Raw genomic sequence first — 144179 nt, forward strand, 5'->3', positions numbered from 1 at the left:
CCACTCTCTCCCTACTTATTCAATATAGTACTCAAAGTTCTAGCCAGACCAATCAGAAAACAAAAGGTCAAAGGGATACAAATTGAAAAGGAAGGAGTCAAAATTTCACTATTTGCAAATGATATGATAGTACACATAAGTAACTCCAAATGTTCCTCCAGAGAACTACTATGTCTGATAAGCAACTTCAGCAATGTGACTGGATATAAAATTAACACTAATAACACAAAAGATAAACAGGCTGAGAAAGAAATTAGAGAAACAACACCCTTCACAATAGTCACAAATAATAGAAAAAACCTGTGACTCTTTTCATTCAAGTGAAATATCTGTTATGATAAGAATTTCAGGTCTCTGAAGGAAGGACTGAAGATCTCAGAAGACGTAAAAATCTCCCATGCTCATGGATTGACAGAATTAACATTGTTAAAATGGCCATCTTGCCAAAAGCAATCTACAGATTCAGTCTAATCCCTATTACAATTCCAGCTCAATTCTTCATAGATTTAGAAAGAGCAATTTGCAAATTGATTTGGAATAACAAAAAACCCAGGAAAGCAAAAACTATCCGCAACAACAAAAGAACTTCTAGGGGAATCACCATCCTTGATGTCAAGCAGTATTTTAGAGCAATACTGATAAAAACTATTGGGTATTTGTACCGAGTCAGGCAAGCAGTTCAATGAAACAGGATTGAAGACCCAGAAATGAACCCACACACCTATGGTCACTAGTTCTTTAACAAAGGAGCTAAAACCATACAGTGGGGAAAAAAAGAGAACATTTTTAAAAAATGCTATTTGTTCAACTGGTCCTCAACATGTAGAAGAATGCAAATCAATCAATTCTTATAGCCCAGTACATAACTCAAGTCCAAGTGGATTGAGAACTTTTACATAAAGCCAGATACACGTGAACTCATAGAAGAAACAGTGGAGAAGAACCTCCAACACATGGGCTCTGGAGAAAATTTTCTAAACAGAACACTAATTACTTTTGCTGTTAGATCAAGAATTGACAAATGGGACCTCATAAAATTACACAGCTTCTATAAGGCAAAGGACACTGCCATTAGGAGAAAATGGCAGCCAACAGACTAGGAAAATATACTTACCAATCCTACATCCATTATAGGGTTAATATCCAATATATTCAAAGAATCCAAGAGGTTAAACTCCTGAGGATTAAATATCCCTATTAAAGATTGGGGTACAAAGCTAAATAATGAATTCTCAATTGAGGAATATGGAATGCCTGAGAAGCAGATGAAGAAATGTTCACATTCATGGTCATCAGGGAAATGCATATTACAACAATGCTAAGATTTCACCTCACACCAGTCAGAATGACTTAGATCAAAAACTCAGGTGATAACAGATTCCAGAAAGGATGTGGCGAAAGAACAAAACTCCTCCATTGTTGGTGGAATTTCAAGCTGGTAGAACCACTTTGAAAATCAGTCTGGAGATTTCTCAGAAAATTAGACATGGTACTACCTGAGGACTCTGCTATACCACTCCTGGGCATATACCAAAAAGTAGCTCCAACATATCCCAAGGACACATGCTCCACTATGTTCATAGCCATTTTATTTAAAATAGCCAGAAACTGAAAAGAATCCAGAAGTTCTTCAACAATGGAATGGATACAGAAAATGTGGTATGTCTACACAATGTAGTACTACTCAGTTATTAAAAACAATGACCACAAAACAAAACAAACAAAACAAACAAAAACAAAAAAAAGCAACAACAACAACAAAAAAAAACAGTGTTCATGAAATTCATAGGCAAATGGATGGATCTAGAAAATATCTTGAGTGAGGGAACCCAATCATAAAACAGTACACACTGTATTTACTCACTGATAAGTGGATATTAGTCCCAAAGCTCGGATTAACCTAGGTACAATCCACAGACCAAGAAAAGGATGAGCAAAGTTTGGACACTTAATTCCTTCTTAAAATGAAAAACAAAAATATTCATAGGGGGTGATATGGAGACAAAGTGTGCAGTAGAGACTGAAAGAATAGCCATTCAGAGCCTGCTCCACCTTGGGATCCAGCCCATATCCATAGAGTCACCAAACCCAGACAATATGTCTGATGCCAAGAAATGCATGCTGACAGGAGGCTGATATAGCTGTCTCCTGAGAAGCTCTGCCACAGCATGAGAAATATAGAGGTGACTACTAGCAGCAAACCATTGAACTGAGAACTGGGTCCCCTTTGAAGGAGTTAGAGAAAGGATTGAAGGAGCTAAAGGAGGTTGCAGCAATATAAGAACAACAACCAGACCTCCCAGGGACTAATCCACCATCCAAAGAGTACACATGGACAGACCCATGGCTCTGGCTGTTAAGTGTAGCTGAGGATGGTCTTGTTTGGGCACCAAAGGGAGGAGAAGCCCTTAATCCTGCTAAGGCGGGACTCTCCAGTGTAGGGGAATGTCAGGAGCAGAGAAGGAAGGGTGTGTGTTAGAGTGGAGGAAAGTTGATAACATTTCAAATGTAAATAAAATAAATCCAATAAAATAAAAGAAAATCCTCTCCACATATAGTAACCAAAATTAAAAAAAAATGTACAGAACAAAGAAAGAATATTAAAAGTGACAAGATAAAAACCCAGGTAACATACAAAGGCAGATCTATTAGGAGTACATCAAACTTCACACTAGATACTCTAAAATCCAGTAGGGACTAGAAAGATATCCTGCAACTTCTAAAACACTAGATGCTAATCTAGAATAGTATACACAACGAACTTCACAATTCTCATAAATGGAGAAAATAGAAATTCGAGACAAATCAAAGTTCAAACAATATCTATCCTCAAATCCTGCTCCACAGAAAATATTAGACAGAAACCTCCACCCCAGTTAGGACAACTATATCCAAGAAAATACAGGAAATAAGAGATTCCTTAGCAACAAAAACATGGAAATCACAGACAAACACTTACACACACACACACACACACACACACACACACACACACACACACACACGTTCACAAATACTAACACACAAACATCAAAATAACAGGAAATAACAATCACTGGTCATTAATGTTTCTTAACATCAATGGATTCAAATAGCACATAAAAAAATACAAGCTAATAGATTGGATACAGAAACTGGATTCATTATTGTGGTGCATAAAAGACACACAACTAGATAAAAATAGATCTTCCTGGTTGCTACTGCCGCGGAGAGCTCGTAGGCAGCACCCCACCAGTAAACTTGAGCCTTGGGACCACAGGTAAGACCAACTTTTCTGTTGCAAGAGACTTGCCTGCTGAACTCAGGGCACACAGAGGCAAAATTCCTCTAGGACCAGGCACTTCCTGTGTTTACCAGGAGTCCCAAACCCAGGGATCCCAGCCTGCAGCAGCTCTCTGCTCCCAAACCCCGTTGGAGAGAGACCTCACCGCCTGGCAAGGTGGGCACTCCTAAGGCTGCAGAGCAGAAGAGAACACCAAAACTGCCCACCCCTGCCGACATCCGTGGCCCAAGAGGAAACTGAATACGGCCTCTGAGTTCCTGAGGGGGAGGGCCCAGGAGCAGCAGGACCCCTGCGCCTGAGACACCACTGGAACCTGAAGGGACAGACCTGATAAACAGTTCTCTGCACCCAAATCACCTGGGAGGGAGAGCTAAACCTACAGAGAGGCAGACACGCCTGGGAAACCAGAAGAGACTGCACTCTGCACACATCTGTGACACCAGAGGAAAACACAAAACGCCATCTGGAACCCTGGTGCACGGAGGCTCACGGAAAGGGTGGCAAGATCTTCCTGGTTGCTACCCCCAAGGAGAGCTTGAAGGCAGCACCCACGAGCAAACTTGAGCCTCGTGACCACAGGTAAGACCAATTTTCTGCTGCAAGTGACCTGCCTGGTGAACACCAGACACAGGCCCACAGGAACAGCTGAAGACCTGTAGATAGGAAAAACTACACGCCCAAAAGCAGAACACTCTGTCCCCATAACTGGCTGAAAGAAAATAGGAAAACAGGTCTACAGCACTACAGCACTCCTGACACACAGGCTTATAGGACAGTCTAGCCACTGTCAGAAATAGCAGAACAAAGTAACACTAGAGATAATCTGATGGCGAGAGGCAAGCACAGGAACCCAAGCAACAGAAACCAAGACTACATGGCATCAGCGGAGCCCAATTCTCCCACCAAAGCAAATACGGAATATCCAAACACACCAGAAAAGCAAGATCTAGTTTCAAAATCATATTTGATCATGATGCTGGAGGACTTCAAGAAATACGTGAAGAACTCCCTTAGAGGACAAGTAGAAGCCTACAGAGAGGAATCGCAAAAATCCCTGAAAGAATTCCAGGAAATCAAAAATAAACAAGTAGAAGACCAAAGAGAGGAGTCACAAAAATCCCTGAAAGAATTCCAAGAAAACATAATCAAAGAGTTGAAGGAATTAAAAATGGAAATAGAAGCAATCAAGAAAGAACACATGGAAACAACCCTGGATATAGAAAACCAAAAGAAGAGACAAGGAGCTGTAGATACGAGCTTCACCAACAGAATACAAGAGATGGAAGAGAGAATCTCAGGAGTAGAAGATTCCATAGAAATCATTGACTCAACTGTCAAAGATAATGTAAAGCGGAAAAAGCTACTGGTCCAAAACATACAGGAAATCCAGGACTCAATGAGAAGATCAAACCTAAGGATAATAGTTATAGAAGAGAGTGAAGACCCCCAGCTCAAAGGACCAGTAAATATCTTCAACAAAATCATAGAAGAAAACTTCCCTAACCTAAAAAAAGAGATACCCATAGGCATACAAGAAGCCTACAGAACTACAAATACATTGGGCCAGAAAAGAAACGCCTACCGTCACATAATAGTCAAAACACCAAATGCACAAAATAAAGAAAAATATTAAAAGCAGTAAGGGAAAAAGGTCAAGTAACATATAAAGGCAGACCTATCAGAATTACACCAGACTTTTCGCCAGAATCTATGAAAGCCAGAAGATCCAGGACAGATGTCATACAGACCCTAAGAGAACACAAATGTCAGCCCAGGTTACTGTATCCTGCAAAACTCTCAATTAACATGGATGGAGAAACCAAGATATTCCATGACAAAACCAAATTTACACAATATCTTTCTACAAATCCAGCACTGCAAAGGATAATAAATGGTAAAGCCCAACATAAGGAGGCAAGCTATACCCTAGAACAAGCAAGAAACAAATTGTCTTGGAAACAAAACAAAGAGAAGAAAAGCACAGAAACATAACCTCACATACAAATATGAATATAACAGGAAGCAATAATCACTATTCCTTAATATCTCTCAACATCAATGGCCTCAACTCCCCGATAAAAAGACATAGATTAACAAACTGGATACGCAACGAGGACCCTGCATTCTGTGCCTACAGGAAACAAACCTCAGAGACAAATACAGACACCACCTCAGAGTGAAAGGCTGGAAAACAAATTTCCAAGCAAATGGTCAGAATAAGCAAGCTGGAGTAGCCATTCTAATATCAAATAAAAGCAATTTTCAACTAAAATTCATCAAAAAAATAAGGAAGGACACTTCATATTCATCAAAGGAAAAATCCACCAAGATGAACTCTCAATCCAAATATCTATGCCCCAAATACAAGGGCACCTACATCTGTAAAAGAAACTTACTAAAGCTCAAAACACACATTGCAACTCACACAATAATAGTAGGAGATTTCAACACCCCACTCTTATCAATGGACAGATCATGGAAACAGAAATTAAACAGAGACATAGACAGACTAAGAGAAGTCATGAGCCAAATGGACTTAACAGATATTTACAGAACATTCTATCCTAAAGCAAAAGGATATACCTTCTTCTGAGCTCCTCATGGTACTTTCTCCAAAATTGACCATATAATTGGTCAAAAAACAGTCCTCAACAGGTACAGAAAGATAGAAATAATCCCATTTGTGCTATCGGAACATCACGGCTTAAAACTGGTCTTCAATAACAATAAGGGAAGAATGCCCACATATACGTGGAAATTGAACAACGCTCTACTAAATGATAACCTGGTCAAGGAAGAAATAAAGAAAGAAATTAAAGACTTTTTACAATTTAATGAAAATGAAGGTACAACATACCCAATTTTTGGGACACAATGAAAAATGCGCTTAGAGGAAAACTCATAGTGCTGAGTGCCTGCAAAAAGAAACAGGAAAGAGCACATGTCAGCAGCTTGACAGCACACCTAAAAGCTCTAGAACAAAAAGAAGCAAATACACCCAGGAGGAGTAGAAGGCAGGAAATAATCAAACTCAGAGCTGAAATCAACCAAGTAGGAACAAAAAGGACCATAGAAAGAATCAACAGAACTAAAAGTTGGTTCTTTGAGAAAATCAACAAGATAGATAAACCCTTAGCCAGACAAATGAGAGGACACAGAGAGTATATCCAAATTAACAAAATCAGAAATGTAAAGGGAGACATAACTACAGATACAGAGGAAATTCAAAAAAATCATCAGATCTTACTATAAAAGCCTATATTCAACAAACTTGAAAATCTGCAGGAAATGGACAATATCCTAGACAGATACCAGGTGCCAAAGTTAAATCAGGAACAGATAAACCAGTTAAACAACCCCATAACTCCTAAGGAAATAGAAACAGTCAACAAAGGTCTCCCAACCAAAAAGAGCCCAGGTCCAGACAGGTTTAGTGCAGAATTCTATCATACCTTCATAGAAGACCTCATACCAATATTATCCAATCTATTCCACAAAATTGAAATAGATAGAGCACTACCGAATTCCTTCTATGAAGCTACAATTATTCTTATAACTAATCAACACAAAGACCCAACAAAGAAAGAGAACTTCAGACCAACTTCCCTTATGAAATTCAACGCAAAAATACTCAATAAAATTCGGGCAAACCGAATCCATGAGCACATCAAAACAATCATCCATTATGACCAAGTAGGCTTCATCCCAGGCATGCAGAAATGGTTTAATATAAGGAAAACCATCAACATGATCCATTATATAAACAAACTGAAAGAACAAAACCACATGATCATTTCATTAGATGCTGAGAAAGCATTTGACAAAATTCAATACCCCTTCACGATAAAAGTCCTGGAAAGAATAGGAATTCAAGGCCCATACCTAAACATAGTAAAAGCCATATATAGCAAACCAGTTGCTAACATTAAACTAAATGGAGAGAAACTTGAAGCAATCCCACTAAAATCAGGGACTAGACAATGCTGCCTACTCTCTCCCTACTTGTTCAATATAGTTCTTGAACTTCTAGCCAGAGCAATCAGACAACAAAAGAGATCAAGGGGATACAGATCAGAAAAGAAGAAGTCAAAATATCACTATTTGCAGATGATATGATAGTATATTTAAGTGATCCCAAAAGTTCCACCAGAGACCTACTAAAGCTGATAAACATTTCAGCAAAGTGGCTTGATATAAAATTAATTCATATAAATCAGTAGCCTTTCTCTACACAAAAGAGAAAAAAGCCAAGAAAGTAATTAGGGAAACGACACCCTTCATCATAGACCCAAATGATATAAAATACCTCAGTGTGACTTTAACCAAGCAAGTAAAAGATTTGTACAATAAGAACTTCAAGACTCTGAAGAAAGAAATTGAAGAAGTCCTCAGAAGATGGAAAGATCTCCCATGATCATGGATTGGCAGGATTAATATAGTAAAAATTTCCATTTTACCAAAAGCAATCTTCAGATTCAATGCAATCCCCAGAAAAATACCAATCCATTTCTTCAAAGAGTTAGACAGAACAATTTGCACATTAGTCTGGAATAACAAAAAACCCAGGAGAGCTAAAACTATCCTCAACAATAAAAGGACTTCAGGGGAAATCACTATCCCTGAACTCAAGCAGTATTACAGAGCAATAGTGATAAAAACTGCATGGTATTGGTACAGGGACAGACAAATAGAACAATGGAACAGAATTGAAGACCCAGAAATGAACCCACACACCTATGGGCACTTGATTTTTGACAAAGGAACCAAAACCATCCAATGGAAAAAAGATAGCATTTTCAGCAAATGGTGCTGGTTCAACTGGAGGGCAACATGTAGAAGAATGGAGATCAATCCATGCTCATCACCCTGTACAAAGCTTAGGTCCAAGTGGATCAACGATCTCCACATCAAACCAGATACACTCAAACTAATAGAAAAAAAAACTAGGAAAGCATCTGTAACACATGGGCACTGGACAAAATTTCCTGAACAAAACACCAATGGCTTATGCTCTAAGATCAAGAATCGACAAATGGGATCTCATAAAATTGCAAAGCTTCTGTAAGGCAGAGGACACTGTGGTTAGGAAAAAATGGCAACCAACAGATTGGGAAAAGATCTTTACCAATCCTACAACTGATAGAGGCCTTATATCTAAAATATACTAGGAACTCAAGAAGTTAGACCGCAGGGAGACAAATAACCCTATTAAAAAATGGGGTTCAGAGCTAAACAAAGAATTCACAGCTGAGGAAAGCCGAATGGCTGAGAAACACCTAAAGAAATGTTCAACATCTTTAGTCTTAAGGGAAATACAAATCAAATCAACCCTGAGATTTCACCTCACACCAGTGAGAATGGCTAAGATCAAAAACTCAGGTGACAACAAATGCTGGCAAGGATGTGGAGAAAGAGGAACACTCCTCCATTGTTGGTGGGATTGCAGACTGTTAAAGCCATTCTGGAAATCAGTCTGGAGGCTCCTCAGAAAATTGGATATTGAACTGCCTGAGGATCCATCTATACCTCTCTTGGGCATATACCCAAAAGATGCTCCAACATATAACAAAGACACATACTCCACTATGTTCATACCAGCCTTTTTTATAATAGCCAGAAGCTGGAAAGAACCCAGATGCCCTTCAACAGAGGAATGGATACAGAAAATGTGGTTCATCTACACAATGGAATATTACTCAGCTATCAAAAACAACGACTTTATGAAATTCGTAGGCAAATGGTTGGAACTGGAAAATATCATCCTGAGTGAGGTAACCCAATCACAGAAAAAACACACATGGTATGCACTCATTGATAAGTGGCTATTAGCCCAAATGCTTGAATTACCCTAGATGCCTAGAACAAATGAAACTCAAGACAGATGATCAAAATGTGAATGCTTCACTCCTTCTTTAAAAGGGGAAGAAGAATACCCTTGGCAGGGAAGAGAGAGGCAAAGATTAAAAGAGACACAGAAGAAACACCCATTCAGAGCCTGCCCCACATGTGGCCCATACATATACAGCCACCCAATTGGACAAGATGGATGAAGCAAAGAAGTGCAGACAGACAGGAGTCGGATGTAGATCGCTCCTGAGAGACACAGCCAGAATACAGTAAATACAGAGGCGAATGCCAGCAGCAAACCACTGAACTGAGAATAGGTCCCCCGTTTAAGGAATCAGAGAAAGAACTGGAAGAGCTTGAAGGGTATCGAGACCCCATATGTACAACAATGTCAAGCAACCAGAGCTTCCAGGGACTAAGCCACTACCTAAAGACTATACATGGACTTACCCTGGACTCTGATCCCGTAGGTAGCAATGAATATCCTAGTAAGAGCACCAGTGGAAGGGGAAGCCCTGGGTCCTGCTAAACTGAACCCCCAGTGAACTAGACTATGGGGGGGAGGGCGGCAATGGGGGGAGGGTTGGGAGGGGAGCACCCATAAGGAAGGGGAGGGGGGAGGGGGATGTTTGTCCGGAAACCGTGAAAGGGAATAACACTCGAAATGTATATAAGAAATACTCAAGTTAATAAAAAATAATTTAAAAAAAGAAGACAAAAAAGAAAAAAAAGAAAAAAAAGAAAGAAAAAGAAAAAAAAAAGAAAAAGAAAAAAAAAAAGAAAGAGCGTACCCCAAAACGAGGAGCCGCATCTCTCACTCCGATCGCGGGTTGGGGTGCCCCCAGGAATCACGAGTAGCCATTCTTGATGTAACAGCAAGAGGTAGCTTTTATTAACGAGATCCCGGGTCTTAGCGGGATCCCGGGTCAACACGTATCCCACACAGGAGACTGAGGAATCAACCCCGAGACTCCAGACTCGGGGGTTTCTATAGGGGAGGTTAGGGGCATTCTCGCAGTTACACATGATTGGTCAATTCAAATGGTGCACAGTTACTTTCGGTGCGAAATTATATCAGCAAGGAGTACGTGCTCTCGGAGTAGCAGCTCAGCAGGCAGGTAGGGTGTCTCATCTCACTCAGGGGGGGTGAAAGAAGGGGAGGGGGTGGCTACAGATGGTCAATGTCCTTGGGGCTGATAATTGGTTTGGCAAGTCCTATCTCTGGCTCTCCCTCAGGCACGTCCGGCCCTGCACATCCGGACTCTGATAATGAGTAACTTTTTTAAAACTCTAGTTCTACATTCCCTTCTCCTTTTTTGTTAATAGTTCTAATCTTAGAACTTCATGGAGAACTCAGCTTCATCTAGCATAACAGCTTGGTATTGTTGTCTTAACATGAGGATTCTAATCTGGATACTATCTAAGCCTATACACCAAGGTCATGACTAGCTTTTAGAACTTCTAAACTTATACAGACTGTGATCCCTGAGGCGCAGTCCCAAGAAGTATTAAGAGTACTAACATATGCAATGTTACATCATTTGTAATGGAAATCAAGCCTATCCCACACCTATCTTGATAGAACCCAGGACAAACATGACTGAATTTCCCTCTAGGTCCCAGCTCTCAGCCCCAACACCTAGTACATGGCTGGTGAGGGCTGAGAATTGACGGCTGTCAGGGTGGTCAGCAGCACCAGGTATGGTCCTTTCCAGCGAGGCTCGAGTGTCTGGTCTCAGTGTAGCTGCAGTCTCCGACTGATGGGATGTCTCAGGGGGCTCCGGGGCATAGGCTGCTCTCAGCTGTGAGCAGATTTCTTTCTGTATCACCTGTAGGTCTTTTAGCCTGGCATACAAATCATTATTACTATGACATGTTGGTTCAGTAACATCATCTAATACAGTCAGAGGAGCTGAGGCCCCATATAAGATCTCAAACGGGGTAAGGCTGAATCTGGAAGGGGTATTTCTTGCTCTGAAGAGAGCAAGAAGGAAGGAGTGTCACCCTGTCTGCACCAGTCTCCATGGTCAATTTATTTTGGTCAGGGTCTCTTTTAAAATTTTATTTATTTACTCTACCTGTCCTGAACTTTGAGGTCTGTAGATACAATGTAATTTCCAATCGACCTCTAAGTACTTGGCCACACCCTGGCTTACCTTGGCAATGAAAGTAGGGCCGTTGTCTGATCAGATTACCTTGGGCACTCCAGATTGGGGGAAGATTTCTTCCAGTATCTTCTTGATGATTATCAAGGCCGTCTCTTGCAGTTGTTGGCATCACCAGGGCATCCAAGAGATGGTAAAAGCATCTGAAATGCTGATGTGCTGGGGGGTAGAAGTTCAGCCATCCCAGATGACATCATGTTGTCCACCATGGCAGCACCCACTTGTCTCTGACCTTCATTCATGAAGAAAACTGTTCCCGTCTGTGGACAAGGTCCAAGGCTTTCAGCAGGGGTCAATCAGCCAGTTGCAGAGGTCTTTCCTCCACCCATGGGCTTCTGTTAGTGTTTGACACTCGTGCTGTGGTGGCTCCAGGTCCGGATTGGGCAGCAAGGTGACCAGATTGTCCCCAACCGGTGGAGAATCTAGTCCATGGCAACTGACCAGTGGTCCCATCTTTTGGGACACTCTATTCAAAGGCAAAACATCAGCCACTCTATCACAGTTAAGTCCTGGATTGGGTGATAATTGTTAGTGCCCGGCTGGCAGGAGTGATATGTTCCAAGCAAAACAACACTAAGCCATTCATCTCCCAGCATTAGGTACTGGTACACTGAGACAGGTCTTAAGCTCCACAGACACAGTCTGTAGATATGCATACACATGGCCTCACCCAGTCATTTCAGCCCACGCAAGCCATTTTGGAAAGCAATTTTCTCATGAGCAAGGGATAGGGGCAGTCAGGGATGACTATGAACTAGTGGGTTACCCGGCCCACGCCAAGGTCCACTGTTCTTCGGGCAGTCCATAAGGATTGTTCGTTGCCAGTAGCCCCTTGTACTCAAGGTCTTTGGATATTGGCCCACTGGGGGGGGGGCATGGGAGCACAGAGCATTGGGCCCCTGTATCCACACTTCCCTTCTATCTCTGTACATAGCCAGCACTCTAGGACCAAGAAGCTCTCCAGTGGCCCCTCTTGTTTTTTTCTTGGGCAGTCCCTGATCCAGCGTCCTTTTTCTTTGCATTAGGCACGCTGATCTTTAGCCAGGAATTCTCTTCTGTTGCCAGGTACTATCTTCCTAGGTTCCCTAACTACTGTGGCCAGTATGTGTTCCTCTCTTGTCTTTATCTCTCTTTAGCTCTCTAACTTCCTCTTCTTTTTGTCTCTTTTCTTCCCTAGCTTTCTGCTCTTTTTACCTCTTTCATTTTCAACTTTACTTTCTCTGAAACTTATACTAACTCTCAGCAACTTAGCTTAACCATTTTAAATTTCTGTAACTTTCTCTTCATATCCTTTCCTTATCTTAGCCAGATTGGTGGGGCATTTTCCAGCCCCTCAGAGACCCACCCTTGGAGCCTGGTGGCAGACCTGGCACTCCCTACCTTCAGGCGTCTGAAGAGAGCAGGCAGAAGTGAGGGCCTTCTATCCGTGTCTGGAACATTTTTTCTGACCTCTAGTAGGATCCTGTCTTTCTTCAGTGGTAAAGAAAACCTGTAACAGTTACTAGCAAGCATGAAGAGGGCAAACAGCATTTAGTCACACAGCTAAACCAGGAGGCCTTCTTGGACAAAAAGCCATTGTACAAATAAGCACAAGCTTTGTCTATGAAACGGAAAGGTGAGCAGAGAGGCAGCAGATCTGTTATCGACTATCTCTCTAGACTTAGATTTTTCCCTCAAAGAGTATAACAAAACATGGAGAGATGGTTAGAACCTGGGTGCTAGATGCCAGGTGGCTGACAAAAGAATCGTAACCAATTCACCTGGGGCTATCAGGACCTCAGTAGCAGCCCTTTACCAAACTGTCTCAATGGGTTTAAAGGCCCATGGAAAAGAAAACATTAATCCTGACCTTGGCCACTGCCTGATAAGGCAGGCTCCCTTAAAGAACTTCTCTAAATGAGCGCTCTCCTTCTGTGAGCAAATGTCAGATATTCCTTTCTTGTTCTTGTTTTCCTTATAGTCCTCTCCCACCTTGCTCTCAGCCTTTTTAGATAGTTCCTCCTGTAGCATTTCTAACACAGCCTGTCCCCCCCCCCCTTTTTTTTTTAGCCTGTTGACTACATTTCTGATCTTTTAGGCAACTACGCACTAAGTGCCATACCGGCTGAAACTCTGCCTTTAAGATTCCTTACTCCCAAGCAAAATTTAAATCTTCCTCTAGCTTATCTCAGCTGGCTGCGAGCACAAGCACAGATAAAACACTGTTTTAAAAATTAACTATGGCTATCAACCAACACACTGCCACTAGAGCGGGGTACATAAGATTAAGTTTCTTACTCACTAAGCATTAAGGGGACCAAGTAAAACTCTTTGACGAACAAAGCAAACAGTTTCATGATTTTAAACACAGTCGTCGGTCCAAGATTTTAAACACGGTCGTCAGTCCAAATTCAAACACGAAACAAAAGTCAAAAAGACACTGGACAATACCACAGAAAACAATCCAAACAAACAAGACCAAGACAAAGCATCCTATAACCAATTTCCACAGATGCCTGGTACCTTCAGTACCTGGCCCAAAGTGCAGCTTAACCTTAGCTGCTTCTAGGATACCTAACACAGAAACAGAAAACAGACAACAGACACTAACACATCTAAGCACACTTGTCCGTGCCTATACTTAAATAGGAAGCTGAACGCGACCTCCAAAGTCAAGTCACAGTCAGATCTTTTTGACTGCTAGTTGCCGGGTCCTCCCAACAAAGGCTGGCTCGCGGAACGTCTCTCACGCGTCCCAGAGCCTGTGCGATTGGGGCGTCCCCCAGTGCACTTTCTAAAAAGGAAAAAAAGAAAGAAAAAGACTATTCAGAGTAGGAATCCTTCATCTACTCACAGGCGCCTATTCGGGGTGGGGAACCTTCTTCTACCCGTGCACAAGGCAGGAATCCTTCTTCTGCCCAGACAGTGCACCAAGACACTAAACCGGTACCGAAAAACACAGACTATAGGACTTAATTCACACACACACACACACACACACACACACACACACACACACACACATTCAGCGGCTGCTTTCTAGCACTCACACTGAAAGACCCCAGCTTAACAGCAGTAACGCCATTTTGCAAGGCTGTACTTAAGATGACTGGTTCAGGGAAAGGTTAGAACACTGAGTACACAGCAGCTGCCAAGCAGGATGTGTATGGTTGAAGGCCTGGCAACAGGACGACTGCGGTTGAGCGCCTGACAATGAGAAAAGCCCCGGGAGAGGTCCCACACCCTGGTGGGGGGCCGAGTCAGCTGTTATGTTCCAAGAAGGTAACTAGGAAACTTGCCCCCGGGCTGAACCCTTGGGGGCCGAGTCAGTTGTTATGTTTCAGGAAGGTAGCTAGGGAACTTGCCCCCAGGCTGAACCCTTGCCACATTAGAATCCACCAATTATATCCCTTTAACCATGCATCTGCTTCTGTATGCTTGCTTCTGCTCCCCAGAATCCTATAAAAGCCCATCCTTGGTTCCGTGGGGCGCGCCAGTCCCCCGAGTGACTGAAGCGCCCACAGGTGCCTGTGTATCCCGACAATGAACCAAATCCTCTTGCTGATTGCATCCTGTGGCCTCGGTCTGGTCATTGAGTTGGAGGGTCTCCATCCCGAGGGAAAGTTCTCCCTGAGAGCTTTTCAACACTAACGTACCTCCAAGTGGCATTCCGGGTTCCGGGGGTCACGCTCCAATCCCGGACGAGCCCCCAAATGAAAGAGCGTACCCCAAAACGGGGAGCCGCGTCTCGCGCTCCAATCACGGGGTGGGATGCCCCCAGGAATCACGAGTAGCCATTCTTGATGTAACAGTAAGAGATAGCTTTTATTAACGAGATCCCGGGTCTTAGAGGGATCCCGGGTCAACACGTATCCCACACAGGAGACAGAGGAATCGACCCCGAGACTCCAGACTCGGGGGTTTATGTAGGGGAGGTTAGGGGCATTCTCTCGGTTACACATGATTGGTCAATTCAAATGGTGCACAGTTACTTCCGGCGCGAAATTACATCAGCAAGGAGTACGTGCTCTTGGAGTAGCAGCTCAGCAGGCAGGTAGGGTGCCTCATCTCACTCAGGGGGGGGTGAAGGAAGGGGAGGGGGTGGCTACAGATGGTCAATGTCCTTGGGGCTGAAAGCTGGTTTGGCAAGTCCTATCTCTGGCTCTCCCTCAGGCACGTCCGGCCCTGCACATCCGGACTCTGACAATGAGTAACCTTTTTAAAACTCTAGTTCTACATTATCTCTGATGTTAGTTGGTTCTGCTGTGTCTGACTGGACCTTGTCTCTTCTGTGGGCTTAAGAGTCTGTGATCTTAGGAGTGAGAGGGCTCCTTGCAGAGCAGCTTTCTGCGGGCAGGTTTTGTGACTGAGGGCTGTGGAACCATCCTGGCTATATTTGCTTGTCAATGAGGGTACTGAGGGTACCTGGAAGAGAATGGGGGACAAGAGACATGAAGAAAGAATCCAAGACAGGAGTCTGATCAGGGCCAGCAATTTTATTTTTTTCCCAAGGCTGAATTTAAACCATAAGAGGGGTAACAGAGAGAGGGGGGAAGTGGGAAACATTTTTAAAGGCCAAAGTCACAGTATTCGTGTGGTCAGCTGATGTCAACAGGGTGTTGGTTTTTCAGAAAGATTATAGGTCATCACATTGGGCATCTTGATGTCAGATGTTTGTCAGCAATGTCAGAAATTTATCATATCATTATTCATCCTGAACATCAGATTTGTACTAGTCTTCTGCAGCTGGCTGGGGATTTTCCATGAACCCAGTCATACTTTACTCTAACCATAATATTAACATCAATAATGGAGGGTTTTAAGAGTCACTCCCAATAGTTCCTGATGGAGACTGGAAGGTCCCAGTCCCAGTTTGCCCTGTGGCTACTGAGCCCTGAGGATTTCTGGTGGGTCTTTCCTTGGACAGTCAATGGGGAGATGCAGGGGTCTCACCTGTGGGCTGAGGGCTTAGTATGGTGCTTTTGGCAGACAAGCTCTCTGTATGCAGAACTTGTGTCCTATAGGTTTGGAAATCTCCTAGCTCTGGGCACAGATGGAGACGAGAAGGTGTGTTCTTTCCTGATGAAGACACTTTCTTATGCACTTTCAGCATTCCTTTGTTGTCTATAGTTCTTTGTGTATGATTGAGGACTCCGGTGTTGGCATTTAGCATATCTATTATTTATATGTATGTTCAAATCATGAATTTTTTTTAAAGTAGCAGTATACAGGAATAGAGGTTGGAAAGGCAATGTGAAAGTACTGTAATTATATTATTTAAGGAATAAATTAATATAGAGTCAAATCAATAAATAAAAAGAAAATTCATATAAAAATGAAGTATTTTTTAAGTAATAAATCACTGAAAAGAAAGGTTATTTGGCTAGTCTAATCTCTTAGCTAATTTAATATTTACAACATTATTTCTCTTTTTAAATAATATTTTGGTGGGAATAGGCATGGTATAGGAGTTCAATCATTTAATTTATTAAACCCAACTGTAGAGAGCTTTTTGGTGCCACTTGCTTAGCTTCTAGACACTTGGCAGGAATCTGACCTCATTTATCAGGACAAAAGAAAGAAGCCCAGAGCAGGAATGTAGCTTTGGGCTTGGACTCAGGTAATGGGCCTTGATTAAGAACATTTACATTTGAGTTAATGCAAAGCTAATTATAAGCTCAGTGGAAGCATGTGTGCCAGTCCTTTTGTCTTAATCATCTTCACTAATCCTCAGAATGGTGTTTACAGGATTTTATCACCTTGTTTATTCCTTTACTCAGAAATGATCTTATCATTCTTCATGTAATTAAAGTGATATAAAAGCAGACTGGAAACAACAACATCTGCTTCAGTCTCAGAACTGGCTGGAATCATGTTCACTGTTTTCTAATTGTCTTTTTCCTTTAAAATCCTAACCCCTGCCGAGGTGCACCTGTTGACTAACAGAGCTGGCTTGGTCACCAAACACACTAATTTAGCAATATTTAAAGTAGCATCCCTGTGCAAGTTATTTGTTCTCAATATTTGTGTTTGTGTTTTAATAAAGCTGTATAAAGTGTGTGACTTTTCACTCTTCTCTGTCTTGTGTAGGAGTGAAGCATGTGTGTGTATGACAGGTGTTAGATTACTGTGAGCTTCAGAAGACAGTCTCACTTTTTGATTCATCTGAGTCTGCGCAAAATTTTCTCATTGTTGTGTGCTCCTCCCTAAGTTAGCTGGCCGGTGAGTATGGTTTTTCTTTTTCTTCTCATCCTATTTGATTACTGAAACCCTGGGATTCAAATGCATTCCTTGACTCCACATTTTATGGAGGGCCTGTAAATTGGAAATCAGGTAACCACGTTTACAAGGCAAGTGATTTACCCACTGAACCATGTCTTTTGACCCACAATTAATTTTTAAAGAAGTACCAAAATAATAAATATTTGCATAAATAATGATATGCCATTGAATGTCTCATGTGAATTATCTTGTGTGTAATGCAATTTTTCAAGTTACATTCTAAATAATAATTAGGGATTTAATAATTAAATTCTACCGGAGGGCAGATAGCATGTGAATATAATACTACTGTTTCAAAGTCATTGCTGTTCCAATAAACTTTTATTTATAAAAAGTCTCTCAGTTAACATTAGCACATGGTTTTAGCTGCACCAGCATATTCAATTTCCCCTCTCTTCATTCATCTTCTCTTCCTCTTCCTCCTCTTCTTCTCACTCTTTCTCTTCTTTCTAATTTTCTGCTTCTTCCTCCTTTCATCCTAGTTTCTGTCACTCACCTTTAACTTTCTTTTTGTTCCTTCCTGTATTAATCACCTCTTGTTCTTCTTTTATGGTTCTTAATATTTTAATTATGGAGAGAATAGCTACACTAGATTTGCAGCTTCATGGTGGGGATTTAATAATCTGAATGATTCATGAAAATTTACCTTGACTGGCCTAGAACTGAATGTAAAAAAAAAAGGATCATTTTACTCTTAAGGTATACTTTAGTTTCTCTTTCTTGATTTCCTGGAATTTGATATATTGATGTATGAATTTGACCTGGAGTTAGGAGAAGTAGCTGTGGCAGATAGCTTTAAATTCTCGCCCAGAAATAGTCCTGTAACCTATTTATTTATTTGGTTACTTAGTTAAATTTACAAATCTTCTCTGATCAAACTGAGCCTTTAAAGAAAGCATACATTTTCTATTTACATAGAATAAAGTTACTTCAATAAAGAACTCCTAGGAGAATTTTATAAAACATTAACTTAAAAACCACATTTTTCAGCAAGAAATATTCCAGCCAATTTTATGCATGGATGGTAAACACCCTATATTTTTTATTCTTAATTTTATTTACTATTTGTAGTAAATTCTGTTTCCGTGGATATTTTTGCTGAAGTTGTCAAATATTTAAGTCTTTTCTTTATGAGAAAACTGTTATCTCTTTGTTGTAGTACACAAAGGGAATTCAAAGGCAATGTTTTATTCATTTTTCAAAGTCAGAGTTCCATGGAATCTCCAAGGTTTCTCTTTTCTTCTTCTAGCAGATAGTACAATGGCATACTTGTGAGAACCTCCTCCCTTTGCATCATTCATCCAACATTCCTAACCCCTCCCTCAAACTGCTTTCTTTTTAGAGATCTAAATTCCAAATGGGATTTCAAACTGACAGCAAGACAGAGACAAAAACATTGCTTCAAGATGTTTTCTACTTCAAAGTGATCTTTACTGACAACCTTTCTTCTCATAGAAAGAAAAAAAAATATGACAAAGGTAAAGGTCATTACTAAACATTTAAAGGCACCAGATTCTCCTGGGAGTGAATTTAACCTGATCCAATTATACTTTAGAATATGATCACTAGATCATACTGTGTAACAATTAGCCCTGGCAAATTCATAATTATATCAATAAGAATATACTTTATTTAAACAAAATGTATTTACATGACTCTGAACAAATAACTAATTTGCATTTTACTTAAATTAGTATAAGTAACTTGTTCTCAGAGTTCAGGATATTTCCATGAAATAGTGTTTTGATATTTGATTTTATGGATATAGAAAACAAGTTTACAGTAAAGAATACACCATTTTGTTTACATGGTGAAGACATGGGACTAAGAGACCGTCTATCTTCATTTTTATTTAGGAATAATATTTTGGGGGAAAAAAAGAAGGTATAGTGAGAAATACAAACATTATCAGCACCCTATTTTATCTCCTTTTTCTCTCCTTTTTTCTGATCCCAGCACTCATAGTCTAACTTCAGGGTTATTTGGAAGAACTGCAATCCTTGAAATAACCACAAAGTGAATAAATTATGTGGCTCAAAACATATTGTTTCATGATAATTTGTTAATGTAGACTAATATTTATTTCCTACTCTATACAATATAGACCCTACTGAAAGACCCCAGCATATCAGCAGTAACGGAAAGACCCCAGCTTAGCAGCAGTAACGCCATTTTGCAAGGCTGTACTTAGGATGACTGGTTCAGAGAAAGGTCAGAACACTTAGTATACAGGCCACGCAGGATATGTGTGGGGAGCCTGGTGACAGGATGATTGCGGTTGAGTGCCTGACAATGAGAAAGAGGAATGTGGAAAGCCCCGGGAGAGGCGGGAGAGGACCCACACCCAGGTGGGAGGCCTAGTCAGCCATTATGTTCCAGAAAGACAGCTAGAGAACTTGCCCCCAGGCTGACCCCTGTAACCATGCATCTGCTTCTGTATGCTTGCTTCTGCTTCCCAGAACCCTATAAAAGGCCATCCCTGGTTCTGCTAGGCGAGCCAGTCTTCCGAATTGACTCAGGTGCCCACAGATACCTGTGCTTCTTGATCAACAAAAATCCTCTTGCAGATTGCAGCCTATGGACTCGGACTGGTTATTGGGTTCGAGGGTCTCCCTCCTGAGGGAAGATCCTCTCTGAGGGTCTTTCACTACTTCTTAACTTTGTTTTCTTCAATGGTACTAACTTAAAAATCAAGCAATGTACAGTTTCAAATGAAATACTCAATTATTGAGTTAAATGAAAATTTATAGCTGGCAAAGTACAATGAAATTTTTATTTTACTTCTTATTTTTTGCTGTCTAAGTTAAAAATGATAAAATTTAGCTCTCAGAATAATTGCAAAGTAGAACACCTTACAGAGTCTGGAAAAAGTGTAATCCTTCGATGTCAGAGAGTCTTATTAGTATATATCATAAATTATATATTTATGAATGAAACAAAGCCTTAAACAAGTGGGTCAGCCAGCATCCTGATCCAGCAGTGAATGCCTGGGAGAGAAGATCTTTTTGAAGATTGATGATGTCAGTGTTACAAATCTTCAGTGTTACAACTCATTAGGATGCCAAGCAATGAAACAACTCTCTTAGACAATGTTCAACAAAACAGCTTTTGCACATGTACTTTATTTACGGTGTTTCAAATAATACACACACACACACACACACACACACACACACACACACACAAACACACACACACACACACACACACACACACACACGCGCGCGCGCTCGCACACACACATACACACACACAGGCCTTGGAGAGTGGAAATGTAGGACCCAATCAGCCCTACATCCAGGAGGTCTCACTCATGAAACCATAGAGATGGAGAGCGATGCAATCAAGCAAGAGTTTAAAGGTCCTTCCCTTTTCATAGTTAGCTCATTCACATGGATTGGGGACTGCTAAGGGTGGTTAGCTCCTTTCATGGAACAGCGAGTTATCCTAAATTCTTTGGACAGTGTGTTAAAGTCTCAGTCACCTGGTGTTTCCCTAAGGCGGCCTTTGTCCTTAAATTTGAATCTTATAGAAAGAGAATCTTCATAGAGTGAAATTTCCCTGAATGAGGCATATGGTTCTGGGGCTACCTTATTTTCATGAAGAGGAATTCTAGGATGTTGAACCTTTAATTACTTATACCAAGGATTATGTGGCATACTTTATGTAGGAAATTAGATTTTGGGCCCCCATGATCAGGGATAGAGGAAGAAGCCCTGCTAAGTCCTCTATTTTCTCCGAAACTCTGGGAAACTCTCCAAATATGATAGATACAACCTTAGTAGTGAGGTGCATCTTTTCTACCTGTTTCTTTTTCCTTTTTTTAAATTGAGATATGTCATCAATATTCCTCAGCCTGTATGTTGGGGACATTTTAGTACTGAACAGCAGTAATCTGCTGTTTACGAATTGGATGAGGTCAGGTATAAACTTCAAAATGAAACAGCGTAAAACAGAGACCTAAAGAATGTTGGGAGCCAGAAAGACAAGAGATTATTCAACCAACTTAATTGCTAAATGATTTGGAATCTCAAGAGCAGGTGTGTACAGAGTTTTGGGGGGTATTAAAATTGATCTTAAACAACATTTGATATATTTACATAGACTTAATTTTTTTCTCAATATTATGTAAGTCTCCCATGTTTAGCAGTTTAGCAGTCATTAGGACTAGTGGTCTCCTGTTTTGGAGCATGGCTCCAGAAAGAGAGTTTATCTGACACTGGATGGACTCAAGGATGCTATCACTTGATATGGCTTGACTCAGAAATCTCCAGTCAGTCAGATAGTATGTCTGGACAAAAGCAGCTGGCATGACCCTAGCAGATCCAAGAAAAAAGGAAAATGGTGCGTCCAATTCCTGCCAGCAAAGAAACATCTCTTCTCGCTTTTTTTTTTTTTTTTTTTTTTTTTGGTAGACAAACCTGTGGAAGAGTCACAACTTGAATGAGCCAGAACCCTCACAGGGGATGTCTGCACAGGGGATTATTATGTTTTGTTTCAAACTAAAAGAACGAAGGGATAATGTTACAGGCTTAACGCCTGTAACAGTTTGACTGGCAGCACAACTGAGATCTGATGGTAAGGCCTAAGAAAAAGGCAATGAGATAACTATTAGAGGAATCTTAGTTCGAATTTGGCATTCTTTATGTGGAAAGTTATCTATATTGCAGTAAGAAAAGCAGAGGGAAAGGCTAACAATCATTTATCTCTCTCATCTGTTTAAGATAGCTGAGAAAGGAAAGACCAAGTTAATTATGTATTTGAAATAAGCAGTAATTGCTTATCTTTGAAACATGAACTGGTTTAAGTAATAGTTTTATTTTTATTAATTGAAGATTCAAAATTAGTTTTTGATTTAGTCAATTTGACCTTTATGGGGTGGATCCTAAATGATTCTCTGAAGCATAAATGAATTTTTAAAGGCAATAGGGACATATATTTATGTCAAATTAGAGGCCTGAAAAATAATCACGGGCTAAAAACATGAACATTCTCCTAGTTATTTTAGTTATTAGTAAAAAGAAAAACAACATTTAAAGAAAATTCAGATAAAGAAGCTTGGGAATTCTAGATTTGGGCAGGCTGAATCATCTGAAACTATGACATCTCAAACTGTAGAAGTGAAACTGTAAGACTCAGGAAAAGCCCTCCCAGTCCTGCATTTGGGATGTCCCACTCACAGAGAAACAGAGACAGAGATCAATGTAATAAACAAGAGGTTTACTCGTCCAGTGCACTCAGGTCATTCTGCAATCAGGGTAGAGGCGACCCCCAGGAACACACACTTTTTATACCTTTCAGTAGTATAAATTACATCAGCAAAGTTACAGTTTAAACTTATTGGCTAAACATATTGACCTTTAAATCTATTGGCTAGTAAGTATGACAAACATTCAAACTCCATTAGGGAGGTGACTCCTGGCAGGGAGATATTTTTGGCAATGCAGAGGGTTTGGCGGGGGGTGGGGGGGGATCCTACCTTGCTGTGATTGTGACACTTCTTGAATAGGGTGTTTACTCAGCAAATTCTTTTGGAGCTCCTCATAGGGAAGTCCCAGTCACCTGATGTTTTCTAAGATAGCTTTTGTCTGCTTGGTTTCCACTTTTCACAAAACATCACCCCATCATTCTTCTCTGTGTTGTCTAACATATGTAGTCTGCCCAACGGTAGGCATCTGGTTATGCCATCCATCTGACAGATTTTTTCCATTTATAAACCTGGCCTGGGTGAGGAAACTGCTTTGCAACTTCCAGTCATCCATTCCATTTCTCCACATAATCCTGTCTGTCCAGCAGGTCCCTCTCCTTCCCATGTGTGCACTGGTCGCGTATTACTCCCTGGAGGTGCACTGCAATAGTCCTGCATGTGGCACGAGAAGGGGGGCAGCTACCCTGGAAAATAGACAGGGAGGGAGACACAGGCATAAGCACCAGGTGGAGCCCTACCAGTGTGGAGCTGGGGATGGAATCTGAGAGCCAGGTGGCAGGGTAACTCAGCAGAATGATTGGCTGTGGTGTTTTGTATGATGGGCTGTGGATGGATTGGTCTCCATTTTGGGCTGTCTGAAGGAAGCCAAGAGATTATGAGGTGTCTTTTGAGTTTAGTTGTAAGTTTCTGAAGAGTGGGGCCTTACCAGTCAGGATAAATGGAAGCACGAAGTGCTTTTCAGCTTCTGCTGAGGTAGCAAGGGAGAACTGGAAAAGCAAAGGAGTTGGCATGGTGATCCACATGCCTCTGTAAAGTTGTCCTGTGGCACGCAGGCAAGGGGAGAAGAGTGAGAAGGAGGGAAACGAGTGGGTCTGAGGGCCCATTGTGGAATGTGGGGACCAAGCAGACAAAAGCTATCTTATCAGGTGACTAGGATTGAAGATATAGACTGGAGGTTACAGAAATTCCCACAGGCTTGGGCAGAGATAGCAGGAATGGGAAAAGCTAAGAATCAGCCTCCGGTCCATGTGGACCTAAACGCTCAGTCCAGTTCAGTCACCGTCTGTCAGTATTCAATGTCTAAAGAAGACCGAGATGGAATTCAGTCCGATATCCTGCGCTTCCTCTAATTAGGGAGACTGTGGAAATGCCAGTCCACATGGAAAACTCTTCTCCTCCCAATATAAAGGCCTGGGTCCAATGACTACCAACCTGTCTAGGATCTCAGAGAAGTGAACAAGCGAGTGCCCAACCTCCACCCTACGCTCCCTAACCGATATATCCTGTTGCATTTCTTGCCTCCCTCAAGGACCTGGTATACTGTACTGAACTTCAAAGATACCTTCTTCTGTCTATCCCTGGCCCCCTAAGAGCCAAGAGTGCTTTGCCTTTGAGTGGAAGGATCCAGATTCAGGCATCACAGGTCAGCTCCCATGGACCCACTTACCTCAGGGCTTCAAGTCAACAGTAGAACTGAGGATGACGTGTCTCTTCTGACAATGATACTGTATCTTAGTCCCTTTCGCTTGGGACCAACCAATGCCAGCCCTCACCAACGATGTAACTTAACCTGGATGGTGGTAAATGACATGAGAGACATAGGATGGAGCACATCCAAGGTCACCACACCCATCCAACGGTGACTGGACTTATTCCCTGACATCTGCAAACTGCCTGTTGGGGCCACCTGTTGGGAACTAGAGGGATACTCAGATCTTCAGAAGGTCCTCCTTACCTGTCCTTCATAATGGCAGATCAGAGGACGTGCATGGGAGAGGCTGTTGTCATGCCCACTGGAGAAGCTTACTTCGAACATGACTTTTATGTTTGCCCTGGGTTCCATCATGATAGATCCCTTAATCCTAAATGTAGGGGTAAACTCGATTTTTATTGTAAAAGTTAGGGGTGTGAGACAATGGTACAGGCATATTGGAATCCTACTTCAAGTTAGGATTACATCACAGTAACCACTATTTCCATGGGAATTATGGGGGAGGGGATCCCTATATAGAAGAGTGTAAATGGAATTGGTGTCACCCTCTCTGTGTCACATTCACTGAAAAGGGAAAAAAGGCTACAGATTGGTTAAAAAGATATACGTGGGGCCTCAGGATCCATTATGGAGGACCTGATGAGGGGTTAATATTCACCATTTAATTACAGATAGAGGCCCTTTATGCCTCCCTTGGTCCCAACCCACTTATAAGACTTCAGAAATCCTCCACTCCTTCTGAAAGACTCCCAGAGCGGGGAGACCCTCACTCAAGTCTTGGGATGACGCGACCACCAGAGAAATCACAAGAGACCGTCATTGCTGTAATCCCATGCCGTTCATTGACAGGAACCAATGCACTGGGATTGAGAATCATATCCCACGCAGGGGCAGCGGAGTTCGACCCTGAGTGGCTAGGAGAAGAGGTATTTAAAGGAAGAAATCACAACCCAGAGGGGTAGGGAGGGCATCATTGGAAAATGTTGAGAATTCCATTGAAAAATCACAAGCAGAAGCTTCCTGTTTCTCAAGATTGTTTAACTTTATGGCCAGCCAGTTCCTGGGAGAAGCTTCCTGTTTTCCAAGATTGCTCTTTAAGATTTTAATCTAACTATAGGGTCAGTTAGTTCCTGGGACAGAGTTGCCGAACCAGCTCGTGTAATTGCAGTTCCAGGGACCAACCAGTTTGTTTCTTCTGCTCTAAACTTTTGTCTAGGATTAATAAATAGCATTTGTCTAGCATTAATAAACAAAATTCAGTAAAGTCAATAGTATTACAGAGACAATTTAATGTCTCAGAAATGCTAAGAAACAGCATGAAGAGTCTTGTTTCAATGTTGCCTGGCTTTGTTAATGGGCAGTAAGCACCTCAGCAGGAAAGACACAGTATGTTAATGTTGGGTGATATAGAAATTTCTTATCTGTTTCTTAAAATCTCAAAAGAAAAGCATAGGCTTCTATATCTTGTATTTGTTTATAAACTAACATGGTTTCTAACATTCGAAGAAACAGAATGTCTGGATTAGACTTAGACATTTAAAAGAAGAGTCAACAATGAATGTCAGTGATTCTCAACCTACGGCTGTAGACCTATTTGTGAATCATGTATATCAGATAATTGAATTATGATTCATAACGGAGGTGAAATTACAAATATTAAGTTGATACAATTTAAAATTATCCCTGTATAGCTTACATATTAATTAGACTCAGATTGTCATTGGGGGTATCCCCTGATCTTCTTTTCTTTTTTATTTTTTTTTTTTTTCGGAGCTGGGGACCGAACCCAGGGCCTTGCGCTCGCTAGGCAAGCGCTCTACCGCTGAGCTAAATCCCCAACCCCTGATCTTCTTTTCTTACTCTGAGAATGACTACTGTCCTAAGGATGTACCCTTAATAATTGATGACTCTCCTGTTTTTACTGTCTATGTGCTCATTGTCCATCTTCTCTCATTGGGGCTTGCCCTTTCTGCTCATCCTTTTTTCCTCTTTCTGCAATTCTTAACCAGGAAATTCAAAACCATTTTAGATCTACCGCTAATCCCTCCACTAATGGGCTGTGGCAATTTTTATTTAGTCAATCATTTTAAACTAATAAACAATATTTGTACAACAAAAGCAGATAAAAGTGAGAATTCACTCATGAGGAACAAAATCTTAACATATGAAATATAGCATCACAATACGTTGCAAGAGACCAAATAATAACAATATATTTAATGATTGAAGATCACCACAACATGAAGAACTGTATTAAAAGGTCACTGAATTAGGAAGGTTGTGAACCACTGATTCATACTATGATATTAAATTTTATATTATTCACTGTAATTAATACAGACTGTTTCTTTGTGTTCCTTTAGAGAAGTAAATAAATACAATAAATTAAAAGCAGAAGTTGAGTATGTTTATAGACATACGGGGAAAATATAATTTTCAGATTTCAATGTAAAAATATAAACATTCTATACTCTTAAGACCACATGATATTAACAGAAAAATGGTACAGAAAGACCATAGAACTTGATTTTTATTATGTAAAAACTAATGGCATTTTTAACAAAATCTTAGAGTGAAAACACACAAAATATGATAATATGACATTTTACGTACAAGTGAAACCATATATCATCTGTAATTGTAGGATGATTATATGGGACTTGCAAAAATGAAAAACTTATGTGTACAGAAACATAACATTGAGGACAAATGCCAGCAGATGACTAGAAAAATTAGGTATAATTATCTGTACTAAAGTCTCAAATGCATAATAAAAAGCATGCCACAGGTAAGGACACGGAGGATTAGCAGAAGAGAGGAGAACAGTCTTTTAAAATATCAACATCAATGCTGGTAAATAGAAATGAAATGTCACATTTATTATATTAATTATGGGCAAACTATAAATACCATTAAAAATGAATCCAACTATAAAAAAGAATCCTTAATATTTTCTGTGTCAAACTGAAATGTCCTATACAGTTTAAAACATAGACATAGTATATAAAATTTTTATTGTTCTATTATTGAATGTAAAATATATTTTTTCTTCTTTGGGGTCCCTGTGCCTAGTCTGATGGTTGGATGCCTGAATCAGCATTGGTGTTTGTCAAACTCTGGCACAGACTCTCAGCAGACAGCTTTACTAGGCTCCTGTCAGCAAGTGCTTTTTGGCATCAGCAACAACTTCTAGGTTTGGTGTCTGTATATGGAATGGACAAATAGGTCAGGCAGTCTATGGATGGCCTTTCCTTCAGTCTCTGCTCTACTCTTTGACCCTGCATTTCCTTTTGAAAGTATCAATTCTGAAGTAATATTTTTGAGACAGATAAGTGGTTCCATCCCTCAGCCAAAGGCATGCCTATCTACTAGATATGGTCTTTACAGGCCTTCTCTCAGTTTTGTTGGTGATTTTGGCTGATGTCATTCCTGCTGGGTCCAGGGAAACTTGCATCTGTAGCATCTGGAACTTTTTAGTGGATATGTCATAGCTCATCTCTCACTGCTACACACTTCAATCCTGACCTGTCTCCTCCCATACCTGATCTTACCTCCTAATTTTCCATCCCCATTCACTCTCCCACCAAGATCCCTCTCTCACTCTATATGCCATGATTATTTTCTTCTCCCTTCTGAGTAAATTTGAACTTCCCACATTTTGGTCTTCCTTTTTCTTGGGTTTCATATGATCTGTGAGTAATATCATGAATAATCTGAGTATGTACTTCAGAGGGAGTACATACTATACCTGTTCTTTTGTGACTAGGTTATCCAATTCACAATGGTATTTTCTAGTTCCATTCCTTTGCTGTGAATTTCATGAAGTCATTGTTTTTACTAACTTAGTTGTACTCCTTTGTGTAAGTGTACCATATTTTCTGGAACCATTCTCTGTTGAAGGAAATCTGGGTTGTTTCTAACCTCTAGCTATTATAAATAAGTTTTCTGTGAGGATAGGGGAGCATGTGTCCTTGTTATATGTTAGAGCATCATTTGCATATGTTCCCAGGCATAGTATAGCTAGGTCTACATGTAGTAGTTTGTCCAATTTTCTGAGGAAACACCAGAATGATTTCCAGAGTGATTGTAGCAACTTGCAATCCCTCCAAAAATTGAGGGGTATATCTCTTTCTCCACATTATTACCTGAATCTGCTGTCACCTGAGTTTTTTTTTCTTAGTCATTCTGAATGGTATGAGGTGGAATCTCAGGGTTGTTTTGATTTGCATTTCCCTGATGACTAAGGATTTTAGGCAGTTTTTTAGGTAGTTCTCCGTGATTCAAGATTCCTCAGTTGAGAATTTTTTGTTTAGCTCTATACCCATTTTTAATAGGGTTATATGGTTCTCCGGACTCCAACTTTTTGACTTATATTTTTGTTAGATATTAGACCTCTATCAGAAGTAAGACTGGTAAAGATCTTTTCCCAATCTGTGACTTGTTGTTTTGTCCTATTGACAGTGTCTTTTTCCTTACAGAAACTTTGCATTTTATGAGGTTCCATTTGTCAATTGTTGATCTTAGAGCATGAACCATTGGTGTTCTGTTCAGGAAACTTTCCCCTTTCCCAACATGCTCCAGACTCTTTCCCATGCTCTCCTCTCTTAGATTCAGTGTATCTTCTTTTATGTGGAGGTCCTTGATTGACTTGGAAATGAATTTAGTACAAGAAGATAAGAATGGACCAATACAAATTTTCATGCTGACCTCCAGTGAACCAGCCCCATTTGTTGAAAATTCTCTTTTTTCCACTGGATTGTTTTGGCTTCCTTATCAAGGAGCAAGTGACCACAGGTATGTGGGTCTATTTCTGGAACTAAAATTCTATTCCATTGATCTACTGCCTGACCCTGTAACAATACAATAAGTTTTTGTTTTTGTTTTTGTTTTTTAACATTATTGCTCTGCAGTACTTCTTGGCGGAAGGACTGAAGGAGCTGAAAGGGTTACCAAAACTACATAAATTATAACAATGTAAAGCAGCCAGATTCACCCTGCCCAAAGTATCCAGGGACTAATGGCTCCAGTTACATATGTAGCAGAGGAAAATTTAATTGGGCATCAATGATAGGAGAGACTTTTTGTCCTGTGGAGGCTCAAAGACCTAGAGTAGGGGAATGCTAGGATGATGTTGTGGGAGGGGTTACGTGGGTAAGGGAACACCCTCATAGAAACAGGGAGAATGGGTGAGGATATAAGATGTTTAAAGTGGGGATATGGTGTTTAAGTGGAAGAGGGATAACATTTGAAATGTAAATTAATAAAATAACCAAGAAAAAGAAAATAGCATTTTTCATGCATTATATTCTAATTACAATATTCCCTGTCTTATCGCAAATGAAATCTTCCCCCTTTTCCTTAATCTTCTTTCTCTTTATAAAACTAACAGGTATATAAGAATAGTTTTAGAACCGCCTGGTCAGGAGGGCACGCCTGAGGCTGCAGAGCAGAAGAGACCACCAACAATGCCCACCCCTGCCCACATCCCTGGCCCAAGAGGAAACTGTATAAGGCCTCTGGGCTCCCGTGAGGGAGGGCCCAGGAGCGGCATGACCCCTGCCTGAGACAATGCCGGAACCTGAAGGAAACAGACCGGATAAACAGTTCTCTGCACCCAAATCCCATGGGAGGGAGAGCTAAACCTTCAGAGAGGCAGACAAGCCTGGGAAACCAGAAGAGACTGCTCTCTGCACACACATCTCGGACGCCAGAGGAAAACGTCAAAGGCCAACTGGAACCCTGGTGCACTGAAGCTCCCGGAAGGGGCGGCACAGGTCTTCCTGGTTGCTGCCGCTGCAGAGAGCCCGTGGGCAGCACCCCACGAGAGAACTTGAGCCTCGGGACCACAGGTAAGACCAACTTTTCTGCTGCAAGAAAGCTGCCTGGTGAACTCAAGACACAGGCCCACAGGAACAGCTGAAGACCTGTAGAGAGGAAAAACTACATGTACGAAAGCAGAACACTCTGTTCCCATAACTGACTGAAAGAAAATAGGAAAACAGGTCTACAGCACTCCTGACACAAAGGCTTATAGGACAGTCTAGCCACTGTCAGAAATAGCAGAACAAAGTAACACTAGAGATAATCTGATGGCGAGAGGCAAGCACAGGACCCAAGCAACAGAATCCAAGACTACATGGCATCATCGGAGCCCAATTCTCCCACCAAAACAAACATGGAATATCCAAACACACCAGAAAAGCAAGATCTAGTTTCAAAATCATATTTGATCATGATGCTGGAGGACTTCAAGAAAGACGTGAAGAACTCCCTTAGGGAAACACAGGAAAACATTAATAAACAAGTAGAAGCCTACAGAGAGGAATCGCAAAAATCCCTGAAAGAATCGCAAAAATCCCTGAAAGAATTCCAGGAAAACACAATCAAAGAGTTGAAGGAATTAAAAATGGAAATAGAAACAATCAAGAAAGAACACATGGAAACAACCCTGGATATAGAAAACCAAAAGAAGAGACAAGGAACTGTAGATACAAGCTTCACCAACAGAATACAAGAGATGGAAGAGAGAATCTAGGAGCAGAAGATTCCATAGAAATCATTGACTCAACTGCCAAAGATAATGTAAAGCAGAAAAAGCTACTGGTCCAAAACATACAGGAAATCCAGGACTCAATGAGAAGATCAAACCTAAGGATAATAGGTATAGAAGAGAGTGAAGACTCCCAGCTCAAAGGACCAGTAAATATCTTCAACAAAATCATAGAAGAAAACTTCCCTAACCTAAGAAAAGAGATACCCATAGGCATACAAGAAGCCTACAGAACTCCAAATAGATTGGACCAGAAAAGAAACACCTCCCGTCACATAATTGTCAAAACACAAAACACACAAAATAAAGAAAGAATATTAAAAGCAGTAAGGGAAAAAGGTCACGTAACATATAAAGGCAGACCTATCAGAATCACACCAGACTTCTCGCCAGAAACTATGAAGGCCAGAAGATCCTGGACTGATGTCATACAGACACAAAGAGAACACAAATGCCAGCCCAGGTTACTGTATCCTGCAAAACTCTCAATTAACATAGATGGAGAACCCAAGATATTCCATGACAAAACCAAATTTACACAATATCTTTCTACAAATCCAGCACTACAAAGGATAATAAATGGTAAAGCCCAACATAAGGAGGCAACCTATACCCTTGAAGAAGCAAGAAAGTAATCGTCTTGGCAACAAAACAAAGAGAATGAAAGCACACAAACATAACCTCACATCCAAATATGAATATAACAGGAAGCAATAATCACTATTCCTCAATATCTCTCAACATCAATGGCCTCAACTGCCAATAAAAAGACATGGATTAACAAACTGGATACGCAACGAGGACCCTGCATTCTGCTGCCTACAGGAAACACATCTCAGAGACAAAGACAGACACTACCTCAGAGTGAAAGGCTGGAAAACAACTTTCCAAGCAAATGGTCAGAAGAAGCAAGCTGGAGTAGCCATTCTAACATCAAATAAAATCAATTTTCAATTAAAAGTCACCAAAATATAAGGAAGGACACTTCATATTCATCAAAGGAAAAATCCACCAAGATGAACTCTCAATCTTAAATACCTTGCCCCAAATACAAGGGCACCTACATACGTAAAAGAAACCTTACTGAAGCTCAAAACACACATTGCAACTCACACAATAATAGTGGGAGATTTCAACACCCCACTCTCATCAATGGACAGATCATGGAAACAGAAATTAAACAGTGATGTCGACAGACTAAGAAAAGTCATGAGCCAAATGGACTTAACGGATATTCATAGAACATTCTATCCTAAACAAAATGATATACCTTCTTCTCAGCTCCTCATGGTACTTTCTCCAAAATTGACCATATAATTGGTCAAAAAACGGGCCTCAACAGGTACAGAAAGATAGAAATAATCCCATGCCTGCTATCGGACCACCATGGCCTAAAACTGGTCTTCCATAACAGTAAGGGAAGAATGCCCACATATACGTGGAAATTGAACAATGCTCTACTCAATGATAACCTGGTCAAGGAAGAAATAAAGAAAGAAATTAAAAACTTTTTTAGAATTTAATGAAAATGAAGGTACAACATACCCAAACTTATGGGACACAATGAAAGTTGTGCTAAGAGGAAAACTCATACCACTGAGTGCCTGCAGAAAGAAACAGGAATGAGCATATGTTAGCAGCTTGACAGCACACCTAAAAGCTCTAGAACAAAAAGAAGCAAATACACCCAGGAGGAGTAGAAGGCAGGAAATAATCAAACTCAGAGCTGAAATCAACCAAGTAGAAACAAAAAGGACCATAGAAAGAATCAACAGAACCAAAAGTTGGTTCTTTGAGAAAATCAACACGATAGATAAACCCTTAGTCAGACTAACGAGAGGACACAGAGAATGCGTCGAAATTAACAAAATCAGAAATGAAAAGGGAGACATAACTCCTGATTCATAGGAAATTCAAAAAACCATCAGATCTTACTATAAAAACCTATATTCAACAAAACTTGAAAATCTTCAGGAAATGGACAATTTCCTAGACAGATACCAGGTATCGAAGTTAAATCAGGAACAGATCAACCAGTTAAACAACCCCATAACTCCTAAGGAAATAGAAGCAGTCCTTAAAGGTCTCCCAACCAAAAAGAGCCCAGGTCCAGACGGGTTTAATGCAGAATTCTATCAAACCTTCATAGAAGACCTCATACCAATATTATCCAAACTATTCCACAAAATTTAAACAGATGGAGCCCTACCGAATTCCTTCTATGAAGCCACAATTACTCTTATACCTAAACCACACAAAGACACAAGAAAGAAAGAGAACTTCAGACCAATTTCCCTTATGAATATTGATGCAAAAAATACTCAATAAAATTCTGGCAAACCGAATCCAAGAGCACATCAAAACAATGATCCACCATGACCAGGTAGGCTTCATCCCAGGCATGCAGGGATGGTTTAATATACGGAAAATCATCAACGTGATCAATTATATAAAGAAACTGAAAGAACAGAACCACATGATCATTTCATTAGATGCTGAGAAAGCATTTGACAAAATTCAACACCCCTTCATGATAAAAGTCCTTGAAAGAATAGGAATTCAAGGCCCATACGTAAACATAGTAAAAGCCATATACAGCAAACCAGTTGCTAACATTAAACCAAATGGAGAGAAACTTGAAGCAATCCCACTAAAATCAGGGACTAGAGAAGGCTGCCCACTCTCTCCCTACTTATTCAATATAGTTCTTGAAGTTCTAGTCAGAGCAATCAGAAAACAAAAGGAGATCAAGGGGACACAGATCGGAAAAGAAGAGGTCAAAATATCACTATTTGCAGGTGATAAGATAGTATATTTAAGTGATCCCAAAAGTTCCACCAGAGAACTACTAAAGATGATAAAAAACTTCAGCAAAGTGGCTGGGTATAAAATTAACTCAAATAAATCAGTTGCCTTCCTCTATACAAAAGAGAAACAAGCCGAGAAAGAAATTAGGGAAATGACACCCTTCATAATAGACCCAAATAATATAAAGTACCTCGGTGTGACTTTAACCAAGCAAGTAAAAGATCTGTACAATAAGCTCTTCAAGACACTGAGGAACGAAATTGAAGAAGTCCTCAGAAGATGGGAAGCTCTCCCATGCTCATGGATTGGCAGGATTAATGTAGTAAAAATTGCCATTTTACCAAAAGCAATCTACAGATTCAATGCAATACCCATCAAAATACCAATCCAATTCTTCAAAGAGTTAGACAGAACAATTTGCAAATTCATCTAGAATAACAAAAACCCAGGATAGCTAAAGATATCCTCAACAATAAAAGGACTTCAGGGGGAATCACTATCCCTGAACTCAAGCAGTATTACAGAGCAATAGTGATAAAAACTGCATGGTATTGGTACAGAGACAGACAGATAGAACAATGGAATAGAATTGAAGACCCAGAAATGAACCCACACACCTATGGTCACTTGATTATTGACAAAGGAGCCAAAACCATCCAATGGAAAAAAGATAACATTTTCAGCAAATGGTGCTGGTTCAACTGGAGGTCAACATGTAGAAGAATGCAGATCGATCCATGCTTATCACCCTGTACAAAGCTTAAGTCCAAGTGGATCAAGGACCTCCACATCAAACCAGACACACTCAAACTAATAGAAGAAAAACTAGGGAAGCATCTGGAACACATGGGCACTGGAAAAAATTTCCTGAACAAAACACCAATGGCTTACTCTCTAAGATCAAGAATCGACAAATGGGATCTCATAAAACAGCAAAGCTTCTGTAAGGCAAAGGACACTGTGGTTAGGACAAAACGGCAACCAACAGATTGGGAAAAGATCTTAACCAATCCTACAACAGATAGAGGCCTTATATCCAAAATATACAAAGAACTCAAGAAGTTAGACCGCAGGGAAACAAATAAACCTATTAAAAAATGGGGTTCAGAGCTAAACAAAGAATTCACAGATGAGGAATGCCAAATGGCTGAGAAACACCTAAAGAAATGTTCAACTTCTTTAGTCATAAGGGAAATGCAAATCAAAACAACCCTGAGATTTCACCTCACACCAGTGAGAATGGCTAAGATCAAAAACTCAGGTGACAGCAGATGCTGGCGAGGATGTGGAGAAAGAGGAACACTCCTCCATTGTTGGTGGGATTGCAGACTGGTAAAACCATTCTGGAAATCAGTCTGGAGGTTCCTCAGAAAATTGGACATTGAACTGCCTGAGGATCCAGCTCTACCTCTCTTGGGCATATACCCAAAAGATGCCTCAACATATAAAAGAGACACGTGCTCCACTATGTTCATCACAGCCTTATTTTTAATAGCCAGAAACTGGAAAGAACCCAGATGCCCTTCAACAGAGGAATGGATACACAAAAGTGGTACATCTACACAATGGAATATTACTCAGCTATCAAAAACAACGAGTTTATGAAATTCGTAGGCAAATGGTTGGAACTGGAAAATATCATCCTGAGTGAACTAACCCAATCACAGAAAGACATACATGGTATGCACTCATTGATAAGTGGCTATTAGCCCAAATTCTTGAATTATCCTAGATCCCTAGAACAAATGAAACTCAAGACGGATGATCAAAATGTGAATGCTTCACTCCTTCTTTAAATGAGGAAAAAGAATACCCTTGGCAGGGAAGGGAGAGGCAAAGATTAAAACAGAGACTGAAGGAACACCCATTCAGAGCCTGCCCCACATGTGGCCCATACATATACAGCCACCCAATTAGACAAGATGGATGAAGCAAAGAAGTGCAGACTGACAGGAGCCGGATGTAGATCGCTTCTGAGAGACACAGCCAGAATACAGCAAATACAGAGGCGAATGCCAGCAGCAAACCACTGAACTGAGAATAGGTCCCCTATTGAAGGAATCAGAGAAAGAACTGGAAGAGCTTGAAGGGGCTCGAGACCCCAAAAGTACAACAATGCCAAGCAACCAGAGCTTCCAGGGACTAAGCCACTACCTAAAGACTGTACATGGACTGACCCTGGACTCTGACCCCATAGGTAGCAATGAATATCCTAGTAAGAGCACCAGTGGAAGGGGAAGCCCTGGGTCCTGCTAAGACTGAACCCCCAGTGAACTAGACTGTGGGGGGGGAGGACAGCAATAGGGGGAGGGTTGGGAGGGGAACACCCATAAGGAAGGGGAGGGGGAGGGGGATGTTTCCCTGGAAACCGGGAAAGGGAATAACACTCGAAATGTATATAAGAAATACTCAAGTTAATAAAAAAAAAAAGAAAAAAAAGAATAGTTTTAATATAAAATAAAATAAAACAAGAAAAACTCTAGAATAAATAAACCAAATAAATTAATTAATTAATAAAATGTAAAAACCAGAAGAATTAGAGACAAAGAAAGGTACATGTATTGCATAAAGAAGGAGGGGCATACATATTCAAATGTGCAGGATGGCCAGGATACACACACACACACACACACACTCACACACACACACACACAATTTTGTTGGCCTTGTGTATGCTACCACAGTCAGTCTTTATGTGTTTATTTATCTGTAGGTCTTGCTGTGTTTGGAAATCCTGTTGGCTCTGTGTATGCTACCACAGTCAGTCTTTATGTGTTTATATATCTGTAGGTCTTGCTGAGTTTGGAAGTCCTTGTTTCCTTCCTTGGGTCTCTCAATCCTCTTTGATTGTTACATTCCTTCTGACTCCTCCTCACAAGCAAAATTGTTCTGGAATTCTCTTTGTTGTGATATTATGTGTTCAAGACATCAAGTTATTTTCGCCTAGTAAAAGTAGTCAACAATGCTCTTTGTAATTTGTGGAACAATTCTTTGAAAGTCTGCTAGAATTTTGCACTAAAATATCTACATTTTTCTTTTATTGTGTTTGTTTTCTTTAGTTTCCATAGTTTTTAATTATAATTCCAATTTTGCTAGGGATTATAGGTCTGTTTCAATCACTTTTCTGAATATGATTTCACATTGGTAAGTGGCATATATCAAGAACATTATCCCTTTTTAGATTTTCTAATTCATCAAAGTCCAAGTCTTTAACCTGTCATAATATTTTCTGGATGTCTTTATTTTGCCCATTTGTTGTCTGATTTATCTTTTAATTAGAATCTTCTTTGCATTTTTTAATTTGGCTAAGAATTTTTTTATAATAATGATTTCTTAAAGTACCAATAGTTTTTCATTGATTTTTTTTTATTTTGCTTATTTCTTTAATTCCTGAATTTGATTATTTCTTGCCATATACTCTTTTTAATTGTTATTTCATCATCAAACAGAATGAAGAATGCTATTTTTATTTTTTAAAGTTTGTTGAGACTCCATTTGTGTCTAATTATGTGATCAAATTTGAGAAAATTTCATGAGCTTCTAAGAAAGAACATTATTCTTTTGTGTTTGGAATATGAATAAAAATATAAATATATTTGGAATATGTATGGAATATATACATATATATTTATTTATACAGATTTTTTCTGTATTGTCTTTATCTTGATGACTATTCTATTGATTCTTGAAGGACTGAAGTCACTCACTATTACAATGTGCTGACCAATATATTATTTAACTTGTGTTAGTGGTTTTCCTTTTTGTTCTGTTTTTGTATGTTTTTTTGTTTGCTTCATGAACTTTGGAGACTTCTATTAGGCTCAAAGGTATTTAGAATTGCAATATCTTACATTTTTTGCATTGGTCCATTTTTCCTTTAATCTTTTTATAGTATTCTTCCTTATCTTCTCTGATTAGTTTTGGTTTTAAGTTAAAATATTATTAGGTGGAAAATTCATACATGGTTTGGTTCTTATGTCCATTACTGTTCTTCTGAGTCTTTTATTTTTATTTTTATCATAAATGGAGTTTAAAACTATTAATGTATAGTGGTATTATTGAGCAGCGTTTGTTGAATCATTTTATTTTATTTTTGTGATTTGTATTATGTTTCTAGTTTGTGATTATTAATTTTGTATTTTCTTGGATGTGGTTACCTTACATAAATTGAAGATTTTTTTTTCTTTTTGCACCTTTTGAAGCTTTACTTGTACATAGATGCTGCTTAAATTTAGTTTTACTGAAGAATGTCTTTCTTTCTCCATCTATTGTGATTGAAAGTTTTTCTGGGAATAAATATCTAGGCTAGCATCTGTGTTCTCCGAGAATTTGTTAAAATTCCTTCTGGCCATTCTGGCTTTTAGAAACTTCATTCAAAATGCAGGGACTGTTCTAGTACATTTTTTATTATCTAGTAGATATTTATATATTATGTGCCTCTTTTTTCTTGCAGATTTAAGTATTATTTCGTTTTTTTCTGTTTATTTAGTGTTTGTTGTATGACATGAAGAATTTCTTTTATGTTCCAGCCCATTTTTCCTTTGACATGCATTTTCTACCTTGAAAGCTGCCTTCAACGTTAGTTTGAAAATTTTCTTCTTTGATTATTCTTAAAATATTATTGTGCTGTAGTCTTGTTTAGTCACCTCCTTGTTTGTCTATTATTCACATATTCAATATTTTCATTGTATTCCAGATTTTTAGTACGTTTTATATCTGGATGTTTTAAGATTTATTATTTTCTTTGCTAAAGTTATTGATTTCTTCTTTCTCATCTTTAATGTCTGAGAATCTATTTCGCATCTCTTGTATTCTGTTGGTGAGGCTTACTTCTGTATTTACAGTTCAGATTTCTACAGTAGTCTTTCCAGTTTCTCTTGTTGAGTTTTATTTACTGATTTGATTTCTACTTTCATGACTAAAATACTTTTGGTATTTTGTTTCTGCTTCTCATAGATTTCATTAATGGATTTATTTATATCCTCTTTAAGGACACCAAACATATTCATAATAACTCTCCTGAAGTCCTTAACTTATGCTTCAACTCTATTGCATTTCTTGAGTTCTACTACGATAATATTGCTGGATGCTTGAGGAGACATTTTGGTTTTGCTAATATTGACTATAATTTTTCTGCAGATCTCTACCTCTGGATTTGGGATTACCATAATTCTAGGTGCTGATATTTGGTCTTTTCACTGTTGCTTGATTGTTTTTTCTATATTTTGTTGGCATTGTTGTTGTTGTTTTTGCTGTTGTCATTATTGTTATCTTTTGTTTTAGTAGACTGTGGTGAACGTGAGTTTTCTGGCAGGCAATGCTTCAGAAGTTTTATTGGGTATGATCACTGGAGGTCCTGGGTAAAATTTATGGTTACTGGGAATGACACCAGAGATGAAAGGTGGGCCATATTATGTGGTCTGCTACAAACCTCTGAATATGTCTGTACAACTGAAATTGGGAGAGAAGAGGGTAAGTAAAGATTCCATACTCAATGCCCTGATAAATGTGGCAACGGTTTTCCAGAGATTGTCTTCTAGATTTGAAAACTGAGAATAGGACTATATAAATATATACATGTATTTACAAAAACACACAAATATGACTTTGTCATTTCCATGTTCATCATTATAACATCGATTTTATAAATACAATGCCTACAAATGTTGTGGGCTTTTTATTATTTTTTCAAAATGTTGAATGTTTGATAGCATGTTCATTCTCTTTAGTACATATTTTCCCAACACATATATAAACACTTATCCTAACATTTATATCTAAAAATAATTGCTGTCCCAATGTGAAAATAGATATGCATTAGCTCAAATCCATTCACAGTATATCAAGCCATTGAAATAAGAAATTCTACAATTCTCTTAACAAGTTAAAATAAAATTCATTTCTTGCCTTTAGTTACATAATCAAATTTTATTCTAAATCTGCTTTAAGAAAGAGAGAATATACTTGAATTATCCTCCCTTTCCGCATAAAATTCTACATATTCATTTCGTTGAAATTAAAGTTCCTGGCAAAAGAGGAGCATTGAATATAGTGATACTATGCTGAAAAAGTTTGTGCAATCTCTGTTTTACAAAAACAATAGTGATATAACTTATTTCATATGATAATTAAATACAAAGAAGTAAAGAGACACGCAAAACCTATTATATCATTGCAAATGACATTCAAGGTCAACAATGTTATCTATGGCAGATACTTAAACAAGAAAAATATACTCTCTGCAAAACAATCACAATTTCTTCATTTTAAAGCTATGTTAAAGTATAAAAACTAATATACTTGAACTATGTATTTTGATGAAGTACAAATATAACAGTTTCTCCATAATGCCAATGCAACCAACTACACTACTGTTGCTATCATAAAGCACTTTTAACAGTCAATATTCAGTCAGTTTTCCCATTAGGCATACAGCTTTTATGGATGATTGTTTGATGCCCTGAATTTTCTCCCTAGATCCATCAATACTACTAAAGGGTCAAACATCACTCATACAGCTTACAACAATTAAGTGTAACAACATCCCTCTTCAACATATTTGAATGTGCAAATGATATATCACAAATAACAACACTTCCCACATGCATTGAAGGATACCCTTATAACTGCAGCATTAATATAGTTTGCTGAAAAGACAGCATATTTCTTGGCCCCGAAATAAAATTAAAGTTATGAAACATATTTAGGATATTCTAGATTTTTATTAAGAAACACATTTATTTTTTTTAATTGAACCATCTGTACATGTAACAGAGAGTACATTTGAACTTCATAATTAATTTCTTGAGATGAGAAAGATTTTAATACTATTATTATTGTTGAATTGTCATAATCTAAATGAAGTTACCTTTCCTACTTTTGAAACTATATGTTGTATGTAGTATTGGCTTGCCTGGGGATGATCTGAAACTATATTTTTATGAGAAACATAATTGATAATAAAAGTGAATTTCTCCTGGGCAGATGTCAAAATGACCTGAAGTGAACAAAAATGCCAGTCCAACCGCCAGAACCTGAAAGAAAAAGACCGGATAAACAGTTTTCTGCACCCAAATCCCGTGGGAGGGAGAGCTAAACCTTCAGAGAGGCAGACAAGCCTGGGAAACCAGAAGAGACTGCTCCCTGCACACACATCTCGGACGCCAGAGGAAAAAGCCAAAGACCATCTGGAACCCTGGTGCACTGAAGCTCCCGGAAGGGGCAGCACAGGTCTTCCTGGTTGCTGCCACTGCAGAGAGCCCCTGGGCAGCACCCCACAAGCGAACCTGAGCCTCGGGACCACAGATAAGACCAAATTTTCTGCTGCAAGAAAGCTGCCTGGTGAGCTTGGGACACACGGAAGCAGAATTTCTCTAGGACCGGGCACGTTCTGTGTTTACCGGAAGTCCCAGACCCGCGGATCCCGGCCCGCAGCAGCTCTCTGCTCCCAGACCCGGTGAGAGAGAGACCCAACCGCCTGGTCAGGTGAGCACTCCTGAGGCTGCAGAGCGGAATAGACCACCAACACTGCTCACCCCTGCCCACATCCCTGGCCCAAGAGGAAACTGTATAAGGCCTCTGGGCTCACGTGGGGGAGGACCCAGGAGCGGCAGGACACCTGCCTGAGACACCGCCTGAACCTGAAAGAAACAGACCGGATAAACAGTTCTCTGCACCCAAATCCCGTGGGAGGGAGAGCTAAACCTTCAGAGAGGCAGACAAGCCTGGGAAACCAGAAGAGACTGCTCCCTGCACACACATCTCAGACGCCAGAGGAAAAAGCCAAAGACCATCTGGAACCCTGGTGCACTGAAGCTCCCAGAAGGGGCTGCACAGGTCTTCCTGGTTGCTGCCGCTGCAGAGAGTCCGTGGGTAGCACCCCACGAGCGAACTTGAGGCTCGGGACCACAGGTAAGACCAAATTTTCTGCTGCAAGAAAGCTGCCTGGCGAACTCAAGACACAGGCCCACAGGAACAGCTGAAGACCTGTAGAGAGGAAAAACTACACACCCGAAAGCAGAACACACTGTCCCCATAACTGACTGAAAGAGAGGAAAACAGGTCTACAGCACTCCTGACACACAGGCTTATAGGACAGTCTAGCCACTGTCAGAAATAGCAGAACAAAGTAACACTAGAGATAATCTGATGGCGAGAGGCAAGCGCAGGAACCCAAGCAACAGAAACCAAGACTACATGCCATCATCGGAGCCCAATTCTCCCACCAAAACAAACATGGAATATCCAAACACACCAGAAAAGCAAGGTCTAGTTTCAAAATCATATTTGATCATGATGCTGGAGGACTTCAAGAAAGACATGAACACACTTAGGGAAACACAGGAAAACATTAATAAACAAGTAGAAGCCTACAGAGAGGAATCGCAAAAATCCCTGAAAGAATACCAGGAAAACACAATCAAACAGTTGAAGGAATTAAAAATGGAAATAGAAGCAATCAAGAAAGAACACATGGAAACAACCCTGAATATAGAAAACCAAAAGAAGAGACAAGGAGCTGTAGATACAAGCTTCACCAACAGAATACAAGAGATGGAAGAGAGAATCTCAGGAGCAGAAGATTCCATAGAAATCATTGACTCAACTGTCAAAGATAATGTAAAGCGGAAAAAGCTACTGGTCCAAAACATACAGGAAATCCAGGACTCCATGAGAAGATCAAACCTAAGGATAATAGGTATAGAAGAGAGTGAAGACTCCCAGCTCAAAGGACCAGTAAATATCTTCAACAAAATCATAGAAGAAAACTTCCCTAACCTAAAAAAGGAGATACCCATAGACATACAAGAAGCCTACAGAACTCCAAATAGATTGGACCAGAAAAGAAACACCTCCCGTCACATAATTGTCAAAACACCAAACGCACAAAATAAAGAAAGAATATTAAAAGCAGTAAGGGAAAAAGGTCAAGTAACATATAAAGGGAGACCTATCAGAATCACACCAGATTTCTCGCCAGAAACTATGAAGGCCAGAAGATCCTGGTTTGATGTCATACAGACCCTAAGAGAACACAAATGCCAGCCCAGGTTACTGTATCCAGCAAAACTCTCAATTAATATTGATGGAGAAACCAAGATATTCCATGACAAAACCAAATTTACACAATATCTTTCTACAAATCCAGCACCGCAAAGGATAATAAATGGTAAAGCCCAACATAAGGAGGCAAGCTATACCCTAGAAGAAGCAAGAAACTAATCGTCTTGGCAACAAAACAAAGAGAATGAAAGCACACAAACATAACCTCACATCCAAATATGAATATAAAGGGAAACAATAATCACTATTCCTTAATATCTCTCAATATCAATGGCCTCAACTCCCCAATAAAAAGACATAGATTAACAAACTGGATACACAACGAGGACCCTGCATTCTGCTGCCTACAGGAAACACACCTCAGAGACAAAGACAGACACTACCTCAGAGTGAAAGGCTGGAAAACAACTTTCCAAGCAAATGGTCAGAAGAAGCAAGCTGGAGTAGCCATTCTAATATCAAATAAAATCAATTTTCAACTAAAAGTCATCAAAAAAGATAAGGAAGGACACTGCATATTAATCAAAAGAAAAAGCCACCAAGATGAACTCTCAATCCTAAATATCTATGCCCCAAATACAAGGGCACCTACATACGTAAAAGAAACCTTACTAAAGCTCAAAACACACATTGCACCTCACACAATAATAGTGGGAGATTTCAACACACCACTCTCATCAATGGACAGATCATGTAAACAGAAATTAAACAGTGATGTCGACAGACTAAGAGAAGTCATGAGCCAAATGGACTTAACGGATATTTATAGAACATTCTGTCCTAAAGCAAAAGGATATACCTTCTTCTCAGCTCCTCATGGTACTTTCTCCAAAATTGACCATATAATTGGTCAAAAAACGGGCCTCAATAGGTACAGAAAGATAGAAATGATCCCATGCGTGCTATGGGACCACCACGGCCTAAAACTGGTCTTCAATAACAATAAGGGAAGAATGCCCACATATACGTGGAAATTGAACAATGCTCTACTCAATGATAACCTGGTCAAGGAAGAAATAAAGAAAGAAATTAAAAACTTTTTAGAATTTATGAAAATGAAGATACAACATACTCATACTTATGGGACACAATGAAAGCTGTGCTAAGAGGAAAACTCATAGCGCTGAGTGCCTGCAGAAAGAAACAGGAAAGACCATATGTCAGCAGCTTGACAGCACAGCTAAAAGCTCTAGAAGAAAAAGAAGCAAATACACCCAGGAGGAGTATAAGGCAGGAAATAATCAAACTCAGAGCTGAAATCAACCAAGTAGAAACAAAAAGGACCATAGAAAGAATCAACAGAACCAAAAGTTGGTTCTTTGAGACAATCAACAAGATAGATAAACCCTTAGCCAGACTAAGGAGAGGACACAGAGAGTGCGTCCAAATTAACAAAATCAGAAATGAAAAGGGAGACATAACTACAGATTCAGAGGAAATTCAAAAAATCATCAGATCTTACTATAAAAACATATATTCAACAAAATTTGAAAAACTTCAGGAAATGGACAATTTCCTAGACAGATACCATGTATCGAAGGTAAATCAGGAACAGATAAACCAGTTAAACAACCCCATAACTCCTAAGGAAATAGAAGCAGTCATTAAAGGTCTCCCAACCAAAAAGAGCCCAGGTCCAGACCAGTTTAGTGCACAATTCTATCAGACCTTCATAGAAGACCTCATACCAATATTATCCAAACTATTCCACAAAATTGAAACAGATGGAGCCCTACCGAATTCCTTCTACGAAGCCACAATTACTCTTATACCTAAACCACACAAAGACACAACAAAGAAAGAGAACTTCAGACCAATTTCCCTTATGAATATCGATGCAAAAATACTCAATAAAATTCTGGCAAACCGAATTCAAGAGCACATCAAAACAATCATCCAACATGATCAAGTAAGCTTCATCCCAGGCATGCAGGGATGGTTTAATATAAGGAAAACCATCAACGTGATCCATTATATAAACAAACTGAAAGAACAGAACCACATGATCATTTCATTAGATGCTGAGAAAGCATTTGACAAAATTCAACACCCCTTCATGATAAAAGTCCTGGAAAGAATAGGAATTCAAGGCCCATACCTAAACATAGTAAAAGCCATATACAGCAAACCAGTTGATAACATTAAACTAAATGGAGAGAAACTTGAAGCAATCCCACTAAAATCAGGGACTAGACAAGGCTGCCCACTCTCTCCCTACTTATTCAATATAGTTCTTGAAGTTCTAGCCAGAGCAATCAGACAACAAAAGGAGATCAAAGGGATACAGATCGGAAAAGAAGAGGTCAAAATATCACTATTTGCAGATGACATGATAGTATATTTAAGTGATCCCAAAAGTTCCACCAGAGAACTACTAAAGCTGATAAACAACTTCAGCAAAGTGGCTGGGTATAAAATTAACTCAAATAAATCAGTTGCCTTCCTCTATACAAAAGAGAAACAAGCCGAGAAAGAAATTAGGGAAACGACACCCTTCATAATAGACCCAAATAATATAAAGTACCTCGGTGTGACTTTAACCAAGCAAGTAAAAGATCTGTACAATAAGAACTTCAAGACACTGAGGAACGAAATTGAAGAAGACCTCAGAAGATGGAAAGATCTCCCATGCTCATGGATTGGCAGGATTAACATAGTAAAAATGGCCATTTTACCAAAAGCAATCTACAGATTCAATGCAATCCCCATCAAAATACCAATCCAATTCTTCAAAGAGTTAGACAGAACAATTTGCAAATTCATCTGGAATAACAAAAAACCCAGGATAGCTAAAGCTATCCTCAACAATAAAAGGACTTCAGGGGGAATCACTATCCCTGAACTCAAGCAGTATTACAGAGCAATAGTGATAAAAACTGCATGGTATTGGTACAGAGACAGACAGATAGACCAATGGAATAGAATTGAAGACCCAGAAATGAACCCACACACCTATGGTCACTTGATTTTTGACAAAGGAGCCAAAACCTCCAATGGAAAAAAGATAGCATTTTCAGCAAATGGTGCTGGTTCAACTGGAGGGCAACATGTAGAAGAATGCAGATCGATCCATGCTTATCACCCTGTACAAAGCTTAAGTCCAAGTGGATCAAGGACCTCCACATCAAACCACACACACTCAAACTAATAGAAGAAAAACTAGGGAAGCATCTGGAACACATGGGCACTGGAAAAAATTTCCTGAACAAAACACCAATGGCTTATGCTCTAAGATCAAGAATCGACAAATGGGATCTCATAAAACTGCAAAGCTTCTGTAAGGCAAACGACACTGTGGTTAGGACAAAACGGCAACCAACAGATTGGGAAAAGATCTTTACCAATCCTATAAGAGATAGAGGCCTTATATCGAAAATATACAAAGAACCCAAGAAGTTAGACCGCAGGGAAACAAATAACCCTATTAAAAAATAGAGTTCAGAGCTAAACAAAGAATTCACAGCTGAGGAATGCCGAATGGTGAGAAACACCTAAAGAAATGTTCAACATCTTTAGTCATAAGGGAATTGCAAATCAAAACAACCCTGAGATTTCACCTCACACCTGTGATAATGGCTAAGAATAAAAACTCAGGTGACAGCAGATGCTGGCGAGGATGTGGAGAAAGAGGAACACTCCTCCATTGTTGGTGGGATTGCAGACTGGTAAAACCATTCTGGAAATCAGTCTGGAGGTTCCTCAGAAAATTGGACATTGAACTGCCTGAGGATCCAGCTATACCTCTCTTGGGCATATACCCAAAAGATGCCTCAACATATAAAAGAGACACGTGCTCCACTATGTTCATCGCAGCCTTTTTTATAATAGCCAGAAACTGGAAAGAGCCCAGATGCCCTTCAACAGAGGAATGGATACAGAAAATGTGGTACATCTACACAATGGAATATTACTCAGCTATCAAAAACAATGAGTTTATGAAATTCGAAATGGTTGGAACTGGAAAATATCATCCTGAGTGAGCTAACCCAATCACAGAAAGACATACATGGTATGCACTCATTGATAAGTGGCTATTAGCCCAAATGCTTGAATTACCCTAGATCCCTAGAACAAATGAAACTCAAGACGGATGATCAAAATGTGAATGCTTCACTCCTTCTTTAAATGAGGAAAAAGAATACCCTTGGCTGGGAAGGGAGAGGCAAAGATTAAAACAGAGACTGAAGGAACACCCATTCAGAGCCTGCCCCACATGTGGCCCATACATATACAGCCACCCAATTGGACAAGATGGATGAAGCAAAAAAGTGCAGACCGACAGGAGCCGGATGTAGATCGCTCCTGAGAGACACAGCCAGAATACAGCAAATACAGATGCGAATGCCAGCAGCAAACCACTGAACTGAGAATAGGTCCCCTATTGAAGGAATCAGAGAAAGAACTGGAAGAGCTTGAAGGGGCTCGAGACCCCAAAAGTACAACAATGCCAAGCAACCAGAGCTTCCAGGGACTAAGCCACTACCTAAAGACTGTACATGGACTGACCCTGGACTCTGACCCCATAGGTAGCAATGAATATCCTAGTAAGAGCACCAGTGCAAGGGGAAGCCCTGGGTCCTGCTAGGACTGAACCCCCAGTGAACTAGTCTATGGGGGGAGGGCGGCAATGGGGGGAGGGTTGGGAGGGGAACACCCATAAGGAAGGGGAGGGGAAAGGGTGATGTTTGCCCGGAAACCGGGAAAGGGAATAACACTCTAAATGTATATAAGAAATACTCAAGTTAATTAAAGAAAAAATGCCAGTCCAGGCTACTAGACCAAAAAAAACCTCTCAATTAACATAGATGAAGAAACCAAGATATTCCATGAGTATACCAAATTTACTCATTAACTTTTCCCAATTCCAGGCCTACAAAGAATAATAGATAGAAACCACCAACACAAGGAGGAAAACTACATCCTAGAAAAAGCAAGAAAGTAATCTTCTTTCAACAAACCCAATTTAAGATAGCCACATAACCATAATTCCACCTCTAACAACAAAAATAACAGAAAGCAAGAATCAATTTGCTTAATATATCTTAATATCAATGGACTCAATTCCTGAATATAAACATACTGAATGACAGACTGGATACATATACACAGAAACACCATCTGTGGCCTCAAGCTGCCTTACAGAAGATACATACAAACACACATACAGAACAATAGCGATAAAAACTGTATGGCATTTGTACAGAGACATGCAGGTAGACAAATTGAATATTTTGAAGACCCAGAAATAAACCCACACATCTATGGTTACTTGATCATTGATAAAAGTGCCAAAATCATCCAGTAGAAAAAAGATCTCATTTTCAACAAATGTTTGCAATTCAATTGGTGGTCAACATATAGAAAAATGCCAATCAATACATTCTTTTATCCTTGTCAACATCTGAAGTCCAAGTTGATCAAGGACCTCCACATAAAGTAAAATATAGAGAATCTAATGGAAGAGAAAGTGGGAAGGAACCTGGAAAACCTTGGCACAGGGGAAGTTTCCTGAATAGAACACCAATTGCCCAATCTCCATGATCAAAAGTTATCGAATGGGACCTTATAAAATTAAGAAGCTTATTTATGGCAAAGGACACTGTAAATAGGACAAACTGACAACCCACATATTGGTAAATGATCTTTACCACACCTACATGCAAGAGAGGTATAATATCCAATATATACAAAGTATTCAAAAAGTTAAACTTCAGAGAACTAAATAACTGTATTTTAAAAAGGGACAGAGGGCTAAAGAAGGAATTCTCAACTGAGGATTATCAAATGGCCAAGAAATAATAAAGAAATGTTTTAAAATCTTTAGTCACCAGGGAAATTCAAATCAAAACGACCCTGAGATTTCACCTCATACCAGTCAGGATAGCGAGGATCAAAAACTCAGGTGAGAGCAGATGCTGGCGAGGATGTTGAGAAAGAGGAACACTCCTCCATTGTTAATGGGATTGCAAGCTGGTACAACAATTCAGGAAATCAGTCTTGTGGTTCCTCAGAAATTTGGACATAGTATTATCTGAGAACCCAGCTATACCACTCCTGGGCATATACCCAAATGATGATCCTACATATAGCAAGGACACATGCTCCACTGTGTTCATAGCAGCCTTACTTATAATAGTCAGAAGCTAGAAAAACCCAGATGTCCTTAAATAGAGGAATGGGATATATAAAATATGGTACATTTACACACTGGAGTACTACTCAGGTGTTCAAAATAATGACTTCACAAAATTGTTTGGCAAGTGGATGAAATTAGAAAATATCATCCTGAGTGATGCAACCCAAACACAAAGAACACACATGGTATGCACTCACTGTTAAGTAGATATTAGTCTCAATGCTTGTAATACCCATGACCCAATTCACAGCCCATGTGAAGCTCAAAAAGAAGAAAGACCAAAGTGTGCATGCTTCAGTCCTACTTTGAAGGGGAAACAAAATACCTGCAGGAGAAAAGATGAAGACAAAATATGGAGCAGAGACTGAAGGAAAGGCCATGCAGAGACTGCCTCAGCTGGGGATCTACCTATATACTGTAAACCAAACACAGAAACTATTGGGGATGCCAAGAAGTGCATGGTGATAGGAGTCTAACATACTTGTCACTTTAAAGCTCTGCTAGAGCCTGAAAAATGCAGAGGTGGATGATGGCAGCCAATCATTGGACTAAGATAGGTGTCCCCAACCAAGGAGTTAGACAAAGGGCAGAAGAAGCTGAAGGAGATTGCAACTACATAGGGAAAACATTAGCCAACCAGATAGTCCAGAGCTTCGAGGGACTAAACCACCAACCAAAGTGTACACATGGGGTGACCCGTGGCTCTAGTTGCATGTGTAATAAAGGATGACCTTTTGGGGCATCAATGGAAAGAGAGGCCCTTTTGTCCTGTGAAGGCTTGATGCCCCAGTGTAGGGTAATACCAGGGTGGGGAGCAAGTAGGGAGTGGATGGGTATGTTGGGGAGCACTCTCATAGAAGTAGGAGGATGGGGGTGGGGGATGGGGAATTGGATAGGGGTTTGCTGGAGGGGAAACCTGGAAAAGGGATAACATTTGAAAGGTAAATTTAAAAAAATGTGGTATGCATACATGGTATGCACTGCTTCATAAGAGGATATTAGCACCAAACCTCGAATGCCCAAAATACTATTCACAGACCATATGAAGCCCAAGAATTAAAAATACCAAAGTGTAGATGTTTCAGTCATTCTTTTAAGGGGGAACAAAATTCTCATAGGAGGTAGAGTGTGGGAGGGATTTTGGAGGAAGGTGGAGGATTGGGGGAAAGAGGGGCAGGATCTGGTATTGGAGGAGAAGGAGATGATATACACTGTCAGAAGTTTCAGTAAACGTGTGTAGCAATGGAGGATTAGAAACTGGGAGTAGCCATATACAAGTCCCAGATGCTGGAAAAGCAAGAGGGCCCTAAGACCCAATGGGGAAGAGATCAGCTGAAATGCCCAACAACAGGAGGGAGATCCTATAGACACCATATCCAGAGGTTAGGCAAGGTCCCTGGTTGGGGACTGGGGCCACCTACTTATCTCCAAAATTTAAATCAGAATTGTTCCTGTCTAAATGAAATATGGAGACAAAGTGTGGAGCATGGACTATAGGACGGGCCATCCAGAGACTGCCCCACATATGGATCCATTCCATATGTAGCCACCAAACCCAAACACTATTTCCAATGCCAAGAACTGCTTGCTTACAGGAGCCTGCTCTAGCTGTCTCATGAGTCTCTACCAGAGCCTGACCAATATATATAGATGTGGACGCATGCAACCATCCATCAGACTGAGCAAAAAGGCCACAATAGAACAGTTACTTAGGGGACAGACTGAAGGAGCAAACGGGTTTTGCAACTACATAGGAAGAAGAAGAGTATCATCCAACCAAACCCTCCCAGAGCTCACAGAGCTAAACCACCAAACAAAGAATATACATGTAGGAACCCATGGCTCCAGCTCCATATGTAGCAGAGGATGGCCGTATCTGGCATCAGTGGGAGAAGAGGCACTTGGTCCTGTGAAGGCTCCATGCCCCGGTGTAGGGAAATGCCAGGGCATTGAGGCAGGAGTGCTTTGTGGGGGGGACCATCATAGAATTAGTGGGAGGCTTGATGAGATAAGGGGTTTCTGAAGGTGAAACCAGGAAAGGGGATAACAATCAAAATGTAAATAAAATATCCAATAATAAATAACAAAGGAGAAGATGTACAAAGAAGTGAATTCCAATATTAACAAAGTAGAATTAATGTGTCACCTGTGTAATCTCTCTAGTATGGTACCACTGCTGTAAGATGAAATGAATATTCTTTTTCAAATTCTTTTTTTTTTTTTTTTTGGTTCTTTTTTTCGGAGCTGGGGACCGAACCCAGGGCCTTGCGCTTCCTAGGTAAGCGCTCTACCGCTGAGCTAAATCCCCAGCCCTTTTTCAAATTCTTACTTATATAGTCCTAGTCTAAATTTTATATAATGGACATTATATTCTTTTATCATTTTGATTTTAAGCCTATGCTTTAAGTGCTGACAAGGAAGAATTGTAGAAGCCAAAGACAATTAAAAGTCGGGAGAATATGACCCAAAGAATCAACTAAGCAGAGACTGTAGTTACTCACATAGAATGAAATGGCAATCATATATCCTTAGTCTGCATTAAGTCCTTTCTACAATTAAACATTTTGGTTGGTGCACTGATTTTTCTCTCTAGAATAATCAATCCTATCATGGAGCCAAACATTTCTCCTATATTTCATTACACAAAATTATTGTTCACCTTTGGATTTTTATGGGACTCATAACGATTGGATTGGTGAGTCTGACATTTTTGCCTGTTCTTAGGATCTCTTTGATCCTACTGTGTTGCCCCTTCCAGCCTACATATGAAGCTAATTGCCTAATCTTACTTTACATTGTTGTGCTGTGTTTAGTCATTTTCCTTGGAAGGTCTGCGCTGTTCTGTAGGTAATTGAAGGAAGAGTGGATCTGAGGAAGAAGTGACATGGTAGTGGTTACAGACAGAAAAAGGAGGTGTGTAGGGAGGAGAATCTACAGTTGCTATGTATTCCACGAGAGAAAAAAAAGAAAATGAGCAAACAAACTTTTTTTTATTAATTTTTTTTATTAACTTGAGTATTTCTTATATACATTTCAAGTGTTATTCCCTTTCAAGGTTTCCGGGCAAACATCCCCCTCCCCCGTCCCCTTCCTTATGGATGTCCCCCTCCCAACCCTCCCCCCATTGCCACCCTCCCCCCATAGTCTAGTTCACTGGGGGTTCAGTCTTAGCAGGACCAAGGGCTTCCCCTTCTACTGGTGCTCATACTAGGATATTCATTGCTACCTATGGGGTCAGAGTCCAGGGTCAGTCCATGTATAGTCTTTAGGTAGTGGCTTAGTCCCTGGAAGCTCTGGTTGCTTGACATTGTTGTACTTTTGGGGTCTTGAGCCCCTTCAAGCTCTTCCAGTTCTTTCTCTGATTCCTTCAACGGGGGACCTATACTCAGTTCAGTGGTTTGCTGCTGGCATTTGCCTCTGTATTTGCTGTATTCTGGCTGTGTCTCTCAGGAGCGATCTACATCCGGCTCCTGTCGGTCTGCACTTCTTTGCTTCATCCATCTTGTCCAATTGGGTGGCTGTATATGTATGGGCCACCTGTGGGGCAGGCTCTGAATGGGTGTTCCTTCAGTCTCTGTTTTAATCTTTGCCTCTCCCTTCCCTGCCAAGGGTATTCTTTTTCCTCATTTAAAGAAGGAGTGAAGCATTCACATTTTGATCATCCGTCTTGAGTTTCGTTTGTTCTAGGGATCTAGGGTAATTCAAGCATTTGGGCTAAGAGCCACTTATCAATGAGTGCATACCATGTATGTCTTTCTGTGATTGGGTTAGCTCACTCAGGATGATATTTTCCAGTTCCAACCATTTCGAATTTCATAAACTCATTGTTTTTGATAGCTGAGTAATATTCCATTGTGTAGATGTACCACATTTTCTGTATCCATTCCTCTTTTGAAGGGCATCTGGGTTCTTTCCATTTTCTGGCTATTATAAATAAGGCTGCGATGAACATAGTGGAGCACGTGTCTCTTTTATATGTTGAGGCATCTTTTGGGTATATGCCCAAGAGAGGTATAGCTGGATCCTCAGGCAGTTCAATGTCCAATTTTCTGAGGAACCTCCAGACTGATTTCCAGAATGGTTTTACCAGTCTGCAATCCCACCAACAATGGAGGAGTGTTCCTCTTTCTCCACATCCTCGCCAGCATCTGCTGTCACCTGAGTTTTTGATCTTAGCCATTCTCACAGGTGTGAGGTGAAATCTCAGGGTTGTTTTGATTTGCATTTCCCTTATGACTAAAGATGTTGAACATTTCTGTAGGTGTTTCTCAGCCATTCGGCATTCCTCAGCTGTGAATTCTTTGTTTAGCTCTGAACCCCATTTTTTAATAGGTTTATTTGTTTCCCTGCGGTCTACCTTCTTGAGTTCTTTGTATATTTTGGATATAAGGCCTCTATCTGTTGTAGGATTGGTAAAGATCTTTTCCCAATCTGTTGGTTGCCGTTTTGTCCTAACCACAGTGTCCTTTGCCTTACAGAAGCTTTGCAGTTTTATGAGATCCCATTTGTCGATTCTTGATCTTAGAGAGTAAGCCATTGGTGTTTTGTTCAGGAAATATTTTCCAGTGCCCATGTGTTCCAGATGCTTCCCTAGTTTTTCTTCTATTAGTTTGAGTGTGTCTGGTTTGATGTGGAGGTCCTTGATCCACTTGGACTTAAGCTTTGTACAGGGTGATAAGGATGGATCGATCTGCGTTCTTCTACATGTTGCCCTCCAGTTGAACCAGCACCATTTGCTGAAAATGCTATATTTTTTCCATTGGATGGTTTTGGCTCCTTTGTCAAAAATCAAGTGACCATAGGTGTGTGGGTTCATTTCTGGGTCTTCAATTCTATTCCGTTGTTCTATCTGTCTGTCTCTGTACCAATACCATGCAGTTTTTATCACTATTGCTCTGTAATACTGCTTGAGTTCAGGGATAGTGATTCCCCCTGAAGTCCTTTTATTGTTGAGGATAGCTTTAGCTATCCTGGATTTTTTGTTATTCCAGATGAATTTGCAAATTGTTCTGTCTAACTCTTTGAAGAATTGGATTGGTATTTTTTTTCCAGATAAATATATGCCATACTCAATGTTTATTACTAAGTTGTTTCCAGGGACTTTGAAAAAAACAGTGCATGGATACTGCTGAGGATGTTGTCCCGGGATCTTCATTCATCTCTTGTTTCTTTCTGTGCTGTTCGATAACGGTTATCGATCAACTTCCATGTTCCACACTGAGCAGTAGTTGCTGATTTAACTGCTTCATGTCTTCTGCTTCACTCCCTTGATTTAAACCAGATACACTGGCCACAAGGATGTTCAAGTGCTGGTGTGCATTTCTATGACCCTCACAAAGCTGTTACTATTATAGATGTTCCAGAAATCTACACCAGGAGTTTACAGACATGGTTTACCTGTAACAAAGTGTCTTCTCAATTAATTGCTCAGTAGCGATGACCTTTTTTTTTTTGATTCCTATCTTTTTTTTCCCATCTTTATTAACTTGAGTATTTCTTATTTACATTTCGATTGTTATTCCCTTTCCTCGTTTCAGGGCCAACATCCCCCTAACCCCTCCCCTTCCCCTTCTCTATGGGTGTTCCCCTCTCCATCCTCCCCCCATTACCACCCTCCCCCCAACAGTCACGTTCACTGGGTGTTCAATCTTGGCAGGACCAAGGGCTTCCCCTTCCACTGGTGCTCTTACTAGGCTATTCATTGCTACCTATGAGATTGGAGCCCAGGGTCAGTCCATGTATAGTCTTTGGGTAGTGGCTTAGTCCCTGGAAGCTCTGGTTGGTTGGCATTGTTGTTCATATTGGGTCTCGAGCCCCTTCAAGGTCTTCCAGTCCTTTCTCTGATTCCTTCAACGGGGGTCCTATTCTCAGTTCAGTGGTTTGCTGCTGGCATATACCTCTGTATTTGCTGTATTCTGGCTGTGTCTCTCAGGAGAGATCTGCATCCGGTTCCTGTCAGCCTGCACTTCTTTGCTTCATCCATCTTATCTAGTTTGGTGGCTGTATATGTATGGGCCACATGTGGGGCAGGCTCTGAATGGGTGTTCCTCCTGCCTCTGTTCTAAACTTTGCCTCCCTATTCCCTCCTAAGGGTATTCTTGTTCCCCTTTTAAAGAAGGAGTGTAGCATTCTCATTTTTGTCATCCTTCTTTTTTTTTTTTTTCTCATTGAATGTTATAAGTTGTCGTCCTTCATATTTTTTTTTATTTTTTTTTTTAATTAACTTGAGTATTTCTTATATACATTTCAAGTGTTATTCCCTTTCCCGGTTTCCAGGCAAAATCCCCCTCCGCCCTCCCCTTCCTTATGGGTGTTCCCCTCCCAACCCTCCCCCCATTGCCGCCCTCCCCCCATAGTCTAGTTCACTGGAGGTTCAGTCTTAGCAGGACCCAGGGCTTCCCCTTCCACTGGTGCTCTTACTAGGATATTCATTGCTACATATGGGGTCAGAGTCCAGGGTCAGTCCATGTATAGTCTTTAGGTAGTGGCTTAGTCCCTGGAAGCTCTGGTTGCTTGGCATTGTTGTACTTTTGGGGTCTCGAGCCCCTTCAAGCTCTTCCAGTTCTTTCGCTGATTCCTTCAACGGGGGACCTATTCTCAGTTCAGTGGTTTGCTGCTGGCATTCGCCTCTGTATTTGCTGTATTCTGGCTGTGTCTCTCAGGAGCGATCTACATCCGGCTCCTGTCGGTCTGCACTTCTTTGCTTCATCCATCTTGTCTAATTGGGTGGCTGTATATGTATGGGCCACCTGTGGGGCAGGCTCTGAATGGGTGTTCCTTCAGTCTCTGTTTTAATCTTTGCCTCTCCCTTCCCTGCCAAGGGTATTCTTTTTCCTCATTTAAAGAAGGAGTGAAGCATTCACATTTTGATCATCCGTCTTGAGTTTCGTTTGTTCTAGGGATCTAGGGTAATTCAAGCATTTGGGCTAATAGCCACTTATCAATGAGTGCATACCATGTATGTCTTTCTGTGATCGGGTTAGCTCACTCAGGATGATATTTTCCAGTTCCAACCATTTGCCTACGAATTTCATAAACTCTTTGTTTTTGATAGCTGAGTAATATTCCATTGTGTAGATGTACCACATTTTCTGTATCCATTCCTCTGTTGAAGGGCATCTGGTTCTTTCCATTTTCTGGCTATTATAAATAAGGCTGCAATGAACATAGTGGAGCACGTGTCTCTTTTATATGTTGAGGCATCTTTTGGGTATATGCCCAAGAGAGGTATAGCTGGATCATCAGGCAGTTCAATGTCCAATTTTCTGAGGAACCACCAGACTGATTTCCAGAATGGTTGTACCAGTCTGCAATCCCACCAACAATGGAGGAGTGTTCCTCTTTCTCCACATCCTCGCCAGCATCTGCTGTCACCTGAGTTTTTGATCTTAGCCATTCTCACAGGTGTGAGGTGAAATCTCAGGGTTGTTTTGATTTGCATTTCCCTTATGACTAAAGATGTTGAACATTTCTTTAGGTGTTTCTCAGCCATTCGGCATTCCTCAGCTGTGAATTCTTTGTTTAGCTCTGAACCCCATTTTTTAATAGGTTTATTTGTTTCCCTGCGGTCTAACTTCTTGAGTTCTTTGTATATTTTGGATATAAGGCCTCTATCTGTTGTAGGATTGGTAAAGATCCTTTCCCAATCTGTTGGTTGCCGTTTTGTCCTAACCACAGTGTCGTTTGCCTTACAGAAGCTTTGCAGTTTTATGAGATCCCATTTGTCGATTCTTGATCTTAGAGAGTAAGCCATTGGTGTTTTGTTCAGGAAATTTTTTCCAGTGCCCATGTGTTCCAGATGCTTCCCTAGTTTTTCTTCTATTAGTTTGAGTGTGTCTGGTTTGATGTGGAGGTCCTTGATCCACTTGGACTTAAGCTTTGTACAGGGTGATAAGCATGGATCGATCTGCATTCTTCTACATGTTGCCCTCCAGTTGAACCAGCACCATTTGCTGAAAATGCTATCTTTTTTCCATTGGAGGTTTTGGCTACTTTGTCAAAAATCAAGTGACCATATGTGTGTGGGTTCATTTCTGGGTCTTCAATTCTATTCCATTGGTCTATCTGTCTGTCTCTGTACCAATACCATGCAGTTTTTATCACTATTGCTCTGTAATACTGCTTGAGTTCAGGGATAGTGATTCCCCCTGAAGTCCTTTTATTGTTGAGGATAGCTTTAGCTATCCTGGGTTTTTTGTTATTCCAGATGAATTTGCAAATTGTTCTGTCTAACTCTTTGAAGAATTGGATTGGTATTTTGATGGGGATTGCTAGAATCTGTAGATTGCTTTTGGTAAAATGGCCATTTTTACTATATTAATCCTGCCAATCCATGAGCATGGGAGATCTTTCCATCTTCTGAGGTCTTCTTCAATTTCTTTCCTCAGTGTCTGGAAGTTCTTATTGTACAGATCTTTTACTTGCTTGGTTAAAGTCACACCGAGGTACTTTATATTATTTGGGTCTATTATGAAGGGTGTCGTTTCCCTAATTTCTTTCTCGGCTTGTTTCTCTTTTGTATAGAAGAAGGCAACTGATTTATTTGAGTTAATTTTATACCCAGCCACTTTGCTGAAGTTGTTTATCAGCTTTAGTAGTTCTCTGGTGGAATATTGGGATCACTTAAATATACTATCATGTCATCTGCAAATAGTGATATTTTGACCTCTTCTTTTCCGATCTGTATCCCCTTGATCTCCTTTTGTTGTCTGATTGCTCTGGCTAGAACTTCAAGAACTATATTGAATAAGTAGGGAGAGAGTGGGCAGCCTTCTCTAGTCCCTGATTTTAGTGGGATTGCTTCAAGTTTCTCTCCATTTAGTTTAATGTTATCAACTGGTTTGCTGTATATGGCTTTTACTATGTTTAGGTATGGGCCTTGAATTCCTATTCTTTCCAGGACTTTTATCATGAAGGGGTGTTGAATTTTGTCAAATGCTTTCTCAGCATCTAATGAAATGATCATGTGGTTCTGTTCTTTCAGTTTGTTTATATGATGGATCACGTTGATGATTTTCCGTATATTAAACCAACCCTGCATGCCTGGGATGAAGCCTACTTGATCATGGTGGATGATTGTTTTGATGTGCTCTTGGATTCAGTTTGCCAGAATTTTATTGAGTATTTTTGCGTCGATATTCATAAGGGAAATTGGTCTGAAGTTCTCTTTCTTTGTTGTGTCTTTGTGTGATTTAGGTATAAGAGTAATTGTGGCTTCGTAGAAGGAATTCGGTAGTGCTCCATCTGTTTCAATTTTGTGGAATAGTTTGGATAATATTGGTATGAGGTCTTCTATGAAGGTTTGTAGAATTCTGCACTAAACCCGTCTGGACCTGGGCCCTTTTTGGTTGGGAGACCTTTAATGACTGCTTCTATTTCCTTAGGAGTTATGGGGTTGTTTAACTGGTTTATCTGTTCCTGATTTAACTTCGATACCTGGTATCTGTCTAGGAAATTGTCCATTTCCTGAAGATTTTCAAGTTTTGTTGAATATAGGTTTTTATAGTAAGATCTGATGATTTTTTGAATTTCCTCTGAATCTGTAGTTATGTCTCCCTTTTCATTTCTAATTTTGTTAATTTGGACGCACTCTCTGTGTCCTCTCGTTAGTTTGGCTAAGGGTTTATCTATCTTGTTGATTTTCTCAAAGAACCAACTTTTGGTTCTGTTGATTCTTTCTATGGTCCTTTTTGTTTCTACTTGGTTGATTTCAGCTCTGAATTTGATTATTTCCTGCCTTCTCCTCCTGGGTGTATTTGCTTCTTTTTGCTCTAGAGCTTTTAGGTGTGCTGTCAAGCTGTTGACATATGCTCTTTCCTGTTTCTTTCTGCAGGCACTCAGTGCTATGAGTTTTCCTCTTAGCACAGCTTTCATTGTGTCCCATAAGTTTGGGTATGTTGTATCTTCATTTTCATTAAATTCTAAAAAGTTTTTAATTTCTTTCTTTATTTCTTCCTTGACCAGGTTATCATTGAGTAGAGCATTGTTCAATTTCCACGTATATGTGGGCATTCGTCCCTTATTGTTATTGAAGACCAGTTTTAGGCCGTGGTGGTCCGATAGCACGCATGGGATTATCTCTATCTTTCTGTACCTGTTGAGGCCCGTTTTTTGACCAATTATATGGTCAATTTTGGAGAAAGTACCATGAGGAGCTGAGAAGAAGGTATATCCTTTTGCTGTAGGATAGAATGTTCTATAAATATCCGTTAAGTCCATTTGGCTCATGACTTCTCTTAGTCTGTCGACATCACTGTTTAATTTCTGTTTCCATGATCTGTCCATTGATGAGAGTGGGGTGTTGAAATCTCCCACTATTATTGTGTGAGGTGCAATGTGTGTTTTGAGCTTTAGTAAGGTTTCTTTTACGTATGTAGGTGCCCTTGTATTTGGGGCATAGATATTTAGGATTGAGGGTTCATCTTGGTGGATTTTTCCTTTGATGAATATGAAGTGTCCTTCCTTATCTTTTTTGATGACTTTTAGTTGGAAATTGATTTTATTTGATATTAGAATGGCTACTCCAGCTTGCTTCTTCTGACCATTTGCTTGGAAAGTTGTTTTCCAGCCTTTCACTCTGAGGTAGTGTCTGTCTTTGTCTCTGAGGTGTGTTTCCTGTAGGCAGCAGAATGCAGGGTCCTCATTGCGTATCCAGTTTCTTAATCTATGTCTTTTTATTGGGGAGTTGAGGCCATTGATATTGAGAGATATTAAGGAATAGTGATTATTGCTTCCCTTTATATTCATATTTGGATGCGAGGTTATGTTTGTGTGCTTTCATTCTCTTTGTTTTCTTGCCAAGACGATTAGTTTCTTGCTTCTTCTAGGGTATAGCTTGCCTCCTTATGTTGGGCTTTACCATTTATTATCCTTTGTAGTGCTGGATTTGTAGAAAGATATTGTGTAAATTTGGTTTTGTCATGGAATATCTTGGTTTCTCCATCAATGTTAATTGAGAGTTTTGCAGGATACAGTAACCTGGGCTGGCATTTGTGTTCTCTTAGGGTCTGTATGACATCAGTCCAGGATCTTCTGGCCTTCATAGTTTCTGGCGAGAAGTCTGGTGTGATTCTGATAGGTCTCCCTTTATATGTTACTTGACCTTTTTCCCTTACTGCTTTTAATATTCTTTCTTTATTTTGTGCGTTTGGTGTTTTGACAATTATGTGACGGGAGGTGTTTCTTTTCTGGTCCAATCTATTTGGAGTTCTGTAGGCTTCTTGTATGTCTATGGGTGAAAGACCCCAGCTTAGCAGCAGTAACGCCATTTTGCAAGGCTGTACTTAAGATGACTGGTTCAGGGAAAGGTTAGAACACTGAGTACACAGCGGCTGCCAAGCAAGATATGTTTGGTTGAAGGCCTGGCAACAGGACGACTGCGGTTGAGCACCTGACAATGAGAAAAGCCCCAGGAGAGGTCCCACACCCTGGTGGGGGGCCGAGTCAGCCGTTATGTTCCAAGAAGGTAACTAGGAAACTTGCCCCCTGGCTAAACCCTTGGGGGGCCGAGTCAGTCATTATGTTTCAGGAAGGTAGCTAGGAAACTTGCCCCCGGGCTAAACACTTGCCATATTAGAATCCACCAATTATATCCCTGTAACCATGCATCTGCTTCTGTATGCTTGCTTCTGCTCCCCAAAATCCTATAAAAGCCCATCCTTGGTTCCGTGGGGTGCGCCAGTCCCCCGAGTGACTGAAGCGCCCGCAGGTGCCTGTGCCTGTTTATCCCGACAATAAACCAAATCCTCTTGCTGATTGCATCCTGTGGTGTCTCGGTCTGGTCTTTGGAGTTAGAGGGTCTCCATCCCTGAGAGCTTTTCATTGTATCTCTTTTTTTAGGTTAGGGAAGTTTTCTTCTATGATTTTGTTGAAGATATTTACTTGTCCTTTGAGCTGGGAGTCTTCACTCTCTTCTATACCAATTATCCTTAGGTTTGATCTTCTCATGGAGTCCTGGATTTCCTGTATGTTTTGGACCAGTAGCTTTTTCCGCTTTACATTATCTTTGACAGTTGAGTCAATGATTTCTATGGAATCTTCTGCTCCTGAGATTCTCTCTTCCATCTCTTGAATTCTGTTGGTGAGGCTTGTATCTACAGCTCCTTGTCTCTTCTTTTGGTTTTCTATATCCAGGGTTGTTTCCATGTGTTCTTTCTTGATTGCTTCTATTTCCATTTTTAATTCCTTCAACTGTTTGATTGTGTTTTCCTGGAATTCTTTCAGGGATTTTTGCGATTCCTCTCTGTAGGCTTCTACTTGTTCTCTAAGGGAGTTCTTCATGTCTTTCTTGAAGTCCTCCAGCATCATGATCAAATATGATTTTGAAAATAGATCTTGCTTTTCTGGTGTGTTTGGATATTCCATGTTTGTTTTGATGGGAGAATTGGGCTCCGATGGTGCCATGTAGTCTTGGTTTCTGTTGCTTGGATTCCTGCGCTTGCCTCTCGACATCAGATTATCTCTAGTGTTACTTTGTTCTGCTATTTCTGACAGTGGCTAGACTGTCCTATAAGCCTGTATGACAGGAGTGCTGTAGACCTGTTTTCCTCTCTTTCAGTCAGTTATGGGGACAGAGTGTTCTGCTTTCTGGCGTGTAGTTTTTCCTCTATACAGGTCTTCAGCTGTTCCTGTGGGCCTGTGTCTTGAGTTCACCAGGCAGCTTTCTTGCAGCAGAAAATTTGGTCTTACCTGTGGTCCCGATGCTCAGGTTCACTCGTGGGGTGCTGCCCACGGGCTCTCTGCAGCGGCAGCAACCAGGAAGACCTGTGCCGCCCCTTCCGGGAGCTTCAGTGCACCAGGGTTCCAGATGGTCTTTGGCTTTTTCCTCTGGCGTCCGAGATGTGTGTGCAGGGAGCAGTCACTTCTGGTTTCCCAGGCTTGTCTGCCTCTCTGAAGGTTTAGCTCTCCCTCCCATGGGATTTGGGTGCAGAGAACTGTTTATCCGGTCTGTTTCTTTCAGGTTCCGGCGGTGTCTCAGGCACAGGGGTCCTGCCGCTCCTGGGCCCGCCCCCACGGGAGCCCAGAGGCCTTATACAGTTTCCTCTTGGGCCAGGGATGTGGGCAGGGGTGAGCAGTGTTGGTGGTCTCTTCCGCTCTGCAGCCTCAGGAGTGCCCACCTGACCAGGCGGTTGGGTCTCTCTCTCACCGGGTCTGGGAGCAGAGAGCTGCTGTGGGCCAGGATCCGCGGGTGTGGGACTTCCGGTAAACACAGAACGTGCCCGGTCCTAGAGAAATTCTGCTTTCCTGTGTCCCAAGCTCACCAGGCAGCTTTCTTGCAGCAGAAAATTTGGTCTTACCTATGGTCCCGAGGCTCAGGTTCGCTCGTGGGGTGCTGCCCACGGGCTCTCTGCAGCGGCAGCAACCAGAAAGATCTGTGCCACCCCTTCCGGGAGCTTCAGTGCACCGGATTGGTATTTTGATGGGGATTGCATTGAATCTGTAGATTGCTTTTGGTAAAATGGCCATTTTTACTATATTAATCCTGCCAATCCATGAGCATGGGAGATCTTTCCATCTTCTGAGGTCTTCTTCAATTTCTTTCCTCAGTGTCTTGAAGTTCTTATTGTACAGATCTTTTACTTGCTTGGTTAAAGTCACACCGAGGTACTTTATATTATTTGGGTCTATTATGAAGGGTGTCGTTTCCCTAATTTCTTTCTCGGCTTGTTTCTCTTTTGTATAGAGGAAGGCAACTGATTTATTTGAGTTAATTTTATACCCAGCCACTTTGCTGAAGTTGTTTATCAGCTTTAGTAGTTCTCTGGTGGAACTTTTGGGATCACTTAAATGTACTATCATGTCATCTGCAAGTAGTGATATTTTGACCTCTTCTTTTCGGATCTGTATCCCCTTGATCTCCTTTTGTTGTCTGATTGCTCTGGAGAGAACTTCAAGAACTATATTGAATAAGTAGGGAGAGAGTGGGCAGCCTTGTCTAGTCCCTGATTTTAGTGGGATTGCTTCAAGTTTCTCTCCATTTAGTTTAATGTTATCAACTGGTTTGCTGTATATGGCTTTTACTATGTTTAGGTATGGGCCTTGAATTCCTATTCTTTCCAGGACTTTTATCATGAAGGGGTGTTGAATTTTGTCAAATGCTTTCTCAGCATCTAATGAAATGATCATGTGGTTCTGTTCTTTCAGTTTGTTTATATAATGGACCACGTTGATGGTTTTCCGTATATTAAACCATCCCTGCATGCCTGGATGAAGCCTACTTGATCATGGTGGATGATTGTTTTGATGTGCTCTTGAATTCGGTTTGCCAGAATTTTATTGAGTATTTTTGCATCGATATTCATAAGGGAAATTGGTCTGAAGTTCTCTTTCTTTGTTGTGTCTTTGTGTGGTTTAGGTATAAGAGTAATTGTGGCTTTGTAGAAGGAATTCGGTAGTGCTCCATCTGTTTCAATTTTGTGGAATAGTTTGGATAATATTGGTATGAGGTCTTCTATGAAGGTTTGATAGAATTCTGCACTAAACCCGTCTGGACCTGGGCCCTTTTTGGTTGGGAGACCTTTAATGACTGCTTCTATTTCCTTAGGAGTTATGGGGTTGTTTAACGGGTTTATCTGTTCCTGATTTAACTTCGATACCTGGTATCTGTCTAGGAAATTGTCCATTTCCTGAAGATTTTCAAGTTTTGTTGAATATAGGTTTTTATAGTAAGATCTGATGATTTTTTGAATTTCCTCTGAATCTGCAGTTATGTCTCCCTTTTCATTTCTGATTTTGTTAATTTGGACGCACTCTCTGTGTCCTCTCGTTAGTCTGGCTAAGGGTTTATCTATCTTGTTGATTTTCTCAAAGAACCAACTTTTGGTTCTGTTGATTCTTTCTATGGTCCTTTTTGTTTCTACTTGATTGATTTCAGCTCTGAGTTTGATTATTTCCTGCCTTCTACTCCTCCTGGGTGTATTTGCTTCTTTTTGTTCTAGAGCTTTTAGCTGTGCTGTCAGGCTGCTGACATATGCTCTTTCCTATTTCTTTCTGCAGGCACTCAGCGCTATGAGTTTTCCTCTTAGCACAGCTTTCATTGTGCCCCATAAGTTTGGGTATGTTGTATCTTCATTTTCATTAAATTCTAAAAAGTTTTTAATTTCTTTCTTTATTTCTTCCTTGACCAGGTTATCATTGAGTAGAGCATTGTTCAATTTCCACGTATATGTGGGCATTCTTCCCTTATTGTTATTGAAGACCAGTTTTAGGCCGTGGTGGTCCGATAGCACGCATGGGATTATCTCTATCCTTCTGTACCTGTTGAGGCCCGTTTATTGACCAATTTTATGGTCAATTTTGGAGAAAGTACCATGAGGAGCTGGGAAGAAGGTATATCCTTTTGCTTTAGGATAGAATGTTCTATGAATATCCGTTAAGTCCATTTGGCTCATGACTTCTCTTAGTCTGTCGACATCACTGTTTAATTTCTGTTTCCATGATCTGTCCATTGATGAGAGTGGTGTGTTGAAATCTCCCACTATTATTGTGTGAGGTGCAATGTGTGCTTTGAGCTTTAGTAAGATTTCTTTTACATATGTAGGTGCCCTTGTATTTGGGGCATAGATATTTAGGATTGAGAGTTCTTCTTGGTTGATTTTTCCTTTGATGAATATGAAGTGTCCTTCCTTATCTTTTTTGATGACTTTTAGTTGGAAATTGATTTTATTTGATATTAGAATGGCTACTCCAGCTTGCTTCTTCTGACCATTTGCTTGGAAAGTTGTTTTCCAGCCTTTCACTCTGAGGTAGTGTCTGTCTTTGTCTCTGAGGTGTGTTTCCTGTACGCAGCAGAATGCAGGGTCCTCGTTGTGTATCCAGTTTGTTAATCTACGTCTTTTTATTGGGGAGTTGAGGCCATTGATATTGAGAGATATTAAGGAATAGTGATTATTGTTTCCCGTTATATTCATATTTGGATGTGAGTTTATGTTTGTGTGCTTTCATTCTCTTTGTTTTGTTGCCAAGACGATTAGTTTCTTGCTTCTTCTAGGGTATAGCTTGCCTCCTTATGTTGGGCTTTACCATTTATTATCCTTTGTAGTGCTGGATTTGTGGAAAGATATTGTGTAAATTTGGTTTTGTCATGGAATGTCTTGGTTTCTCCATCAATGTTAATTGAGAGTTTTGCTGGATACAGTAACCTGGGCTGGCATTTTTGTTCTCTTAGGGTCTGTAGAACATCAGTCCAGGATCTTCTGGCCTTCATAGTTTCTGGCGAGAAGTCTGGTGTGATTCTGATAGGTCTCTCTTTATATGTTACTTGACCTTTTTCCCTTACTGCTTTTAATATTCTTTCTTTATTTTGTGCGTTTGGTGTTTTGACAATTATGTGACGGGAGGTGTTTCTTTTCTGGTCCAATCTATTTGGAATTCTGTAGGCTTCTTGTATGTCTATGGGTATCTCTTTTTTTAGGTTAGGGAAGTTTTCTTCTATGATTTTGTTGAAGATATTTACTGGTCCTTTGAGCTGGGAGTCTTCACTCTCTTCTATACCTATTATCTTTAGGTTTGATCTTCTCATGGAGTCCTGGATTTCCTGTAGGTTTTGGACCAGTAGCTTTTTCCGCTTTACATTATCTTTGACAGTTGAGTCAATGATTTCTATGGAATCTTCTGCTCCTGAGATTCTCTCTTCCATCTCTTGTATTCTGTTGGTGAAGCTTGTATCTACAGCTCCTTGTCTCTTCTTTTGGTTTTCTATATCCAGGGTTATTTCCATGTGTTCTTTCTTGATTGCTTCTATTTCCATTTTTAATTCCTTCAACTGTTTGATTGTGTTTTCCTGGAATTATTTCAGGGATTTTTGTGTCTCCTCTCTATGGGCTTCTACTTGTTTATTTATGTTTTCCTGGATTTCTTTCAGGGATTTTTGTGTCTCCTCTCTATGGGCTTCTACTTGTTTATTTATGTTTTCCTGGAATTCTTTCAGGGTTTTTTGCGATTCTTTCAGGCATTTTTGCGATTCCTCTCTGTAGGCTTCTACTTGTTCTCTAAGGGAGTTCTTCACGTCTTTCTTGAAGTCCTCCAGCATCATGATCAAAAATGATTTTGGAACTAGATCTTGCTTTTCTGGTGTGTTTTGATATTCCATGTTTGTTTTGATGGGAGAATTGGGCTCCGATGGTGCCATGTAGTCTTGGTTTCTGTTGCTTGGGTTCCTGCGCTTGCCTCTCGCCATCAGATTACCTCTAGTGTTACTTTGTTCTGCTATTTCTGACAGTGGCTAGACTGTCCTATAAGCCTGTGTGTCAGGAGTGCTGTAGACCTGTTTTCCTCTCTTTCAAATATTTATGGGGACAGAGTGTTCTGCTTTCCGGCATGTGGTTTTTCCTCTCTACAGGTCTTCAGCTGTTCCTGTGGGCCTGTGTCTTGACTTCACCAGGCAGCTTTCTTGCAGCAGAAAAGTTGGTCTTATCTGTGGTCCTGAGGCTCTAGTTCCCTCGTGGGGTGCTGCCCACGGGCTCTCTGCAGTGGCAGCAACCAGGAAGACCTGTGCCGCCCCTTCTGGGAGCTTCAGTGCACCAGGATTCCAGATGGTCTTTGGCTTTTTCCTCTGGCGTCCGAGATGTGTGTGCAGAGAGCAGTCTCTTCTGGTTTCCCAGGCTTGTCTGCCTCTCTGAAGGTTCAGCTCTCCCTCCCACGGGATTTGGGTGCAAAGAACTGTTTATCCAGTCTGTTTCCTTCTGGTTCTGGTGGTGTCTCAGGCACAGGGGTCCTGCCGCTCCTGGGCCCTCCCCCAGGGGAGCCCAGAGGCCTTATACAGTTTCCTCTTGGGCCAGGGATGTGGGCAGGGGTGAGCAGTGTTGGTGGTCTCTTCCGCTCTGCAGCCTCAGGAGTGCCCACCTGACCAGGCGGTTGGGTCTCTCTCTCACAGGGTCTGGGGGCAGAGAGCTGCTGCGGGCCGGGATCCGAGGGTGTGGGACTTCCGCAAACAAACTTTTAATGCCATGTCATAATATGACATTATGTTATGAAAAGGAACTTTCTAAATGAGTGGTTCTCAACCCTAAATTCCAGTTTCTCATGATATAGTGACCCCAAATATTAAAAGTATTTTGTTGCTACATCATAACTGTGATTTTGCTACTGCTATTAACCATATGTGAATATCTGCTATTCAAAATACCTTGTATGACCAGCAAAGATGCTGAGATCCACAAATTGAAAACCAATAAGGTGATTGACATAGTCGTGGTCTAGAATAGTATTGAATTATGTTGAGATAGATCATTTTTATGTACAGAAATAGATAGCAATCAATATTTTTGGTTGTTTCCTCTACATGAAAAAGTATACACGGTCATTTGGAAACTTTGTAAACTACTTTGTTTTCAGGATCTGGTAGCTAATACACTTCACAAATAAAGAAATTTTAAAAACAGTACAGAAAAATATTCTAGTGTGTTTTTAATTGTAATTCTTTCCTTTTGTTTTTGAGACAGGGTATCAAGTAAACTCTAGAGGCAATTTCTTTCTATAGCTAAGACTAACCTTGTCCTTATGATCGTCCAGCATCTCCCAAGTATTGATGTGATATGTTTGTCACGTTTTAAGAATTTATATTTATTTTGCTATGGTTTAGTTTTCTTTCAAAAGCAATTTTTTATTTGCATGTATCTGTCCCCCCTCTCTGTCTAGTATGGTTGAAGGAACATATATTTTAAAGAATTTATTAAGAAGCTGGGGGTGGAGGAGTGATGGAAGTGCCTTCCTGTTTCTACCTGTCCTCAGGCAGACCCTGTGCCACAGCTTTCTGTACCCAGATCTCACTTTGACAGAGGTGGTCTTCTAGAGTGTTGACACACCTGAGATCACAGGTGAAACCACCACTTCTGCTCCAAGTAACCAGTCTGGAGCCTTTAGGAGACAGGTATGGAGGAATAGAGTGGACCAGAACCCTTCCAGTTTCTGCCTGTGCTGAGAGCTCATTCTATGCCACAGCTTTCTATACCCAGATCCCACTGCGAGAGAGCTGATGTCCCAGTAGTGTTGACAAACAGGCTTCCAGGAGAGCCAAGCCTCTGTCAGAGGTGCAGAGATCAGCTAACACCAGAGATAAGCATATGGTCAGAGGCAAGGGCAAGAACCTAAGCAACAGAATCCAAGGCCACTTAGCATCATCAGAACTCAGATCCTCCATTACAAAAAGCCCTGGAGATCCAAACGCACCAGAAAAACAAGATTTTGATTTAAAATCACTACTCATGATGATGTTAGAGGACTCTGAGAAGGACATATTTAACTCCCTTAAAGAAATACAAGATAACAAAAGTAAACAGGTAGAAGCTCTTAAAGAGGAAACACAGTATCTTTTAAGAATTAAATAAAAATACAATCAAACAGGTGAAGGAATTGAACAAAGACATCCATGATCTAAAAATTCAAATAGAAACAAGAAATTGAAAAGGGAGACAACCGTAGAGATGCAAAGCCTATGAAAGAAATCAGGAGTCATAAACTCAAGAATTACCAATAGAATGCAAGAGATAGAAGAGAGAATCTCTGTGTCAGAAGAGATCATAGAAAATATTGAGACAACAACCAAAGAAAATGCAGACACAAAAAGCTCCTAACACAAAACATCCAGGAAATCCAGGGCACAATGAGAAGATCAAGTCTAAGGATAATAGGAATAGAAGAGAACGAAGACACACAAATTAAAGGGCCAAAATATCTTCAACAAAATTATAGAAGAAAACTTCCCTAACCTGATGAAAGAGATGCCCATGAATATACAAAAAGCCTACAGAACTCCCAAAAGATTGGACCAGAAAAGAAATTTTTCCCTTAATATAATGGTCCAAACAACAATTACACAAAACAGAGACTATTAAAAGCAGTAATGGAAAAAAGGTCAAGAAACACATTAAGGCAGACTTATCAGAACCACACCAGTCTTCTCTACATAGACTATGAAAGCTAGAAAATCCTCAGTAGACGTCATTTCAAGATATTATATCCAGCAAAACTCTCAACACAGAAGGAGAACCAAGATATTGCATAACAAAACCAAATTTACACAATACCTTCCCAAAATGCAGTCTTACAAAAAAAAAAACAAAAAAAAAAAAACAAAAAAAACAAAAACAAAAACAAAAAAACTCCAAAACAAGTTGGGAACCTACAACCAAGAAAAAGCAAGAAAGTAGTCTTCTTGAAATAAACCCAGAGAAGATAGCAAAACAAACAATTCTGCTTCTAACAATAAAAATAACAGGAAACAACATTCATTGGTTCCTAGTATCTCTCAACATCAATGGACTCAGTTTCCAAATAAACAGTCATAGACTAACAGACTGGATACATAAAGAGGACTCAGCATTTTGCTGGTTATAGAAAATACACTTCAGTTACAAAACAGACACTACCTCAGGGTACAAGGCTGAAAATCAATTTTCCAAGCAAATGTTCCCAAGAAACAAGATGGAGTAGCCATTCTATTATAAAATAAAATTGACTTTCAACCAAAAGTTATCAAAAAAGATAAAGAAGGACACGTCATATTCATCAAAGGAAAAAAATCCACCAAGATGAACTCTCAATTCTGAATATCTAGGCTCCAAAAGGAAGGGCACCTACATTAATAAAATAATCGTTACGATAGCTACAGTGTCATTACTGTCCTTTATTCACAGAGAATGTAATAGTAATGGTATTATAATGATCATACTTTTTATGAGATAATTAGCATATTATAAATCTAGTTACTCATAATAATAAAAATATTGCAGTTGATTCATTATAGATAATACTGTAAGTTTGTATATTTATATTTTCAATGTATGAACAAAAATTATGCAAAGAATATGATTCCTATAAAATATTATAGCATTATCAATTAGTTTTATATCATTTCTTTTCTTAGGAAAAAATACAGCAGCTTAAAACACAAATAGTAATCAGTTAATATAGACATGTTAAATCTGAAATCAAAAGTTTATGCTAATGATAGAATGTTGATACTAAATCTAACACCCATCAAGCAAGGGTCTGCAGCTTCTCAGCCCATGCTTCGTACTTAGGGTATACCTCAAGCTCTCCTTCACATTGCCTTCTTTACTGATTCATGAGAAATTCACTTGACTGTTGCACCCTCCAAATACCACATATCTCTCTCCTTTCCCCCCATGTTTTGAAAATTAGTCAGATTTTATGGCCTACAGTTTCTCTCAAGTTCTTTCGATCTGACTTTCACCACCATCACTTAGGAAGCTACACACAGGAAGGGCTGTGTGATTGACATTCTTTCTGCTAAACGCAGTGTTGATCCTCAGTCTGATTCTCCTAGGGACTGTGGAGCATTAAATGTTGTTGTATTTATTACAAGGCTGTTTAAACTAAGGTTTATTATTATTTTTGCTATTATTATTCTTTTACTACTACTACTATTATTATTATTATTATTATTATTATTATCATTATTATTCTCAGTATTGCCTTTAACGGATACATAATTTTAACTCTGCTTTAAGATGGAAAAAAAAGAGGTGCATAAGATTTAAACAACAGCTGAGAAGACAGAGATCGAACTCAGATCTTATTTATTTTTATTAGGTATTTTTATTTATATTTCAAATGTTAATCTCTTTCCTGGTTCCCTGGCCATAAGCCCCCTATCCCATCCCTGTCCCCTTCTTTCATAAGGGTATTGCCCTTTCCTAACCACCTCCTGTTCCTGCCTCTTCCCCAACATTCCCCTACACTGGGGGTCCAGCCTTGGCAAGACAAAGGGATTCTCCACCCATTGGTGCCCAACAAGGCCATCCTCTGTTGCATGTGCAGCTGGAGCCATGGTTCTGCCCATGGGCAGTCTTTAGGTAGTGGCTTAGTCCCTGGGATATATATATATATAGGCTAGAATGCCTGTGGAGCAGGATCTGAATTGCCATTCCTACAGTCTCTCCTCCAGACTTTGTCTCCATATTCTCTCCCATGAATATTTTTATTTCCCCTTTAAAGAAGAACTGAAACATCTGCTTTTTAAGCTTCATGTGGTCTGTGGGTTTCATCTTGGGTAATTTGAGCATTTGGGCTAATACCCACTTATCAGTAAGTACATACCATCTGTGTTCTCTCCTGATTGTGTTGCCTTACTCAGGAGGAAATTCTCTAGTTGAATTCATTTGGCTATGAATTTTGTGAAGTCATTGTTTTTGATAGCTATGTAATACTCCACTGTATAGATGTGACACATTTTCTGTATCCATTTTTCTGTTAAAGGGCATCTGGGTTCTTTTAAGCTTCTTGCTATTATAAATAAGGCTGCTATGAACATAGTGGAGCATGTGTCTTTGTTATATGTTGGCACATCATTTGGGTATATGCCCAGGAGTGTTATAACTGGATCATCATGTACTAAAATGTCCAATTTTCTGAGGAAACTCCAGAGGGAATTATACAGTGCTTGTACCAGCTTCTAATCCCATCGACATTGGAGGAGTGTTCCTGTTTTTACACATTCTTGCCAGCACCTGTTGTCACCTGATATTTTTTGTCAGGGAGGATGCAGAGGGTACCTGGAAGAGAATGAGGGACAAGAGACACGAAGAAGGGCACCAAGAAAAGAGTCTGATCAAAGTGACAATTTTATTTTTTCCCAAGGCCGAATTTATACCATAACAAAGATAACAGAGGGAGGAGGAAAGTGTGAAACATTTACGCAGGCCAAGGACACAGTTCTTGTGGTCAGACAAACGGCTGACATCAACAGGATTTTAGAAAGGTCACAGTTTTTTAAATCTTTTAGTCAGCAGGATGTTGATTTTTCAGAAAGGTTACAGGTTATCACATTGGGCAACTTGTCATCAGACGCATTTCTCAGCAAGGTCAGAACTTTATCATATCATTATTCATCCTGACCACTAGATGGGAATTAATCTTCTGCAGCTGGCTGGAAAAATATTTTCCAACTATCCAGTCATACTTAACTTTAACCATAATGTTAACATCAATAATAGAGGGTTTCAAGGGCATCGCTCCCAGACATTCTGACTGGTGTGAGTTGAAATTTAAGGGTTGTTTTGATTTGCGTTTCCCTGATGACTAAGGATGTTAAACCTCTCTTTAGGTACTTCTCAGCTATTTGATATTCATCAACTAAGATTTCTTTGCTTAGCTCTATACCCCATTTTAATAAGGTTATTTGATTCTCTGGAGTCTAACTTCTTGAGTTCTTTGTATTTTTTGGATATTAGCCCTTTATTGGATGTACGAATGGGAAAGATCGTTTCCCAGTCTTCGTGTTTCCACTTTTTCCTAATGATAGTGTCCTGTCCCTTACAGAAGCTATATGGTCCTATTTGTCAATTGTTGATCTTAGAGCATAAGCCACTGGTGTTTTGTTCAGGATAATTTCGCCAGTGCCCATGGGTTCGAGGTTATTCCCAACTTGTTTTCTATTAGTGTGAGTTTATCTGGTTTTATGTGGAGTCTTTGATCCACTTGGACTTGAGATTTGTTCAGGGTGATAAGATTGGATTAATTTGCATTCATCTACATGCTGACCTCCAGTTTAACCAGCACGATTTGTTAAAAATGCTATCTTTTTTCCTACTGTATGGTTTTAGCTCCTTTGTCAAAGATCAAGTAACCATAGGTGTGTGGATTCATTTCTGGTTCTACAATTTTATTCCATTATCTACCTGCCTCTCTTTGTTCCAATACTATATAGTTTTTATCACTATTTCTCTGTAATAAAGGCTGAGGGCAAGAATGGTGATTTCTCCCAGTATTTATTTTATTTTTAAGTGAATTTTTCGATATCCTTGGTTATTTGTTATTCTAAATGCATTTGCAAATTGTTCTTTCTAACTCTATGAAGAATAGACAAGGAATTTTGATGGGGATTGCATTGAATCTGTAGATTGTTTTTGTTAAGTGGACCATTTTTACTATAGTGATACTGACAATCCATGAGCATGGGAGACCTTTCCATCTTCTGAGATCTTCCTCAATTTTTATTATTATATTATAATTTTTGATAATGTCTTTGTACTTTAAATTGAGATAATTCTGATATGGTCTCTATTTAAGGCAATACCTTCAATTACATATAAGTATTATGAAGGAATGTAGTAACTACACATAAGTCTTGAGTTGATACCAATAATGTTCTGAACCTGGAATGTTTACCCTGAAATCCACTTTGTGAGAGCTAATTTTCAGCCTGTTGGCAGTATTTGCAAAGGAGGTTTCATTTTTAAGTAAGTCCCAGTTGGAGGACACAAGTCACTAATTGTGGACCTTTAAATGTTCAAATCCAACCCTTCTTTCTCTACCCCTATTTTTTTTGTCCAATTCCCCTGTGGATATGTCTGTCTCACTCTCTCACAATCATTGATGGCTTCCTTGCCATGCTTTCCTTCTATGCAACTTCATCCTTGAATAGATTCTGTAAGGCACTTGATCACAGCAATACCAAAACATCTAAATAAATTATTAAAAAACAAAGCAAAACAAATACAAAACAAGAAAATTCAGGAGAAGGCAGAGGCATGGGGGCAAATGTAAATCAGCTCTGAAAATATAGATTGAAATTAACTGTTTTTTTTTCATGCTAGTAAATATAATCATGAAGCTTTTAATACACTCGAAAAACAGAGTATTAAAATGCTATTTGACAACAGGTACTCTGGGTACCTCTGTGCTTTGAGTAAGTGCTTATAGCTGAATCCTGGCATCAATTTAGCAGAATCTTGTGATTTGGGACTGAGTCGGCACAAAACATCATAGTGTTGTTTTGTGGATCTACTTATATTAATGAGTTTCTAGTAATTTCTGCTCTGCATTCTTGAGTCATCTACCATTGCAGAGATAATTACTTAATTGTTTTACTTAATATTTATTAAGTCCCCCTTCCTATTAAGAGATAAAGTCAAGCAACACAGAAACAGCTTTGTTTCTTTTCTTTTGCTGAGTATTAAAGACACTTTCCAACTAGTCAAAAGTATAGTAGGAATTTAGTCAATATTTTGTGTGTTGGTTTGAACATGGGTCACCCTTGGGAAGTGCTACTATGAGAAATTGTGGCCATGTTGGAGTAGGTGTGGCTTTTTATTTTTATTTTTATTTATTTATTTATTTATTTTGGAAATGCTTCACTATGTATGTGAGCTTTCAGGACTCCTTGGCTCAAGCTCCACCTAGTGTGGAACTCTTTCCGCTTTGGCTACTTTCAGATACTTCTTCTCCAGTACCATGTCTGCCTGCAGGCTGCCATGCTTCCTTCCATGATGATAAATAATGGACTGAAACTCTGAAACTGAAAGCCAGCCCCAATTAAATATTTGCCATTACAAGTCTTGCCTTGGTCATGGTGTCTCTTCATAGCAATAGAACCTTGACTGATACAGAAATTATTACCAGGGACTGGAATATTGTGGCAGGCTTAGCAATTCTTATGTTTGGAGGAATGTGGATTTCGGAACTTTGAATAGAAGTAGGATGCTTTAAGTGGGGCTTTATAAGACATTACAGAAGAAGCATGGAAGACCCTAGGGCTGTGAGTAATTTGAATGTTGGGGCATGGCTCAAGAGGTGTCAGAGGACAAAACCTCTAGTAAGTTGCTTAGAGAACATTGATATGATACTTGGTTGAAGAAAGTTGGGTCATTTTGCATTTGAGCAATGCATCTGCCTGAGGCTAAGGTAAAAAAAAATTAACTTAATGGCATTGACAAAAGATTGCTACAAACTACATATTTTAGAGATTGTCCTGTGGTTCACTCTTATGAAGATCATAAAGGAAATATAGCAAATGTAATGCTCAAGTAATACATGGGCACTAGGTAGTAGAATGGATCTAAACGCTGTGTTAAAGAAAATAAACATATTAAGGGGATGGTGACCTCAGGGTTAAGTCCATCTAGCTATGTTTATTGTTTATTTATTTGCAATTCAATGAGGGATAGTCACTATGTTAGGCATATTAGGCACTGCTATAACCTGGTTATTGTTTTCCTTTAGATATAAGAAAATATGCTTGTGTGTCAAGTTGACAAGGAATAAATTTTGATGTCTATTGTAAATTGTCAAATTGACTGTATTAGAAATGAACTACAATTCAGAAATAGAGGCCACACCTGTGATTCAGATCTTGAAACACAGTGACCATGCTTATAAGAATCTTGTGAAAAGGAATTGAAGAAAAACTTAGGTCCATGAGTGGTGGTACATAGTTTTAATCCTAGAAGACAAAGGAAGGAGATCTCTGAATTCAAGGTAAGCCTAGCACAGAAGTTCTGGGCAAAGTGAAGCGTAGGCAGTAAAGGAGTTGGAAAACCCAAACCTGGTAATAATATAGTAAAACAAGGAGGGCATGGTTCAGCCCCAGAAAGCAGCAGAATTCTACAGCTTCTGCCATGTAGCACTGGCTTTATCCTCAAGAATAGAAGAGGCTACTGGAACAGTTGATCTTGGTTAGCTCGAGCTGAAAATGAATAGATAATTAAGAAGAGATGAAACTCACTGTGAGCTGAAAACCTCTGGAAAGTGTTTTATGAATATACAAGGCAGCTGTGTGCAGAGATAGACTTCATGCCTATAGCCAGACTTGGTAATATTAAATAATCACACAGGTTATACTGTTTTTGATGTCATAAAAGTAATATGGTGAACAGATAAAGCATGGCACATGAGAGGCCAAAAAATGCCATTGGAGAAGGTATAGCCAATGTAGCATTTGATGGCGCAGGACTGAAGAAGATGACGAGATACTATAAGAGGCTATAGGTAAAGTCTAGCTGCAGAAGATCACAAATTATTGGAGACAACAGTCCCAGTGCATGACCACCAAGAGAGCAGCAGCAATGGAGTTAAGCGGAGCCTAGAGAGTGACAAGGGCAGAGTTGCTAAATGACCTAAGACAATTGGAGAAGCCAAAGAGATCATGGAGGATCTTAGATATTAGAACAAGAAGATTTGAAGTCGAAGTTGCCTTAGATACCCCAAGAAGTTAGAGAAGCCAGAAGTGTATGATAAACTCCTTGTTGGTAACAAAGAGGAGCCCAAGATAACCCTAACCTGTACCCTGACCTTGACCATAACCATGACCCAGACCTAACCTATCCCAAGCCTTAATCGTAACATGACTCTAATCTTACCCCTGAGCCTAAGTGTAACCCTAACTTTAATCCTTACCCTAATGCTAACTCTAACTCTATCTCTATCTCTAACACTTATACACTTCTTCCAACAAGGCCACACCTGTTTCAAGAAGGACAAGCCACCAAACATTGCCACTTCCCATGGGCCAAACATTCTACAACCAGGTTTCCATAGATCAAGCCCTTGATTCTATGGTGAATTATGTAACTATAGCAAAGTGCTAAACATATTAAGTCCAACTTCAAAATTCACTGTAGTCCTTCACAGTCTCAGCAATGTTTAAAAGTCCAAAGCTCTAAGTCTCTTCTGAGATTCATATAATTTCTTTATTGTAATCCCCTATAAAATCAAGATTAAAGAGCAGAGCACATTCCTACAACATTGAAGGATATATAATACCATTCCAAAGAATCATAGTAAGGAATACTAAACTAAAGCAAAACTGAAACCAGCTAGGTAAAATCTCATCTATGTACCTTCAAGCCTTATGTCCAACTTCATTCAGCTTTATTGACCACAACACATGTTATTCTCTTGGGCCTTGTTGGTAAATGTGCATTCTAACACCAATAGCAAAGCCATGCATTCACTGATACCTACAAAGCCACATTAAAATCTCATAAACCAATACAGATGTAGCTAGTGATATTAATTCATTTATTTTTTTTATGTCTATTGTTACCTACTGTGTTATGTGGTGGTTTCCTCTGCGTGTTTTACAAATCTATTTTTGGTGAAATTTAAACACACTTCATTTACATTGCAGGTTAAGTGTGTTTGAATAATATATACATAATCAAAAGTAAGTCAGAAGTTTAACAATAATAAAATGGACTGGTGCATTTCCCTTTACTAAGGTTTCTCCTTTTCAATTTTGGAATTTTTTATTTTCTGCATATTAGATATCTTCATGATTTCTGTTATAGAACATGATGTTAATTCACTATCAGTGGAGGTATATAATAGACCAGAAAAGTTAAAGGATGGTTTAAGTTCAGAGAAATAATCAAGCTGAGGTTGCTTGTCACAATTTCATCTTAAATACTCAAACATTTTAAGTTTGTGAAATTGAGAGAATTCTAAGACAAAATTTGACCCTTATAGCAAGATTTACACTTCCAAAAAGTGGTTAGTCCAAAATACTCTAACAACAGCTGTTACCATAGAATATTAGCATTTCTGCTTATGGCAGCAGCTGCTTCTCAGAAGTGCAAAAAATGCAAACATGAGAAATGATCATTTTTAACATTAACTTGAGTTTAAAAATCAGGGACATTCATCACTCCCTAAAGTAATGGATGCATATTATTTTTTTATTAACTTCAGTATTTCTTATATACATTTCAAGTGTTATTCCCTTTCCCGGTTTCCGGGCAAACATCACCCTCCCCCATCCCCTTCCTTATGGGTGTTCCCCTCCCAACCCTCCCCCCATTGCCGGCCTCCCCCCATAGTCTAGTTCACTGGGGGTTCAGTCTTAGCAGGACCCAGGGCTTCCCCTTCCACTGGTGCACTTACTAGGATATTCATTGCTACCTATGGGGTCAGAGTCCAGGGTCAGTCCATGTATAGTCTTAAGTAGTGGCTTAGTCCCTGGAAGCACTGGTTGCTTAGCATTGTTGTACTTTTGGGGTCTCGAGCCCCTTCAAGCTCTTCCAGTTCTTTCTCTGATTCCTTCAATAGGGGACCTATTCTCAGTTCAGTGGTTTGCTGCTGGCATTCGCCTCTGTATTTGCTGTATTCTGGCTGTGTCTCTCAGGAGCGATCTACATCCGGCTCCTGTCGGTCTGCACTTCTTTGCTTCATCCATCTTGTCTATTTGGGTGGCTGTATATGTATGGGCCACATGTGGGGCAGGCTCTGAATGGGTGTTCCTTCAGTCTCTGTTTTAATCTTTGCCTCTCCCTTCCCTGCCAAGGGTATTCTTATTCCTCATTTAAAGAAGGAGTGAAGCATTTACATTTTGATCATCCGTCTTGAGTTTCATTTGTTCTAGGGATCTAGGGTAATTCAAGCATTTGGGCTAATAGCCACTTATCAATGAGTGCATACCATATATGTCTTTCTGTGATTGGGTTAGCTCACTCAGGATGATATTTTCCAGTTCCAACCATTTGCCTACAAATTTCATAAACTCGTTTTTTTTTGATAGCTGAATAATATTCCATTGTGTAGATGTACCACATTTTCTGTATCCATTCCTCTGTTGAAGAGCATCTGGGTTCTTTCCAGTTTCTGGCTATTAAAAATAAGGCAGACCCTGTTGGAAAGAGACCTCACCGCCTGGTCAGGTGGGCACTCCTAAGGCTGCAGAGCGGAAGAGACCACCAACACTGCCCACCCCTGCCCACATCCCTGGCCCAAGAGGAAACTGTATAAGGCCTCTGGGCTCCCGTGGGGGAGGGCCCAGGAGCGGCAGAACACCTGCCTGAGACACTGCCAGAACCTGAAGGAAACAGACCGGATAAACAGTTCTCTGCCCCCAAATCCCATGGGAGGGAGAGCTAAACCCTCAGAGTGGCAGACACGCCTGGGAAACCAGAAGAGACTGCACTCTGCATACACATCTCGGACGCCAGAGGAAAGCACCAGGGGCCATCTGGAACCCTGGTGCACTGAAGCTCCCGGAAGGGGCGGCACAGGTATTCCTGGTTGCTGCCGCCACAGAGAGCCCGTGGGCAACACCCCACGAGCAAACTTGAGCCTCGGGACCACAGGTAAGACCAACCTTTCTGCTGCAAGAAAGCTGCCTGGTGAACTCAAGACACAGGCCCACAGGAACAGCTGAAGACCTGTAGAGAGGAAAACTACACGCCCGAAAGCAGAACACTCTGTCCCCATAACTGACTGAAAGAGAGGAAAACAGGTCTACAGCACTCCTGACACACAGGCTTATAGGACAGTCTAGCCACTGTCAGAAATAGCAGAACAAAGTAACACTAGAGATAATCTGATGGCGAGACGCAAGCTCAGGAACCCAAGCAACAGAAACCAAGACTACATGGCACCATCGGAGCCCAATTCTCCCACCAAAACAAACATGGAATATCCAAACACACCAGAAAAGCAAGATCTAGTTTCAAAATCATATTTGATCATGATGCTTGAGGACTTCAAGAAAGACATGAAGAACTCCCTTAGGGAAACACAGGAAAACATTAATAATCAAGTAGAAGCCTACAGAGAAGAATCGCAAAAATCCCTGAAAGAATAGCAAAAATCCCTGAAAGAATTCCAGGAAAACACAGTCAAACAGTTGAAGGAACTAAAAATGGAAATAGAAGCAATCAAGAAAGAACACATGGAAACAACCCTGGATATAGAAAACCAAAAGAAGAGACAAGGAGCTGTAGATACAAGCCTCACGAACAGAATACAAGAGATAGAAGAGAGAATCTCCAGAGCAGAAGATTCCATAGAAATCATTGACTCAACTGTCAATGATAATGTAAAGCGGAAAAAGCTACTGGTCCAAAACATACAGGAAATCCAGGACACAATGAGAAGATCAAACCTAAGGATAATTGGTATAGAAGAGAGTGAAGACTCCCAGATCAAAGGACCAGTAAATATCTTCAAGAAAATCATAGAAGAAAACTTCCCTAACCTAAAAAAAGAGATACCCATGGGCATACAAGAAGCCTACAGAACTCCAAATAGATTGGACCAGAAAAGAAACACCTCCCGTCACATAATAGTAAAAACATCAAACGCACAAAATAAAGAAAGAATATTAAAAGCAGTAAGGGAAAAAGGTCAAGTAACATATAAAGGCAGACCTATCAGAATCACACCAGACTTCTCGCCAGAAACTATGAAGGCCAGATTTCTTGGACTGATGTCATACAGACCCTAAGAGAACACAAATGCCAGCCCAGGTTACTGTATCCTGCAAAACTCTCAATTAACATAGATGGAGAACCCAAGATATTCCATGACAAAACCAAATTTACACAATATCTTTCTACAAATCCAGCACTACAAAGGATAATAAATGGTAAAGCCCAACATAAGGAGGCAAGCTATACCCTAGAAGAAGCAAGAAACTAATCGTCTTAGCAACAAAACAAAGAGAATGAAAGCACACAAACATAACCTCACATCCAAATATGAATATAACAGGAAGCAATAATCACTATTCCTTAATATCTCTCAACATCAATGGGCTCAACTCCCCAATTAAAAAAAACATAGATTAACAAACTGGATATGCAACGAGGACCCTGCTTTCTGCTGCCTACAGGAAACACACCTCAGAGACAAAGACAGACACTACCTCAGAGTGAAAGGCTGGAAAACAATTTTCCAAGTAAATGGTCAGAAGAAGCAAGCTGGAGTAGCCATTCTAATATCAAATAAAATCAATTTTCAACTAAAAGTCATCAAAAAAGATAAGGAAGGACACTTCATATTCATCAAAGGAAAAATCCACCAAGATGAACTCTCAATCCTATATATCTATGCCCCAAATACAAGGGCACCTACATATGTAAAAGAAACCTTACTAAAGCTCAAAACACACATTGCACCTCACACAATAATAGTGGGAGATTTCAACACCCCACTCTCATCAATGGACAGATCATGGAAACAGAAATTAAACAGAGATGTAGACAGACTAAGAGAAGTCATGAGCCAAATGGACTTAACTGATATTTATAGAACATTCTATCCTAAAGCAAAAGGATATACCTTCTTCTCAGCTCCTCATGGTACTTTCTCCAAAATTGACCATATAATTGGTAAAAAAAAAGGGCCTCAACAGGTACAGAAAGATAGAAATAATCCCATGCGGGCTATCAGACCACCACGGCCTAAAACTGGTCTCAATAAGAATCAAGGAAGAATGCCCACATATACTTGGAAATTGAACAGTACTCTACTCAATGATAACCTGGTCAAGGAAGAAATAAAGAAAGAAATTAAAAACTTTTTAGAATTTAATGAAAATGAAGGTACAACATACCCAAACTTTTGGGACACAATGAAAGTTTTGCTAAGAGGAAAACTCATAGCACTGAGTGCCTGCAGAAAGAAACAGGAAAGAGCATATGTCAGCAGCTTGACAGCACACCTAAAAGCTCTAGAGGAAAAAGAAGCAAATACACCCAGGAGGAGTATAAGGCAGGAAATAATCAAACTCAGAGCTGAAATCAATCAAGTAGAAACAAAAAGGACCATAGAAAGAATCAACAGAACCAAAAGTTGGTTCTTTGAGAAAATCAACAAGATAGATAAACCCTTAGCCAGACTAACGAGAGGACACAGAGAGTGTGTCCAAATTAACAAAATCAGAAATGAAAAGGGAGACATAACTACTGATTCAGAGGAAATTCAAAAAATCATCAGATCTTACTATAAAAACCTATATTCAACAAAACTTGAAAATCTCCAGGAAATGGACAATTTCCTAGACAGATACCAGGTACCGAATTTAAATCAGGAACAGATAAACCAGTTAAACAACCCCATAACTCCTAAGGAAATAGAAGCAGTCATTAAAGGTCTCCCAACCAAAAAGAGCCCAGGTCCAGACGGGTTTAATGCAGAATTCTATCAAACCTTCATAGAAGACCTCATACCAATATTATCCAAACTATTCCACAAAATTGAAACCGATAGATCACTACCGAATACCTTCTACAAAGCCACAATTACTCTTATATCTAAACCACACAAAGACACAACAAAGAAAGAGAACTTCAGACCAATTTCCCTTATGAATATCGACGCAAAAAATACTCAATAAAATTCTGGCAAACCGAATCCAAGAGCACATCAAAACAATGATCCACCATGACCAGGTAGGCTTCATCCCAGGCATGCAGGGATGGTTTAATATACGGAAAACCATCAACGCGATGCATTATATAAACAAACTGAAAGAACAAAACCACATGATCATTTCATTAGATGCTGAGAAAGCATTTGACAACATTCAACACCCCTTCATGATAAAAGTCCTGGAAAGAATAGGAATTCAAGGCCCATACCTGAACATAGTAAAAGCCATATACAGCAAACCAGTTGCTAACATTAAACTAAATGGAGAGAAACTTGAAGCAATCCCACTAAAATCAGGGACTAGACAAGGCTGCCCACTCTCTCCCTACTTATTCGATATAGTTCTTGAAGTTCTAGCCAGAGCAATCAGACAACAAAAGGAGGTCAAGGGGATACAGATCGGAAAAGAAGAAGTCAAAATATCACTATTTGCAGATGATATGATAGTATATTTAAGTGATCCCAAAAGTTCCAACAGAGAACTACTAAAGCTGATAAACAACTTCAGCAAAGTGGCTGGGTATAAAATTAACTCAAATAAATCAGTTGCCTTCCTCTATACAAAAGGGAAACAAGCCGAGAAAGAAATTAGGGAAACGACACCCTTCATAATAGACCCAAATAATATAAAGTACCTCGGTGTGATTTCAACAAAGCAAGTAAAAGATCTGTATACTGAGGAAAGAAAGTGAAGAAGACCTCAGAGGATGGAAAGATCTCCCATACTCATGGATTGGCAGGATTAATATAGTAAAAATGGCAATTTTACCAAAAGCAATCTACAGATTCAATGCAATCCCCATCAAAATACCAATCCAATTCTTCAAAGAGTTAGACAGAACAATTTGCAAATTCATCTGGAATAACAAAAAACCCAGGATAGCTAAAGCTATCCTCAACAATAAAAGGACTTCACGGGGAATCACCATCCCTGAACTCAAGCAGTATTACAGAGCAATAGTGATAAAAACTGCATGATATTGGTACAGAGACAGGCAGATAGACCAATGGAATAGAATTGAAGACCCAGAAATGAACGCACATACCTATGGTCACTTGATTTTTGACAAAGGAGTCAAGACCATCCAATGGAAAAAAGATAGCATTTTCAGCAAATGGTGCTGCTTCAACTGGATGTCGACATGTAGAAGAATGCAGATCGATCCATGCTTATCACCCTGTACAAAGCTTAAGTCCAAGTGGATCAAGGACCTCCACATCAAACCAGACACACTCAAACTAATAGAAGAAATACTAGGGAATCATCTGGAACATATGGGCACTGGAAAAAATTTCCTGAACAAAACACCAATGCCATACGCTCTAAGATCAAGAATCGACAAATGGGATCTCTTAAAACTGCAAAGCTCCTGTAAGGCAAAGGACACTGTGGTTAGGACAAAACGGCAACCAACAGATTAGGAAAAGATCTTTACCAATCCTACAACTGATAGAGGCCTTATATCCAAAATATACAAAGAACTCAAGAAGTTAGACCGCAGGGAAACAAATAACCCTATTAAAAAATGGGGCTCAGAGCTAAACAAAGAATTCACAGATGAGGAATGCCGAATGGCTGAGAAACACCTAAAGAAATGTTCAACATCTTTAGTCATAAGGGAAATGCAAATCAAAACAACCCTGAGATTTCACCTCACACCAGTGAGAATGGCTAAGATCAAAAACTCAGGTGCCAGCAGATGCTAGCGAGGATGTGGAGAAAGAGGAACACTCCTCAATTGTTGGTGGGATTGCAGACTGGTAAAACCATTCTGGAAATCAGTCTGGAGGTTCCTCAGAAAATTGGACATTGAACTGCCTGAGGATCCAGCTATACCTCTATTGGGCATAAACCCAAAAGATGCCTCAACATATAAAAGAGACATGTGCTCCACTATGTTCATCACAGCCTTATTTTTTTTTTATTAACTTGAGTATTTCTTATATACATTTCGAGTGTTATTCAGTTTCCCGGTATCCGGGCAAACATCCCCCTCCCCCCTCCCCTTCCTTATGGGTGTTCACCTCCCAACACTCCTCCCATTGCCGCCTTCCCCCCACCAGTCTAGTTCACAAGGGGTTAAGTCTTAGCAGGACCCAGGGCTTCCCCTTCGACTGGTGATCTTACTAGGATATTCATTGCCACCTATGAGGTCAGAGTCCAGGGTCAGTCCATGTATTGTCTTTAGTTAGTGGCTTAGTCCCTGGAAGCTCTGGTTGCTTGGCATTGTTGTACATATGGGGTCTCGAGCCCCTTCAAGCTCTTCCAGTTCTTTCTCTCATTCCTTCAACGGGGGTTCTATTCTCAGTTCAGTGGTATGCTGCTGGTATTCGCCTCTGTATTTGCTGTATTCTGGCTGTGTCTCTCAGGAGCGATCTACATCCGGCTCCTGTCGGTCTGCACTTCTTTGCTTCATCCATCTTGTCTAATTGGGGGGCTGTATATGTATGGGCCACATGTGGGGCAGGTTCTGAATGGGTGTTCCTTCAGTCTCTGTTTTAATCTTTGCCTCTCTCTTCCCTGCCAAGGGTATTCTTGTTCCCCTTTAAAGAAGGAGTGAAGCATTCACGTTTTGGTCATCCGTCTTGAGTTTCATTTGTTCTAGGCATCTAGGGTAATCCAAGCATTTGGGCTAATAGCCACTTATCAATGAGTGCATACCATGTATGTCTTTCTGCGATTGGGTTAGCTCACTCAGGATGATGTTTTCCAGTTCCAACCATTTGCCTACGAATTTCATAAAGCCGTTGTTTTTGATAGCTCAGTAATATTCCCCTGTGTAGATGTACCACATTTTCTGTATCCACTCCTCTGTTGAAGGGCATCTGGGTTCTTTCCAGCTTCTGGCTATTATAAATAAGGCTGCAATGAACATAGTGGAGCACGTGTCTTTTTTATATGTTGGGGCATCTTTTGGGTATATGCCCAAGAGAGGTATAGCTGGATCCTCAGGCAGTTCAATGTCCAATTTTCTGAGGATCCTCCAGACTGATTTCCAGAATGGTTGTACCAGTTTGCAACCCCACCAACAATGGAGGAGTGTTCCTCTTTCTCCGCATCCTCGCCAGCATCTGCTGTCCCCTGAGTTTTTGATCTTAGCCATTCTCACTGGTGTGAGGTGAAATCTCAGGGTTGTTTTGATTTGCATTTCCCTTATGACTAAAGATGTTGAACATTTCTTTAGGTGTTTCTCAGCCATTTGGCATTCCTCATCTGTGAATTCTTTGTTTAGCTCTGAGCCCCATTTTCTAATAGGGTTATTTGTTTCCCTGCGGTCTAAGTTCTTGAGTTCTTTGTATATTTTGGATATAAGGCCTCTATCTGTTGTAGGATTGGTAAAGATCTTTTCCCAATCTGTTGCTTGCCGTTTTGTCCTAACCACAGTGTCCTTTGCCTTACAGAAGCTTTGCAGTTTTATGAGATCCCATTTGTCGATTCTTGATTTTAGAGCGTAAGCCATTGGTGTTTTGTTCAGGAAACTTTTTCCAGTTCCTATGTGTTCCAGATGCTTCCCTAGTTTTTCTTCTATTAGTTTGAGTGTGTCTGGTTTGATGTGGAGGTCCTTGATCCACTTGGACTTAAGCTTTGTACAGGGTGATAAGCATGGATCGATCTGCATTCTTCTACATGTTGACCTCCAGTTGAACCAGCACCATTTGCTGAAAATGCTATGTTTTTTCCATTGGATGGTTTTGGCTCCTTTGTCAAAAATCAAGTGACCATAGGTATATGGGTTCATTTCTGGGTCTTCAATTCTATTCCATTGGTCTATCTGTCTGTCTCTGTACCAATACCATGCAGTTTTTATCACTATTGCTCTGTAATACTGCTTGAGTTCAGGGATGGTGATTCTCCGTGAAGTCCTTTTATTGTTGAGGATAGCTTTAGCTATCCTGGGTTTTTTGTTATTCCAGATGAATTTGCAAATTGTTCTGTCTAACTCTTTGAAGAATTGGATTGGTATTTTGATGGGGTTGCATTGAATCTATAGATCGCATTTGGTAAAATGGCCATTTTTACTATATTAATCCTGCCAGTCCATGAGCATGGGAGATCTTTCCATCTTCTGAAGTCTTCTTCAATTTCCTTCTTCAGTGTCTTGAAGTTCTTATTGCACAGATCTTTTACTTGCTTGGTTAAAGTCACACCGAGGTACTTTATATTATTTGGGTCTATTATGAAGGGTGTCGTTTCCCTAATTTCTTTCTCGGCTTGTTTCCCTTTTGTATACAGGAAGGCAACTGATTTATTTGAGTTAATTTTATACCCAGCCACTTTGCTGAAGTTGTTTATCAGCTTTAGTAGTTCTCTGGTGGAACTTTTGGGATCACTTAAATATACTATCATATCATCTGCAAATAGTGATATTTTGACTTCTTCTTTTCCGATCTGTATCCCCTTGACCTCCTTTTGTTGTCTGATTGCTCTGGCTAGAACTTCAAGAACTATATCGAATAAGTAGGGAGAGAGTGGGCAGCCTTGTCTAGTCCCTGATTTTAGTGGGATTGCTTCAAGTTTCTCTCCATTTAGTTTAATGTTAGCAACTGGTTTGCTGTATATGGCTTTTACTATGTTCAGGTATGGGCCTTGAATTCCTATTCTTTCCAGGACTTTTATCATGAAGGGGTGTTGAATGTTGTCAAATGCTTTCTCAGCGTCTAATGAAATGATCATGTGGTTTTGTTCTTTCAGTTTGTTTATATAATGCATCGCGTTGATGGTTTTCCGTATATTAAACCATCCCTGCATGCCTGGGATGAAGCCTACCTGGTCATGGTGGATCATTGTTTTGATGTGCTCTTGGATTCGGTTTGCCAGAATTTTATTGAGTATTTTTTGCGTCGATATTCATAAGGGAAATTGGTCTGAAGTTCTCTTTCTTTGTTGTGTCTTTGTGTGGTTTAGATATAAGAGTAATTGTGGCTTCGTAGAAGGTATTCGGTAGTGATCTATCGGTTTCAATTTTGTGGAATAGTTTGGATAATATTGGTATGAGGTCTTCTATGAAGGTTTGATAGAATTCTGCATTAAACCCGTCTGGACCTGGGCTCTTTTTGGTTGGGAGACCTTTAATGACTGCTTCTATTTCCTTAGGAGTTATGGGGTTGTTTAACTGGTTTATCTGTTCCTGATTTAAATTCGGTACCTGGTATCTGTCTAGGAAATTGTCCATTTCCTGGAGATTTTCAAGTTTTGTTGAATATAGGTTTTTATAGTAAGATCTGATGATTTTTTGAATTTCCTCTGAATCAGTAGTAATGTCTCCCTTTTCATTTCTGATTTTGTTAATTTGGACACACTCTCTGTGTCCTCTCGTTAGTCTGGCTAAGGGTTTATCTATCTTGTTGATTTTCTCAAAGAACCAACTTTTGGTTCTGTTGATTCTTTCTATGGTCCTTTTTGTTTCTACTTGATTGATTTCAGCTCTGAGTTTGATTATTTCCTGCCTTATACTCCTCCTGGGTGTATTTGCTTCTTTTTCCTCTAGAGCTTTTAGGTGTGCTGTCAAGCTGCTGACATATGCTCTTTCCTGTTTCTTTCTGCAGGCACTCAGTGCTATGAGTTTTCCTCTTAGCAAAACTTTCATTGTGTCCCAAAAGTTTGGGTATGTTGTACCTTCATTTTCATTAAATTCTAAAAAGTTTTTAATTTCTTTCTTTATTTCTTCCTTGACCAGGTTATCATTGAGTAGAGTATTGTTCAATTTCCAAGTATATGTGGGCATTCTTCCTTGATTCTTATTGAGACCAGTTTTAGGCCGTGGTGGTCTGATAGCCCGCATGGGATTATTTCTATCTTTCTGTACCTGTTGAGGCCCTTTTTTTTACCAATTATATGGTCAATTTTGGAGAAAGTACCATGAGGAGCTGAGAAGAAGGTATATCCTTTTGCTTTAGGATAGAATGCTCTATAAATATCCGTTAAGTCCATTTGGCTCATGACTTCTCTTAGTCTGTCTACATCTCTGTTTAATTTCTGTTTCCATGATCTGTCCATTGATGTGAGTGGGGTGTTGAAATCTCCCACTATTATTGTGTGAGGTGCAATGTGTGTTCTGAACTTTAGTAAGTTTCTTTTACGTATGTAGGTGCCCTTGTATTTGGGGCATAGATATTTATGATTGAGAGTTCATCTTGGTGGATTTTTCCTTTGATGAATATGAAGTGTCCTTCCTTATCTTTTTTGATGACTTTTAGTTGAAAATTGATTTTATTTGATATTAGAATGGCTACTCCAGCTTGCTTCTTCTGACCATTTGCTTGGAAAGTTGTTTTCCAGCCTTTCCCTCTGAGGTAGTGCCTTTCTTAGTCTTTGAGGTGTGTTTCCTGTAGGCAGCAGAATGCAGGGTCCTCGTTGCGTATCCCGTTTTTTAATCTATTTCTTTTTATTGGGGAGTTGAGGCCATTGATGTTGAGAGATATTAAGGAATAGTTATTATTGCTTCCAGTTATATTCATATTTGGATATGAGGTTATGTTTGTGTGCTTTCATTCTCTTTGTTTTGTTGCCAAGACGATCAGTTTCTTGCTTCTTCTAGGGTATAGCTTGCCTCCTTATGTTGGGCTTTACCCTTTATTATCCTTTGTAGTGCTGGATTTGTAGAAAGATATTGTGTAAATTTGGTTTTATCATGGAATATCTTGGTTTAGCCATCTATGTTAATTGAGAGTTTTGCAGGATACAGTAACCTGAGCTGGTATTTATGTTCTCTTAGGGTCTGTATGACATCAGTCCAGGATCTTCTGGCCTTCATAGTTTCTGGCGAGAAGTCTGGTGTGATTCTGATAGGTCTGCCTTTATATGTTACTTGACCTTTTTCCCTTACTGCTTTTAATATTCTTTCTTTGTTTTGTGCGTTTTGTGTTTCGACAGTTATGTGATGGAAGGTGTTTCTTTTTTGGTCCAATCTATTTGGAGTTCTGTAGGCTTCTTGTACGTCTATGGGTATCTCTTTTTTTAGGTTAGGGAAGTTTTCTTCTATGATTTTGTTCAAGATATTTACTGGTTCTTTGAGCTGGGAGTCTTCACTATCTTCTATACCTATTATCCTTATGTTTGATCTTCTCATTGAGTCCTGGATTTCCTGGATTTTTTAGACCAGTAGCTTTTTCTGCTTTACATTATCTTTGACAGTTGAGTCAATGATTTCTATGGAATCTTCTGCTCCTGAGATTCTCTCTTCCATCTCTTGTATTCTGTTGGTGAAGCTTGTATCTACAGCTCCTTGTCTCTTCTTTTGGTTTTCTATATCCAGGGTTCTTTCTATTTGTTCTTTCTTGATTGCTTCTATTTCCATTTTTAATTCCTTCAACTGTTTGATTGTGTTTTCCTGGAATTATTTCAGGGATTTTTGTGTCTCCTCTCTATGGGCTTCTACTTGTTTATTTATGTTTTCCTGGAATTCTTTCAGGGATTTTTGCGATTCCTTTTTGTAGGCTTCTACTTGTTTATTAATGTTTTCCTGTGTTTCTCTAAGGGAGTTCTTCACGTCTTTCTTGAAGTCCTCCAGCATCATGATCAAATATGATTTTGAAACTAGATCTTGCTTTTCTGGTGTGTTTGGATATTCCATGTTTGTTTTGGTGGGAGAATTGGGCTCCGATGATGCCATGTAGTCTTGGTTTCTGTTGCTTTGGTTCCTGCGCTTGCCTCTCGCCATCAGATCATCTGTAGTGTTACTTCGTTCTGCTATTTCTGACAGTGGCTAGACTGTCCTATAAGCCTGTGTGTCAGGAGTGCTGTAGACCTGTTTTCCTCTCTTTCAGTCAGTTAAGGGGACAGAGTGTTATGCTTTCGTGTGTGTAGTTTTTCCTCTCTACAGGTCTTCAGCTTTTTCTGTGGGCCTGTGTCTTGAGTTTACCAGGCAGGTCACTTGCAGCAGAAAAGTTGGTCTCACCTGTGGTCCTGAGGCTCAAGTTCGCTCTCGGGGTGCTGCCATCGGGCTTCTGTGGCGGCAGCAACCAGGAAGATCTGCGCCGCCCTTTCAGGGAGCTTCAGTGCATCAGGGTTCCAGATGGCCTTTGGTGTTTTCCTCTGGCGACCGAGATGTATGTGCAGAGAGCAGTCTCTTCTGGTTTCCCAGCTTGTCTGCCTTTCTGAATGTTTAGCTCTCCCTCCCACGGGATTTGGGTGCAGAGAATGTTTATCTGGTCTGTTTCCTTCAGGTTCCGGCAGTGTCTCAGGCAGGTGTTCTGCCGCTCCTGGGCCCTCCCCCACGGGAGCCCAGAGGCCTTATACAGTTTCCTCTTGGGCCAGGGATGTGGGCAGGGGTGAGGGTGGGCAGTGTTGGTGGTCTCTTCCGCTCTGCAGCCTCAGGAGTGCCCACCTGACCAGGCGGTGAGGTCTCTCTCTCTCACGGGGTCTGGGAGCAGAGCTGGATGCATATTTTTAATACGTATTTTATTCCTTAAGCAGGGTTTGATGCATTCAGAGACTCAGAGGCCATACTTATTAGCTATAAAAAGGTGCATCTCCACAGTATTTAACTATTCTTAATATTATATATATGATCTTTGATGGAATGGGAGACAAAAATACAATAAATTGCTAATCTCTTAGTCTTTCCATAGTTCATTTGTACACATTTGTGGATATGAATGTGAATTTATAGCCATAATTGATAATAAAATATATGAAAGATAAAAATTTTCCTAATATTTTAAGTGAATAATTGCCATCTCCAGTCCTTTAAAGGAAAATTTTGGTATAGATCATTCTCTAAATAGGTAGACATTTGTTTTAGATGCTATTTTATATTCATTTTCCTGAGAATGTGTATTTTAAACACATTGTCATGAATAACTTATTTTTACCACATCAATTACATTAATAAAGAAGCATGATCAGGTGTTCTAAAAGAGGGATGAAAGGAACATAACAGAGTGTGGTAAATAATGGAGTTCTATTAAGGCATCATGCTTCTGCTAGGTGCCTATCTGGACCACCAAGGTCTGCCTGCAGTCTTCAACTTGCCAGCTGGGGTGCTGGTGGTTGTTCTGTAAGCGGCAGCTGTCTGGTGTTCCGAGTGGGTAAGGTCAGAAACTGGCACTGCTGATGCCTCTGGCACCTATTGGAGCCTCATGCTGGTGTGCATGCTGGTCACCCTGTGCTTGGCTTCTTTGGACCCAACACATTGTTAACTGCAGGACTTCCTGCCAGGTCTTATTGCTCAGCTGCTCAGTGTCCTGTTCTTTGTCATGGGCTTCCTTATGATCTCCTTCCCTTGATGTAGGGGTTATATTGTATTTAATGCAGTGGCTGGCTACCTGTACATCTTCATATTAGGGATGTCCTCATGGTACAAGGCTTCCTAAACATAATCTTTATGTGATCTGAAAGTGACTGCCAGGGCCCAAACTGGCTACAAACTGAGTGTTGTCATTCACATCAAGGAGGGAGGAAATAGCCTGAAGGTGGTTGCTCTGACCCAGCTGATTCTCATACTTTTGGGGCTTCAGAATGCAGTGCTTTTGATTACTGATGTTTCTTATACAACTATCTGATGACATCTTCAGTTGGACTGCTTCTGACTCAGCTTCTGAATTCTTACTTGGGTACCACAGTGAGGAGAATGAAAAAAGTCATTGCAGAACAATGTTAGTAGATATTTTGTCTTTTGTTTTCAGAATGTTCTAAGCATAGGCCTCATGTTTCATGTAGTTCAGCACATTCAAGTGGAATTGAATCCAGCTATCATAACTTGTGACAAGGAACTGAAAACCTCCGGTTAAAGGAAATCAACCAATCCCATTGGCCCTTCTACTACAAGATGACCCTCACATTTTCTGGAGGTGGAATCAATATTGTATGATACTTACAAACTGTGATTATTGAGAGCCTGGTTTGCTGGCCAGGCCTAGAAGTCAGAGACAAGTCCTGTTGTATTATGGCACAAACAAAATCACTAGATTTTTAAAATGCACAATTTTCTAAAAACAAGAATCATTTTCTGGGTCTGTAAATGTAAATGTGAATGCAGCTTTGGGTGCTCCTTGTCATACCTGTAATGACATATAGGTGTGTACTTTAATGTTCTTTAAATTATTTTATTGCTGGTACTTATGACCAGAAAAACAACACAGACATTCTTTTTCTGTTTAGTATATTTATAAATTGCATGACTAGCTGTGTGCATCTGTCCTTATCGATGTGTAAAAGTATACAGTTCTCAATGGATCATTGCTGGTTGTTTTTTGCTTGTGTAGTCTGTCCAGAAGGCATAAACCCTGCTATTTTGTTTATTATTCACTGGTTTGTTTTGAGAAGAAAACTTATCTTCACTTTCCTTGCTTGTGAGAAAACAGGTATACTTTGGTTTTCAAGCATTATGTCATTGTGTGCCATTTACACCTTTCTATACAAGCTTAAATCCTCTATCACAGGACTAAAGTGCTCTTAAGACTCCTTTCTATTTTCATGGTGTAATATGCAAAGTGAAAGGGAAATTAGTTAGCAAGTGGCTCACAAGTGAAGCCCCCATTCTTTTTTGATTATATCAGTTTCACCCCTTAGATCTCATCAAAGTCTTATCCAGTAGCACAATTATCAAGCCATTTCCCTTTTTATATTAATAATTAGGCTTAAAATAAACACTATTCCTATAGATTAGTGGGCTTACCATATCTGAAGTTTTCATTCAGGTGGCCTTGTTTACTCAAAATTCCTTGTTTAAATGAAACAGATTTTAATTTCATGTTTATAATTCAAGAAAGTACTTATATATCTGTCCTGATAGTCTTCTTATTTAAAACACTAAACATAATAAACAAAAAGCCTAGGCATGCTGTCTACTCTATTATTACTTTTTCCTTTAGGTCTTTCATATTCCATTTTCCTAATAAGACTCAGGAATTCTGAGATGAAAAATTATCTAAGTTCTTTTGCTAATAGAATGTTTGTTTACTCACTGCACTTAGGACTAGGACTCAGCATAATCCATCATGATTCATATGGGGTACATGTATTTATTGACATTATTTTTAAAAATAGTTTACTTGTAAACTTAATGATTAGTTGTTTTTTGTTATAAATGAGATTCTAATGATAATATAATGTTTTCTGTTAAGTTTTTCATTTGCTATAATTATTCCAACTTAACAGAGGTCTCTCTGCTGCCTTTTCCTTGTAGCAAAAACTTTGGTTAGAACTATTCCCAGTTTTTTCTTCTCAATTCTAGTCTTTCCAAGTACTCCTCCCTTCCACTCCTTCCTTCTTCACTTGATCCTTCTGTTTCCATCCAAATTTGTCCCATTGTACCTGCAACATTTATTTTCCCTTCCCAGGATGATCTATGTGTCCTCCTATTACCCTCTTTATTATTTACCCTCACAGGATTTGCAGATTGGGAAGTAGATAATCCATTAATAGACAAAATCTGCAACAAGTAAATAGATGATATGTTGTGTTTCTGGGTTGCCTCACCGGGGAAGGTTTTGTTTTGTTTTGTTTTGTTTTTCTAATCCTGTCCATTTGCCTGTAAATTTTATGATGCCACTATTTTTTAAAAGCTGTGTAATACTCCATTAAGTAAATGTCCCATATTTTCTTTATCCATTATTTGGTTGAGGAAACTCTTGGTTGTTTCCAGTATCTTTGTATTGTGAATAGAGCTCCTATGAACATAGTTGAACAAGTGTCTTTGTGGTATTGTGGAGTGTCTTTTGGCTATATACCCAAGTGGTGTAACTTGGTCTTGAAGTAGATTGATTTCTAATTTTATGAGGAATTACTGTGGTGTAGTGGTGTGTGTGTGTGTGTGTGTGTGTGTGTGTGTGTGTGTGTGTGTGTGTTTGTAGCCAGCTATGATATTGTGTCCTCCTTTCTCTCCTTCAAGGTGTTCAGGCACTGCTTTATGCCAAGCTGGAAGGATGAAGTAGAGTTCAGAAGGATCCCTGGCTAACTGAAAGGTTCTCAATGAAACAGCTCTCTTAAATGATCTTCAGCTTGTACTTGTACATTTTATTTGGGATGGACAAGGGCATCATATAAACTGTGAAAACTGGGAAGGAGTTTTCAGGATTAACGAAAAATCAATAACTGGACTTTAAATTACTGAGAATGCCTCATTTGTATTTAAATGAATTCCAGTAATCCTAGGTAATTGTTCAGAAAGAAAAAGATGAACTTGTAGATTTGCAAAGGAATAAGTAACATAATTTAGGTCAAAGATTGGGCGCCAGACTTCCCAGATCAGGCAAAGAAGTGGAAGGTCATTAAAAAATGGCAGTCCTACATTTTTGTATTAACCTTGTGAGAACCCTGTTTGAAATAGCAGGCCAGCTCCCCATGGGTTCACAGCTGAACTAACCTTCTATTCCGTCCCTGACTGCCTGGGGTAGGGACACATAAGGAAATGGCCTAAACAGGGACCGCCCTGCCTAGGGTGAAGACTAGGAGAAAAGACCATGCCAGGATATACCACAAATTCCACAAGATGAAGAGGACAGGGCAAAATGAAGAAGACAACCTTACCATTCGAGTTGGCCAATAATTTTAAATGTTGCTCAGGGTAAACAATCGCAGTTGTACAACTCAGGTGACCACTGAGTTCCCAGCCAAAATGTTTATGAAAAAGAATATGCTTTGCGAGTTTGGGGTCTCCTCTTGCCTGCGTGCTGGAGAACCCCAACAATTCTGGTCTCTGTGGCCTTATTGAGTGGGGGTCTTCCGGTGGACTCTTAGAACCTCATAGAAGTTCATCAACCATGTTAGACTGTGACTTTAAGTAACAAGGTATAATAAACTGCCATATTGATTTCCATAGAGGCTGGACTAATTTCTACTTTCGTCAATAATGGAAGAGTGTTTCTTTTTTTTTTTTTTTCCCCTTTGGTTTTTTTTTTTTTTTTCGGAGCTGGGGACCGAACCCAGGGCCTTGCGCTTTCTAGGCAAGCGCTCTACCACTGAGCTAAATCCCCAACCCCTGGAAGAGTGTTTCTTTTCTCCACATCTTTACTAGAATGAACTATCATTGTTTCATTGAACTTAACTATTGTGATACGTGTAAAATATTATCTTAAATAGTTTTGCTTTGTATTTCCTTGATGGCTACAAGGTAATGAATATTTCTTTAACTGCTTCTCACAAATTTAAGATTCTTCTATTGAGAATAATCCGTCTAGATTCGTACCTCATATTTTAATTGAGTTATTTGGTTGTTGATATCTAGTTTTCTGAATTCCTAACCTATTTAGGTATTAAAATTCTGTTGGATATGAAGTTGGTTAAATGCTCTTCCCATTCCATAGCATCCCATTTGTCCTACTGGTGGGATGCTTTTCCTTATGAAAGCTTTTTAGTGAGAGATCATTTATTATTTTTTGATAGCTACAGGTGTTCTGCTTAGGAAGTTGTCTCCTGTACCTGTGCGAATGGGTTCAAGAAAATTTCTTACTTTCTTTAGGTTCAGCTGTCATTGCCTGCACCAACACGGCACCAAGACCTGGTCATAAGTGTGTGGGATTAGAAAACACACATATTCGGGGCATTCATATCATAAGAATGCAAAATATATAGCTTTGTTCACCGACTATATATCCTCTAAGTTCACTTGGGTATATAATATTAATATATATAATATATATATATATGTAATATATATATAATATTCAGACCAAACACCATTTTTACTTTTTCTGGATGTAACTATAAGAGAAGCTCCTTGTCATCTGCTAAGTCCAATGATCACTCAGAAATTTTTCTAAGAGAAACAGCCATCAGCTCCCTTACCATCGTAGATCAGAACCTGCTGGCACATTTTAGATCAGTTGGTATAGACACTCAGCCCCTGCAGAGCTTCTCCAGCTGACCTAGGCTCCTAGATACAGGTGCAGGGCTCCAAAGGCCAATTGAAATTGTTTATTATTTATTTGTTCCTTTTCTGAAATGAGTTAAAACCAAATCAAGGCATGAATGACTGGCAGATAAAGTTTTTACCATTTTTTCTCTTGAACAAGAAACATAAAACATTTAAACAACGAGAACCAAAGACCACAGACATAAACAGACAGACATGAACAGCTCGGTGCACCAAGGACAGACGACAGACATAACTAGATGCTGTCCTACCAAAGGGATCCAGATATCCTACCTATGGAACCCAGAACCAGAACTAAACATTTCTCTAATAAGAGCCAGCAAAGAGGGAGGATGTCTCCTCCCTTCCTTCTGTCCCTAGGAGAGATCTGAAAAAGCTTAAGCTCTTTTTCCTTCGCTTTCTCCAAAGCATCAATGGAGAGTCCTGGATGACTATTTTTCTCAAACCCATTGTCTCTCATGTCAAGGGTGTAACTTTCTCTAGTCAGGGTTCAAACTCTAAAACATAACTCTAAAAGAATACATATGCAAAAATATTTTACCATTACCTTTTGCCTTTTTTTTTTTTACAAGTTTAACTCATGCTAGCCCAAATCACCAAGGCCTTCTTTTTTTTTTTTTTTTTTTTTTTTTTTGAGCTGGGGACTGAACCGAAGGCCTTGCGCTTGCTAGGGATACATCAGAGACGTGATTGATGGGGTTGTTGTAATGCTCACTTGAGGAATGTGCTTTAGAAACAACAATTTCATGTTTGCCTTGTGTTTCATAAGGATAGGTCCCCTAATCATAGGTGTGGGGGTAGGCTTGATTTCTATTGCAAATGATGTAACATCCACTTACTATGAAGGTATTGCATATGTTAGTACTCCTAACACTACTTAGGACTGTGCCTCAGGGATCACAATCTGTATAAGCTCAGAAGTTCTAAAAGGCAGTCATGACTTTTGTGTGTGGGTTCAGCTACTGTCCAGATTGGAATCCTGATGCTAAAGATTTAGTAAGATACAAAAGAGAGTTGAAAATTACTCTGGCAATTATTTTAGGGGTGATTTAGGTACTGCAAGGGCAGCTACAAGGACATCTGCTATTGCTCTGCACCACAAGGCTTATGGAGAATTCAGAACTGCCATTCACTTAGATACAGATAGAGTAAAAAAAAAAAACTTTTTAGCTGACCTCCAAGAATCCCTAACCTCCCTCTCAGAGGTAGTCCTTCAGAATAAGAGATGACCTGATATTCCTTAAAGAAGGAGGTCTGTGTGCTACACTAAAAGAAGAATGCTGCTTCTATGTAGAATATCCAGGAGTAATTAAAGACTCCATGAGTAAACTTCATAGAAAGATTAGACAAAAGACAGAGAGACAGAAAAGCACATCTGGGATCCTTCAAGAGCTGGCTTAGTAGATCTCCTTGGATGACTACTCTGATATTTTTCCCTTATGGGACTCTTCTTAATTTTGCTTCTGCTTCTGCTTATAGGTCCACGTGTGTTAAATAATCTAGTTACCTTCATCAGAGAAAGAGTAAGCGCTGTTCAGATTTTGATGTTATGTCAGCAATATCATGTTTTACAAGGTAAAAAAAATCAATATTATGAAGATACTGAAATTTAGTTCTATGATTAGAACTAGCCACTAGAAGAAGTGGAGAATGAAAGGTAGAAGTTTTAAGGTTGCCCCCTGCCCCCAGCCAAAAGTTAGAGCAGAACAATTACATGAGCTGGTTCAGCAACTCTCTTCCAGGAACTAGCTGACCGTAAAGTTAGATTAAAATCTTAAAGAAAAATCTTGAGAAACAGGAAGACCATAAAGTTAAACAATGTTGAGAAACAGGAAGCTCCTCCTTGTGATTTTTCATTTGTATTCTCGACACTTTCCAATGACACCATCTCTTCCCCCTCTGGTTTGTGGTTTCTTCCTTTAAATTCCCCTTCTCCCAACTACTCGTCATCTAACACCTCTGCCCCTGCATGGGATATGAGTCTTGACCTCAGGGCACTGGTTCTTATCAATAAATCATGTATGATTACAGCAAGGACGGTCTCTTGTGAGTTCTTAGGGGCTTGCGTCATCCAAATAGTTGAAAGAGGGTCTCCCTACTCTGGGGGTCTTTCAGAACAAAGAGTCTAATTTTTGTGCCAATATCATGGGCTTTTTAGTAGTTTAGATCTGTAGTAAAGTTTGAAATCAGAGATGGTGATGCTCCTGGAATTCCATTTATGATTCAGGATTAATTTAAGCAATCTAGGGGATTGTACCTATGTTCTGCTTAACACCCCTTTTCCAGTCTACTTCTCTCTATGTTTTCCTATTTCTCTGGAGATTTCTCTGTCTATATTCTTCTTACTTAATATTCTAAGTGATCTCTTTGTACCCCTTGTTTGTGTGTGTTCTCTAAGCAGTTCTCTCTCTTTTTATCCAAAAGAATATTTTTTCTCTCTGGATAGTTCATCTCCTGCAGAATACATGTATGGTATTTTATTTTCGAAAATCTCTGTACCAATTCCATACAGTTTTTATAACGATTGCTCTGTAATACAGCTTGAGGTCAGGAGTTCTTTTATTGTTGATAATAAGGTTCACTATATTATTTTTTTCTTCCAAATTGACCCGTCCAGCAGGTCAGTTATTCAGGGTCCCAAAGAGGCGCTACCTGAGGGTCAAGGTGGGGAGAAAAGAAGGAGACCAGGCAAGGTTCTGTTTTAAGGTCTCCTCTATTCAGAGAAATGTACAGCATTTAAAGCTATGAAGTAGGAATTGAAGCAGGAACTGAAGCTTAGGGCGGGGGGGGGGGTACTGGGAATTTCCCAAGGACATAAGGTAAATCATTAAACTGCAAGATACTCTCCTTAGACACTGAGGCAACAGTCTTCTAGGGACAAGTTCTTTGAAAAGGTCAAGCCCTTCTCAGGAATCTGCTCAGGGCAGGGCTTCAGCTTTGCTTAGTTTGGATGTCTGGTTCCTGACATAAATGAATTTGCAAATTGCTCTACAGAGAATTGAGTGGGGATTTGGATAAGGATTGCATTGACTCTGTAGTTTGCTTTAGGCTAGATGGCCATTTTTACTATATTAATCCTGCCAATCTGTCAGCATGGGAGATCTTTCCAACCTCTGAAAACTTCTTCGATTTCTTTCATCAGATATTTGATGTTTTTTGCATACAGATTTTTCACTTGCTTGGTTAGAGTTACTCCAAAGCATTTTATAGTATCTGTGACTATTGTGAAGGGTATTGTTTCCTTAATTCCATTCTCAGCCTGATTATCTTTTGAATAGAGGAAGGCTACCTGATTTGTTTGCTTTGATTTTATATCCAGCCACTTTGTTTCAGTTGTTTATCAGGTTTAGGACTTCTCCAGTTGAGTTTTTGAGGTCACTTAATTATACTATCATATCATCTGCAAATAGTGCTATTTTGACTTCTTACTTTCCAATTTGTATCTCTTTGAACTCCTTTTGATTTCTGAATGCTCTGGCTAGGACCTTGAGTACTATATTGAATAGGTAGGGAGAAAGTGGGCAGCCTTGTCTAGGCCTTGATTTTAGTTGGATTGTTTTATGTTTCTCTCCATTTAGCATGATATTGGCTATTGATTTGCTTATATTGCTTTTACTATGTTTAGGTATGGGCCTTGAACACCTGATCTCTCCAAGACTTTTAACATGAAGGGGTGTTGAATTTTGTCAAATGATTTCTCAGCATCTAAGTAGATGATCATCATTTTTTTTCTTTCAGTGTGTTTATTTATTAGATTAGATTGATGGACTTCTGTATATCAAACCATATCTGCATCCGTGGTATGAAGCCTACTTCATAACATTAGGGATGATGGTTTTGATGTATTCTTCTATTTGGTTTTTGAGAATTTTATTGAGTATTTTTGCATCCATATTCATATGGGAAATAGGTCTGAAGTTCTCTATGTTGGGTCTTTTTGTGGTTTGGGTATAAGCATAATTGTGGTTTCATCGGTTGAATTGGGTAATATTCATCTGTTAATATTTTGTGGCATACTTTGAAGAGTATTGGTATTAGGTATTCTTTGAATGTCTGAGAGAATTCTTTATTAAATCAATTTGGTCATAGCCCTTTCTTTCTTTCTTTGTTTCTTTTTTTTTTTTTTTTTTTTTTTTTTTTGGTTTGGAGACATTTAATGACTTGTTTCTGTTTCTTTAGGGTTTATGGTACTATGCAGATTCTTTATCTGATATGGATTTCTCTTTGGTCCCTGGTAGCTGTCTAGAAAATTGTCCATTTCAACCAAATTTTCCAGTGTTTTCAACTATAGGCTTTCATAGTAGAATCTGATGACTTTGTTGTTGTTGTATTTCCTAGATTTCTATTGTTATATGTCCCTTTTCATTTCTGATTTTGTTTATTTGGACACTGTCTCTATGCCCTCTGCTTAATATAACTAACAGTTTATCTATCTTGTTGATTTTCACCAAGAAACAGCTCTTGGTTTTTTGATCCTTTGTAGAAATATTTTTGTTTCTACTTAGTTGATTTTAGTCCTGAATTTGATTATTTCCTGGTGTTTACTCCTCTTGGGCATATTTGCTTCTTTTTATTCTAGAGTTTTCAGGTATGTTGTCAGGCTGCTACTGTATCTTCTCTCCATATTATTTTTGGAGGCACTCAGAGCTATGAGTTTTCCTCTTAGCATTGCTTCCATTGTGTCCCATAAGTTTTGGTATGCTGGGCTTCAATTTTCATTAAGTTCTAAAACGTCTTTAATTTCTTTCTTTATTTTTTTCATTGGCTAAGTTATCACTGAGTAGAGCATTGTTCAGTTTCCATATATATATGGGCCTTCTCTCTCTCTCTCTCTCTCTCTCTCTCTCTCTCTCTCTCTCTCTCTCTTTCTTTTTTTGTGCTATTGAAGACCAGCCTTACTCAATGATATTCTAATAAGATGCATGGGATTATTTCAATCTTCTACCTGTTGAGGCCTGTTGTGTCAAAGCTCCTGGGAGTCAAGCTTTTTTAGGAAATTGCAGGAGTTGGTGGGGAGCCAGACCCCTGGGTTTGCTCTGGGCACTGATGCAAGCTGAAAGTAACCTGTGCCTCTGGCTGGGCAGGGGTTTATATTTCCCTGATTCCTGTGAGGGTCCCAGTTAAATTGGATGCTGGCAGAGTTGTTGTGGCCTCAACTGTGATCTTGAGTGTGTCAAAGCTCCAGTGCTCCTAATACTGTATGATTTCTTGGGAATTGAGTTTCCTCTGTGATCCTGTGATCCTGGACCTTTCAGAGCAGCTACAAGGTGGACTCCCTCTGGTTTTTGTAAGAGTGGTTACAGAGCCAGCACCCTAGGTCAACTTCAGGTCTAGGTTAAAAGCAGAAGGAACCTGTGCCACTGATGGGGGATCCTAAGTGCCTGGATCCTGAAGGATTTAGTTAATTCGGTGTTGGAGTAGACGTTGTGGCCTCCTCACCTGTGACTGTGGGCACATTACAGAACCTGAAAGAATGGCTCCATCTGGGTATTGTAGGCAGTGTGGATGCAGAGCCAGTACCCCATGTCTGTTCAGGATTCAGGTTCAAACTGTTCCTGGGCATGTTAGAGCACATGGGAGTCGAGCTTACTCTGGGATATTGGGATTGGGTGAGGAGCCATTGCCTAAGGTCTGCTCAGGGTACTGGTTAAGATTGGAAGGAAGTTATGCCACTAGCTGGACAGACAGTTACTATGTGCCTGGATCCTGGGTACCCATTTATTTTGGGTGTTGGCGCAGGTGTATTCTCCTCACCTGTTGTATGAGATGCTAAAAAAAATGGTATAATCTTTTGTTTTAAGGCAAAATGTTCTGTAGATATCTGTTAAGTCCATTTGGTTCATAACCCCTATTAGTTTCACCGTGTTCTTGTTATGTCCCTATTTCAATGACCAGCCTACTAATAAGCATGGGTTGTTCAATTCTCCTGCTAATATTGTGTCGGGTTCATTGAGTGTTTTGAGCTTTTGTAAAGTTGCTTTTATGAATGTGGGTGTCATTGAATTTGGGGTATAGACATTCTGGGTTAAGAATCTCTCTTGATCCATTTTTCCTTTGATGAATACAAAGTGTCTTTCCCCACCAAACTTGACAACTTTCGGTTGAAAGTCTATATTATTGGATATTAAGATTAAAACTCCCATTTGTTTCTTGTGACCTTTTGTTTAGAAGACTTTTTTTCCCAGTCTGTGGTTTTGATTTAGTGTTTGTCATTGTCATTGAGGTGTGTTTCTTGTATGTGTCAAATTGCTGGATCCTAGTTGGATATCCACTCTGTTAGGTTATGTCTTTTTCACTTGGTAATTAAATCCATTTATATTGAGAGATACCAAAAACAGATCATCATTATTCCTGTAAATTTTGTTCTAAGTCAGCATCCTGTTTTTCTGGTTTGTTTTTGTAGATGGCATAAGATATATGTGATTCTCTCCTTTTGTTTTTTTTAATAAGATGATTGTTACCTTGTTTTTCTCAGGTGTTGGTGTCCTCCTTGTGTTGGAGCTTTTCTTCTAGAACCTTCTGTAGGGTTAGATTAGTGAACACACACACACACACACACACACACACACACACACACACATGTCCATTGACTTCTAGAACATTTATGGCTATCTCTTTCTTTAGGTTGGGGACACTTTCTTATATTATTTTGTTGAAGATGTTTTCTGGTCCTTTTAGATGGGAATGTTTGCTCTTTTCGATTCCTATTTTTATTAAGTTTGGTCTTTTCATTGTGTCCTGGATTTCCTGGTTGTTTTAAGTTAGGAGATTTTTAGATTTTGAATTTTCTTTCACCATTGTGTCAACATCTTCTAAGGTATCTTTTACATCTTAGATTCTATTTTCTATCTCTTGTATTTTGTTGTTGATGCTTGCATCTGTAGTTCCTGACCTTTTTCCTAGGTTGTCTATTTCCAGGTTTGCTTCCATTTTTTTCTTTTTATTTCTACTTTCATTTTTAGGTCTTGGACTACTTTGTTTAATTCCTTCTCCTGTTGATTATGTATTTCAGTATTTCTTTAAGGAATTTTACTTGTTTCCTCTTTAAGGACTCTTACCTGTTTGCCTGTATTTCCTATATTTCTTTCAGTGAGTTATTTATCTCCTCCTTAAAGGACTCTATTATCCTCGTGAGAAAGGATTTTAAGTCAGCATCCTGTTTTTCAGGTGTGTTAGGGTGTCCAATGCTTGCTATGTTAGCAAAACTGGGTTCTGATGCTGCCAGAATATATTGGCTTCTGTTGTATATGGTCTTGTGTTTGACTCTCAGTATCTGGTTATCTCTGGTGTTAACAGGCCTGTCTGGAGCCTGCCTCACATGTTCTTTGGTTGCTTCAGGTTTCCTGGGAGGCTTGTGCCCCTAGTTGTGGCAGATCTCTTATGATATCTTTAGACTCTAGATTTCTGTGGCCCTGGCTATAGCAGACCTCCTGGGCAGAAGGCACCTCCAGACTGTGAGATTTTGAGAGGAGCAGACAAACTGATGATCTGCCTAGGCAGAAGGCACAGCCAGGAATGTGAGTGGAGTTCACACAGGGGTTGGGGAGGAGATGGGTACAGAGTCCACTGGGCTCCTTTGGGTTCCCAGCTGCTATGCTTATTTGGGACGGTAACTTACCTATCAGTCTGGAGGGCCTTCAGACTGTGGGGTCTTCTGAAGAACATGTGGAAATTGCGGTCCAGAAAGTTCTAGAACTGTACTGAATATTTGCTAATAACTTCTAAAAGATTCTTAAAATTTTTTAAATTATTCCATGTTAAAGATCTCTGACTTATTTTTTCCTCTCACTACGTGATTTATTAAACAATCTCTCTCTGTGATTTATTTAACTCTTTGCTTAAAGAGAAACTAGGGAACCTTAAGTCTTATTGTTCTATGCTTTTTTAAGCACTAACAGCTTTAGTCTTATTACTTGTGCTTTAAAAAGCAATAATATCTGTCAGTTAATACACACTGTTTAGTAGCAATTAATTATATAAAAGGATTTAGTTCTACTACTCCTTTCTCTTGTGAGTTAGCCACAAGCCTCTCTGACTAAACAGGTTAACTCCTTTTAAACCAGAGTGGAAGGTCAATTATGAACAGACACATATAAATTCAAACGCTCATACATGCACACATGCATACACAAACACACACTCACACACACAAACACCCACACCCACTCAAACACACACACACACACACACACACACACACACACACACACACACACACACTGGCTGGGCCCAATTGTCTGTCACAACTCCATAAATACTCATGAATACTTATATACACACATATGTACCCTACACACAAACATATAGAGAAGCAGACATACACATTTGCATGGACTAATGTATGGATGGGGGAAAGCTTCCCAAGCCAAAACATTCAACCAACAAATTTGTATCTTTTTTGGTCATCTTTTTATATTTTGTTAGACAAAGTGTTCTTTAGAAAATTACCTCACAGATAAAGTCTTATGTAAAATGGGAGTTACAGAAGGATATAGATATTAAATTCCAAGCAATGTTTCATTGTGATCTACTCATTAAAAGTTTAATGTAACAGTTTTTATATGTCTTGCCTCATCATAGTACAGAGCTGTGACTTTATTGTTGGACCTAAATGTTTTTCCTTAAACACAGTAATTTCCCATGTCTATTTATTTTTTATTTTATTTTTTTTGTGTGATTATAAAAGCTCATTGTATTTCTTATTGTGCTGCTTTTACTTACTATTATGGGGATGGACAGATTTTATTATTGATTTTAAGTTTAGTATATTTTATAGCAACTAAGACCATGTCTAAAATGTTTTACTTAAAATTATTTTAATCAAATCAGGAATTCCATAGAATTATTATCTATTTGCCTATATAGGATCACTATAAGAAATAAATATCTTTGTAGGTCTGTAGAAATCTACTCAAAAGGATGGATAAATATCTATTGATTGTTATATAGTTAACAATAACAGAAAAAGCATTTTAATAGCAGTGATCTTCCCTGAAATGAAATTCTTTTCGGCCCTCCCTAGAGAAGAAATTCTGTCCTTATCTTTAACTATCCCTAGTGGGACCATCTCAGGAAAGTCACCTGAAACTTTTAATTTCTCCTTGATGGCTCTAGGCAAGAGTCACTGGATATTTTATGTCAGAACATTATAGATTTAACATTTGCTTTGACCAATGTTTCTATTTCTTTTATCTTACCATCAATTTGTGAAATCCTTACTTCTATCTCTCATATTCTGTTTGTGATGCATGCATTTATAATTCACTTTCTTACAAACATTTTCTATTTCCAGAATTCTCTCATTTTTTGTTTTATATTTAGCTTCTATCCTAAATTTTAGGTATTAAACAATATTTTTTAGTTTCTATCGACTTGTCATTATTTAGTCCTTTTTTGTTTAGTTTTCTTTAAGGGATTTACTCACTTGCTCCAATTTTTTAGTTGTTTTTTCTTCACTTTCTTCATATTTTTAATTTATATGTTCTATTTTTTTTTTTTTTGACAGTAAAGACTTTGCCCCACATTCCTGGTCAGCCCTTCTACAGTTCCTTATTATATTCCTCCTCTCCATTACCTCTGAGAAAGTGCTCCTTGCACAAGCCCTCTTCCTTCCCTGGGGCTTAAAATCTCTTGAAAACTAAACTTGTCTTCTCCCACTGAGGCCAGATAGTCCTATCTCTAAATGTGTGTGTCAGGTGTTTGTGACAAGCACAAAAATGCCTTTTTAATGACTTAGTCTCTGGGAGCTCCGTTGAGTCCCTGTTATTTGAGACTCCTGATATTCCAAAGAAATCAATCTCCCTTTCAGGTTCTAAAATCCTGTCTCAAATTCAAGCATAGGGATCCCTGACTTCAGTCCAACTGTTGGGCGTAGAGATCTGCATCAGTCTCGGTCAGCTGATGGTAGGGGCTATCATAGGATAGCCATGTGAGGCTCCTGTCTGTAATCACATAATAGCATTAGTAATACAGCAATGGTGTCAGGACTTGGTGCTACCCCCTAAATCCCATTAGATGTATCTCAATTTGGGCAGGTCTTTCCTTCAGTCTCTTCTTCATTTTTTTTCTTTGTAGTTCTTTTACACAGGGACAATTCTGGGTCAGTTTCTTCTCTCTATTGTTGGACATTTAGGCTAAGGTCACCCCATTGAATCCTGAGAGTCTTTCACCTCTGGGTCTCTGATACTTTTTAGAGTGTCACCCCATCAACTTCCATCAGGGGCTTCATATTTCCATTCATTCTCCTGGCCCTCTATGCTTCTCCCTGTCTTCCAGCCCCCATACTTAATCTAATTCTACCTTTCCCATCCGCCATCCTCTCTCCCACCCAGGTTCCTTTTTAGCTCTGCCTCTCATGATTATTTTCATCCCGTTCTAAGTGGGATTGAAATACACTCACATAGACCTTTCTGTTTGTTATACTTTTTATGGACTGTGGCCTGTACTCTAGGTGTTCTGTACTTTTTGGCTAATATCAATTTATCCGTGAGCACATATCAGGCATATACTTTTAGGCTTGGAATATCTCACTCTCAATCAGGATATTTACTTGTTCCCTCCATTTGCCTGCAAAATTTATGAGGTCCTCATTTTTATAAATCAATTTTTTAATATTTATTTATTATGTATTCATCATATACCTTTCTGCCTGCATGTATGCCTACAGTCCAGAAGAGGGCATCAGGTCTCAATACAGATGGTTATAACCCATCATGTGGTTTCTGGGAATTGAACTCAAGACCTCTCGAGGAGCAGACAGTGCTCTTAACCTCTGAGCCATCTCTCCAGCCTGAGGTCCTCATTTTTAACACTGAATAATATTCTATTGTGTAAATTAACCATGTTTTCTGTATCCATTCTTCAGTTGAGGGACAACTTTTTTTTTTCCAGCTTTTAGGTATTACCGATAATGCTTCTATGAGCATAGTAGTGCATACGTCTTTCTCCACATCCTCTTGGCGTATCTTACAAAGCAAGGGAAATATATGTATGACATGAACTTCAAATCCTTGAAGAAAGAGATCAAAGAAGACCTCAGAAGATGGAACGCTTCCCATGTCCATGGATTGGTCAGTTTAACAGAGTGAAAATGACCATCTTACCAAAAGTAATCTACAGGTTCAATGCAATCCCTGTCAATATTCCAACAAAATTCTTCAAAGACATAGAGAAATTCTCAGGTTCATATAGAAAAGCAAAAACCCAAGATAGACAAAACCATTCTCAACAATAAAAGATCTTTGAGGGGATATCACCATCCCTGATCTCAAGCTTTACTACAAAACAATAGCATTAAAGGCAGCAACATATTGACAGAGAGGTAGACATAAATCCACACATCTAGGAACACTTGATCCTGGACAAACAAGTCAAAAGCATACAGTCGAAAAAGAAAGCATTTTCAATAAATGGTGTTTGTATAACTGGTGGTCTATATTTATAAGAATGAAAATACATCCAAATTTGTCACTTTTCATAAAACTCAACTACAAGTGGATCAAGGATCTCAACATCAAACCAGATATATTGAATGCAAAAGAAGAGAAAGTGGGAAAGAACCCCAAATCTCTGCTTGTGTCGAATTTTGAGGCACAAGTAGAAATTTTGTGCATTGGATGCCCCAAGCTCTAAGACCAACAATTGATAAATGGAACTTCATGAAACTGAAAAGTTTCTGTAAGATAAAAGTGACAGTCAATAGGACAAATCAGAAACCTACAGATTGGGAAAATGTATTCACTAGCCCTACATCAGAAAGAGGGCTAATATATAAATATATAAAAAGAACTTATGAAGTTAACCTCCAAAAAAACTGAGTAACCCAAATAAAAAAATGGAATATCGAGTTAACAGAGAATTCAGAACAGAGGAAGTTTGAGTGATAAAAATCACAAAGAAATGTTCAAAGACCTTAGTCATCAGAGAAATGCTGTTGGGAGTGATGCCCACGAAACCCTCCATGATTGATGTTCATATTATGCAACCTTAATATTAGAGTTAAGTACGACTGTGTTCATGGAAAATCCCCAGCCACCTGCAGAAGACTAATACAAGTCTGATGGTCAGGATGAATAATAATATGATAAAGTTGTGACCTTGCTGAGAAATACATCTAACATCAAGATGCCCAATGTGATAACTTGTAACTTTTCTGAAAAACCATCATCCTGCTGACTAATAGATATGACAAACCTGTGACCTTTCTGACATCCTGTTGACATCAGCTGACCACAAGAGAGCTGTGTCCTTGGCCTGTGTATATATTTCACACTTCTCCCTCTCTCTGTTACCGCTGTTACGGTATGAATTCAGCCTTGGGAAAAATAAAATTGTCGCTTTGATCAGACTCTTGTCTTGGCGTCCTTCTTTGAGTCTCTAGTTTTCCATTCTCTTCCAGGTACCCTCTGCATTCTCTCTGATAAAATGCAAATCAAAATGACCCTGAGATTCTACCATGAATCAGTAAGAATGTGTAGGATCAAAAATTCAAGTGACAACACATTTTCTTTGCTTTATTTAAGGGATTTATTCATTTCTTTTTAAAGACTTCTATCATGATAAAGTTGGTTTCACGGTCTTTTTGATGTACTTCAGTTTTTTTTTTTTTGAATATTCAATTCTTGTCTACTATGACCGGTGGTGTCTGGTGATAATGCTGCCCTGGCCATTGTTGGTTTTGTTCTTATGCTGGCCTCTAGGCATCTGTGTTGGGTTATTAAAGATGTAGGTAACAATTGTGTTATTGGTCCATGTTGGATGGGTATTTTGCTTTTAATTCTATTTCCTCTCTGATCTTCTGGCCTACATAGTCAGTGGTTGAGCAGGGGTCTGTATTTGAGATTGGCGCAGGTTTTCTGGAGTTCTGTATGTTCAATTGTGGATCAAGGGTCCTCTACTCATGTGGCATATTACGATCTAAGACATCATAATGAGACAGGGTGAGGTGAATGATTATAGAGTTGGGGAAAGACCAATAGAATGAAGGAATTGTGATGAATTATTATCATGAAAAATATGGTTGTTTATGTGCCAATAATAGTTATTAGACAAATAATTACTTCTTATTTTTAGATATTTTCTTTAAAATTCTTTTATCTACCTGTTTCACAATAAACTTAATGACTTTTAGATTACTTTTCATTACAAATTATATGCATAATCTAAAAGACATTTTTCAATTTCAACCTATTTAAAATACAATAATTTTCAAAATTCAATGTCTCTTTTTCTCTGTTTTTTCTTTATTAACTTGAGTATTTCTTATTTACATTTTTAATGTTATTCACTCTCCCGGTTTCAGGGTCAACATCCCACTAACATGTCCCCCTCCACTACAATATGGGTGTTCCCGTCCCCATACTCCCCCCATTACTGCCCTCCCTCAAACAATCACATTCACTGGGGGTTCAGTCTTAGCAGGACCAAGGACTTCCACTTCCACTGGTGCTCTTACCAGACTATTCATTGCTACCTATGAGGTTAGATTCCAGGGTCATTCCATGTATAATCTTTGGGTAGTGAATTAGTCCCTGGAAGCTCTGGTTGGTTGGCATTGTTGTTCATATGGGGTCTCAAGCCCCTTCAAGCTCTTCCAGTCCTTTCTCTGATTCCTTCAACAGTGGTCCCGTTCTCAGTTCAATGGTTTGCTGCTGGCATTCGCCTCTCTATTTGCTGTATTCTGGCTGTGTCTCTCAGGAGAGATCTACATCTGGTTCCTGTTGGCCTGCACTTCTTTGCTTCATCCATCTTGTCTAATTGGGTGACTATATATGTATGTGCCACATGTGGGACAGGCTCTGAATAGGTGTTCCTTCTGCTGCTGTTTTAATCTTTGCCTCCCTATTCCAAGCCAAGGGTATTCTTGTTCCCCTTATAATGAAGGAGTGAAGCATTCACATTTTGATCATCTGTCTTGAGTTTCATGTGTTCTGTGCATCTAGGGTAATTCAAGCATTTGTGCTAGTAGCCACTTATCAATGAGTTTATACCATGTGTGTTTTTCTGTGATTGGGGTACCTCACTCAGGATGACATTTCCAGTTCCAACCATTTGCCTATGAATTTCATAAAGTCATTGTTTTTGATAGCTGAGTAATATTCCATTGTGTAGCTGTACCACATTTTCTTTATTGATTCCTCTGTTGAAGGGAATCTAGGTTCTTTCCAGCTTCTGGTTATTATAAGTAAGGCTGCTATGAACATAGTGGAGCACATGTCTTTTTTGTATGTTGGGGCATCTTTTGGGTATATGCCCAAGAGAGGTATAGCTGGGCCCTCAGGTAGTTCAATGTCCAATTTTCGGAGGTACCTGCAGACTGATTTCCAGAATGGTTTTAGTAGTCTGCAATCCCACCAACAATGGGTGAGTCTTCCTCTTTCTCCACATCCTCACCAGCATTTGCTCTCACTTGAGTTTTTGATCTTAGCCATTCGCACTGGTATGAGGTGAAATCTCAGGATTGTTTTGATTTGCATTTTCCTTATGACTAAAGATTTTTTACATTTCTTTAGGTATTTCTTAGCCATTCAGCATTCCTCAGCTGTGAATTCTTTGTTTAGGTCTGAACCCCATTTTTAATAGGGTTATTTGTCTCCCTGCTTTCTAACTTCTTGAGTTCTTTGTATATTTTGGATATAAGCCCTTTATCTGTTGTAAGATTGGTAAAGATCTTTGCCCTATCTGTTGATTGCTATTTTGTCTGAACAACAGTGTCCTTTGCTTTACATAAGCTTTGCAGTTTTATGAGATCCCATTTGTCGATTCTTGATCTTAGAACATAAGCCATTGGTGTTTTTTTCAGGAAATTTTCTCCAGTGCCCATGTGTTCGAGATGCTTCCCACTTTTTCTTTTATTAGTTTGAGTGTATCCGGTTTGACGTGGAGGTCCTTCATCCACTTTGACTTAAGCTTTGTACAGGGTGATAAGCATGGATAGATCTGCGTTCTTCTATGTGTTGACCTCCAGTTCAAACAGCACCATTTGCTGAAAATGCTATCTTTTTTCCATTGGATGGTTTTGGCTACTTTGTCAAAAAACAAGTGATCATAGGTGTGTTGGTTCATTTCTGGGTCTTCAGTTCTATTCCATTGGTCTATTTGTCTGTCTCTGTACGAATACCATGAAATTTTTATCACTATTGCTCTTTAATTCTGCTTGAGTTCTGGATAGTGATTCCCACGAATTCCTTTTATTATTGAGGATAGTTTTAGCTGTCCTGGGTTTTTTGTTATTCCAGATGAATTTGCAAATTGTTTTGTCTAACTATTTGAAGAATTGGATTAGTATTTTGATGGGGATTGCATTGAATCTGTAGATCGCTTTTGGTAAAATGGCCATTTTTTACTGTATTAATCCTGCCAATCCATGAGCATGGGAGATCATTCCATCTTCTGAGGTCTCTTTCAATTTCATTCTTCAGAGGCTTGAAGTTATTGTACAGATCTTTTACTTGCTTGGTTAAAGTCACACTGAGGTTCTTTATTTTTTTTTGGGGGGGGGACTACTATAAAGGGTATCGTTTCCCTAATTTCTATCTTGGCTTGTTTCTCTTTTGTGTAGAGGATGGCTACTGATTTATTTGCAATAATTTTATACCCAGCAACTTTGCTGAAGTTGTTAATCACCTTTAGTAGTTCTCTGGTGGAACTTTTTAGATCACATAAGTATACTATCATATCATCTGCACATAGTGATATTTTGACTTCTTCCTTTCTAATCTGTATCCCCTTGATCTCCTTTTGTTGTCTGATTGCTCTGGCTAGAACTTCAAGAACTTTATTTAATAAGTAGGGAGAGAGTGGACAGCCTTGTCTAGTCCCTGATTTTAGTGGGATTGCTTCAAGTTTCTCTCCATTTAGTTTAATGTTAGCGACTGGCTTGCTGTATATGGGTTTTACTATGTTTAGGTATGGGCCTTGAATTCCTATTCTTTCCAGTGCTTTTATCATGAAGGAGTATTGAATTTTGTCAAATGCTTTCTCGGTATCTAATGAAAAGATCATGTGTTCTTTTCTTTCAGTTTGTTTATATAATGGATCACATTGAGGGTTTTCTGTATATGAAACCATCCCTGCATGCTTGGGATGAAGCCTATTTGATCACAGTGGATGATTGTTTTGATGTGCTCTTGGATTCGGTTTGCCAGAATTTTATTGAATATTTTACGTTGATATTCATAAGGGGAATTGGTCTGAAGTTCTCTTTCTTTGTTGAGTCTTTATGAGGTTTATGTATAAGAGTGATTGTGGCTTCATAGAAGGAATTCAGTAGTGCTTCATATGTTTAAATTTTGTGGAATAGTTGGATAGTATTAGTATGCAGTCTTCTATGAAGGTCTGATAGAATTCTGTTCTAAACCCGTCTGAACCTGGGTTCTTTTTTGGTTGGGAGACCTTTAATGACTGCTTCTATTTTGTTAGGAGTTATGGGATTGTTTAAATGGTTTATTTGTTCCTGATTTATCTTTGGTACCTTGTATCTGTCTAGGAAATTGTCCATTTCCTGCAGATTTTCAAATTTTGTTGAATATATGCTTTTTAGTAGGATCTGATGTTTTTTGAATTTCATCTGATTCTGTAGTTATGTCTCCCTTTTCATTTCTAATTTTGGTAATTCGGACATATTCTCTGTGTCCTCTCCTTAGTCTGGCTAAGGGTTTATCTATCTTGTTGATTTTCTCAAAGAACCAACTTTGGGTTCTCTTGATTCTTTCTATGGTCCTTTTTTTTTTTTTTTTCTACTTGGTTGATTTCAGCTCTGAATTTGATTATTTCCTGCCTTCTACTCCTTCTGGGTGTATTTGCTTCTTTTTGTTCTAGAGCTTTTAGGTGTGCTGTCAAGCTGGTGACATATGCTCTCTCCCGTTTCTTTCTTCAGGTACTCAGAAATATGAGTTTTCCTCTTACGACAGCTTTCTCTGTGTCCCATAAGTTTGGGTATGTTGTACCTTCATTTTTATTAAATTCTAAGAAGTCTTTAATTTCCTTCTTTATTTCTTCCTTAACCAGGTTATCATTGTATATTTGGGTGTTCTTCCTTTATTGTTATTGAAAACCAGCTTTAGGTCGAGGTGGTCTGATTGGATGCATGGGTTTATTTCTATCTTTCTGTATCTGTTGAGGACTGTTCTTTGACCAATTATATGGTCATTCTTGGAGAAAGTACCATGATGTACGGCGAAGAATGTATATCCTTTCGCTTTAGGATAAAATGTTCTATAAATATCTGTTAAGTCCATTTGGTTAATGACTTCTTTTAGTCTGTCTACATCTCTGTTTATTTTCTGTTTCCATGACCTGTTCCTTGATGAGAGTGGGGTGTTGAAGTCTTCTTCTATTATTGTGTGAGGTGCAATGTGTGTTTTGAGCTTTAGTAAGGATTCTTTGACGTATGTAGCTGCTCTTGTATTGGAGCATAGATATTTAGGATTGAGAGTTCATCTTGGGGGATTTATCCTTTGATGAATGTAAAGTGTCCTTTCTTATCTTTTTTGATGACTTTTCGTTGAGAATTGATTTTATTCGATATTAGAGTGGCTACTCCAGCTTGCTTCTTCAGACCATTGCTTGGAAAATTGTTTTCCAGGCTTTCACTCTGGAGTAGTGTCTGTCTTTGTCTCTGAGCTGTGTTTCCTGTAGGCTGCAGAATACAGCGTCCATATTGTGTATCCAGTTTGTTAATCTGTATATATTTTATTAGGGAGTTGAGACCATTGATGTTGAGAGATATTAATTAATAATGATTATTGCTTCCTGTTATATTTATATTTGGATTTGAGTTTATGGTTTTGTGCTTTTCTTCTCTTTGTTTTGTTGCCAAGACTATTAGCTTCTTGCTTTTTCTAGGGTGCAGCTTGCCTCCTTGTGTTGGGCTTTACCATTTATTATCCTTTGTAGCCCTGAATTTGTAGAAAGATATTGTGTAAATTTGGTTTTGTCATGGAATATCTTGGTTTCTCCATCTATGTAAATTGAGAGTTTTGCAGGATACAGTAACCTGGGCTGGCATTTGTGTTCTCTTAGGGTCTGTATGACATCTGTCCAGGATCTTCTGGCTTTCATAGTCTGTGGTGGAAGTCTGGTGTGATTCTGATAGGTCTGCCTTTATATGTTACTTGAACTTTTTCCTTACTGCTTTTAGTATTCTTTCTTTATTTTGTGCATTTTGTGTTTTGACTATTAGGTGAGGGGAGGAGTTCCTTTTCTGGTGCAATCTATTTGGAGTTCTGTATGCTTCTTGTATGCTTACAGGCGTCTCTTTCTTTAGGTTAGGGAAGTTTTCTTCTATGATTTTGTTGAAGATATTTACTGGTCCTTTGAGCTGGGAGTCTTCACTCTCTTCTATACCTATTATACTTATGTTTGATATTCTCATTGAGTCCTGGATTTCCTTTATGTTTTGGACCAGTAGCTTTTTCTGTTTTACATTATCTTTGACAGCTGTGTTGATGATTTCTATGGAATCTTCTGCTCCTGAGATTCTCTCTTCTCTCTCTTTTGTTCTGTTGGTGATGCTTGTATCTATGGCTCTCTTGTATCTCTTCCTTTGGTTTTCTATATCCAGGGTTGTTTCCATGTTTTCTTTCTTGATTTCTTTTGTTTCCATTTCAAATTCCTTCAACTGTTTAACTGTGTTTTCCTGAAATTCTTTAAGGGATTTTTCTGATTCCACTCAATTGGCTTCTACTTGCTTGTTTATGTTTTCCTGTGTTTCTCTAATGGAGTTCTTCATGTCTTTCTTGAAGTCCTCCAGCTTCATGATCAAATATGATCTTTTTTTTTTTTTTTTGGTTCTTTTTTTCGGAGTTGGGGACCGAACCCAGGGCCTTGCGCTTCCTAGGCAAGCGGATCAAATATGATCTTAAAGCTAGATCTTGCTTTTCTGGTGTGTTTGGATATTCCGTGTTTGCTTTGGTGGGAAAACTGTGCTCTGATGATGCCATGTAGTTTCTGTTGCTTGTGTTCCTGCACTTGCCTCTTGCCATCAGATTATGTCTGGTGTTACTTTGTTCTGCCATTTCTGACATTGGCTAGACTGTCCTTTATGCCTGTGTGTCAGAAGTGGTGTAGACCTTTTTCCCTGTTTTCTTTCAGCCAGTTATGGGAACAGTGTATTCTCCTTTCGGGCATATAGTTTTTCTTGTCTACAAGTCTTCAGCTGTTCCTGTGGGCCTGTGTCCTGAGTCCACCAGGCAGGTCACTTGGAGCAGAAAAGTTGGTCTTCCCTGTGGTCCCGAGGCTCATGTTTGCTAGTGGGGTGTTGTTTATGAGGTCTCTGCAAGCAAAGCAACCAGGGGGACCTGTGCGACCCTTTCTGGGAGCCTCCATGCACCAGGGTCCCACATGGCGTTTGGTTATTCCTCTGTAGTCAGAAATGTGGGCAGATTAGTCTCTTCTGGCTTCCCAGGCATGTCTGCCTCTCTGAAGGTTGAGCTCTCCCTCCCACAGGATTTGGGTGCAGAGAACTGTTGATCCGGTCCCTTCAGGTTCCAGTGGTGTCTTGAGCCGCATGGGTCCCGCAGCTCCAGTGCCCCATGTAATGGTTCCCAGAAGCCGTATACAGTTTCCTCTTTGGCCAGGGATGTGGGTTGGGGTGGGCAGTATTGGTGGTTTCTTCTGCTCTGCAGTCTCAGGAGTGCCCAGCTGTCCGGGCGGTGAGCTCTCTCTCCCACGGGGTTTGGGAGCAGTGAGCAGCGGGCGGGGATCAGCGAGGTTGGGAATCCAGCTAAAAACCAGAAGTGTCTGGTCCTAGAGAAATTTTGCCTCTGTGTGTCCTTAGACCACCAGTCAGATCGCTTGGAGCAGAAAAGTTGGTCTTACCTGTGGTCCCGTGGCTCAAGTTTGCTCATGGGTGTTGCTTTTGAGCTCTCCGTGATGGCAACAACCAGGAGGACCTGCACCACCCTTTCTGGGAGCCCCTGTGCATCAGGGTCCCAGATGGCTTTTGGTGTTTTCCTCTGGAGTCAGAAATGTGGGCACATTGGAGACTCTTAAGGTTTTCCAGGCGTGTTTGCCTCTCTGAAGGTTTAGCTCTCCCTCCCATGGGATTTGGGTGCAGAGAACTGGTAATCCGTTCCCTTCAGCTTCCGGAGGTGTCTTGGGCGCTCAATGTCTCTTTTAAAATCTAAAATCTTATTAAAAATTCTGTCTTTCAACTAACATCAAATATAAGTTAAATGCACTGTTATATTAAGAGGGAAAATCCATGGCACAGTCACAGTCTGCACAAAACAAAACCAGACCCCAATAGTATAAATAACTCAAAGTCTAATAACTGGACCTAACTCAGAATCTCCTGGGATCATCCAGCAGGCTTGGATTACTTCTCTTCCCTCTACAACTCAGTTTGTCTTCTAAGTTCATGTTTTATGTTATAAGATTGCTATTATTGTTCCATCTTCAGGATGAACAATAAAGCTAGATTATAGATATAGATATAGACAATAATGATATGATTATGTGTCAAGCTGACAAGGGTCAATTGTGATGAATAGTTTTGTACCAATTTGACATGAACTAAAGTTCTTTGAAAGGTAAGATTCTCAGTTAAAAAATAACCATTCATAAAATCAGGCTATAGGCAAGCCCATAAGGTATTTTCTTAATTGTTGACCAATGGGGAGACCCTGGCCATTTGGGTGATGCTGACCCTGAGTTGTGTTCTAGGGTTTAATATTGAAGTGAAAACCAAATAAAACCTTTCCTCCAAAAAAAGGTAAGAGGGAGACATTTTATTGTGTAGCTAGGTAGGCAATTACTTTAGGTACATAACAGCACAAATCCAGTGAAATCTACCATACGGTAAAAATGTCAAAACATTTACACCTTTACCAAGAATTTTTGTTATCCTGGTATTTCTTAACTAATTTTCATGTGTATTTATGACATCTCATCGATAGAAACAATAGCTCTATCAACAACATTTCTTTTATTTTACTACAACTTTTTTTAAAACACCATATATATATATCCACATCAAACTCTTAAATAAAATACTTGAGTTTGCTCCTTTTGTTTGAAATAATATTTGTTACATGCCTTTCAAGATCTGCTACAATCTTCCTTTTACATATTTCTTTTTGAGTATTGTGTGTCTTCATGTGTGTTCTTGTATTTGTGTGTCTTGTGTTGTGTTATGTTTAAGATACAGTAACCAACACTGCCCATGAATTCTGTATGCAAGGATGGCCTTGAAATAACAATCCTCAGGACTCAGCCACTTGAGCACTATGATGAAAAACTGGAGACATGAATATCTGTCCTTTTCTCTATTTCATTAAAAGGAGTATAAAAACATAAATAATTTCTGAATTTTTGTGATTTTTGAAACCATTAACTATATAACACAGCCTATATTTGAAAAATGTCCTTCATGTTTCACACAATAAGAAATGAAATTGTTGCCCTTTCTTTCTACTGGAAGTGGATTCTACAAGCTCTCTCTCCTCACTGTTGGACATTTTGTCTAAGGTTTCCCCCTTTGAATCTTGAGATTTTCTCACTCCCCAGGTATCTGTTACATTAAAAAAAAGTGTTCTTCTACTTCCCATCTCCAGAGTTTGAATATTTCCATTGATTCTGCTGGTCCTCAAAGGTTTATTCGTAGTCCAATCCCAAAGACAGGGAATCAAGTTGAGGGATGGGGTCACAATCCTAGTCAAACACTTGGACACAGAATTGTTCCTGTCTAAAAGAACTGCAAGGAAAAAAATGGAGAAGAGGCTAAGGGAGTTCCAAGACTAGCCCAAATCAACACCCATCTCAAGGAGAGGCTCCAAGGCCTTACACTTTTACTGATGTTTTGATGTACTTACAGATAGGATCCTACCATGGTTGTTCTCTGAGAAGTTCAAGAGGCAGCAGACTGAGACAGACACAGATACATGCAACAAATTGTCTGAAGTTGTGGACCCCTGTGGTTGAATTAGAGAAAGGATGGACGAAGTTGAGGAGGATGGTGACGCCAAAGGAAGACCAGCAACAAATATGGAATCCTGAGATCTCTCAGACACTGAGCCACAAACCAGGCAGCATACACAAGCTAGTCTGAGTCACCCATCCCACAACACATAACCAGAGGACTGCCTGGTCTGGCCTCAATGATAGAAGACATATCTAACCCTTGAGAAACTTGAGGCTTCAGGGAATGCAGAGGCTGGTGTGATATGGGTATGTATGAGGTGTGTGGACATACTCTTGGACACAAGGGAGAAGAAATGTGATGAGTAACTGTTAGAGAGCAGAGCACAAACAGGATAATGAGTGGATTGTAAAAAAAAAGATTAAAGATAATAAAAAGTAAAAACTTGAAAACTGAATAAAAGTTTAATTATGTCACCCTTTCCTATTACTCTGGCATGTTAAGTCTCTAGGATTAAATTTTTACATTTATTTGAAATTTTTGTTTTCTTCTCTAACATGTTTATACTGCATTCTAGTCATTTTCATTATTTTAAATTAATTTAATTATCCCTCTTACACCCTTGATAAACTAATTTTCAACAAGTTCCCCTCACATGTGTGGGTGTGTAAATATTATGTATGTATGTGTTTCTCTTTCTGTGTGTATGTATTTATGAATGTATATAAGATATTTCCTGACCTATTGAATTTAAGTGACATGGCTTGCATGAATATGGGACACCTAATGCTTTTAGCAATGAAGAAAATGTATTTTGTATGGCCATATACCTAAATGACATATAGTTCTATAAAGTAAAAATGAGTAGGGGGAAGTGGAGTCAAAAATGGGAAGGAAAGAGGTGAGGAATGAAGAAACACAAAGGGAACAAAGAGAAGATAGATAGCATGGATAATACCCATTTCAGGTTAAAGAGTATGAATATTCATTAGAAATCTACAGGGACTGTAAGATAGAGTTGTTGACATTAGTAAAAGACTTGAAGTACTAGGCAAAATGTGTTTAAATACATAGCCGGTGAGACAATATATTGTACAGAGGTAATGCATAAGAAAATTCAGGAAAAATAGAGACAAAGAGTTCCGTTTGGCTTGTTAGTTAATTATTTTTTAAAAGAAAGCAGTAAGATATAAGATAAAAGTACTGCAATCCAGATGGTAGAAGGTCATGAACATCAGACTGAGAAGTTAATCTTTGATTCACATTGCACAGGGGAGCAGTTATGGGGCTTAAAGAGGAACCTTTCTCAATACAGTGGGAAATTTGTCCCGACAGACACAAAATCATTTTATTGTTCTATACAATGCTTAGAATAGGAAAGCCCCAGGGCTGAACCTGATGTAGATTTGCCAAAAGTCTTTTCAATATAATTCTTTTGTTTATAAATGATTTCATTGAGACGCGATAAATAATTATTTAAAGTGGTCACATGTGGTACCTGCTTTATTTAATTCATATATGGAAATTGGGAATTGCCTTAATCCTCATGCATCATCTGTCTGATCTTTCTATGCCTGCTGATATACCTCCACTGCATCACTCTTCCATTGCTCTTGCATTGAAAATGAAACAAAAAAAATAGATTCTAGTACCATACAGGTGCATAAATTGGTAATCACAATCAACTACAGCAAGGTCTGTGTCCTACACAATTTGCTCCAATTACTGTATTTTTCCTAATGCTAAAACCAAAGAAAGAACATTGTTTTCAAGGATTCAAAGATGTTTTCACACAATATTTTACCACCCTAAAAAAATCTGTTGGCAGGATATATTTAGACAGATAATTTACAAAGTTTGTTTAAAGAAAAAAAACTATCACAGAACAAGAAATGATGACATTCTACAGCTGATGATGTCCCCAATAGGAAGCAAATCTTACACATTCAGATATTTTTTAAAAAAAGAGTTAGTATCCACAAATGAATATGGTCAAATAATTCATCAGTTGATTATACCTTCTCTTCTTTTCATTTAATAAAGAAAAAAATCACTTTAATGATAGCATGTATTCAACTCTGGTAAACAGTCAAAGAAGACCCGACCTAGAAGAGAATTTTCTTTCTACATGTGCTGTCAACTTTAAGTCCCTCTTAGGTACAGACCCAATGTTATACTTATACAATTTAAACAAGGACATGAGACTGCCAGTCTACCCACTAAGGCAAACAGAGTTTTACAAAATAAATCTATCTTCTAGAAGATTATGTATGATCTAAAAGGTAAATTGAAAACATGTACCTATAGCACAATTCTAGCGCATATGAAATCTGAAAACACAAACAGAGACAACATCAGGGAAAAGTGATCTAACAGCACCATAGTTGCAGATCTCAGATGAACGACGATGCTGTGCTTTTCTATCCTTTGATAGGATATCCTTAGCCTGTGAGAAGGTTGACTCCAAGGAGGCCACAGCTGTGCTAAGTCATCACTATAGAAAATTTCTTTTTATCTCAATTTTTATTTTATGTGCATGGAGGTATTGCTTGCATATGTCTGTGTGCAGTACCTGCAACAGAAGGAGAATTAGATCCATTGGGACTGGAATTATAGGGCATGATTATCTATCAAAAGGTTTTTGGGATTGAAACTTCTTTTCTCTCTCATGAACCTCAGTGCTCTTGACTAGTATCCTGCATCTCTAGCAGTGTTTTTTTTTTTTTCTTTTTGAAAATTGTTTGACTTTTTAATTAAAGTATGTTACACTATTCCTTGTCCTCTCTTCATGCCTTCACTAATTTTTTTCTTTCAAGAAATTCATTTTAAGTATGTTTGAGAACATATGTACAAATACATGAATAAAACATGCTAAATGCATTTCTGCTCTTCTAATCCCTACTTTAATCCAGATATTTATTTTAGCACCCACAAGAGAAATCATTTGCTCGGTGGCTTGGTTTCTTTCTGTTTCTTCTAACACAGAGAAAACCTAAGAAAAAGTGCAGATTAGTTAAGAGAGTTATGCTTTTGAGTGTAAAGCTTCATTACTAAGGGAAAGTAAATCAAAAATGAAAGAAAAAATCATCAAAGAATTTGAATGAGATATGGTTTGTGTGAGTGTGTGTGAGTGTGTGTGTGTGTGTTTGTGTGTTGGTAATGGTACATGTACTTGTGTGTCCAAGTACATACATTCATGGCATCATTTGGAGGCCAGTGTAGGACAGCTTGTGCCATCCGCGAATACTTTCTGCCTTACTATTTTGAGATAGGATATCTCACTAAATCAAAGTCTCAAGTGTTAAACTAGACTGGCTTTTCAGCTATCTCTGGGAATCCATTTGCCTCTTTTTTCCCTCACAAATGTTGCAATGCCCTCTATGTAGGGACATGACTCAGAGGTTCTGTACAAGTTTCTAGAGATTGGAATAAAGTGCTTATAAATGTGCATTCTTTTCCCATGAGCTATCTCCACAGCCAATATATATCATCTACATGCAATTATATTGAAGGTTTATTTTTGATACTTTTATGATATAAATAAATGTCTATAATTTATTTTAAATCTAAGGTTTTGGATATGCATGTATACATGCATATTTTTATATTAGTATTAATGTTTTTACACTAGTATATATGGTATATATTCAATGTGATATATACCGTTACATTTATCACATTTTCTTAGTGGAGATGAACAAGTAAATGCTTTCTGCTATACATATGTTGTTATTGACAATAAACAAATTTTCAAACAATATGGCCATTTATTAAGTCAAGGTTTGGAATGTAATTTAATTAATTAATTAAAAACATAGTGGCTTCGTGATTTATAAAAGTGATTTTTTTGTTGGTGTGGTTAATTTTAAAGCCTTTTTCACTAAAGGAAGGAGCAAATTTGGACTCTTTTGCTTTCTTGGTCTGTCTTATAAGTCATAATAGAGTCTACTAAATAATATTTAATGTAGCTTCCTTGTTTCTAAGGTCCCTAGTTAAATTATTTTAAAGTTATATATATATATTTTTTTTCTTTAATGTTCTCAGTGAAAACAGTAGCTAAAAAGTTACTTTAAAATTATTCATGCTCTAACATATATAAGCTAAGTATATGTAATAGATTTCAAGGCAAAAAAGGATGTTGTTTGTATCATAGGTTAAGAACATTGTTATGGTAGGAAAATCCCATGATGGGATTAATGTCAAATTGATATAATCTAGAGACATTTGTGAAGAAAAACTCTCATTTTAGAAAATGTCCCCATGGCATTGGCCTGTAAACAAGTTTGTGGTACATTTTGTAGATTATTCATTTGGAAGGGCCCATTCACTGTTAATGTTGTCATACTTAGCAGGTTTTACTGGCATAGGTAGGCTGAACAAGGCAGTAAATAGCACTTGCAGCATAAGTGGTCTTTGCATCTGTTCCGGTCACTAGGACCCTATCTTGTTTCAGTTAATGCTCTGACTTGTTTGGAAGATGGGTTACATGGTGTGTGATAAGAGAAAGCTTATTCTGCCTCATTTTCTATTGATTATGTATTTTTACCAAAGTAATAGAAATTCCAACTAAAACATCCCCTGGGAAAGAATTCCAGTAAAAGAGAGGGTTCTTAAAATATTAAAAGGGTAGAAGAAGAGTCAGAAAGAAAGAGGAAAATGTACATGTTGTTGTTGTTCTACGTAGTAATATAATGGTTATCAATCAATATAATGGTCATGACTTTCATGGGGTTTATGTCATATATTTACATTTTGATTCATAAGAGTAGCAAAATTAAACCTATGAAAAGACAACAAAAATGAATTTATTTTTGGGGTCACTACATCAAAAGGACATATATTAAAAGGCTGAAGCATTACAAAGGTTGAGAACCAATGCTCATAGCCTCCACAAAATAAGTAGATATAACCTTACGTATTGATTTTTGCCTTCACCAACTCTCCAGGAGTGTAAGAAAGCAGTGTTCCAATTTACCAGACTGACTACTGGTTATTACCCAAATGTATCAGAAACAACAGAATTGAATAGATATTTGCATAAAATGAAATTCATTAAAATAAGCAAGTTTAATTTTCTATACAAAATTTTATGTAATAAATAGTATATAATCATTGTAGGAGTTGCATCCATATCTTGTTTGTAAACATAACTTGTTTGTACCTAACAGCAATTTCTGGACCTGCAGGACCTGTACCTCTAACTCTGGGTCCATCAAGTATGCTAACCTTTGCCATAGACTCCCTTGTAATCAAGAGTTTCTACTGAACTTACTCTGCCATGTTTCATATATATTTGCCCTTCACAAAATGCCTGCTCAGTTTAACTATGTGATCTTTTGGTCTATCATTTGAGTGACATCCTTTTCAGAATTTTTCTTAAAGGAACAAAAAATTCATACACTTTAATTCTTTGTTTATTTTATTTTCTTTACATTTTACTTTTTTACTTGTTTTTAATTTTATTTTTTATTGGATATTTTTATTTACATTTAGAATGTTATTCCCTTTCTTGAATACCTATCCATAAGCCCACTTTTTTAAAATATTGCTCAATTTTGTTATTTGTTTATTTGTCTGAATTAGTACAAACATTAAGAATTTGGTCTTTACCTCATCAGTGATAGTTCACATTAAAATCATATTCTAGCACAAGGCAGGGACAGGCAGGCAGAGGCAAGAGGAGGCAGGCAAAACCAGGCTGAGTCAGGCAGATTATGACTTCAAGGCCAGTCTGATTTACATAGTGAGTTCCAGGACAGCAATGATGACATAGAGAAACACTGTCTCTGAACAAACAAATAAAGAACAACAACAATAACGACACAACAAAACAACAACAACAACAAGAAAGCTCCCCCAAAATGAAAAAAAAAGGTATTTGGTCCACTTGTTTGTCCAAACTAGCAATGTAAACAATTGCAGATAAATAATTGAAGAAAGGTTCGGTAAACTGTTCTTTGATGGAGTTGAACTATCAACAGCCAACATTTCCTTAAAACTCTGCCTTCTATCAAGAAGTGAGTTTATCAAGTTCCACATTTCAATGTACATAAAACATATCTCATTACTGCATGTAGGTCCTATATATTACATCTGTCCCCAAATATTCCAAATGCACACACTGTTGGAACTAGTAACACATGAAGAATGTAGTCCATTCTCATTTCAGATTTTCTGTATGTCAAAATAGATATATGGTATTATATATTCCTCTCTATAAGAAACAGAATGTGATATAAATAATCAGGTTTGTTAGAAAATGACCAACACACAGTGTAAATGTGTGTTGTTTATGAAAATAGCTAATCACTCTGATATTATATCTATATGCAATCATAACACTGAGAGACATTGTTTAAAAATATTATCCAAGCTAGCCGGACACAAAATAGTGTCTGCATATTTATTTCACATAACAATGTGAAGGTCAAGAAGTATGGACTGACTTTAATGAATGCGAGAAGATTGTGTATTTTTACTCTTCAAGAGGAAGAGTCAGAAGAACCACATTAGCAGCTCTCTCTAAGAGGGCACTCATAATACTTATGAGTCATCAAAATGCTTAGCACAGAAAAATCTCAGCCATGGAGATTTTAATCAAGTGAGCAAGATGACTCATTCTTTATCTGGCAGTTATTTCTCCCAGACACCTGTGTTCTTTCTCATAGGTTAAATAAACAAAGTCCCAGTGACAGAATGAATGTCACCCAGGCAACTTAGAATGGGGCACAGTACTGTTACCTGACCTTGCCCACAATAGAGATCAACACTAAGTCTCAAATGTTATGAATCAGTGGTACTGTGTTTCTTCCAGAAGCCTGAAAATGGGAATACTAAATTCTTCTATGGAGAAGGCAGAATTCCCTAATCATGAGCTTTTTCTTTTTTTTTCCTTTTTTTTGTATTGAATCTTTTTTATTAGATTTTTTTAATTTGCATTACAAATATTATTCTGTTTCCCAGTTTCATAGGCATAAGCTCCTGATTGTATCCTCCTCCCATTCTTCTATAAGGGTGTTCCACTTAACAACCCCAAAACTTACAGACACCCTGATGTTTCCCTGAACTGAGGGAACCAGCCTTGGTAGGGCCAAGGGCTTCTCCTCCCATTGGTGCCCAACAAGTAAATCTTCTGCTCCATATGCGGCTGGAGCCATGTGTCTGTCCATGTGTAGTATTTGGGTTGTGGTTTAGTCTCTGAGAGCTCTGGTTGGTTGGTATTATTGTTCTTATGGCGTTGCCATCCCCTTCAGCTCCTTCAATTCTTTCTCTAATTACTCCAGTGGGGACAACATTTTCAGTTCAGTGGTTTACTCCTAGCATTTGCTTTTTTTTTTTTTTTAACATGCTCTGCAGAGCCTCTCAGGAGACAGCTATATCAGACTTCTGTCAGCATGCAGTTCTTGGCTTCATTAATATTATCTAGTTTTTGGTGGCTGTATATATATTGGTTGGATCTGCAGGTGGGGCAGGCTCTGAGTGGCCATTCCTTCAGTCTCTACTAAAAGTTTTATCTCCATATCCTCTCCTATGAATATTTTTACTCCCCCTTTTAAGAAATACTGAAGAATATGCCATTTGGTTGTCCTTCTTCTTGAACTTCATTTGGTCTGTGGATTTTATCTTGGATAATTTGAGCTTTTGGACTAATATACATTTATCAGTGAGTGCATACAATATGTGTTTTGTGATTCGGTTATGTTGCTCAGGATGATATTTTCTAGTTCCATCAATTTACCTATGAATTTCATGAAGTCCTTGTTTCTGATAGCTTAGCACTCCATTATGTAGATGTAAAACATATACTGTATCCATTCCTCTGTTGAAGGACATCTGGGTTCTTTCTAACTTCTGTCTATTATGAATAAGGCTGTTATGAACATAGTGAAGCATGTGTCCTTGTTGAATGTTAGAGCAACATTTGGGTATATACCCATGAGAGGTATACCTGGGTCCTCAGGTAATGCAATTTTCTATTTTCTGAGGACCCTCCAGAATTATTTATAGAGTGGTTGTACCTGTTAGCAATTCCACCAAAAAATGTAGGAGTGATCTTCTTTTTCCACATCCTCACCAGCATCTGTTATCATTTGTGTGTTTGATCTTAGCCATTCTCACTGGGGTGAGGTAGAATCTGAGATGCTTTGATTTGCATTTCCCGATGACTAAGGATGTTCAATATTTCTTTAGGTATATCCCAGCCATTTGACATTCCTCAGCTTTGTATATTTTGGATATTAGCTCTCTATCAGAAGAAGTATTGGTAAAAAGTTTTCCACTCTGTTGGTTCCCTTTTTGTTCTAATGACAGTGTCATTTGCCTTATAGAAGCTTTGCAGTTTTATGAGGTCCTATTTGTCGATTCTTGATCTTAGAATATAAGCTGTTGGTGTTTTATTCAGGAAATTTTTCACAGTGCCTATGTGTTTGAGGCTCTTTCCCACTCTTTCTTCTATTAGTTTGAGTATATCTGGTTTTGTGTGGAGGTCCTTGATCCACGTGTCTACAATGATGTCCTCACTCAGGTGAAGGGAGGCACATGATAGAATGAGCCCTGCCAATTAACAAGGATGCAGGGTGGGCTAGAGAAAAGGTTTAGAGAAGGGAGAAGACTGAAGGAAAAGAGAAGAGCAGATAGAACATGGAGCTGAAGTTAAGGTTTCTCTCTGCACATTTATAAGTTGTTATGCATATTGGGGATGGATTTGTAAAGTGCTTTGTATATATAGATGGGCAATTATATCTTATCAGTGGGATCAGAGGTTTCTGTGTTTTGTGTTCTTTCATGTGGCAATTTAAATTCACGGGAATATGTGGTGACTGGAGACACTAGGCCGCAATGGAATTGGGATGTATATATCTTGCATGGCGGTAACCTGCCTTGGGAACTAGGTGGGTAGAGAGATTTTTGCCAGGCTCAGAGAGAATCTATAGGCAGAGTGATATGGGATGGAGCAAAACAGGTGAGACAATTTGCTGACTGACGTGAATTTATCTACCAGATATCTTGGGGATACTGCAGTGCTGGATCTAGTGCTGGGTAAAAGACAGCATTTTGTTTTTTGTTTTTTGTTTTTTGTTTTTTTTTTTTTTTTTTTTTTTTATAATTTACAGCAATACACTTGGACTTAATCTTTGTACTGGGCAATAAGAATGTGTTGATTTGGGGTTGGGAATTTAGCTCAGTGGTAGAGCGCTTGCCTAGCAAACACAAGGACCTGGGTTCGGCCCCAGCTCCGAAAGAAAAAAAAAAAAAGAATGTGTTGATTTGAATTTGTCTACATGTTGACCACCAAATGAACTAGCACCACTGTTTGGAAATGCTATCCTTTTTCCACCGTATGATTATAGCTCCTTTGTCAAAGATCAAATGATAATAGGTGTTCATTTCTGGGTCTTCAGTTCTTTTCTACTGATCTACCTGCCTGTCTCTGTACCAATACCATACAGTTTTTATGACTATTACTCTGTAATACTGCTTGAGGTCATGGAAGGTGATTCTCCCAGAAGTTCTTTTATTGTTGAGGATAGTTTTAGTTTCCTGGATTTTTTTATTATTCAAAATAAATTTGCAATTTGCTCTTTCTAACTCTATTAAGAATTGAATTAGAATGTTGATGGGGATTGCATTGAATCTGTAGATTGCTTTTGGCGAAATGGCCTTTTTTACTATATGAATCCTGCCAATTCATGAGCGTGGGCTGTCTTTCCAACTTCTGAGATAATGTTTAATTCTTACTTGAGAGGCTTAAAGTTCTTGTCATATAGATATTTTACTTGCTTTTTAGAGTCACACCAATGTATTTTATGTTATTTATGACTATTATGAACGGTGTCATTTCCCTAATTTCTTTCTCAGCCTGTTTATCCTTTTAGTAGAGGAAGGCTACTAATTTGAGTTAATTTAATAACCTGGCAATTTGCTGAATTTTTTTTTAATCAGGCTTAGTACTTCTCTGGTGGAACTTTTATGTTCACCCAAGTATATTTTCTTATCATCTTCAAAGAATAATATTTTTGACTTATTAATTTCCAATTTGTAACCATTTGACCTTCATTTCCTGTCTGATTGCTCTGGCTAGGACTTTGAGTAGTATATTGAATATGTAGGAAGAGAGGGATTAGTGATTGCTAATTTTAGTGAGATTGCTTTGAAAGACCCTCAGACAGAGGAGAATCTCGCTCCAGTCCACGAACACACGGGACTCAGTCTTGATGTAAAAACAAAAGGTTTACTTTGGGATACCAATGCATTGGTGCTCAACACAGTCCTCATGCAGGAGGGATGTGAAGAGCCTCGAACAACAGAAATGTACAGCTTAAATAGTCATTTAAGATTACACAGTTTTGGGGGTTGGGGATTTAGCTCAGTGGTAGAGCGCTTGACTAGGAAGCGCAAGGCCCTGGGTTCGGTCCACAGCTCTGGAAAAAAAAAAAAAGATTACACAGTTTTATTAGTTCAGCTATTTCGGTGCCAAGGATAACTAGGCAGATGTTTCTCGTCCTGGAATTCCTGGGATAAGGCCGTAACCACATCAATGCAGCTATTTCAGTACCAAGGACATCTGACTTGATGTATATTTTCTTATACTGGGGTTCCCAGGACAAGGACCTAGGATATCTGTCTTGGCAGGTGTTTCTCTTCTGGAGTTCCTAGGACAAGGCTATAGCTATGTCAGCACAGCTGCATTCATTACCAAGGATATCTCACTTCTATAGTGGTCAGTTAGTTTCCCAGAGATTTTTCCTGTCTTATAATTGCCCTGCAGTAAATATGTTCTATACCATCTGTTCTTATGGTCTGGCAGCTTTTTAGAGACTGGGTGGGAATGTGCTTTCTATACTTTCTGGTCTATTGTCCAACATCTAGGGGCTAAGCAAGGGCCAGCTTAAAAGATTCTCATTCTTAAGAAATGGCTACACTAATATCAAAGGGATCTTGTAGCTTCAAGTTTCTCTCCATTTAGTTTAATGTTGGCTACTGGTTTACTGTAGGTTGCTTTTACAAAGTTTAGGTATGGACGTTGATTTTCTGATATTTCCAGGATTTTATCAAGAAGTGTCAGAGCCTCCTGGGTCCCCTGGAGTGTTTCACCCTCCTTGCCACACCCCTTTGGGGCCCTTGCAGGGTTTGACCCCTTCTGAGCCCTGCTGATGCATGTGGAAGCCTTTTGTTCCTAATAAAAGAGCAGTCTAGCCCAGTGACACACATAGGCTGGTCAATTCATTCCTGTCTTTTGTCTTCTCCTAGCCTTTTCTTTTTGAGATTTAGGCTGGTCTTCCTGGATATCTCCCCAGTAAATTGTTACCAGAGTCTTGAGCTGAGGTTTCCCACTGTGCTTCCCAGATTTTTTCACCTGGTCAACTTGGGGTACCTATTTGGTGAATAAAGCTACAGGATTCCTCTTTTTCTTTCTTAACACAAATAAGCCTCATGTGTGTGTTTTCTTAATCCTTCAGGCTTAATCCTTCTCAGTGCCTTGTCAGTGTAAGCATCTACAATGAAGGTGTGTCGAATTTTGTCAAATGCTTTTTCTCTCTTGTACTTTTGTTTTGGTTTTTTGTTTGTTTTGTTTTGTTTGTTTGTTTTTGTTGTTGTTCTTTTTTTTTAATATATAGTTGCTTATGAAGATGGATATCTATATATTGAACCATCATTGTATCCCTGGGATAAAGCCTACTTGATTGTGATGAATGATGATTTTCGTGTTTTCTTGGATTCAGTTTGTGTGAATTTACTTGAGGATATTTACATTGATGTTCATAAAGGAAAATGGTCTGAAGTTCTCTTTCTCTCTGTGTTGTTTAGATATAAACTTATCTGTGGCATTATAGGAGGATATAGGTAGTGCTCTTTCTGTTTCAATTTTGTGGAAGAGTTTGGCCAGTATTGGTACAGGGTCTTCTATGAAAATCTGATAGAGTTTTATACTAAACCCATCTGGTCCTGGCTTTTTTTTTTAATATATATATTAAAGATATATATATAACTTGAGTATTTCTTATTTACATTTCAAGTGTTATTCACTTTCCCGGTTTCTGGGCAAACATCCCCTTAATCCCTCCTCCTCCCACTCTTTATGGGTGTTCCCCTCCCCATCCTCCCCCATTGCCGTCCTCCCCCCAACAATCACTTTCACTGGGGGTTCAGTCTTAGCAGGACTAAGGGCTTCCCCTTCTGATCTTACTAGAATATTCATTGCTACCTATGAGGTCAGAGTCAAGGGTCAGTCCATGTATAGTCCTTAAGTAGTGGCTTAGTCCCTGGAAGCTCTGGTTGCTTGGCATTGTTTCTCATATGGGGTCTGGAGCCCCTACAAGCTTTCCAGTTCTTTCTATGATTCCTTCAACGGGGGTCCTGTTCTCAGTTCAGTGGTTTGCTGCTGGCATTCGCCTCTGTATTTGCTGTATTCTGGCTGTGTCTCTCAGGAGCGATCTACATCCGGTTCCTGTCTACCTGCACTTCTTTGCTTCATCCATCTTGTCTAATTGGATCCTGGCCTTTTTTTTTTTTTTTTTTTTGGTTGGGACACTTTTAATAAATGCTTCAGGACTGCACTCTGTTCACATTACTGATTCCAGAGGAAAAGACCAAACGCCATCTGGAACCCTGGTGCATGGAAGCTCCCGGAAAGGGCAGCGCAGATCTTCCTGGTTGCTGCCCCCAGGGAGAGCTCGTAGACAGAACCCCATGAGCAAACTTGAGCCTCAGGAACACAGGTAAGACAAACCTTCCTGATCCAATTGACATGCCTCGTGAACACAGGACACACAGAGGCAAAATTCCTCTAGGACAGGACACTTCTGGTTTTTAGCGGGTTTCCCAAACCCACAGATCCCTGACCACATCAGCTCGCTGCTCCCAAACCCTGTGGGAGAGAGACCTCATGGCCTGGACAGGTGGGCACTCCTGAGACTGCAGAATGGAAGAGACCACAAACACTGCCCACACCTGCTCACATCCCTGGTCCAAGAGGAAAGTGTATATGGCCTTTGGGTTCCTTTGGATAAGGGCACAGAAGCCGCAGGTCCCCTGAGTCTGAGACACCACCGGAACCTGAAGGGAACGACCAGATAAACAGTTCTTTGCACCCAAATGCAGTGGGAGGGAGAGCTAAACCTTCAGAGAGGAAGACACACCTGGGAAACCAGAGGAGACTACACTCTGCGCACATTACTGATTCCAGAGGAAAACACCAAACGCCATCTGGAACCCTGGTGCACGGAAGCTCACAGAAAGGGTGGCGCAGATCTTCCTGGTTGCTGCCCCCAAGGAGAGCTCATAGGCAGCACCCCATATGCAAACTTGAGCCTCGGGAACACAGGTAAGACAAACCATCCTGCTCCAAGCGACCTGCCTAGTGAACTCTTGACACAGCCTCACAGGAACAGCTGAAGACCTGTAGATAGGAAAAACTACAATACATGAAAGCAGAACACTCTGATCCCATAACTGGCTGAAAGAAATCAGGAAAACAGGTCTACAGCACCCCTGACACACAGGCTTATAAGACAGTCTAGCCACTGTCAGAAATAGAAGAGAAAAGTAACACTAAAGATAATCTGATGGCGAGAGGCAAGCTTAGGAACCCAAGCAACAGAAACCAAGACTACATGGCATCATCAGAGCCCAATTCTCCCACCAAAGCAAACATGAAATATCCAAACACACCAGAAAAGCAAGATCTAGTTTCAAAATCATATTTGATCATGATGCTGGAGGACTTCAAGAAAGATGTGAAGAGCTCCCTTTGAGAAACATAGGAAAGCATAAATAAACAAGTAGAAGCCCACAGGGAGGAATCCAAAAATCCCTTAAAGAATTCCAGGAAAACACAATCAAACAGTTGAAGGAATTAAAAAGGATAATAGAAGCAATCAAGAAAGAACACATGGAAACAACCCTGGACATAGACGACCAAAAGAAGAGACAAGGAGCCGTACATACAAGCTTCACCAACATAATATAAGAGATAGAAGTGAGAATCTCAGGAGCAGAAAATTGTATAGAAATCATCGAGTCAACTGTCAAAGATAATGTAAAGCAGAAAAAGCTACTGGTCCAAAACATACAGGAAATCCAGGACTCAATGAGAAGGTCAAATCTAAGGATAATAGGTATAGAAGATAGTGAAGACTCCCAGCTCAGAGGACCAGTAAATATCTTCAACAAAATCATAGAAGAAAACTTCCCTACCCTAAAGAAAGAGATACCCATAAGCATACAAGAAGCCTACAAAACTCAAAAGATTGGACCAGAAAAGAAACTCCTCCTGTCACATAATAGTCAAAACACCAAATGCACAAAATAAAGAAAGAATATTAAAAGCCGTCAGGGAAAAGTCAAGTAACATATAAAGGTAGACATATCAGAATCACACCAGACTTCTCGCCACAGACTATGAAAGCCAGAAGATCCTGGACTGATGTCATACAGACCCTAGGAGAACACAAATGCCAGCACAGATTACTGTATCCTGCAAAACTCTCAATTAATATAGATGGAGAAACTAAGATATTCCATGACAAAACCAAATTTACAGAATAACTTTCTACAAATCCAGCACTACAAAGGATAATAAATGGTAAAGCCCAACATACGGAGTCATGCTAGACACTAGAAGGAGCAAGAAACTAATCGTCTTGGTAACAAAACAAAAAGAAGAAAAGCACACAAACATAACCTCATATCCAAATATGAATATAAGAGGAAGCAATAATAACTATTCCTTAATATCTCTCAACATCAATGGCCTCAACTCCCCAATAACAAGGGACAGATTACCAAAATGGATAGGCAACAAGGACCCTGCATTCTGCTGTTTACAGGAAACACACCTCAGAGACAAAGACAGACACTACCTCAGTGTAAAACGCTGGAAAACAAATTTCCAAGCCAATGGTCGGAAGAAGCAAGCTGGATTAGCCATTCTAATATCAAATAAAATCAATTTTCAACTAAAAGTCATCAACAAAGATAAGGAAGGATACTTCATATTCATTAAAGGAAAAATCCACCAAGATGAACTCTGAATCCTAAGTATCTATGCCCCAAATACAAGGACACGTACATATGTGAAAGAAACCATACTAAAGCTCAAAACACATATTGCACCTCAAACAATAATAGTAGGAGATTTCAGCACCCCACTCTCATCAATGGAGAGATCTTGGAAACAGAAATTAAACAGAGATGTAGGCAGACTAAGAGAAGTCATGAACCAAATGGACTTAACAGATATTTATAGAACATTCTATCCTAAAGCAAAAGGATATATCTTCTTCACAGCTCCTCATGTTACTTTCTCCAAAATTGACCATTTAATTGGTCAAAAAACAGGCCTCAACAGGTACAGAAAGATAGAAATAATCCCATGCATGCTATCAGAACACCACGGCCTAAATCTGGTCTTCAATAACAATAAGGGAAGAATGCCCACATATCCGTGGAAGTTGAACAATGCTCTACTCAACGATAACCTGGTCAAGGAAGAAATAAAGAAAGAAATTAAAGACATTTTACAATTTAATGAAAATGAAGGTACAACATACCCAAACTTATGGGAACAATGAAAGCTGTGCTAAGAGGAAAACTCATAGTGCTGAGTGCCTGCAGAAAGAAACAGGAAAGAGCATACATATGTCACCAGCTTGACAGCACACATAAAAGCTCTAGAACAAAAAGAAGCAAATACACGCAGGATGAGTAGAAGGAAGGAAATAATCAAACTCAGAGCTGAAATCAACCAAGTAGAAACAAAAAGGACCATAGAAAGAATCATCAGAATCCAAAGTTGATTCTTTGAGAAAATCAACAGTATAGATAAACCCTTAGCCAGAATAACGAGAGGACACAGAGAGTATGTCCAAATTAACAAAATCAGAAATGAAAAGGGAGACATAACTAGAGATTCAGAGGAAATTCAAAAAATCATCATATCTTACTATAAAAGCCTATATTCAACAAAAGTTGAAAATCTGCAGGAAATGGAAAATTTACTAGACAGATACCAGGTACCAAAGTTAAATCAGGAACAGATAAACCAGTTAAACAATCCCATAACTCCTAAGGAAGTAGAAGCAGTCATTAAAGGTATCCCACCCAAAAATAGCCCAGGTCCAGAAGGCTTTAGTTCAGAATTCTATCAGACCTTCATAGAAGACCTCATGCCAATATTATCCAAACTCTTCCACAAAATTGAAACAGATGGAACACTACCGAATTCTTTCTATGAAGCCACAAGTACTCTTATACCGAAACCACACAAGACCCAACAAAGAAAGAGAACTTCAGACCAGTTACCCTTATGGATATTGACGCAAAAATAATGAATAAAATTCTGTCAAACTGAATCCAAGAGCACATCAAAACAATCGTCCACCATGATCAAATAGGCTTCATCGCAGGCATGCAGGGATGGTTTAATATATGGAAAACCATCAATGTGATCCATTATATAAACAAACTGAAAGAACAAAACCACATGATCATTTCATTAGATGCTGAGAAAGCATTTGAAAATTCAACACCACTTCACGATAAAAGTCTTGGAAAGAATAGGAATTCAAGGCCCATGCCTAAACATAGTAAAAGCCACATACAGCAAACCAGTTGCTAACATTAAACAAAATGTAGGGAAACTTGAAGCATTCCCACTAAAATCAGGGACTAGAAAAGGCTTCCCACTCTCTCTCCCTACTTATTCAATATAGTTCTTGATGTTCTAGCCAGAGCAATTAGACAACAAAAGGAGGTCAAGGGGATACAGATCGTAAAAGAAGAAGTCAAAATATCACCATTTGCAGATGAAATGATAGTATATTGAAGTGATCCCAAAGGTTTCACCAGAGACCTACTAATGCTGAAAAACAACTTCAGTAAAGTGGTTGGGTATAAAATTAATACAAATAAATCAGTAGCCTTCCTCTACACAAAAGAGAAACAAGCCGAGAAAGAAATTAGGGAAACGACACCCTTCATAATAGACCCAAATAAAATAAAGTACCTCGGTGTGACTTTAACCAAGCTAGTAAAAGATCTATACAATCAGAACTTCAATAATCTGAAGAAATAAATTGAAGAAGACTTCAGAAAATGGAAAGATCTCCCATGCTCATGGATTGGCTGGATTAATATAGTAAAAATGGCAATTTTACCAAAAGCGATATACAGATTCAATGCAATCCCCATCAAAATACCAATCCGTTTCTTCAAAGAGTTAGACAGAACAATTTGCAAATTCATCTGGAATAACAAAAAACCCAGGATAGCTAAAGCTATCCTCAACAATAAAAGGACTTCAGGGGGAATCACTATCCCTGACCTCAAGCAGTATTACAGAGCAATAGTGATAAAAATTGCATGGTATTGGTACAGAGACACACAGATAGACCAATGGAACTGTATTGAAGACCCAGAAATGAACCCACACAACTATGGGCACTTGATTTTTGACAATGGAGCCAAAACCATCAAATGGAAAAAAGATAGCATTTTCAGCAAATGGTGCTTGTTCAACTGGAGGACAACATGTAGAAGAATGCAAATCATCCATGCTTATCACTCTGTAAAAAGCTATTCCAAGTGGATGAAGGACCTCTACATCAAATCAGATACACTCAAACTAATAGAAGAAAACATGGGCAGCATCTCAAACACATAGGCACTGGAAAAAATTACCTGAACACAACAACAATGGCTTATGTTCTAAGATCAAGAATCGACAAATGTGATCTCATAAAACTACAAAGCTTCTGTAAGGCAAAGGACACTGTGGTTAGGACAAAACAGCAACCAACAGATTGGGAAAAGATATTTACCAGTCCTACAACAGATAGTGGCCTTATATCCAAAATATACAAAGAAGTCAAGAAGTTAGAAAGCAGGGAGACAAATAACCCTATTAAAAAATGGGGTTCAGAGCTAAACAAAGAATTCACAGCTGAGGAATGCTGAATGGCTGAGAAACACCTATAGAAATGTTCAACATCTTTAGTCATAAGGGAAATGCAAGTGAAAACTACCCTGAGATTTCACCTCACACCAGTGAGAATGGCTAAGATCAAAACTCAGGTGACAGCAGATGCTGGTGAGGATGCGGAGAAAGAGGAACACTCTTCCATTGTTGGTGGGTTTGCAGAATGGTACAACCATTCTGAAAATCAGTCTTGAGATTCCTCAGAAAATTGGACATTGAACTGCCTGAGGATCCAGCTATACCTCTCTTGGGTATATACCCAAAAGATGCCCCAACATATAAAAAAGACACGTGCTCCACTATGTTCATAGCAGCCTTATTTATAATAGCCAGAAGCTGGAAAGAACCCAGATGCCCTTCAACAGAGGAATGGATACAGATAATGTGGTACATCTACACAATGGAATATTACTCAGCTATCAAAAAAATGACTTTATGAAATTCGTGGACAAATGTTTGGGACTGGAAAATATCATACTGAGTGAGGTAACCCAATCACAGAAAAACACACATGGTATGCACTCATTGATAAGTGGCTATTAGCCCAAATACTTGAATTACCCTAGATGCCTAGAACACATGAAACTCAAGATGGATGATCAAAATGTGAATGCTTCACTCCTTCTTTAAAAGGGGAACAAGATTATCCTTGGCAGGGAATAGAGAGGCAAAGATTAAAACAGAGATAGAAGGAACACCCATTCAGAGCCTGCCCCACATGTGGCCCATACATATACAGCAACCCAATTAGACAAGATGGATGAAGCAAAGAAGTGCAGGCAGACAGGAGCCGGATGTAGATCTCTACTGAGAGACACAGCCAGAATACAGCAAATACAGAGGCAAATGCCAGCAGCAAACCACTAAACTGAGAACAGGACCCCGGTTGAAGGAATCATAGAAAGAACTGGAAAGCTTGTAGGGGCTCCAGACCCTATATGAGCAACAATGCCAAGCAACCAGAGCTTCCAGGGCTAAGCTATTACCTAAAGACTATACATGGACCGACCCTGGACTCTGACCTCATATGTAGCATTGAATACCCTAGTAAGACCAGCAGTGTAAGGGGAAGCCCTGGGTCCTTCTAAGACTGAACCCCCAGTGAACGTGATTGTTGGGGGGAGGGCAGAAATGGGGGGAGGATCGCGAGGGGAACACCCATAACGAAGGGGAGGGGGAGGGTTAGGCGGATGTCGGCCCATAAACCGGGAAAGGGAATAACACTCGAAATGTAAATAAGAAATACTCAAGTTAATAAAAAAAAGTAAAAAATGAAAGAAAGAAAGAAGAAAAAAATAAGTGCTTCTATTTCTTTAGGACTTAGGGCACTGTTTAGATTGTGTATCTGACCCTGCTTTAACATTGGTACTTGATGTTTGTATAGAAAATTGTCCATTTCATCCATATTTTCCAGTGTTGTTGAATACAGGGTTCTATAGTAGGATCTGATGATTTTTTGAATTTCCTCAGATTCTGTTGTTATGTATTTGTTTTCATTTCTGATTTTGCAAATCTGTATACACTCTCTGTATCCTCTGATTAGTCTAGCTAAGGGTTTATATATCTTGTTGATTTTCTCAAAAAACCAACTCCTGGTTTTGTTGATTCTTCATATAGTCCTTTTTGTTTCTGAGAGATAGAGTTTTAAATTAGCTCAAAACTCAGCAACAGGATCTGACTCAGGAAGACAGATGCTTAAAAATGCAGGAAGACTAGTACAGACTCACTGACCCTTGTGATGTCACTGGACATGGGTAAATGAGTAGCAGGTTCTATTCTGCTCCTGTGATGTTTGTTCAAGTACCCAGTTTGCCCTACAGATAATGTTCCAGCCATTGTGTCCTGCAGATAGTATTCCAGGAAACCAGGCCAAAGCCTAACCAGATGTGTTTCAGATGCATTGCCTCATCAGCTCTGACAAACATTTACCCTAAAGGACAGGAATCAAGATCTGTTCTCAGAAGAATGATGGCTTGACCTTTCCCCTAGAGTCTTAAGAACAATCCTGTGTCTTTGAAAGTTTCCCCTTGTGACATTTTTGGTATTTCCTTTTGACATCCCCTCATTTCCTGGGGCTTGTGACTTCTTGCTTTAAAAAGCCCTTCTCCCAGCCACTCAGGGTCGACACCTCTGTCTCCTGCGTGGGATATGTGTCAACCCAGAGAACTCCGTAATAAACCTTGTCTTTGCGTATTACATCAAGATGGTCTCTCGTGTGTCTGGGGTCCGTGACTTCCTGAGACTTGAGTAAGGTTCTCCTTTTGGGGATCTTTCAGTTTCTACTTGGTTGATTTCATCCCTGAGTTTACTTTCTGCCTTCTATTCCTCTTGAGTATATTTGCTTCTTTCTGTTTTAGAACTTTTAGGTGTGATGTCAAGCTGCTAGTGTATGCTAATATCCTATCACTTTTTGGAGGTTTTAAGAGCTATGAGTTTCCCTCTTAGATCTGCTTTCATTGTGTCCCATAAGTTTGCTTATGTTGTACTTTTTTTTTCATTCAATTCAAAGAAGTATAATTTCTTTCTTTATTTCTTCCTTAACCAAGTTATCACTGAGTAAAGCATTGTTCAACTTCCATGTATACATGGGCTTTCTGTCTTTTTCCTGTTATAGAAGACCAACCTTAGTCTTGGTGATCTCATAGGAACCATGGGATTATTTCAATCTTCCTGTATCTGTGAAGAACTGTTTTGTGTGGATTATATGGTCAGTTTGGGAGAAGGTCCTGAGAAGAAGTTATATTTTTGTTTGTTTCAGGATGAAATGTTCTATAACTATCTGTTAAATTCATTTGGTCATAACTTCTGTTGATTTCTATGTCTCTGTTTAGTTTGTGTTTCCATGATTTGTCCAGTGATGAGAGTGGGGTGTTGAAAGCTCCTATTATTAATGTGTGAGGTTCAATATTTGCTTTGAGTTTTAGTACAGTTACTTTTATGAATGTAAGTGCCCTTGCATTTGGAGCATAAATATTTAGGATTGAGAGTTCATCTTGGTGGATATTTTCTTTGACAGAAATGAAGTGTTTTCTTTTTTGATAACTTTTGGTTGAAAGTTGATTTTATTCAGTATTAGAATGGCTACCCCAGTTTGTTTCTTCGGACCATTTGTTTGGAAGATTATTTTCCAGCCTTCTAAACTGAGATAGTGTCTGTCTCTGTTTCTGTAGTGTGTTTCCTGTATGCAACAAATTGTGGGATCATCTTTACTTATACAGTCTGTTAGTCTATGAATTTTTAATTTGTGAATTAAGTCTATTGATGTTAAGAGATATTAATGAATAGTGATTGTTGTTTATTTATTTATTTGTTTAGAGATAGAATTATGCTTGTGTGTCTCCGTTCTATTGGTTTCATTGCAAGGAGCTTAATTTCATGCTTTTTTTCAGTTGTAGTTTCCCTACTTTTGCTGGAGATTTCCATCTATTATCCCTTGTAGACCTGGATTTATAGAAAGATATTGTGAAATCTGGTTTTCTCATGGAATATCTTGCTTTCTCCATCTATGTTAATTGAGAGATTTTATGAATATAGTACCCTGGGCTTTCATTTGCATTCTCTTATGGTCTGTATTACATCTGCCCAGGATCTTCTGGCTTTCATAGACTCTGGCGAGAAGTTTGCTATAATATGTTTGTGCACATCTCTTTCTTTAGGTAAGTTTTCTTCTATTATTTTGTTGAAGACATTTACTGGCCCTTTAAATTGTGATTCATCCCTTTCTTCTATATCTATTATCATTAGGTGTTATGGTTTGCCCTGGAGGTATCTGTATTTTGATGCTAATCACTGCCCCAAGGGCAGCTGCCTTGTCAAGTACTCAGGACTCAAGTGACTTCACCAGAACCTTCTCCCCATTGAATTTGTAAAATACAGGTGGGATGCAGGTACCGGAGAGAAAGAGGTCTGTCTTTGGAGGAGAAGGAAGGATGGGTGAGAGAGAAGTTTGAAGGAAGAGGAGGAGACTGGAAAGGAAAGGAGAAGAGACAGGAGGTATTGGGAGAGAGGCCATAGCAGGTGACGTTAAGATTCCGCTCTGTGTATTTACAGGTCGTTATTAATGCTCTTAAGGAATGGATGGTTCTGGGCTTTGTATGGTTAAGTGGACAATTATCTTATCAATTGGATCTAAGGTTACAGTGTTGTGTGTTCTTTCTTGTGTCAATTTACCTGTTGTGGAGTGTCAGGCAGCTGGTCAGGGCCACCACGGAATTGGAATGTGGGCTTCTGGCAAGATATCCTGCAGATATCTTGGTGCAATGTAATGCTGGACATCTTGGGGATAAAAGACAAAAATACTTTTATTTTTTATATTTTATAACAACACTTAGGTTTTATCTGCTTATAGTGTCCTGTATTGCTTCTTTGACTCCTGTTCTTTTTCGTAGGTATTCTATCTCCAATATTGTCTCCCTTTGTACTTTCTTTATTGCTTCTATTTCCATTTTTAAATCGTGAATGGTTTTGAAAGAATAAAAAATGCAGCTAAGAAGTCAGAAGTTTAAAAAAGACCTAAGTACCTCAAATTCCAGACCCTGCCCTCTACCTGTACTAACTGACCATAAAGTTAGATTAAAATCTTAGAGAATAATCTTGAGAAGCAGGAAGCTTCTCCCAGGACCTGATGAACCATAAAGTAAACAATCTTGAGAAACAGGAAGCTCCTCCTTGTGATTCACTGGTATTCTTTACACTTTCCAAGGACGCCATCCCTGCCCCCTTGGGTCGTGGTTTCTCTCTTTAAATACCCTTTCTCTCAGCCTCTCAGGGTCGAACTTCACTGCCCCTGCGTGGGATATGAGTTTCAACCCCAGTGCACTGGTTCCTATCAATAAACCTCATGTTTATTACAGCAAGGACAGTCTCACGTGAGTTCTTGGGGGGTTGCATCATCCCAAGACTTGAGTGAGGGTCTTCCCGCTCTGGGAGTCTTTCAGATTTGTTTAATTCTTTCACCTGTTTGGATGTGTTTTCTTGTAATTCGTTAAGGGATTTTTGTGTTTTCTCTTTAAGGAATTCTGCTTCTTTACTTTTGTTGTCCTTCATTTCTCTAAGTGAGTTATTTATGTTCTTTTTAAATTCCTCTATCCTCACCATAAGATGTGATTTTAAATCAAATTCTTGCTTTTCCAATGTGTTTGGATATCCAGTATTTGCTTTGCTGAGAGAATGGGGCTCTGGTGATGCCAAGTATTCTTGGTTTCTATTGCTTAGGTTTCTGTTCTTGCCTCTTGCCATCAGGTTGTCTCTGGTGTTAGCTTGTCTTGGTATCTCTGACAGTGGCTTACCCTCCTTTAAGCTTGTGTGTTAGCACTCCTGTAGAACTGTTTTCTTTCAGCCGGATCTGGGATCAGAGAGCTGCTTCTGGTTTATGTGACCTGAATCCTCCTGTCAGGTTGGCTTGGAGCAGAAGAGTTGGTCTTATGTTTACTCTCAGGAGTGTAGGTGCTCCTGGTGCCGGACTTTCAGGTAGAAAACTAGAAGTGTTCAGGCAGAAACTAGAAGTGTTCTGCCCATGTCTGCTCCAAGGTCCCTTTGCCCATAGGGTACAGAGAACACTAGGCAATATTGGCAGAAGTGTTGTATCCTCTGAGCTCTCAAGATTATCCTCTCTTCTGAGGGTCCAGCTCTCTCTCCCATGCAATTTGGGTTCAGGAAACTTTGAGACTCATTCAATTCAATCCCAGGTGCAGGCAGAAACCAGAGGTTTCCTTCTCCTGATTGCTCATATATTCCTGTATCCAGAGGAGACAAGGCAGGTTTCTCTTGGAACAGAAATATGAGCAAGAATGGCTGTCTCCCCAAAGCACTTAGGATTGTCTGAACTTCTAAGAATCCAGCTCTCCCTCCTACAGGTCTTGGGTACAGAGAAATGTGGTACCAGTTCAGCTCAGGGCACAGGCAGAAACCAGAATTCAAGCTTTTTCTAATTATAGATTTTCCTACTTTGTGTATAATATTTCTAATTAAACCTCCATCCATGAAGCTAATATACAGTTTCTTTAATATAATAGTCTTCAATTTAATATTGGGCAGGAAAAAGAAATAATTTATCAGTAAACAAAATGTAGTGAGATAATGATTCATTATAAATTCTTTTTCCATTTTACCCATAATTTTGAAGCAGCTAATCTAATTGTCCATGTAAATAATGAAACGTCAACTGTACTTCAAACACAAGTTGACTTTTTGATATTTAATTGAAATATCCTCCTAATTGAGGTTTAGTCAGTTAATCTCCAATTTGCCAATATTTCTCCCATAAGCAGGATTCTAATATCCTTCAAATCAATGGATTAAAAATGAAAATGAACATACATGATTCTACTAAAAATTCACTGCTCACGAGGAAAAGGTCCCTTCTTATTTTCATAAGTCCTGTATTTAATGATCTAGTTATCCTAATTCCCTAGACATATCATTCTATTTAGAAACTACACAGAGCCCACCACCCCCCCCCAAAAAAAATGGAAGAGTGTCACATACACACTTTGGTATCCTCCTACACAATAACCAAGTGATGAAAAAAAAAAACCTATTAATATGCCAGGAAGACTGACCATTATGATTTCAAATACAAGTGGAATGTCTACCACTTACAGCCAGTAAGAAGAATACTTTGAATGCAGAAGGTAGGATAACAGAACACTTTCTACTTCTCTGTATCTAAAAATAATCTATGAACAATCATGACTTGGAAAATTAAAAGGAATGTTTATCTTTCAAAAAGAGTGTAGCTGCTTTGCCTGTTTGTGGGAAGAATAGATTATATTTCATCACATATGCCTTGGACAGATGCATCCTATTAGGTTCAACCATGCTTTTGTTATATAAACATTCAGGGTTAGAACAAAAAGAAATGAAATTGTCAGGAAGTAGAGTTTCTGATATAGTTCGTGAGTGTGTCCTTTGTGATTACAAGCCAGAACTAAACAAAAGCAAGTACAACTGATGTTTAGAAGAATGAGATAAAGGAGAGAGTGCTTTCTATACTTTACATTTTAAACTAGAAACTTGACAAACATACAGGAATTTGCGTGGTCACTAGTTGACTATTTTATTACAGGGATGAAGTTTATGTAGGGCCAGAATTCTTTGGACTTCTGTGAATGTTTCAGGTTGAATGTACCTGTTTCCCTGTATGTCAGATAAGATTGTCAAAGACTTTAATGATTTTCACTTGATTCTCAGGTGACCTTATTTGTGTAAGGGAAACCAAATCCTACATATTCTTATCTATTTATATTAAGATCTTCCCCTCTGAATTTCAGCCTAACTCGATCGATGTGACATACTCAATTGAATATTACTTGATCCCCCAATTTACTGGTTAGATTGCTGTAAAATATTCCTAGTTTTAAGACTATCCAAAAATGCTTCGAACATACAAACATATGCACACTGAAACACACATGAGTATATAAAATGAGTATAATGGATAATGTGCAATACATATTTTATAGTATATAGTATACAGTTTATAATGTATAATATAATATATGATTGATATAGGAAATATGATACATGATAAATGGTATATGGTTTTGTTATCCTATATACTATATATTATATTCTATGTACTATATGGTATATGCCATACATTTTTAATATATAATGTACATATGTATATGTGTGTAGTGTGTATATTTATGTAAATATGTATGTATCACCAATTAGACATAATGTCTGATTTTATTTTCAAATCATCTGGATTGAAATGCCCTGAGAACTTCTTAGTGAGAGTGTAAGCATATAGGTATAGGTGATTAACAGAGTTCTAGTATACATAAGACATGCAGTCCCTCCAAAATATCAATGAATGTATTCTGTCATTGCTTTCCTGAGTGCATAATTGAAATGATTGAACCATAATAGAAAGAATAATTATCATCATTTTTACTTGTGAATTCAGTGCCACTGAGATATGGAAATTCAAATGGAATGTCCTAATATCACCCTTCTACTGCACAGATAACACAAATTCATACCAGGATGAAATGATTAATGCCACCATTAAAGAAATTGATGGTGTTGTTATGGGTAGTCCTAAAATTCAATATTTAGTTTCAGTCTTGCCATTATAAAACCAATATATTGTGCAGATAATTATGGAGCAGCATAAACTGAATCAAATCTTATCTCAGTTACAGTTGATATATCACATATGGTACTGCTATGCAAGCAATTTAATGGATCCCCTGATCAAAGTTAAGATCTGTCTTAATATCTCAGTGGCATATTTTAAAAATCATGACTTATAGAGATACTTGTTTTGGCAAATAAATTATAATCAAATGGAATATATTCATAAAATACATCTATAAAACCTCAGATAAATCATTTGGAAGAAAAAGGAAAGTCTATTTGGATAAATCCTTGAGAAAATAAAATATCCGAAATCCACTAAAGTGTACTTAAGGTTATTGTTTATTTTATTAAATAAATATTAAAATATTACTATGAAATCTCTGTCATTCACTAATATTGCTAATATGAAAATTATAATGCAGTACTGTTAGAAGGTATATAGCAAAGGTAGTTTTCAAGCATATTGATGACATGTAAATGAAGCAAACAAAAATTGAAACTACTTAGTGGTTTATAGCA

General features: G+C 39.1%; 1 pseudogene; it reads left to right on the forward strand.

Annotated features, from left to right (window-relative positions):
• Positions 1 to 25258: 25258 nt before the first annotated feature.
• Positions 25259 to 91731, forward strand: Tmem64-ps1 (transmembrane protein 64, pseudogene 1; annotated as a pseudogene).
• The last annotated feature ends 52448 nt before the right edge of the window (positions 91732 to 144179 follow it).

Source organism: Rattus norvegicus, chromosome 13 (assembly GCF_036323735.1).
Source record: "Rattus norvegicus strain BN/NHsdMcwi chromosome 13, GRCr8, whole genome shotgun sequence".
NCBI classification, from domain to species: domain Eukaryota; kingdom Metazoa; phylum Chordata; class Mammalia; order Rodentia; family Muridae; genus Rattus; species Rattus norvegicus.